Source organism: Sabethes cyaneus, chromosome 2 (assembly GCF_943734655.1).
Source record: "Sabethes cyaneus chromosome 2, idSabCyanKW18_F2, whole genome shotgun sequence".
NCBI classification, from domain to species: Eukaryota; Metazoa; Arthropoda; class Insecta; order Diptera; family Culicidae; genus Sabethes; species Sabethes cyaneus.
The window spans coordinates 16,983,602-17,127,780 of record NC_071354.1 but is presented as its reverse complement, the minus strand read 5'-3'; the positions used below and the strand labels follow the sequence as shown (position 1 = coordinate 17,127,780).

General features: G+C 38.7%; 1 protein-coding gene and 1 pseudogene across 1 annotated transcript; one reads left to right on the top strand and one right to left on the bottom strand.

Moving 5' to 3' along the window:
* Positions 1-44,524: 44,524 nt before the first annotated feature.
* On the top strand, positions 44,525-48,763 carry LOC128735141 (uncharacterized protein DDB_G0271670-like; annotated as a pseudogene).
* Positions 48,764-79,114: 30,351 nt separating this feature from the next.
* On the bottom strand, positions 79,115-129,499 carry LOC128733484 (DNA-binding protein D-ETS-4). The gene is made up of 5 exons (XM_053827095.1): positions 128,822-129,499; positions 91,006-91,879; positions 90,780-90,940; positions 90,097-90,265; positions 79,115-81,248 (listed from the first exon to the last, which is right to left on the bottom strand). The coding sequence occupies exons 1-5, from the start codon at positions 128,855-128,857 to the stop codon at positions 80,842-80,844; spliced, it is 1,647 nt and encodes a 548-aa protein (XP_053683070.1). The 5' UTR covers positions 128,858-129,499; the 3' UTR covers positions 79,115-80,841.
* Positions 129,500-144,179: the final 14,680 nt, after the last annotated feature.

The window sequence follows — 144,179 nt, the reverse complement described above, 5'->3', positions numbered from 1 at the left end:
CAGAAATTTTAATTTTAAGAACCACCCCCCCCCCCCCCCCCCCACTGCAAATTGGCTTGAAAAATCGGGGGGTAAAACAAGAATTTGTGAGATATAAGTTATTTTTTTATAAAACCAATTGTGCTCTACAACAGCCTAAAAACTCGAAAAAAGCATGTACGAGTGGAGTTAATGCTTCTAGCACGAAACAAAACTGAAAATTCAAACGATGAAATTTCTGAACATCGGCAAAAATTTTTTTTTTCGATTTCGTTTTTCCTTTTTGAAGATTTTTGCATGAAAAATAATAACGTAGATATAAAAATCAAAAATAGATTTGGTTTTCACGTTTAAATTTTGAATAAAAATGCTTAAAATACTTAAATACTCACCCCCCCCCCCCCCTTGGAAATTGGCTTGAAAAATCGGGGGGCAAAAAAATTATTTGTAGGATATGAGTTAATTTTTTTATAGAATCAATTGTCTGTGGGCTCTACAGCCTGAAAAACTCGAAAAATGAGTGTACGAGTTGAGTTAACGCTTCTTGCACGAAATAGAAATGGAAGTTCATACAGTGGAATTTCCGAAACTGAAAAATAACAACGTATTTATTAAAAGCAAGAATAGATTTGGTTTTCACGTTTAAACTTTGAGCAAAAATTAAATTTAATCAATTTGTTGGTTATGAAACCAAACATTTCAAATTATAAATACACCATTTTGAGTTTTGAGACCTCATCTAAATATTATATACACTCAAGTCGTTTTTTATGCAAAGGAGTTCCATGTAAAGCAAGACCTCGTAAAAATAAACCACTTAAATTCTGAAATTCGCCTAAAAACCGCGTGAATTCTGAAAAATGCGTAAACAACCGTATAAATTCCAAAATTTGCTTTAAAAACCACGTAAATTCATTGACAGAAAATTGCTTATATAACACAATAACAACACAAAGCTGACAAAAAATGACACAAAACTGCTATAAAATATACAAAATTGCTATAAATTGCTATAAAATGATAGAAGAAGAAAACAAAGGGTGGAAACAAAGCCGGTCTAGTTTTAAGCATTAACACCTCTCACACTGGAGACTCCCCAAGCAACAATGTGAGTTTTATTGTACTCTTATGGTGGTCTTCAAGACCAAATTTGGTCTTAAATGTCATCATAAGAGTGTGATAAAAGCCAAATTGTTACTTGGGTCTGGTTCAAATCCCAATCCCACGAGATTCACGAATTTCCCATGCTGTTATAGTATCTTTAATAGAATAAAAAATCAAAGAAGATACAAAAATGACACAAAAATGATACCAAAAAAACATGAAAAAGCAGAAAAAACAAAACGAAATGATGCAGAATACATACAAATATGAAACAAAAATGGTAATCAAATAATTCATCTCAATTAAATGATACGAAAAAGACAAAACACTAATTGAAAATAGACAAAAGGAGCACCAGAATGCACAGAAATATCAGAAAAATTGACCCAAAAATGATACAACAATTATGCAAAAATACAAAACAAAGTTTACGATTTTTTAACTGGAAAACTAAATCGTAGTTTCTTAATAAGACTGAAACAGTCTAGTACTAACATGACGCATGATCCAAAAATGATACGAAAATGACACAAACAATATCAGAAAAATGTCACAAAAATGATATAAGATGATTCTAATCCAAAAATTGCACAAAAATGACATAAAGATTATACAAAAATATTATCAAAATTTTTAGAAATATAAAACACGACATACAAAGACACAAAAGTGATGCGCAAATAATACAAAAATGCAAATATGATACAAAACTGATTCCATAATAACATAAAAAGCAGAAAAAAGAAACGAAAATAAGAAATAAATGGTTCAAAAGTAACGTATAAGATGTAATAATTGGCAAAAGCAACTTAAAACTGCACAACAATGGCAGAAAACATACAAACAAACAAAACAAATATAAATTATTTTCAAACGTCTTAGTAAAATTCACCGATATACGAGAAAAATTTAATCGAGATCTTCACAGAGACGCGTGTATCGGTCACAACTTGGAACTTTCATTAGTATGGCAAGTTGTGGACTGCGGTTGTTTCTTTTATACAAAAAACAGAAATGACACGAAAATAATGCAAGACTTCCATTGAAATGGCCCAAAAATAACACAAAAACGACATTATCACATGAGTTTAAATATTTTTTGCCTACACTTGTTATTGGGTTTGTTTTACTTTTTGCTTAGTTGGTCTGTTGAAGTAGATTTTTTACTTAACTTTGTTCAAGTTTTTATACACAGCGTTATAATTGTACCTCAGTTTGATTAAATTGCGTTTCGATTGCGCTTAAGGTGAAACGGTACTGAATCCAACATGGCCGGATCGATGGAAATCCATATCCTCACATGGACGCCATTTTTTCAGCCATGTTGGGATTCTATACCGTATCACCTTAACTTCATTTCAGTATTTTTTCTCTAAAGTTTGAGTTTGGATATTGTTTTAACTTTATCACTAGGAAGTTTCATGCAGCAACCTTTTTCTAGTTCTTAAAAGTTCACTGCCAGCCTTACTGGAAGCCTATTTTACATTGAAGTGGTCGAGAGAATTAAGATAAAAAATATTATAGCCTAAATTGGGGGTATCAAGTATAAGCTTTGGAAGATCATAGAAGTAATTTAATTGAAGCTAGATTATATCGACTTTCTTATCAAAATGAGTCTACCGTGTGTTGCAAATGGCTTACGCATCATCTTATTATTATTACTATTATTCGGTCTTCGACCACTTCTCATAAGTTTTATGTTTACCAATGACATTTGAGGCACATTGAGTTGGTGAAAACTTTTTTTGTAACTGAAGCACCATGCACCTCCATCAACTTTGAACTAATGAAGTAGCATTGTACTTTTCTTTTTATTACAGACTTGTTTAAGAACAAAACGCTGTTTCAAATAAGTTCTAATACAAATAAATCGAAAATTCAAATCAAACTGTCTGAATCTGATTCTATTTTACGTAACCAGCGTTTTACGTAAAAAATCGGCAGAAAACACAAATTAGGTAGGAAAGAATCGTTTGAAGTAAGAACACCCAACCATGGAACGATGATTTTTAAGTAGACAGTGCTGAAGGCGGTAGCAAAAAAAAAATTGTGCTAATCTTCACTGCTAACCATACTGTTCGCGTGAGCGGAAAGGTCAATTTAACCGAAGCTGTACTCTGCGAAAGTGGAAAAAAGGTTCATGAATGGTAAACATCCACGATCAGATTTGAGTTGCTTTTTGAACTGATTGCAAATATGCCAACCGGCATTTTTGAAAGGGTTCGAATCGGATTAGGGTAAAAGTTTTACGGATATGAAAGATCGGCATCGATTGATTCGATTCACTCTGCCTAGGGAACTGCGTAAAAAGATACCGCAAATCTACTTGCCAATGGTGCCAATGGAAAAGAAAACTCTTAAATGATGGAGAAAAAAATCATCCCTTTAAGCAGGGTCCACTTTCATAATGTGGTCCAACACATTATAAGCACATTATCGCAACGTTTACCAACCGAGCATGGTATATGAATTTCACTGTTCAAACAAAAAATTAAATTACTTTACTCCAAAAACACAAACCTGCATGCCGGCGGCGAACGCAAATATTTGAATATGGAGCAGCACCCTTCCGGTTGGCTATACAGTTCGAGACACGGATCGCGGAATGAAACATAATAAATGAAAACGGCTCATTAAAATTGCTCTGCAGATTTGTTGTCGAGAATCCGTGCCATCCATCGTCCCGGTTTTTTTTTCTCTCTCTCTCTCTCTACTCCGCCAGTCGTCGTCACGTCACAGAATGAAACCAACACAAGCAATAGCGTTTTCCGCACAAGGTAAAAGCGGTTCCGACGCGTTTTGTGAATATCTCCGCGTATTTCGCCCATCATAATGCGATATAACCTAGTTTCTGCAATACTTATTCCCTGCGGCAGTGACCGCTTGCCTGATCAAGGAACATTGAGGTGTCACTTAACTTGGAGCACTGACAGTTGGACACCGTAGATTTGCCCTTATCAGACAGATTGAAAAGAATCATCTTATTCACTTTTTTTTTGAAAGCTCTGACAGCTTCCCATTGGACACCCTATCCATCCTGGAGCAAACAGACAGGCACAGCAGACAGGAATTGCATGATTAAAAGCGCCTTTGCTTGCAATGCGACTTTGTGTTCGGGCTTCCACTTCCGGTCGTCGGCGCGTAGCGTTTGTTGTCCGGGGCGTTGACTGCGCCGCACCGTGAAGGTTTTTTTTTCTTCTCTCTATTCTCCCTCTGCATCGTATGAATCATTGCGCGCATAAATGCAGACCTCGGCACCCTTTTGGTTCCGCTGTGGAAAAGCTAAAGCGCCGCAAGTAATTGTATTTTCTGCAACTGCATAACATATGAAACCGGTGCAAGAAAACCGCCCAGCCCGTGGTAATCGGTCAGGAAGACGCACCACAAAGCATACAGCTTTCAGCTGTACAAACAAAATTTAGGGCGAAGAAAGGATGCTTTAATTACTAGCCGAAAATAAAGAATTGTCATCTAACATCGGCTACCATGCGTCACCACCGTACCGCATCGTGCACCGGCAAAATGCATAACTCAAACGGTACACAACAGTTGGCTTCTCAAGTGATTACGGCCTGTGGCCTGGGCGCGAATTGTTTTTCCGCAGCGAACCGTAGAAAGTCCCTTGGTGGCGGCTGTAGTCCTCCTCTATAGTACAGTCGCTAGCAGTAAAGCTCAATTTAATGAAGCTCCATCCTGGCAAAGCCTCGCACAGTGTGATGCGGTTCGGGCTAGGGCAGCTGCTGCCTTAGAGGAACGAAACTAGGAGATTGAATGTTATCGCACTGTGCACAGACTGAGCTTATGATTTGCTGCGTACAAACATAGGGAGAGAGACAGAGAAAACCCGCACTAAATTCAATCAACCAAACTACTGACATCGTTTCATGTGTCAGCACCAGCAAACTGGGTTGCTATATCGTAAGCTATCATTTTATTCAAGGATTCATTGATCAATAAAACATGACTACGTAACGTAAGAAGACATTAAATATTTTACTGTTTTGTTAACATTAATTTCGACTGTATGGGAGCGTTTATGCTCAATTATTCTAAGTACTGAGATTTAGTATTTACCCTGCGTTCATCAGACAGAGACAATCCGATGTATCTAAGAAACAGACAGGTGTGTAGGTGGCGGGTTTCAAGATGAATGAAATAATTCCAAGCGAGATCTAGGTACACCTTTGCACTGCTTTGATCTTTTTTCACGCGTATTATGGTGTTGGATTATTTTGGAACGGCTAGAAATATGCTTTCAAGTTCTGTAGCGATTATATAACCAACGCACGGTGGACTTTATTATTAACGAGCTGTGAGAAGATGTTCGGTCTCAAGCTGTGGGAGTAACGTAAAAGGTGGGTGACATGCTTTAATATGTAGGCGAAACACTGTTTAATTCAGAGACAATTTAAGCTCTGTTAACAGAAAATAAAATCATATTTAATCGCAATCAATTTTTTTTATTTTAAGGCTCACTAATTTGAAATTAATAACAATTAATACTAGCTGTATTGATGGACCCTTGTCCTTGACTGTTTGAAATTGAAGAAATCTTGCTTAAGTCTTAAATTAAATGAATGCTAACTGGTAATAAGAGGACATGAATGAAATAGGTTTTAATATGGATTGGAAAACCAGTTAAAAGAATTCCTCGCGAATAATAAAAATACTAGCTGAGTGATCCCTTGTTCCCATTATTAACTTTTTCCTCGTTCCTCCTTTTCAGCTCTAAATATGTTTTCTTTTCGAAAACCCTTTAAAGATGATAAAATAAAGCCCTTATTTAAGTCTCCTCCGTGAGAATGGCCACCTCCGTCCTTTTCAAACCCGTCTGTATTACCACAAGTACCACATGTACTTGTACATGCATGCAAGATAAACAAAATCCTTTTTCCTCATTTCGACCTCCCCTCTCGATAAGGGCCACCTTGCCTATTGCAACCCCAGTATTGATTCCCAAGAACATGTGTTGACGAAAAAACATGCCAAGTTCGATAACGAACCATCCAGGCCTTCCGGAATTATGAGGGTGCAGACAAACATACCTTCATTTTTATATATTAAGAAGAAGACAGATTTGGACCTCCGTTGTAATCAATTGCCAAGCTGTTTTTGTATTCCAGCCACTTGCACATTTTTTTTCGAAAATTCCCATAATGCTAGAAACAGCGCTCCTATGACTATCTTCTCGTGCCAAAGAAAACGTAGTTTGGTACAGAACAGTTCAGGCGTACCGGAGCTATGGCGGAACATACATACATTACCACATTCACTTTTATGTAGACAGAAGATAAATAGAAGATTGCTTAGATGTAACAAAGAGAAGCAGCACTCTCGTTTGCACGCTGTAACAGTTATTTGCATGACACATGTTGGTTGGGAATGTCTCCGTATACGTCAAAGTGGCGCTTTCTATAGAACGGAGGGAAATGCTTCTTTAAAAATAGTTGCTTGTTCGAGGAATACTCCTGTTGTAATTTAATATTTGGGAATATCCATTATAGAAGGTGCTAGTGTTCAAGCAAAATGTGTGTGACGATATTTGTTGATGTTTGTCTGTGGATGTGGACAACCATTACCAACAACATTATTGAAGAAAACGCGCAAAACTACATGCGCAAGTTTGCTCGCATGTTTACGGAGATGAAAAGGGGATTTATTTCAAGTAACACAAGCAGCCTACCCTGAACATCAACCGAAAAACCGAATGCTCCATATTTAACAAGACTAATAGGATGTAGTCCATTATGAGCGGTTAAAGCCTGGTAAGACGTTTAACACCTAACGTTCTAAACAATGCTTAATTAATTTGGTTCGTTTGCTATTTGAAAAATTATCATGATATCAAAAGAGGCATAATAAGATCATTTTACCTCATGACAATACTCCCTCACATACTGCAAAACAGATTCACGATATAATGGAAACAATCAGCTGAGATGCTCAACTTGATGCTGACCATTAACCAGACTGCTGCTTGGAGCTCCGTATCAGTAAAGTTGCAGAGTCTGCTTTGACGAATTTTAGTAGACTCAAGGCCCGTCAATATCAAGTAACCTAAACGGAAGGTTTGTTCTATGGCCCTTTAATACCCTTCTTTCAATCTGAATCCTGCATAATACTATTAGTATGAATAGTGTCATTGTAGCATTGGTTGATGCCACTCATAATTAGTGTACAGGTCAGAAGACCGACCTATTGAGGTTTCGCCACAGTAGTGGTCAGAACCAGATGAGCCTTCACTAGGTTTAATTATCAATGAGGCGAAATAGGTTCGAAGAATAGTATTGGTATAGTTGACTTGGCTTCAAGAAAAGCATAAAATCTTTATACACAGATACTTAGATGAAACCAGTATCTAACTTCAGACTGATTATCAGAACAGCTCTCCTGGCTTCCTTGGTAGACTCGAACTGATATGATAATGAGTTAGTTTCTTTTATTTTTTCATTTTATTTACTCGTTTACTCGTATAGTCCTATACGCGGTCATAACGTGAACTATTCTGGAAAGGGAGTAAGTATCTGATGCGAAGAATGACGAATTGAATGAATTGAGAAATTGCGATACCTATAGGCAAAAAAAATTAAGTTGTATAGTGGCAGGCTCTTTCGGTTGGTACCCGAATGTTTTACTCACTAAACTGCTGCCGCCCGTTATATTAGGTAGTCTAATACCCACAGTTTTGTTTTATTCTCCTGATTCTATCATTCCGTATACCCACCACACACACTCCTATGCGACGATATTATTTTTGTATGACTGCTCTTTGTGTCTAACGCCAATAAGATAGACTCCCAAGCAACAATGTGAGTTTTATTGTACTCTTATGGCGGTTTTCATGACCAATTCTGGTCTTAAATGTCATCATAAGAGTATAATAAAACCCAAATTGTTACTTGGGCTGTTATCTACTTGGTCAGTGCGATAGAAACATGCAGTGCGTTACCGATAGTTGCTCTGGCAAGCCTCGTGATTACCCAGCACCGGGTATGCATTTTATTTTTATTTACTCGTATAACGTATATCAATTTTATTTACTCGTATATCAGCGGTTAAAACCTCAACTATTATGGAAAGAGAGAAAGTATCAGATACGAAAGAGCGTGAGTGTGAACTCCACGTACTATTGCATAACCCAATATATTTTTGGTCTGTATCGAAATTTTCGGATTTATTCAATTAATCATTTTCGCATCATACAGTTCCTCCTTTTCTTAATATGCACTCCCAGGTATCAGCACTAGCTGTATTTGCTGTCAACACTACATTTCTTAGATCAGTATGTTTTTTTCCAAAACGTTCAGTTTCGAAAATCTCGTCGATTCTGTCTCGTTATGCCTGCGCAACATAAATGAAGGAGTGCAAATTGATGCAGTGTACACGGACCTGAAAGCAGCGTTAGATCGGGTGGATCACAGCACCCTTCTTGCTAGGCTGGAGAAGCTGGGAGTTTCCGCACCGTTCTGTAATGGCTACACTCGCATTTAATACATCGTAGACGGAGTCTGAAAATCGGCACCGAGTTTTCTAGCTCCTTCTGCAACGTCTCTAGCGTACCACAGGGGAGCAACCTTGGACCACTGCTCTTTTCTCTTTTAATAAATTAATTGTCAGCTCTCCTGCCACCAGGCTGTTGGTCTTTTTATGCTGACGATGCAAAATCTTGAAAAAACGATGTAAGAAATCGGCTGCGACTGCAATTGAACTGCAACGCCTTGTGAACAAATTTGAAGATTGGTGCTCGAGTAACATGTTTACCGTCAGCATCTCAAAGAGCTTTGGCATCTCTTTTCATCATAAAATTAAGCCTATAACGCGTTTAATACATTCGTGATTTTGGTGTCGTCCTGAATAGCGCACTAACTTTCCGTATACATTACAACGACATTATCTGCAGAGCCAAGAAGCAACTCGGATTTATTTTTAAAATAGCGAAGGCGTTCTGTGATCCGTACTGTTTTCGATCATTGTACTATTCACTTGGAAGGTCTGTTTTGGAATTCGGATCTATGATCTGGCATCCTTATCAACAAATTTGGATCGCTAGAATCGAAGCAGTACAGAAAGAATTCCTACGATAAGCTTTGCGCAGTCTTCCATGGCGCGATGCCAGAAACCTTCCGCCATATAAGGAACGCTGCCACTTGCCTAATTTGGAGACTCTTGAAAGAAGACGTGCCAACGCTCAAACCACGTTGCTGGCTAGATGGCTTTTAGGAGATATTGACTGCCCCGCCCTTCGGAGTCAAATGAATTTGTATGCTCTTGAACGACACCTCAGAACTAGATATTTCCGGTACCTGCAAGGACGGAATGCAACCTACGGACGACCCATTCCGATTTATTGCAATGCGGTTCAACAAACTCTATGGTTGGTTCGACTTCCATTGACGGTTAATAATTTTCAACGACGACTCTCTTGTAGGTGATAAACTTGTAATTATACTATTGTATGTTACTACTGTCCTATGTGAATGTATCATGAAGACTAGCAACAAACCAATGATTTATTTTTTCAAATAAACTAAACAGCCTACTAAAACAGAACAAAATTCACTCAAATTCTAACGCCACTTGGCGAAGAACCTATGAAACTTAATCTCCGCCGATTAAAAGATCTTGGTCTACTAATCAACCATGTTGAAAGCAGTACCTTTCTTTATTATCCGAATCACGAGATATACCGACATAAACGTAACGCTCCATAGGCGTTGTACAAAATACAACAGCGCGAGTAACCGTAGGTTAATATGCACTTTCTGATATCACCACTTGCCGTATTTGAACGAAAGGTGTTGCGCACTTCTTTTGGTGATGCTGGTACAGACGAAAAGCGGAGAGTGCCGCAGGTGTATGAACCATAAACTGCAGCCACTACTTCGAAAGATTCCCATCGTACCACTAGACGAAAGTCGGGAGGATACGGAGGGCTGGCCACGTAACAATGATGCAAGGAAGTGGCAGTCCCCCCGGCAGACATAAGGAATAACGAGTCCCGACCAGGTTGAAGCTGACTTGCGGATGTCCAGACCAACGTGAGTTAAAATAGGCGTTCTAGTTTTCACAGTTTGTAGAACAGAAGTGCACGGAACGTTGTTTATACATTCAACAGTTTCCGCTTTGAAAATTTCGGTGATCGTCAAGGGTAACCCAGCGGGGGTGAAAAACAAATTTGATCATCAGAAAACCTCTCTGGCCTAACCTTGGTCCAGACGCTCAACGAAGTGGCGAGTAGCCTAAGAGTAAGTGCAATGAAGACCAGTTCTAGATAGAGCACGAGCCGGTTTTATGCTGCTAGAGGACGAGTCCATCAGCCGTTACAGCTAAATGCAGTCCATTACAGTTCGTATGACAAAGAATAATTTCAGATCGTCAGCAAAGATGAGTTTACAGCCAGGCGGGATAATGAAGCAGACGTCATTGAAAAATAAGGAAAATAGCAGCGGTCCCAGGTTGCTTCCTTGAGGAACATTTGACAACATTTGACATTTGTCATTGATGATCTACCAGGGCAAAAACCATGCCAATCCGTGGAAATTGAACTCACGTAGTGAGACATTCCCAACTAAAATCTCAAATAATTTTGATCCATTGGAGAGAGAACCGATTGCAGTTGTGCAAGTGGCTGAGAGACAAGAAAAGGAGAGGACCCAGGTAGCATTTTTATATGTATATAAAAGTTAAAAATCAGCTTTACCCACAGATGTACATGTTAACAAATCGTATTTGATGCGCAAAATTGGCATATACGTACTGTTTCGGAGGCGATATACGTGGTTAGGAATAATTATACGTATTTCATCTATATACGTAGTCATATACGATAATATCCGATTAAGCGCAAATACCTCTGTACTGCTATACAATTCTGTGTTGAAAATCATGAAGTCAGTTATGTATGTCAGTTATTACCATTATATACGATTGAAAATCAACTTAGAAAATTAACGAATTTGTACATTGATGTACGACTTTGTGCTAGCTGGAGAGTTATGAAAGAGAGGGCTTATACATAGGGGAACCGAGGAGGGGTATATAATACTAAAAGGCTTAGTTTCTCTCCGGAATAGGCATTTTCAGAGGGAAAGTAGATGTTTAATTGGCTACGTGACAGAAGGAGGAGCTGATTGAGATGAAGCCACTAGGAGGGGACGAGGAACATGAGTATGAACGCATGTTCCGCCATAGCTCCGGAATGTCTGGACTGTTCTTTATCAAACTTGGCTCACATGTTATTTAACATAAAAGAATCAGCACTGGGGGTTAACAAGAGGAGGGTCGGTCTCTTACTAGGGGGAGAAAGATTCAAATGGGTAAAGGGTTGCGTTTCTTTTGTATTAGCACCGATATCAGTTGCAGAAGTGGCTGGATGACAAGAGGGGGTCTATGAAAGAAGGGGTAGGGCGACCTTTGACAAGACAAAAGCGTAAAAAGTGGCTTTGTCTCGCTTCATAGGGGTTACCGAAGAGAAGACAGATTTACAAGTGGCTGGTAGACAACAGGGGGAGAGGGAGAGTTGACAAATGGAATAGACAAATTCAAATAAAGTAAAAGGGTATTGCTTCTTGCATTCTAAGAACTTTCATTACAATAACAGATGTACAAGTGGCTGAGAGACAACAGGCCCCGAGTAAGATCGGGTAATCAGCTAGTCTTGTATAAAAATCAATCTAAATTTGCTTATCTATGCAGGAAAAATATCATCTGGGAAAAGTTTCTCACAAAATTTTTGCACAGAAGTGGAAAACTTCATTTGAGGGCCTTCGCGTTTTTCTCAGACTCTGTTTGACTTTTTACCTTTAACCAACTTATAGGAGAAGTTAACCTCACCTAAGAACTAGCCTTGAATAAACCACTGACTGTGTTTATTTTTGTGTAGAGAATATTTTGTATAAGATTTTTCATAGTAACATTTCGATCACAAATCATCCATTAGCCATTGTTCATTGTCCATCGTCTATCGGCCATTATTAATTGTTCGTTATTCAGCGGCCATCGTTCATCAACCGTCGTCCATCTTCCATTGTCGGTAGGAGTGGAGTAAGTTATTCACTCAGTTCGCTTTTTACGGATGCGTTTCGCGTGGATCAAAACGGCGTAAAATCCAAAATGTGCGTAAAAAACTGCGAGAATTCCGAAATTCACGTAAAAAACGCGTAAATTCCTAAAATCCCATAAACATAGTCGTGCAAAAAACAAACCAGGTAAAAATCAACTTTAATGTTGTACTTTTAGTTTATTTCAGCAGCGAAGAAATTTACAGGAGACATAGTAATAAAATTAATTGTCAATCTTGAAATGGGCGACGTTATCATATTAAAGAATAAATATCAGTGGACCAGATTTGCTACCCTGCGGTACGAATAAATCTTCAAATCGATCAGAAAGTAAAAACGTATCACTTCGTCTCTAATTTACAATAAATCCACTACCATTTACAAGAAGAATACTCTGATAACTGATGTAACTGACATAATTTGGTGGAACAAATTGAGCTTGGAGCTTTCTTCTTTACATCTGCAAGAACCACACTGGCTTCAGGGACGGACAAGAGTAAACTCAAAGCTTTTGACAGTATAAATCACAGACTACGCTATGACACTCAAAAATATTCTGAAACGATGACAAGAATTGAATGTGCTAGAAAAGTTTATAGCTTGTATAACGTACTTTGTGAAAAGACGATGAAAAAACTGGCCTTTTGTTAAGGAATGTAATCATGATATTGATGGCTACACCATTCTCATTCCGTTTAATGCTGGCAAATTTCCAGACAAAACACATTAAGGCTGTGGAAGTTTTCCGAGCAAGCAGGTTTCACCGCAAATAGAGTGAAATGACAGACTAAAACCTAAAATTTTCTGAATACAGGTAAAGCATAAGCATAAGCATAGGATACCGAAAATTTTCTGAATACAGGTAAAAGTGATAAAGTATAAGAAACTTTTTCAATTAACAGTACAATTAGCAACACGTGAAACTGTCAGTTGGCAGGGTAATCAAGATAAAGCTACGACAAGCTGAAGAAATGTATTCCTAATGTTCTAATTCAATCGTTTTACCATCGACCACCGAGCGTGGCACTAACACAACACAAGCGATGAATCTGACAGGTAATATTAATTTGGTCCTGAGCTTGCTTCCACGCACATTGGCGGTCCCTCCAATAGGATACATAAATAAATTTAGCACATGTGCTGAATATTAACTTCCTCAACAGCCAGCTTTTCTCATTTTGCTCTCTTCGTTTTCGGAACCGAACCGAACCGAACAATCGCACGCTCTTAACGCTTTCTACCGGAACATGGCTATTTCCCCATAACATAATATTCGATGCTTCTTTACCGAGCAAGGTACAATTTGCCACATCACAGCCAAACAGCAGCCACCAAAAAAACGAAAAATCAGCGGAAATTAAGGTGTGAAAAACCTTGAACCTGATCCACTTTCCACCTGATTCTCGATTTTCACACGCTCGCTTCCGTGATTCGATTCGAGAGTTGACGCTGTTAACGTCACATTTTCCACCCGTCGTAAAAAAGTTACACTTTATGGTTACAGTTTCTTCCTTTTCGTTGCGCCACCGAACAAACAGGATGATGGAACGAGGTGGCAGCTCAGTAGCGATTATTATTACATTTTTCGGCACTGGCAGCCCGACTTGCTTTAATGGATTCCTTCTGCGACAATAATGGCGAGGGACTTTCGTCGGTGCCAATTATGAAGATAGCAGCCAATTGGGGAAAATGTTTCGTAAATTATTCCTAACAGCTCTGCCCAGTTTCTTGCTGGTGCCTTTCGCAGGTGATTGGTGAGGGATTGTGGGAATGCTTTCCACCTGTTTAGGAAAATCCAAATTGCGATAATGGGAGGAAAACGAAACGGATTGTCTAAAGCAGCTTAGAACAAGTCACGCTGAAAATTGGTCAACTGTGTTAAACGGTTGGATTTGCTTCGCTATAAGAGCCAATCGTGATGCTCCATTAGAGCTGCCGTCCGGGTCCAGCAGCTTGGAACCGGAGATAGGAAATTGCTTTTAAACACTTCATTTCATTCGTATTACAGATCCATCCGTTAGGTTGTCTTCACCGAAATGGGTGGATTCCCAGAGGAATAACACACAGACAGTTCCGTTGCTTTCTGCACTCAGAGCAAAAAAAATATTCTTTTAAATTCAACAAACGTTATTAATAATGCACGTAAATCAAGTACAATGAAAGTTCATTTATTTATCTACTGGGATTTCAGACGGTGATTAAATGTTATTTCTCCATTCGAAAGAACAAAGAATAATAATTAACTTTTATTAGAGCGAGCTTTCATGTGCATTTTATGCTATCCTCTGCACTTCTTTTCAAGAACGAGCGTCTTTCGGACTCAAGCGCTGCTCTGGTACAATGAACAAACCTAACTTTCCAAGCAGCAAGGGAAACATGTAGAAAATAATCCTTCGAAAAGGAAAACAAACTGCTGCACTTTATTGGAATAACTTTCCGCACAGAATGTCAGATTCGTGAGGGTCCTAGAAAGCGGCTATTAAAACTAACCCACCCATCATCGGTATCCAGCTCTTTTCTGTTTCATAACTTGCATCGATTCACTTTAAAACTGTGAAACGAGCATAAACCAATCAAAAGTAGTACGGCTGCCACCACATCCGGATTGATATGTTGAGTGGTTTGGGTGCAAATAATTCCTTTGCCACGCTTGTTGGATGTGGTTTTTGCGGAACAATCCGTTATCATTTTTATGTGTGACAGTGTGACACACTTCAGAGCAGCTATACACTAGAACACGGTCAACAACAACAGCAACAACACGGCCCGGTACCCACGTCGACCTGCCTGTGGGGGTATGCATTATGATGACTGGGTGCTTTATGGGAAGCAGGACCTAATTGATGGCGATCATAAATCACGGGACTTAATTGAAACAGTAACAGTGATTCGCTGTTATCTGAACTGCGTTATACGGTTATGATGGATCCTCCAGTTGCGGAAGGATTCTGCTGTGCTACATAGTTTGTTGTGCACTTCTTTTTTAAAGTTTACTGTGCGTTATGTGTGCAAAACTACTAGTGTATTTTGTTTGAAATTCTGCTGAATGGAAGTGTGCTTATAACCAGCAGTCGACAAGCTTTTGCGTTTTGCACAGTTTTGAATTTTTTTTGGGAAAGCGAACAGAATCTCTTTTAGTGTCATCAACCTAAATGTAACAAATAGCAAAGACAAAAAAGCGCTGTGAACTGCACATTTTAAATCGTACATCAATAATTTATTATTATAGAGATTTGCTTTTCTCTAGATCAATAAAGTCGGAAACAAACGTGAAGAAGACAACCTTCACTAGAATTGACTCGTTATGTAAAAGCGTCGTTTGTTGGTCGCCTTTGTCTGTATTGTCCCTTACCTGGAAACCTCATACTTTTTGGTAATACACCTACTGACTACCGGCACTAGGCGACGAACGCTTCTTCAACTTCATGTGACCCTCCCTTACCTTATCTGTCGCTGTTTCCCCTTCACGCCTGATCTCAATCTGTTAGCTCCTATCGGCTCTTTGTTTCATTACTTTCTTCTACCGTTCCCTCTGTAAACTCTAAAAACCACCGCATAAAAACTTAATTATATGCTTGACTTGAAATCAAGGTCAAGCCAAAACAGCGAAGTTGATCTAAACAGTTTCTTATGAATCCTCAAGAAAACGAGACACAATATAATAATAAACTGGACAGAAAAAGAGAAAAAAGGGGATACAAAAGTAGAATAAGAAAAAGAGAAAAAACGGGAGCAAGAGAATGGAGATATGAGAACATAAAAAGAGGAAAATGGCACAGAAAATAAAATGGGAAAAATTAAAACAAAAGACAAAAGAGAAAACACGGAAAAGAAAACCAGAACATGAAAGAAAAAAAGGGAAAGTAGGACATATTAAGAAAAAGAACGTAATAGACGAACAAAAACAAATGAACGACAAAGGAAAGAACAAACGGGATAGAAAGATAAAACAGCGGACAAAACGGGAAAACGAGACGAGAAGAAAATAAAAATAAAAAACAAGAAAAACCAAAACAAGGAGAAATTTTCATAATTGAGCGAAAAATTTCCGATAGAGGAAACGAGAAAAACGAAAAAAGAGGCCAAACGGGATATAAAAAGAGAAGCAAGGGAGAAAAAACGAGCAAATGAGACAGAAAAAGAAGAAAAAGGAAGAGAAAAATGGGAGGTTGAATAGGAGAAGCGGACAGGAAATGGTAAAAAGGGAGCCAAAAACAGAATAAAAAGATAGAAAAGACGCAAGAACGGTGCATCAAAAAGAGAAAGACGGCACGAGGCAACCCAAGGAACACAATTTTGGTACTTCTATTAGAGACGATTTATTTATAACTAGAATAAGTCATATAAGCAATAGCCATAGCAACTTTATAGCCACTGTGTTAGTGGGGAAAAAACGAGGAAACTGGTCAAAAAAAGAATAATGTAACAAATAAAGAAAAATGCGAGTTAAAAAAACCAAAAGAAAACTAGAAAAAAATTAGCATAAAAAGGATAGAAAAAGAGTAAGTAGAGCATGAAAAAGGAGAAAGGGGAATGGAGAAACGAACACATAAAAAGAGAAAAACGGGACAGAAAAGCAAAAAAAGGGATAAAACAAATTAAGACAGACGATAAAAAAACAGAAGGGGAAAAAACAAATAAAGAAGAAGATAAACTGGAAAAGAAGAACAGAAGGTGACAGAAAAGGACAAAGAGCAGGATATAATTAGAAAAAGAACGGCGCAATGATTTTTTTATCGGAATGACGAAGAAATAAAAAACGAGATAGAAAAAGAATTAAGGAGCGAAAAGAGACGATAACCGGGGCCGAAAAAGCAAAACAAATCGAAAAGGGGTAGAAATAACAAACAATAAAACAAGAAAAGAGGAGAATCGGGCCTGGAAACGGGGAAAACGAAAGAAAAAAGACGAAAAATAAAATAGAAAAAATTCAGAACGCAGTAAAAGCGACAGGAGAAATTGAGCCGAAAAAGAGAAAACAGCGGACAAAAAAAGAAAAACTAGAGAAATAAGGGAAAACGAGACAAAAAAGGAAATACAGAACCAAACACAAGAGAACCAAAAGGAAAAACAAGAGTTTTGAGAATTGAGCAAAAAAAGAAGAAAACGAAAAAAACGAAAAAAAACGAAATAAACGTGATATAAAAAGACAAACGTAGGAGAGAAAAACGAGAAAATGTGACAGAAAAAGAAGTAAAAAACAGGAAAAACAGACTAAAGGAAAAGGTAAAACGAAAAAGAAAAATAGGAAATTAAAAGGAGAACCGGAAAGTAAATAGAAAAAAGTGAACCAAAATCAGAATAAAAAAACAGAAAAGACGGAAGAACGGGCTATCAAAAAGCGCAAAGAGGGCACATACGCAAAAAAGTTGACAAGAAGAAAACGGGAAAGAAAAAGAGGAAAATCGAGACCACACAATTATGGAACGTCATGTTAAAATGATTTACTAATAACCAGAATTATTTATAAAAGGAGCTACTTTATAACAACTGTGTTAGTGGGGGAAACCAAAGAAACTGGTCAGAAAAAGATGAACAAATTAAAAAACATGTGAGAAAAGAAGAAAGAACCCAAAAGAAAACGAGAAACAAAATGAGGACAAAATGGAAAAAGAGAAAAACGATAAAAAAAGGCAACAGAAATAGAGGAAAAAATGAGAAAACACAACAGCAGGAGAATGGAGAAACGAGAACATCAAAAGAGAAAAAAGGGACAGAAAGGAAAATAAAAAGGTAAGAACGAAAAACGAAGATAAAAGGCAAAAGGGCTAAAATAAAAATAAAACAGAACGGGACAGAAAATGAATAAAAGCAGGACATGATAAGAGGAAGCAAGGAATAGACGGACGAGAAAAATGAACGACGTAGGAACGAAATACGGAACAGAAAGAAAATTAAACAGTGGAAAAAGATGGAAACCGAGAAAGAGAAAACGAAGAAAGTTTGAAAAGGGATACAAAATGACAAAGCACGAGACAGTAAAAGATGAGAAACAGGCCTAAAAACGGGGAAATTGAAAGAAGAAAGACAAAAAACAGAATAAAAGGAATTTAAGAATCAAGAAAAGGATAAGAAACGGGACAGGAGAAGAAGAAAATATAAATTGAAAGAGAAAACAGCGAGCAAAAAGGAAAAACTAGAGATAAAAAAGTCCAATTTCAGCTCTAATTCCACGTAAAACTTCCAATACAAATTACTTCAAATTTAGTTCTAATTTAGAATCCAATTTTCCAATCCAATTTTTCAATCCAATTTCCAGTTCAATTTGAAGTAAAGCTTCAAGCCGAAATTAGTTCAAATTCAAGACTAATTAAATGCCCTACGTCATATCCGATGTCAAGTCCACTCTCAACTCTAATTTCTACAAAAGAAGGGAATTGTAGACCAAAAATATACTGGGTTGTGGAATGGCAGGTGGGGGCTGAATCCACGCTCTTTCGGTTGGTACCCGAATGTTTTACTCACTAAATTACTGCCACCCGTTATATTAGGTAGTCCAATACCTAACAGTTTTGTTTTATTTTCCCAATTCCCGTATTCTCCCAATCATTCCCGTATACACGTCACACACTCCTATGTCCAATTTCTAGTCTGGAGTTTTCATCCTAATCGGTTTTATTGTGATAAATAATAATAGTATAATAGTAATTCGCCATCCTATGATTACTCCGTTTTTCCAGGCCAAAACATTCTTCTGAAAGGTCTGGTCCCACATCATTTCATTATGTCTGCGCAACAATTACGGAACCTCCGGACAGAGTTAGAACTGGTTTAAGAAAGTTGTCTCCTGTGAAGGGGATTAACTTTTTACACTTGTATCTAGTATGTTAGAGGAAAATCGAACTAGGCAATAACAGAATCGTCGTCGACAGCTTCTTTGTAGAATTTACGAATTAATGAGAAAAATTTGACGAAATACAATTCAGTTCTACTGCTTAATGCGTTCCAAATAGATACGCATATTTCGGAAACGACTTGTAATCAGTGTGGCAGTAATCGAAAATAAAACGTAAAACCTCCGCATATCTGTGAAGAACGCATTAAGTAGCAGAAGTACATAAATGGAATTTCTCTAAATTATTTTCGTATATTTATAAAGGACGAATTAACGCATGAAGACGTTTTGACTTTAGTAACACTTGTTAGTATTTAATCGTTTCACTTGGCAGTCACACGGAAAATTTATTTGATCAAACGTGGTCCGCACAAACTCTAAACAGAGGCAAACAAACTGAATACATTCCGAACTGAACAAAGATGATTGTTGATACAACGAAACTGGTTGCCATAGTCCTTAAAACCCTTATCCACGCTCTAAGTCAAATCCTATTCGGTCATCATGATTCGGCCATTCGCAATACCTTCTCAGTAGGTGACCTGTTTGTGATGCATTAATCAGGTAAACTAATCCTTAGGCGTACGTTTGTATTTCCGTGGCTTTCATTTGGTCCCCAGCTCACCCGAGATCCTTCAGTCCGTATCAAGTTAGCCCCCGTTCGGATTATGTTGTTTAGCACAAGCCGCACTTGTCGGCAGACCGCATAGTTTTGCTGCGGTCGCTTTGGTGCGGCCGGCGATATGTAGAGCTGCGGGAAATCGATATCCCAAAGTCATCGAGTTCAAGTCCCGTGCGTGCGTGCCTGTGTGCGTGAGGGCGAGGGCGCCCTTAGCCGTTAGCTTAGCCGATTGACCGTACCGATATCTCATTTACTCCCTGCGGTCTTGGCGTTCCGGTTCGTTATCGGACCCACGCCTTTTAGACCGGAGCAGCAATAAAATCGCATTAATTTCTTCGCAAAACCACATCAAGAAAATATCATGCTGGGATGGAAAATGTGCACAGAAATCGATACTCCATCCCAGCTCGGAGGGGTTTCAATTGCAGCCTCCAGCGTGTAACAGTCTCAGTACCCAGCTGACTGTATACGATGCACTAAATTTCCGCTAGTTAATTAAAACCAGAGCCATTGTAATGTGTCTATCAATCGGAGGTTTTGTGCCAACTGCCTTTGCCATCTGCTGGAGGTTGGAGCACTGATAGTACAGACTACAGAGTGCAATATTACAAGCAATTACTTCATTCTAATTAGGTGCTATCATACTGAGGAAATCTCGAACTCTGTAGAGAGTCACCGTTTTCGTCTCCCAGCTGGTTTCGGCCATAAAGGACAACTGCGAACGGAGAAGCCGGAGTAGTTATAAAATTCTGTCACCTTTGTACTGACGGCATACTGTGTCGTTCGGTGCCGGTTCTTTGCCGGCGAAAAGTCGCAAATTTGGCATGGCACTGAGCCAACCGACATCAAAGGGGCACACAATTTCCTCGAGCGTGTATTTAAGGGCAAGGTCTAGCGAGGTTCAGAGTTGCCAACAGTGCACAAAACCTTGCCGATCGTAGATCACAAAATAGGCGGTGCTTTTCTTGGCATCCCTGCCACGAGCAAACATTGTCGCCGATGGCGACGGTGTGTGTGCCTGTGTATGTTTGGAAACTGCATCGTGATTCCTAACGCTTTGCAACCGAGCCGGAAAAGTGCTTTAATGGGCGGTACTTAACATGCAGCAAATTTGCTGACAGATGCGATAAAATTGATTAAATTACTCGTCGCTAAGGACCACGTCGTCGTCGTCGTCATCGCTGTTGTCCTGTTGTGTCGATGTCTGACTGCCGGTGTAGAGCAAGTTCAAATATGCGTTTTCGATTAAAATTTTGCTGTGAGAAATATTGATTTCGGTTCGAGCTGCCGGTAGCGAGCGGTAAAAGTTTGGCTGGCGAAGTGACGGTGGAACAATTACACTAAATGGCCACTTCCGCAGTGCAATTTTGCGTGACAGTCGTTAAACGGATGTTGGCCTAGAAAAACATATGTGACACCGGTTAATGTTTTCGTGTACGTAAATATTAATTACGAATTTTGCCGCTTGTACCAGTTACCGGTAACCGATGGCTGTGAAATTCAATAAATCAACATACAGAAAAGCTAGGCTGTGAAAGTTAAAATGATAATGTTTATTGGAGTATGAATTTATCAATTATCAATCCATTAGCGTACAGAACAAGTTGAGATTGAATGACATTCAATCACATTTTCGAATAATTTGGCATTTAGAAATCGCGAAGCTGGTTTGATTCGACTAGACCAATCTCTCGTTTTGTTGTCTTGACGTTTATAATAAGGTCAAGCATTGATTATTTCTTTAAAGCGGTAGTCTTTACAATCGACAAATCAAACGGTAGAAAAAAGTAATGAAACTAAGATATTGATAGTGATCTCAGAGGAAACAACGCGTGAAAGGGAAATAGTGGAAAATAAGGCTAGGGAGGGTCATTGTGGCAACGCTTATTAAGTTTGTATAACGTTCCACTATACCAGCACCGAACGACACAGTATGCCATCCCCGTCAGTACAAAGATGACAGATTCTTATAACTACTCCGGCTTCTCCGTTTGCAGTTGTCTTTTATGGCCGAAACCAGCTGGAAGACGAAAACGGTGACTCTCTACAGAGTTCGAGATTTCCTCAGTATGATAGCACCTAATTAGAATGAAGTAATTGCTTGTAATATTGCACTCTGTACTATCAGTGCTCCAACCTCCAGTAGATGGTAAAGGCAGTTGGCACAAAACCTCCGATTGATAGACACATTACAATGGCTCTGGTTTTAATTAACTAGCGAAAATTTAGTGTACCCAAGATGAAGGATCCGCGAATAGAACCAAGCTATAATGGGAGGAAATTATAACCGGACTCGAACCCAACTTTTTTAACTAAACCCGTTATAAATGGCTTCTATTCCAACTTGGGTAAAAAAGAACGTTATGCAAACTTAATAAGCGTTGCTTCAGTGACGCTCTCTTACCTAGAATTACAATCTGTCCCCTTCACATCTTTTCTTCTCTGAGATACTATCAATACTTTCGTTCCATTACTTTCTTCTACCGTTAATTGTAAGAGTGACTTGAAGAGATTTGCTACACTTACTTCTTAAAGCCGATCATGAAAGTTGTAAGCCTACAAAACTCCGATAAAATATCCGAAAAACACCTATAAAACTAGAGAGGCCCACGCTACCTTCTTTCACTCAAGAATATTTCCAAATGTTCTCTTAAAACTCTTAATTTTTAGCAACATCTGTTTATATTGACTTCCAAGAGTCGTTTAAAACTATAATAAAATCACACCAAGTGTTAATGGTGTTATGGTTCTCCTGTATTGTCCTGTATTGTTACGCCCCACGTATAACAAGTTTATAAGAGATGTGGTAATATAAGCAACCACAATATATAAATTTGCCTTTTTAACAGTTTAACTGCAGCCTGAAATCGAAGAAAAGAAAACACTTTTTCCAAGTGACTTACCACTTTCTTTCTAAACTTTGCCTTTATAAAACGTGTATAAAGGAAAATTTAAAATGAAAATTGTTATAAAAGCATATACTTTGAATGAATCAAAATTTCACATTTTTACCTATGTTTTATTAAGGTTTTAACAAGCCAGTCGTCGTATGTTTGAATCCCGGCTAGGCGGTGCAACTAGATAAAGTCAGTGGGATTGTTGCACTAGCCACGTAATTGTCCTGTGCTGTAATAGCCGGTTGTGAAGTCTGTCGATAAAGAAAGCTCAAGTCTTAGAAAAGACGTTTAAGCCCAAGGCTTTACTTCTTATTAAGGTTTTATTTAACGCTTTTATAGCCTTTTGAAGAATTAGGTCATAAGGTCATGTAGTCTTATTAAGCTCTGTTGAAAGCAGCAACAAAACTGATTATGCTTTTTGCAGCTTGACAGCTACCACCATAATTTAATGAAGCTTTTCGCTACAAAGCTATAAACATACAGCTTGCTCTTGCGAAATGCTAAATCATTATGCCAGCTTTGTTAACCTGAAAATATATCCAAGAGCAGAAAAGTTAAAGTTCCATTATTAGATCTTCCTGATCGATTAATTATGATATAATGATAAATGAATGATAAATAAATTTTCAGCAGTTTCCGCAGTTGTACAGCATATGCGCATTAAATTTTATCGTTCATATTGGTATGATAGGTGGATAAAATTAACGCACCATCGAAATGTTGCAGTTTTTGGAAATTTGTTGTTTTAATACAATAAATATATTTAATTAGGCAATCTCAATTTCAAGCCAAATCATTTCAGTAGAGAGTAGAGATCACCTCTATCTAGGTTTATTTATTTTCCTAGATCTACTGACCTCTATTACCTTCCTTCAGTTGGGTCACCCCTGCGAAATGGCACTTTCTACAAAAAGATTTTAAGTGAAATGGTACATCTCGCGTAAGGTTTTTCGCGAAATGGTATTCTGCGAAACTCTATATTCCGCGTTACGGTCAACCGAAAACTGGTGTTCCGCAAAATGGTATTCGGCGAAATGATTTGTAATGATGGCGAATATTTAAATGCTATCCGCTTTATTTTATCAGGCTAAGCAATGGGGGGAGTTGTTTTCTACTTTACTGTGAGGAAAATTTGTATAATAAAACACCCATGAACTCCCCAGAAACTTGCAAAACTCAAGATTGTGACAAAGGTCATCCGAGATTCGCGATTTATGTACAACACAGTTTAATTTGAGGCAATACGAAGTTTGTCGGGTCAGCTAGTTATGATGTAATGATAAATAAATGATAAATAAATTTTCAGCCGACTCCGTAGTTGTACAGCATATGCGCATTAAATTTTATCGTACATATTGATATGATAGGTGGATAAAAAAGCAAAGCCATGGGTATAAACGTTCTTCAGAACTTGACTCTTCTTTATCGACAGACTTCGCAGCCGGTTATTAGAGTAAAGGAAAACTACGGGGCTAGTGCAAAGATCCTATTAGCTCCATAGCGGCACCGCCCAGTCGAGATACGAACATACGACGACTAGCTTGTATGCTTGCCAGCATCGTACCCCAGAGCTAACTGGGCGGGCAAATAAAAATATATTCAAATATATTCAAATATATTCAATTAATCAATCGCAATTTCTAGCGAAATCATTTTAGCTGCTTCCTATGATTTGAAAACCGATTGATAATAACTTTTATTCTGCAACACACTTTGCTTTGATGAATTTTAGCTAAAAAATACTAGAATATGGCAATATGGCCTCGCATAAAAAACGATGTCGGTGTTGAACTCTAATATTCTTCACAATAGCAGCAATAAATGTAATTGCTAAGGACGTTACCGTCTAAATAGTTTTATAAAACTAACAGATTTATCGTGGCTTGACCAGCGACCGCAATAAAATCATGATTTGTGCACCATATTGTATTGCTACGCCCTACGTATAGTAAGTTTATATGAGATATGGCGCAGCCAACTAGTTTTATCTTGGTAATTATATTAATATAACCAATATTTAAATTTGCTTCATTAACGGTTCTGTTATAGTTATATAGCTAGCTATAAGTAGTTTTTGACTTCTACCATCTTGTTATTGTTAACATATGTCTGTTTGTTTGTGTGCATGCATTTTATGAACTCGGAAACTACTGAACCGATCGGCGTGAAAATTTTAATGCAGGAGGTTTAGGGGTCGGGGAAGGTTCTTATGATGGTTGGAGACCCTCCCCCCCCAAGCAGCAATGTGAGTTTTATTGTACTCTTATGGCGGTTTTCATGACCAATTTTGGTCTTAAATGTCATCATAAGAGTGTAATAAAACCTAAATTGTTACTTGGACCTCCCTCCCATACAAATAAAACGGAAATTGCTGCATAACTCAAGAACTAATCAAACACATGGAACCAAATTTGGCATGTGGTGGTTTCTGAAAGCAGAGTTTTTTCCTATGGTGGTTTACACCCTTCACCTCTCTGAAAGGGGAGCTCCCATATAAATGAAACACAAATTTCTGTATAACTCGAGAACTAATCAAGCAAATGAAACCAAATTTGGCATGTAAGGGTTTTTGGAGGCAAGAATTTTTTCTATAATGGTTTGAAACCCCTCATTTCTCTAGAAGGGGAAAGCTTTGACACAAATAAAAAAAGAAATTTTTACAAATTAAACAAAAACTGCGGGGAGGGGCTACCCCCGCAGAAATCACCCATGTCTAGGTTTATTTGTTTTTCTAGGTCTACTGACCTCTATTGCTTTCCCTCAGTTGGGTTAGAACGAGTGACAGTGAGTGAGGAGAGGATCACACCCGCGAAATGGTACTTTTCGCGAAAAGGTGTGAATGCTAACCACTGCATTATATGTGTCTTCAGCAAAGATGTTCAGCATACAAGAAATACTTTGTTTTTAGTAAAGTTTTTCAGCAAGGTTTATCAATGAATACTATAATTTGGAATAATAATTTGCGTCGCAGAGCTGGCGCGGCAATCAACTGGCGTCGAATGAAGACCTAGAGTACTTTTGTCTTCGGTAAAGTTAATGAGCATGTAAATGTTATGTTTTGACTACACATGATAAGCTATTATCAACAGTCTGGATATCGTGACACCTATCAATTCCATCAAATTGGAGCATTTGATAAGTATTTATATTTTACTAAAACAAACAGACAAATCTGTCCTTTACTCATAATTATAATGTACTTCGAAATTATAACAATACAAAACAGAAAAAAGTCTCCTATGAAATGCCTAGTTTAAAGCTACTATTTCAACGTCAATAATCTGTCCTGTTTCGTGCTTCGCTTTACTGTTAGAGTACCCAACGAATGTCAATCATAGCTCTTCCATGATTCTCACATTTCGTTTTCGTTCCAATTTCATTGACTTATAGGGGACATCCCCAGGGATATTCCAATGACCAACTGACCGACACAATAAAATCACGTGAATCTGACCACTCAGTTGGCAATAAACGCCATTCCAGTACAAAAATTGATCCATCATTCGCTGGCAATTGCATGGCGGCGAAGGTTATTAAAAGCATCAACACATTCGCAGGATGTTTCCAGTTTTTGTATCGAGCGTGATTTGTCGCGAAAATAGCTTCAACAACGGACCGAAATCCATGGGTGGGGAATTAAACTTGAAACCATTGTTTGTTTTGTTTCTACAAATTTCTGTTTTTATACTCAAATTTGGCGAATTTCAGGTATTTTAATTGAAAAAGCACAACCATTCAACTAAGCAGGTACATTAAAAAAGGTACTCTCTGAACGGCTTTGGTTCGATTCAAAGTTTACAATCATTCATCTTTATTTGCTGTGACACATTTTACGCCTAGCAATTCTTTCAGGTTCTCAAAAATCACTTCTCGCGTGATGGCCGACCGGCTGTCCCTTCTCACAGCTGTCACATTAATGTCAGCTTACAAATCCGATCATCAATAGCACACAGACAGTAGGTAGAGGTAGGCAGAAAAGGCCGGCCCAGTAGCATCATCACTTTTTCCCGTGCCACCCATCGATCGAAGCCGTCGGTATTCGGAGAATACCGAACCGAAGTGAAGCACCCACACGATAAGCGTTTTGAGGGTCCGGGTGACATATGAAATCGTACCTATCACCTGTTTGTAAAAACAGCAAACAACCGAGCTTACTTTCGCTGTCTAAACATTGAACGGTTGATAGTAAGATTCCGAGAAGAGATTTCGGTTTGTTCAGTAATGTAAAGATATTTTGCCGTTCTTTCCACCCCAAAGATCAATGATAAAAGTTTGGCGAATTTATTTTTTCGCTTTTTGAATAGACATCGTTTGACTGCTGAAGTTGAAAAAAATCGGATTCCTTAGTAGGGTCTTTTTATTAATCCCTTATTTCCCGCAACAGCATAAAAACTAACCGAAAGCCTTTTTGTGGTTGGTCTGATTCATTCCACAAATTCTGTTGGACAGTATCTCCAGGAAAGGTATTAATCAAATCGCTCCAATTTCCATTCCAGTAATTTTAAGTATGCAAAAATTTTAGCAATCAAAACCAAATCCAGCCGGCAGGCCAGACCACACAACAATGTCAGCGCTTTATCTGCATGTTGACATTGCCTGCTTAATCTTCGTTTTACACCGTAATTAATTCCGTTTTTCATTTTGACCATACATTCAGACAAAAAAAGCTCAACCGTCGTCGTCAGGACAACCTTCGGTCGACAATGTGTTAAATACCGTTTCACATCTCCCTGCCACGGTATATCCATACCGCATGCCGGCTGGTATTAAAAGTGACCACACGGCATTGTACAGAGTCGGTGTACACCGAACAAAGCCAACCTGCCTGCGCCGGTGTCGGTGCTGGTTTTGCTACTGTCGGAAAAGTGTGAAAAGGCAGTAGGCAAGCTAATCAGGACGACAAGCACAGCGTGCGGTGCAGTGGTTGTCATCTGTGCCCGTCGATGTCCTGCCTGAGATGGGCATGTTTGCCATGGTCCAGCCCACTTGTTTACCCGGTCTAGCCGGACAGCTTTCACCGTGGACGGCCAGCCAACAATGGAAAAATCGTGCGGGTTTTTTTTGTTCGTAGGTGTTTTAAAATTACCTGTTCCACAGTATGCTACCAGGAGGATTGAAGATTTTCTCTTATAGGCTGAGCATAAAATGCTGATAACATGTTGAAATGCGTGTTATTTAAGTTAGGTCCAATCGATTCGGCTGCTGCGAGCATCACGATAAAAAGCCAACAAAACATTCAACCAGTTTCGTCCTTGAACGGAACTCCAGAAACGGTCCAACAATGGACTTCATTTCCAGCCGGTTGCGTGAGTAAATAGTTATCGGCTGCGTCTGGCACGTCAAAAGACAACTCGCCGAAAGGACATCCGGTTCGGGTACAACATATCCACTATAGAGAGACTATAGAGAGATGGTTGGTTTTGATGAGTCCGACGGTTCGGATTTAGTCTGCAGGGTCTGTCAAACCTATGCAAATGAACCGCTCAAGGAGGAATAATCGAAAAAGGCAAAAAAAGAGAAACCAGAAGCTGCCGGTAGTCTGTGCTGACCAACTGCGGAAAATTGTTCAAGGCAAAATTGAGTTTCATAATTTACATTGCCGGACATTCGCATGGTGAAGCTTGGGTAAAATCTATTGAATCGCATTTTCCGACGCATAATCTAATCAGCTTTAAAAATTGCGATATGATTCTTGAAACTGGTTGACATTCAACCGTTAGGCAAGGATAGGAAAAAAACATGTTGATTTATTCTAAATATTGTGTTTTATTTGCTAAAGTAGCGTTTTATCTTTTTTAATTTACCTTTATGCTTCTCTTTTTATTCAGATGCCATCATCATAGATTCAACTATGATAGCCCTATTTATCATAAACCTCTTTAAATTATTTTTCGACGTTGTAGTACTACGTCTTACAAGACGAATGTAAAATCTAAGTATGGAAAAGTGGTCAGGTTTGCCGATTTAACAAGATTTTTAAATCAATCGATCAGAAATTGTTTGCACAGACGTATTTCAATCGCGTTACATATAAAATTGAAGATGATCAGTGTGAAGTGGTAAATTCCACACAGTTTTTCTCCACGATTTCTCAACTTTCCAAACACAGACGATACATGAATTTGCGAAGTAGCTACTGTGGATCAATGATTGCTCGTGGAATGATACACGAGAGACCAACTCGTCATTCTTCTTTTGATACCGTACCTTGGATGTCGCAGTTGCAGCTCGGGAATAACGAAGCAGATAGGACAGAATACGTTTGGACGGAACGGAACAAGATTAGACAACATCAATATGACGAGCTTAGCACTCAAGTTCATCGCCAGTATGGACAAATGTTAACTTAATGAAAAGTTATTTGAATATTCTTAAAGATTTACTTAAAATTTTCTGAAGGTTCAACCAAAATTATTAAATATTTGAAATGAAACTTTAAGACAGTTGAAGTATTCATTGGAGTTAAGTTCTTTACGATTGCTCAACTTCCCAGACACAGATGATAAATGATAACACGAATTGGTGCATTTTTCAAAATTGCCGTTCAAAATGTACCTAAAGATCTTAATATCATGATTTTGCATACGAGCAACTGTCTTCCGAACAAGTGGCCCACTCTTCAGAAGGTTTTTATAACGTTTTAAGAATCAGGTTATGAACTCAAGTAGTCTTATCACGCTTTGCTGAAAGCAGCAATAAAACCGATTATGCTTTTTGCTACTTGATAGCCACCACCATAATTTAATGAAGCTATTCGCTAAAAAGCTTTATGCATGCAGCTTGCTCTGGTCAAAAGCTAAATCAGTCAGCCAGCTTTGTTTGAAAATACAACTTAAAGTTATACTGTTAGATCATTCTGATCGATTTGGTTTATAGCGACCACAAAAATAGAATAAATAATAAACTTTCTGCAGTCTGCGTAATCGTGCAGCGTATACGCATTAAATTTTATCGTGCGTATTGGTATGATAAATGGGTAAAATCAAGCAGCCATCGAAATTTTGTAATTTTTGAAAACTAGTTGTTTTAACAAAATAAATATAATGAATTTTTCTATCTCAATTTCTAGCAAAATCATTCTACGTGCTTCCTGTGACATAAAAGCCGATCGATAATACTTTTCTTTCAGCAGGTAGTAGTTTTTAATATTAGAATATGGCAACATAGGCTTGCATAAAAAATCTTTTCGGAGTTGAATTTGAATATTTCACCAAAAAGCAGCGATAAATCTGATTGGTTAGGGTGAGACAATATAAACAGCTCTATAAAACTAACAGATATATTGAGATTTGACAAGCAACCGTTATAAAATCTATTTTGATTGGTGCGCCATATTGTGTTGCTACGCCCCGCCTACGGTATGTATGTTTGTAAGAGCTGTAACGCAGCCAACCAGTTTTATCGTGGCAATATAAACAGCCACACTAAATTTGCGTTATTAACAGTTTTATTGTGGTTTTAAATTTAAACTATGTTTAAATTATTGAATATGTTATGCTAATATGGCATTCCAAATATCACTCAAACACTTTTGAACCCCTAGGGTGTCGAAAACTAGTACCCTGGCAAAAACTAGTGCCGTTACCCTATTTTTCTTGCTTTGCCAAGGAACTTTACTTGATAGGGTAACCAACCGAATTTGGACCCCTAGAGGAAGTAATTTTACATTTATTGGAATAAAATATTTATTACCTTCTTTTGTTATGCAATTCATGCACGACTCTCTTTTAGGACATCTTACCTAAATGGCAAAGTGTTGTTGGGTCATCTATTTGTCGATAAAAATGTGCTATAGACATTTTTATTTACTATGTAGTTTTCATATTTTGGACCCTCTCACTATATTTTAGACAGTGTCCAAAATGTATTTTGGACACGGCAAATATCAACGAATATATTTTAGACACTCTCAGATTCATTCAACCAGGATGATAGTGCAGTCTACTTTCAATATTTAAATTCTTTTAATATCAGAAATTTATCATGGGATGAGGTCGTAAATTTGAATATGAAGTCAATCACGACTTTATATGCTTTAAATTCGTTTTTTAATTATGCTTTTTTGGTAGACTTTTCAACACAATTCGATTACTGTAAATAAAAATTCATGTAACCTGTAATTCATGTTTATCATGTAACATAACAGTTATCAGTCTTCATGTTTATTGATTATATCGGACGTGAAATTAAAATAAACGATTTAATATAGTTGAAACGTTAGGAAATATCCTCAGGCAGGAGAATAAAATGTAAGGATGTAAGTAAAGTCCAAATTATTGCATTCTTGGTATCGGATTTGTCGAGAAAATCTCATCGAGAAATACTTCCTTCTGCGTCCGATTGAATTACTGGAAACGTTTTCAGGGGAGTTAGAGCTCTAATTTGCAGCTCACCAGTCTCGATTTGCGAATCATTTTGTTCATGATAGGGTATTTAGTGACAGGGCATCCCTTCTGAGCCATTTTCTTCACGCATTCAACAAGCTCAAGTTCGTCAGCATGATCAAGTGCTAGAGCAATTCTAGGTCTTGACTGGTTTTTGTCTTGATCGCTTAGCCGAAACTTGATCGTCGATCTGGGAATACCGCACTGGCGACATGCTGTTTTAACTGCCACACCGTTACTGATTTCCTGCAAGCATTCATTAATTGCCTCCTCCGAGCCGGTCACTCTACATGATTTTGTTGTATTTTGCTTGATGTATTCCCTGATAAACAAGATACTTTAAATAATAAATTGTTATAAATGTTCTTTTTCCTTAAAATGCTTACCAATTCAACATTTAATTTTGTTTTTCCACTGAATCTTAATAGGTAAAAAAACTGCTGCCAGAAATCAAAATACAGGGGTGTCCAAAATCTGATGGTAAGAAAATTTTCACGATACAATTTGGACACTATTTTTTTGTGGCTTTAAATTAAAATCTTGAGAAGAAACCTTCGAAACCACGTAAAATACGCCTTCCTAAATAAAACTAACTGATTTCATCAATACAAATTCATTGCATTTAGCTATTAAAACCAAATCGAAAATGCGTTGCAAACATCGTTTCCTCTTCACCTACGTCGGATTGTGGCAGTACACTTTATGATTGTAAATTTTAGCTAAATACAAGTAATTTAAAGTGATCCGAAAGCATTCAGGCTTAGAAAAGAATCCAAAGAATATTATTACTGCATCAAAATAATCGAATTTTGCGCTGCTAGGTAGTAATGCGGCTAAATATTTTGAAAGGGTCCAATTCATGTAGGGGTCCAAATCAAGTTGGTTACCCTACATGTTCTTGTGGTGTTGCGATACTTGTTCTAAGAGTTATGAATTTTTGATATAGGAAACTTCCAATAAAATCGCAAAAATTCGGAGAAGAAACATAGGAGACCTCAAATTTATAAATTTTGTTTTCGTTCATGATTTTATACGCCATGATGTTGAACAAAATTTCATGGAATTTTGCGATCCTTTGGCCCAGAGCTGTACGATAATTTTAAAAACGGCTTATTTACTTTTCAATTAATTCGCAATTATGATACTATTTTCACGTCACTTGAATGGCTTTTTGATGAAAAAAAAGAAACAAAACAACGAACAAACTCTTAGGGCCGGTCATTTAAAAGTGACAATTGACCAGCCCTGATAATTTGTTCTCTCTCAGTGACCAATTTTATAGACAAACACTCTGTTTTAGCATGGTTTTAGCATGGGTATAGAAGGTAATGAAAGAGCAGACGAGTTAGCCAGATCTGGATCTGCTATGGAATTTATAGGCCCCGAACCTTTCTGTGGGGTATCCAATGCCACAAACACGCAAAAGCTATTGAATTTTTCAAAAAAAGATTTGAGTTCTTTTAGCGGAATGCGGTTACTGGTCATTGTCCAAGCAAATATCATCTGAAGGTAATAGGAAAGCTTAATGATGATAGATGTCGTTTCTGCAATCTAGAGTGTGAAACCGCTCATCATATAGGGTATGTTGCTGCTTCGTCGTAATTGCCTATTCCCGTCCTATCCAACACAAATTATTAAAAAACTAGTTATTCCCTAAAATTTTAGTTTGTTGTCAATCATACGCGATCAATCAAAGTGAGCTGAGATCTATTTAAATGCTTTTTATCATTAAAGAAGTCCTACCAGCCAAATTTCCTATGTTTTTTCGTGCGACGAAGAAGAAAATGGTTATTTTTATACTTTGTAAGAACAAAAAGTAAAGTATCCAAAGGTATTTAAGAGTCATTCTAGTTCTTACGTTATTACGTAATAGACATTTTTAGTTCGGACGATGAAAAATTTTGATGGACGGATTTTAAAACGGTACGACGAATTTAAGAAATAAAATCAGTTGCGTAATTTCAATAATATGCTTTGATAATCGCTTTTCAGTGATTTCAAAATTCGCGGATCGGAAAGTAAGTGTGTTTTAGTCAAATCAGCACAAGAACTTTTGGAGTATTCATTAAATCCATCCAACAAATGATGAAAATGAGAATGGCTTTACTTACTACGACGGGAATTAGAAATAAACCCTACCTCCTATACTTTCCTACCCTATGCGTAGTGCGGATTGACGCTATAGTCAGCGACCCTAGTCTGATCGCCAAGGACCTGCTGGATTTTGGAATTAATCGTTTCACAAACTCTAATGTCCATCCATCCGGTAAAGCTACTGGACTGAAGCTACTGAACTGCATAAAGTGTCATAGGTATCAAAGTGTATCTGACAGAGTAGATTCGTTTTGGACGCCTTCCGTCGGGTCTGTTCTGCCTGACCACGTGTGCCTGGGAAATACGTTGGTGCGCTCTAAACGCACCTTCGCAGAAATGATAAAAAAGCCACTCTTACAAGGATGTAACAGTGATTGAGTCCGTATTGAATACATGTCAAAATTACTGACGAGTGACGAGTATTTCCAGGATTTAATTAATCACAAAATAAAATGGTAAATGATTTGAAAGACATATTTAGTCCGGTTTATTTGTTATTTTTTACACTGTCTCTAATTGACGTTGCATGATGAATATAAAAAACACCGCTTTTACACTGGTTTATTTCCCTAGCATGCTCTTCTACATCAATCATCCACTGCATTTCACAAAAGCAAGATTAATGAAGACATAAAGCAGAAACGCAAAAAAAAACAAGAGTTTTTACGAACTTTCTACCAATCCAAACGAATCCAGTTTTAGAATTTCTTTGCGTCTGGTTTGGAAAACTTTTTCTGTCATCTTTACCATCGCAGCTTGCAAATTTTCCTGCATTCACAGAAGCTCTTTCGTTTTGAAATCCCGTTGGTGTTGATGTTGGTGGCGGCATATGGCAGCCATGCAAAGCAACAGAGATGGGGAGTGAAAAAAAACTTTCCACCCGCTGAGGGTAGACAAATTCCCCGTGATACGATTTTCCACTATACCGGCACGTGGTTCCACCACTGAATCGTTCATCCTGTGACAAGTATCTGCTGCGTTTCGTAGTAAAACTGGACCTGGTTTTTTTTTGCTCCATTTCCTCGAAACCGCATGAGAAATGACTGTTGCTCGTTGAGTCAATCCTAGGAGACATTTATATGGAGCCGGTAGAGAAATGAGGCGAATTTTCTGCGTATGTTTTGAGGATGCTGATTTTGGTCTACTAACTGCTGGAATTTTTTGCTGAATACCCTACTTATGCTTAAAATTGGATCTAAGCTAGAACCTAGCTTCGTGCTGTAAAACAAAGCCTTTCTGATGTAGAAAAAAATCCATCAAATTCTAATAGCCGATTTTACACACGTCCTTCGGCAATGAAACATGGCGTTTTCATTCCTTCATGGCATCTAAGTGACAGCTTCTACTCAAAGCAGATCTGCGTCATCAGTGTATCTTTTCTTTCTTTTTGCTCTTCCAACTGTAACGCTGGGAATTGAGTATGATGGAGTGAGAAATTTCCGTTTCAATAGCTGCCATTTACTACATATGCAATGGAAGAAAAGCTCGGATTTGAACAAATCCTGCAATAGCGATAGTGCTGGTGCCCCAGCGATTCAGACGCTTGCATCGTAATATCAAATCGAGCATTTCTGTTCGATAATAATTGTAGGTTGAACGTGTATTGGGTTCTGATGCAAATCACTTTATAAAATACTAAACAGCTCGTCTCGTGCCACGCCGTCAGTGAACCGGCACCATAAAATGCGTCATCATCATTTTGTCATCCGCTGAGCTATTCACGTCACGATGCATCCTCTTGCCACTACTCTAAAAGTGAAGCAAAGCGTTTTTCGTATACTTTTTATCTAAGTGGTTTGTTATACACAGCCAGCCGCGCACTAAAGTGAAAACTCCTCCCGATCCAAAATCCTCGTTCGTGACTTTGAAAGGTAGCATATTTCCAAAATTGCCAGCATACTAAGCAGTGCTGAGCTCACATTCTTCAGACAGAAGTAATTACTCATTCCGTCCGGTGCATTGCGCGTGGAGAATTTTCCGCACCACGAGAGGAAACTGGTTTGGTTTTAATCAACGCGATGGGCAAACGACCCCGGTGCTGACCACCAAAAGCTAGGCGAATATTTCCTGATCCTGTCCAGAGCAGTCCGGCAGCTTTTCCACATCGGTGGGCGTTGGGGTGGTGGTGATGGTGCTAGTAGAACAACGTTGCCACACCGTTATAGTAATAAAATCCTGCGTGGTGACGTATGCTCTCGTTTTACTAACCACATCCATCCGAGGATGCCGGCAAAAAATATACCACTTCCGGCTGTATAGTTGACTGATAATATATTTTTTTTAGCATTTGAATGTAATGCACTGCTGTGAGTTGTACCGAACAGTTTTCATATGCCCGTTTTCCGTTTTCTATGGAAAATGTTTTCTTGCGGGTGTGTCTCAGCATGGGAAGACATTTATTAAGCTTGAAAGGAATGACAAGGACGGAACAGTTGTAAAATTTTATTGTCATGGCACCCATAATGTTACCCCATGTGGAAGCGTTCAGTTCAGGAGAATACCCTAGTTGGAATCATTATACACTTTGCGAAATGCGGCTTGGTTGGTTGGTTGGCTGGTTGAAACAGGTGGCAGAGTAACTGGAAATAATACTAAAAATTCATTCCCGGAAAGCCGCCATGTGTACAACGCTAGAAAGAAAAGAAAGAAACCGACCGGCGCTTGGTGCTGTATGTTTTGAAAACAACCGGCCTGGTTTAACTGTTTGTTATTTATTACCTTCTTGACTAAACTTCTAATAGGTTGGCATATTTAATATATTAGGATTGCTTAGAGTTGTCTCGTGAGAAAGTGAAATTAGCTGTGCACTCACACGACAAACTAGAGCAGCTCATAATTGAAGTAAGCTAAACATATAATTACCGAGTGGTAAATCGAATAATTTGCCTTATTAGGCCAATGCAAATTATTTTTAAAGTTTTTGTCGCCCCCCAAACCTCAAGAAAAAGATTAGCTTGCTTTGACCCAAAGTCTGGCGTACAAAAGTTACCAACGTTACCTTGGTAACTACCAAACACTGCCGATGCCGGCACAGTATGACATGATTCGGATTGGTTTTGTTGCGTACAATACGTATTGCATTATAGCAGTGTGTCTTTTCTGCAGGCAACAACATGGTTGTCATGAAACATCTGTATCGACAATAAACAGCTACGATAACTTGTTATTGTCCTAACTTCCATGCAATTGTGACAAACTTATCATACATTATCGCAACACTTTGAAGTAGGGACAATATCTCTGTCTCTTGTGCGTTCGTGATTTATGATTCCCTGGTTGAGCTGGAATTGCTCGTAAGGTAACAGGACAGCAGTAGTTTTGTTCTGGCTTTTGTTAAATTGTTTCCAAATGCACATTTTCGACAGAGAACGGAACCATTCGTACGCACACACACACACACACACACACACACACACACACACACACACACACACACACACACACACACACACACACACACACACACACACACACACACACACACACACACACACACACACACACACACACACACACACACACACACACACACACACACACACACACACACACACACACACACACACACACACACACACACACACACACACACACACACACACACACACACACACACACACACACACACACACACACACACACACACACACACACACACACACACACACACACACACACACACACACACACACACACACACACACACACACACACACACACACACACACACACACACACACACACACACACACACACACACACACACACACACACTGCACCCGCCGACAGTAATAATTTTTTGTATGATTGCTTCTTGCATTTTGCTTCTACCACCAAGAAGATAGACGGTTATCGATTGAAGCCCTGACTGGTGAGACTGGAATGAACAAAACTAGATGTAAGTCTATCTAATATAGGGTGTCGTGTACTGGTAGTTTAACTGTCAGAACACTTGGGCGCAAACCGAGACAGTGTAGGTTGGAGTCCCACTCAGCAATTGAACAACGCAATATATTTTTGGCCTCATATCGAAGTTTCGCCGTTTCATCCAGTCTACCATTCTTCCCACCAAACGCTCCTCCACCTGTAATAAAAATACTCATTTTGTTTGTATTTAGATTCACACACTGCATACTGCCGATCGTATGCTTTATCATAATCTGTACAGATCGCGACAAAGTATTTGTCGCTTACATATAATAGTGATGTCAATGCATCTGAATCTGATCGCTCCCATGTTTATGATCGCTAGAAGCAATTTTTTCTGATCTCTGATCGAGACACTACATTGCTCAACTCTGCCTATAAAGTGCTTTCCCGTATCCTGTTCTGACTGAGACTATAAGCGGAGTCTCTCGTCCGAGTACCAAGCTGGTTTTCGAGAGGGTCGCTTCACGATCAGACACGGATACGGATCAGATGGTTACTCTGCATCAGTTACTAACCAAGTTCCGGGAGTACAATTTGCAAACTCATCATCTGTTTGTGGACTTCAAGGCGACGTATGACTTAGTCAAATGAAGCTATTTCTTACGACGTCAGATGAATTCAAATCATGCGTCAAAGTAGCGGGTGAAATTTTAACTGCTTTCATCCCGTTCGATGGAGTGAAGCAAGGAAATGCATTCTCGAACTTGCTAAACAACATTGTCAGGGAAGGCGCACGAAGAGCAAACGGGGAAAGAAACGGGATTATCATCACGAATTCTCATAAGCTTTTGGTGCCGAAACGAAGTAAATAGTTGCTGGCAGGGACCGTGCGAGCCCAAAACATTTTGGTACCGAGGTGGACCTGAATGGGGAACAATATGAAGCAGTGGAAGTACTCATAGACCTTGGTACGCTCGTAATATGAGTCAACGATGTAAGCCGCGAAGTAAAACGATGAATTGCAGCTTCGAATCGGACTTTTTACAAATTACGTGGCTAGCTGTAGTCCCGTAGTTTGTAAATTCGCGCAAAGCTGATGCTCTACAGAACACTAATCGTCCTGGTGGCCTGTTATGGGCATGAATCATGAACGCTTACGTACTTGGGGTTTGAGCGTAAAATTCTGCGATCAATACTTGGGTATGAAATGTGGAAGGCAAATGAGGGAGCGGCCAACATAGCTCCAGCCATCCCATGCCCCTACCTAGCGCCTCCACGTGGCCTTACCCGGTGAGGCTCCATTGAGTAGCCAAGCTAGGAGGTGCGATGATGGGTGGTCCCCGGCTGCCTGGTCTCAAACTGCGGGTTTGGATGACAGCTGAGCCACACGACCTTGTTAGTACGTATTTTAATTATTTGTTTCGTTTTAGCTCATGGAACAAGCACCTCCTACTGTTTACAGTGAAAACTCGGGCCGAAGAACGTTTAAATAATACTCATGGATACCAGAAGAAAAAATTAAATTAATAATGGAAGCTCAAATGATGCAACTCTATTCCATTCGAAGGACTGCTGGTGAGAATGTTCTATTTTTGTCCATATATCTTCATATAATGTATATTTATATAACGCATATTTTATTACATTGCCATATACCATCATTATCGTAAAGGGGAAGGAGCATCAGGCTATCGAATGAATCGAACACTGAATGAGGGATGTGGTAACCAGCCCAAGTCATATAAGGTCGCGGAGGATTTTGACGCACCCTTAGGATAAGATAAGTTTGCACGGCGAAGTTATATATCTAGAAACCGGAAGTCTATGCTGGAAGGAGTGTCTTATATTCCCGTGGAATCAAATAAGCGACATTTCTTATAGATCCACCCAACCCCTTTTGGTCCTTCACGAACAGCATTGACATGAAAGTTGCTGAGTAGATAAATTCGATTCTGCAGTAATTCTACTTGCATGCAATGGGAAACTTTTGAGGTGATGGTGGCTACCCCCATACATACTGTATGCATACATACATACATATATACATACATACAAAATTCTGCGATCAATACTTGGAAGCAAAATGGAATGTGCCGCAGACGCATGAACCACGACCTGCATCAAGCGTACAAATATGCAGATATTATAAAAGTAGTGCAATGCGGCAGGCTACTGTGAGCCGGGCAGAATGCCCGATGAAACAGTAGCCAAAACTATTTACAACACAGAACCAAGAAGAACCCGTACACTTCGAGTCGGTTTCAGTTTCAAGTAAAGCTTTAAATCTTCGAGAGTCTGTAACCAAATCTCAACAGTGAAGAGACATCGTTAAAAAATATTACAAAAAAGAAACGAACCCATATTACTACCTTGCGGCACAGGTCATGTGTTGGTAATAGTAAAATATGTTGGTATCGAACTAAGGAAGTTTACACAGTACCTGGATCCATAGTAATACCTGTCATACCTGTTCTACCGGACTCAGCCTAAGTATTATTGTTTATTATCTTCCGTGTTTTCTAACTGTATGCACGCGAGAAGAAAGCGAAAGACCCATCATTTGTATTTTAGAATGAGCAGTAACATAACTTAGTTGTTTTTTAAATGCAGCAGGCACACACACATTGGCAAATGGCTTGTAACATCAACATTTATGGCACGTGTGGCATGTTCCTTCCAATTGTGTGCCACAAAGTTTCGCTTAAAATGGTATCGTGTCCAACATAATAAAACGTAAAAAAAATAAAAAATAAGAAAACTTATCCAATTTAATTCTACTATGTGTATTTTATTCACGACAGATACGTATTTCGCCTACGACTTGCAGGCTTCCTCAGTGTCTGTTTTCGAACATCTGTATCTGTCGTGAATAAAATACACATAGTAGAATTAAACTGGATAAGTTTTCTTATTTTTTATTTTTAGATTTCGTATTCTACTAAGACGCTCCAAAAACTTCAGATAATAAAACGTATTACATCTACCGGTAAATAGCATACGCTGTGATAATTTCTGCTTATTTTTACATTGCTTTTTGACAAATTTAGAATCAGAAGTATAATTAGATTAATTAGTTATAATTAAAATTAGCTATTTGGTGAAATGTAGTCATTATCGGTAATTAATCTCCCACCGCCAACCTCCTAGCACCATCGGATCAGTTCTCTATATTGGGCTAAACTGGGCATATGCCAACCTCGTTTAAAACAAAAGTTCAAGTTCCGAAAACAGAATATAGCACGTAGGCTTTGCTTATATCGACATAACATACAGTCCGGAAGGAAATGATGATGCTCAATTTTCATTCAATGACACTTGCCGGTTGCATTTCAAGAATCCCACAACTCTCCTGACACCCATTGAACACCAGGAAGTGTTACGTGTTCGGATAATATTTCACTTTTAGTTCAGTTTCATCAACACCATTTGTCTTCGAACAGAACCGAAAAGATTACAATTCATCCCGTCGGTGCAATAAACCGCATTCCGGAACCCCTGAGATTTTTCCACATATTATTTCGCAAACTCCAGTCCCTCTTTAATATCTACTTCCGAATAAAGAGGAAATTTCTTTCGGGTAATCCGACGGCTCCAACTGTGCCGGTGTGCCCCGCCTGCCCAAACGCTGACGGTTGGTTGCTGTCAGCAACCAATTTGAAAATACTTGTTTCTGTGTGAATTCTTTCTTTTTGACTGTGCACTACCTACCTACTATTCCCTGTTCATCAGAAGAGGATATCAGCAGCATCGGGTTTTGTTTTTCTCTACTATCGGCGTTGTTTTTTCGCAAAAAGCTTACGAAGAAGCTTTAACATTTTTCTGCTTAACGGAATGTTCTTCCTATTTTTGTTGTTGTTCGCAGAACAAGATTTATTTCATTATTCCTGCTTTCCATTTAGATTCGAACAAATTTAATTTGCTCTGGAAAAATGGAACATGACGACTACTTTAGACTGATTTATTGTGGTACTCAGGAGTGTAGCTTGCTGTAGCCCGCGTGCGTTACCTCGCGTCTAATTGAGAGCGAATTGGAGGTTCTATAATTTCCGAACCTTATTTTCTATAATTTCGACGAAAAAAAACACTTTTTGGCCGTGACGTACTATTATTAACTGCACAGTTAGCTTCGAGGTACGATGCTGGTCTAACAAGTCAGTCGTCGTATATTCGAATCTCGACTAGGCGGTGCTGCTAGATAGAGTCAGTAGGATTTTTGCACTAGCCCCGTAACGTTCCTGTACTCTAATAGCCTGTAAGACGTTACGTTACTACAATCTGGCATAATTTGTTTGAGCCTTCTCTTACATTTATATACTAACTAGCTGACCCGACAAACTTAGCATTGCCACAAATTAAACTGTGTTGTACATAAATCGTGAATCTCGGATGACCTTTGTCACAATCTCGAGTTTTGCAAGTTTCTGAGGAGTTCATGGGTGGTTTAATATACAAATTTTCTTCACAGTAAAGTAGAAAACAACTCACCCCATTGCTTAGTCTGATAAAATGAAGCGGATAGCATTAAAATATTCGCCATGATTATATAACATTTCACCGAATACCATTTTGCGGAACACCGCTTCTCGGTTGACCCTACATCATCTAGTGTTACTATTGACAGTTTTTGGTGGACTTGTTATTGACTAATATTTTATGGAAGAGTCTAAAATTTCTCGAGGTCGATTAGCTTTTAAGTTACGAAAAAATTTCTGTTTTATTTGTATGAAAGTCCTACCACAGGGATGAGGGGACTACAACCATTTTAAAAAAATCCTGCCTCCAAAACCCCCCACATGCCAAATTTGGTTCCATTTGGTTGATTAGTTCTAGAGTTATGCAGAAATTTGTATTTCATTTGTATGGCAGCCCCCCCCCCCTCCCCACTCTTAGCGTGGGGAGAGGTCTCTACCCATCATAAGAACCTTTCCCGGCCCCAAAAACCCCTACATGCAAATTTTCACGCCGATCGGTTCAGTAGTTTTCAATTCTATAAGGAACATACTGGCAGACAGACAGAAATTTGTGTTTCATTTGTATGACAGCCTCCCCTCTTACTGGGGGGAAAAGTCTCTAACCATCATAAGAAACTTCCCCGGCTCCAAAACCCGCTACAAGCAAATTTTCGCACCGCTCGGTTCAGTAATTTTCGAATCTATAAGGAACATACGGATAGACAGACAGACAGAAATCCATTTTTATAGGTATAGATTTGTATGGGAGCGTTCCCTCTAGTAGGGTGGAGGGGTCATAATGCTCCATAGAAGGAGGGGAGGAGTCTCAATGCACCATAGAAAAAAAATTGCCTCCCAAAACACCCACATGCCAAATTTGGTTCCATTTGATAGATTAGTTCTAGAGTTATGAGGAAATGTGTATTTCATTTGTATAGGAGCCGCCCACCCAAAGTGGGGGGGTCCTAATCCACCATAGAAACAATTTTTGCCTCCAAAAACCTTCACATGTCAAATTTTGTTCCATTTGCTTGGTTAGTTCTCGAGTTACGCAGAAATTTGTATTTCATCTGTCTGGCAGCCTCCCCTCTTAGTGGGGGGAGGGATCTCTAACCATCATAAGAACCTTCTCCGGCCCCAAAAACCCCTACATACAAATTTTCACGCCGATCGGTTCCGTAGTTTTCGATTCTATAAGGAACACACAGACAGACAGAAATCCCTTTTTATAGGTATAGATTTGCCACTATCAACTGCGATGCTGGGTTTCAACAACGACACTGCCATCTGTACAGCATTGTATCACGAATATTGTTATGTTTGAAACACCAATTTTGGGCCCCATCTTTTTTGAACCTTGAACCTCGGGTTGTGCAATTCTTACCACAAAAATGTGACATTCCATTAGGTGTCTGGACTATCTCCAAAAATAACTTTTTTTAAATCAGAGGACTACCTGCTATTTTTTACATAGCTTCATGACGTTAGATTTCTCCAAAAACTTCATTCCGAAAAGAAGAAAATATAGGAAAATTGATTTACTATTCGAACAAACACTACTTCTTCATGTATAGTTTGGACGGATATTAAAGCTATTCACTTTCAAATAAATTTTTCTACGACCATACGCACTCTGCTTCGGTGATTTTTGTTTCCGACTAAAAATTGCATTTTATGATTTTAAAAATAAAATATAGAAATCCGACTATTTCAACTGTTTACCGTCGTTAAAAAGACGATAGAAACACCAAAGCACTCAATGCTGACAACGATAGATGACATTAACTAACGTATATTCGTCCATCAGTAGAAGAGAACTCTAACCTACAAACTCCCAAATCATATTCAGCACTAAAGTCATATAAAATCGTCTTCCGAAGCCCCGTGATGAGGGCCGTCCGTGATCCGAGCTAGTAGTCTAGTGTCCACCGTAACACGAGAAAAGGATCGTTTCCCGTTACCGCCGCCTTTGCTGCGGTTAGCAACCACCCAATCAACCCATAAATCGTCCCGCTGCTGCTGGCTACTGGCTACTGGCTGATGTGGGAGGGAGATTTATGAGTGATGCACGAGTTGACGGGCAAAACTTTTCTCTGCTTTGAACATACGCATTCTATCATCCTCCGCCTGCATGCAGTGAGCTAGCCGCCCCGCCAACCTGCCACCGCACCGCTTCGGGGAATAGTTGGCCACGGAAATGAATCGCTTACTGGCCAGTTCCCGTGTGCATTTTAGCAATGTGCAATTTCCATCCGGAACTTGGTTTTGCGAGAGTATGTAAAAAGGTTGGAATGCTTCGATACACTGCAGAAAATATTATGAAATATTAAGGCGAGGAAGTTGAATCTCGGATTTGGCCCGTCAAGCTGAAACTAACGAATTAGATTGTAGTGAAGCAGCTGAAATTAGATTTACAGTTCGGATGAGCAAAATTTTGTATGGTAATTAGTAATGCATAAATTCGAAACAGACTACCCAAGACGAAGTAAAACAAGTACTTGATAGTTTGTTTAACTATTTTAAATACAATCCAAACAATGGGCGGATATTCCCGAATAAAGACCAGGATTCAATATAGCCGAGCAACGAAAACATTAGTTTTATGTTTCACAAAGCACTTGTCGCAATTTCGCGCAAAGCTTTTTGTCCACACAAACGGCACTCTTTTAATGGCACTGGCACTGGTTCGGAGATGTTTTCGCCGTTCAGCACTTCAACCATGAACCGAGAAGTAATGTGGTGCATCATAAACACAGACAGCATTCAACCAACCAACCAACCGTTTTCCCCGAAATGCTTTTGTTCTCCACGCGCGCGCTGCTGCCTTTGAGAATGCGAAGAAGGAATGCGCATTGATGTCCTTATCATGAGTACTATGAGTAGATGCTGGCGATGCTGGGTGTGCTATCGGGAGCAAAAAAAACCCTTGGTCCATAATCCTGCTTGCAGTGTTCAAGAGTCTTCCTCGAATGATTACAGTTTCGAACGGTTATTTCTGGTATTTGTGAAAGCGATTGGTTTTCAAATACAAATTGGATTCGAATACTTACAGTAAAGAAAAACACCATGCGTCTCCATCTAATTCTCGAAGTTATTCGAAAGTGCAATGAATATCGAACGATTTTCCTTACACATTCTAACAAACCTGCTCAATTATAACTTTTTTTTGGAATTCGCAAAACGTCTCTTTCGTCGAGAAAGACAAAAAGAAGGCGGAAAAGTTTCTCCATGTACAAAATTCAACAGCAAAACATAGTCGATGAAGAAGCCATTAGCAAATCGGGACCGAACCAAGCGTACACTGATACCTACCTACCTCCTGCTGGTAAAATGCATTTCGGGGTTGGGTTGTGCTTTGGTATGTTGACTGCACAACAATGGCAACATCGAAAACGATGTAGTGGAATGACAAATATTCATAACTTTTACGACGGAATCTTGCTCTATTAAGCTTAATTTGTTTAAAATGAATTTGCTATTCAATTGCACGTTAATGGTTTTTTCCGCTAAACTTTTGCTTTTTTAAATAACTTCTCCCAACACGGAATTATACGATATAAATAGGGTACAGCGTGTGATTGATCCACAACGAAGCCGACGAACAATTCAGGAAGCAATAACCGAATCAAAATCCCTAAAATGCTAATGCATCCAATATAGAATCACGCTTCGGCTCCGGCTCAGGCCGGCCCCACTAATGATTTAAATACAAACCTTTCAATTAACCTCCAAGTGAGGTGAAGCACCAATCACAATCGAACATTCTTCTAATCTAATTTTCGTCTGGGACCGCTTTACCTACAAACTCGATTTCGCGCCTCAATTAACTGCCGGGCGCATATCGCTTTCGATGCTTTTATTACCGGATGCTGGAGGACGATAATTATAATCACGTTGATGATGGCGATGACAGCAGAACCGACCAACCCTCCGACTCTTCGACGACCGTTCTTTCTTCCGTCGCGTCGGTAAGGTCTAGAAACTGGCGGTTGGTCAACATTAATACTATACACTGCGATGCGACACAACAACGGAACGTCCGCGGAACGAGCACGAACGGCAAAGTGATCCAAAATTGATGGAATTTTGTTTAATGACTCGCGTACAAATTGGTAAGTTGCGTCACGTACAAACTTTGCCGAGCTTTTAGCGAGAGAGTGCAAGACTGTCCATTTGGGCGAGGCTATAAAAAGTTGTTTCGAAAAAGGCAAGTATCGAAACCAGGATTACATATATATCGTAAATAATTAAATGATCCATTAAGGCGTTGCGATGAATATTAGTCTCATCGATCATTTTACTTAGCCGGAGCAGTTCAAAACATGGGAAAAGTACATTATGTATACACGTTCTAAGTTTTTGAATTAAAAGCTTCAGTTGCATCCCTCATCGCTTAGCAATTTTTCATCAACTCGATGAATGCTACAATCAATCATAATTCTCTTCCATAGTGAATTCAACGGCCTTGCAATACGGGATTGAAAAATGGAAATGCTCTTGCGATTTGAAAATGCAAGTCAACATCGCGCTTTCTTGACAATACCTATGTTATTTAAATTATTTAAAATATGAAAACAACAGGATCAGCACAACCAAGTTACAACTTTTGAGTGAAAAACAGAGAAAACACTAAACAATTGTAATTGCAATGCATTAAAAAACTAAGTTTAAGACTATCAGAATAAAAAAATTGTTTAAGCGAACGCGCGATGCGAAATGTCGCAATACCGTGTCAAATTCTAAATCATCTCCTACAGAAAATAAAAAAAGCTTCATACTAATTTATTCGAGAAAAACCTTTTTGCAATCGTGCAACTCCAACGAATAGTTTAATTGAGTAGAAAGTTATTTTGTTATAACAAGCTAATAACCGGAAATCATTTAAGCAAAAACTTAAATATGTAAGAAATATTCTGCTATTTCTATTCTAACAGGGGGTGCCCCATGGGTGCCCGTTTAGTTTGTTTATAGAATTGACCCCTAAATCTATACTTATTAAAATGGATTTCTGTCCGTCTGTCTGTTTGTATGTTCCTTATAGAATCAAAAACTACTGAGCTACGGCGTGCAAATTTGCATGTAGGGGTTTTTGGGGCCGGGGAAGGTACTTATGATGATTATAGACCCCTCTCCCCTACGAAGGGGGGGGGGGCTCCCATACAAATGAAACACAAATTTCCTCATAACTCCAGAACTAATCAAGCAAATGGAATCAAATTTGACATGTGGAGAGTTTTGGAGACAGGATGTTTTGGATGATGATTTGAGACCCCTCACCCCTGTGGTAGGGGGATAAGGACTCTCATACAAATAAAACAGAAATTTGATCTTGTTCTTGTCCCTGTTCCAGTTCAAATCCCAGTTCCAATTCCATCTTGCTCTTGTTACTCTTGCTATTCTCGTCTCTATTCCCAGAACAGTTCTAATCCAAGTTCCTGTTCCCGTTCCAGTTCCTGTTCCAATTCAATATTGTTCTTTTTACTCTTGCTGTTCTTGTCCCTGTTACAGTTCCAGTTCCAGTTTCAGTTATAGTTCCAGTTTCAGTTCCGGTTCTAGCTCCAATTCCAGTTTCAAGGTACAATTCCAGTTCGATTTCTAGTTCCAGTTCCAATTCCAGTTAGAGTTCCAGTTACAGTTTCAGTTTCAGTTTCAGTTCCAGTTTTAGTTAGAGTTCAAGTTCCAGTTCTAGTTCAGTTACAGTTCTAGTTAGAGTTCCAGTTAGAGTTACAGTTTCAGTTCCAGTTTCTGTTCCGGTTCCAGCTCTAATTCCAGTTCCTATTACAGTTTCAGTTCCAGTTTCAGTTTCAGTTCCAGTTCCTATTCCAGATTCAGTTTCATTTCCAGTTTAGGTTAAAGTTTCAGTATCAGTTGCTACTTATTATTGTTACTCTTGCCGTTCTTGTCCTTGTAACAGTTTCAGCTCTGATTTCCGTTCCAGTTCCAGTTCCAGTTCGAATAACAGTTCCAATTCCAGTTTCAGTTCCAGTTCCAGTTTTAATTTCAGTTAGAGTCCCAGTTTCCGTTCCGGTTCCAACTCCAATTCCAGCTCCAGTTATAGTTCTAATTCTAGTTCCAGTTATAGTTCCAGTTCCAGTTTCGATTCCAGTTAGAGTTCCAGTTTCAGTTCAAGTTTCAGTTCCAGTTTTAAGATTCAATTCCAGTTCCAGTTTTAGTTCCAGTTCCAGTTCCAGTTAGATTTCCAGTTTCAGTTTTAGTTCCAGTTTTAGTTAGAATTCTAGTTCCAGCTCTAGTTCCAGTTACACTTCTAGTTAGAGTTCCAGTTCCAGTTCAAGTTCCAGTTTCAGTTCCAATTCCAGCTTCAGTTTCAGTTCCAGTTTAGGTTAGAGTTCCAGTTTCAGTTCCAGCTCTAATTCCAGTTCTTGTTACAGTTTCAGTTCCAGTTCCAGTTTAAGTTAGAGTTTCAGTTCCAATTTCTGTTAGAGTTCCACTTCCAGTTTCAGTTCCAGTGCCGGTCCCAGCTACAGTTCCAGTTCCTGTTACAGTTTCAATTCCAGTTTCAGTTCCAGTTTAAGTTAGAGTTCCAGTTTCAGTTTTAGTTCCAGTTTCAGTTCCAGTTAGAGCTCAAGCTTCAGTTTCAGTTCCGGTTTAACGTCCAGTTTCAGTTTCCGTTTTTGTTTCAATTTCAGTTCCAGTTTCAATTCCAGATTCAGTTTCAATTCTTGTTTAAGTTCGAGTTTCAGTTCCATCTTATTCTTGTTACTCTTGCCGTTCGTGTCCTTGTAACAGTTTCAGTACCGATTTCCGTTCCAGTTACAAATACAATTCCAATTACAGGTCCAGTTTCAATTCCAGTTAGAGTTCCAGTTTCAGTTAGAATTTCAGTTCAAGTTCCAGTTCTAGTTCCAATCACAGTTTCAGCTAGAGTTCTAGTTCTAGTTCCAGTTAGAGTTCCAAGTTCAGTTTCAGTTCCAGTTTACGTTAGAGTTCCAGTTTCAGTTTCAGTTCCAATTGCAGTTAGAGTTCCACTTCCAGTTTCAGTTCCGGTTCCAGCTACAGTTCCATTTCTTGTTACAGTTTAAATTCCAGTTTCAGCTTCAGTTTAAATTAGAGTTCCAGTTAGAGTTTAAGCTTCAGTTTCAGTTCCGGTTCAAGCTCCAATTCCTGTACCAGTTTCAGTTTTGTTCCAATTTCAATTGCAATTCCATTTAGAGTTCCAGTTCCAGTTCCAATCCCAGATTTCGTTTCAATTCTGGTTTAAGTTAGAGTTTCAGTTACAGTTTCAGTTCCATCTTATTCTTGTTACTATTGCCGTTCTTGTTCCGTTCCAGTTCCAGATACAGTTCCAATTACAGTTTCAGTTCCAGTTCCAGTTTAAATTTCAGTTAGAGTCCCAGTTTCAGTTCCGATTCCAGCTCCAATTCCAGTTTCAGTTTTAGTTTCAGTTTTAGCTATAGTTCTAGTTCTGGTTCCAGTTCCAGTTCCAGTTTTAATTCCAGTTCCAGTTAGAATTCCAAGTTCAGTTTAAGTTCCAGTTTAACTTAGAGTTTCAATTCAAGTTCCAGTTTCAGTTCTAGTTCCAATTACAGTTCCAGTTAGAGTTCCAAGTTCAGTTTAAGTTCCAGTTTAACTTAGAGTTTCAATTCAAGTTCCAGTTTCAGTTCTAGTTCCAATTACAGTTCCAGTTAGAGTACCAAGTTCAGTTTAAGTACCAGTTTAAGCTACAGTTCCAGTTCCAGTTTCAGTTCCAATTTCAATTAGAGGTCCACTTCCAGTTTCAGTTCCAATTAGAGTTCAAGCTTCAGTTTCAGTTCCGGTTTAAGTTTCAGTTTCAGCTTCAGTTTCAGTTTTTGTTCCAATTTCAGTTCCAGTTCTAGTTCCAGTTCCAGTCAGTTAGAGTTCCAGGTTCATTACCAGTTCCGGTTGCAGCTCCAATTCCAGTTCCAATGCCAGTTTAAGTTCCAGTTTTAATTCCAGTCTCATTTCCATCTTGTTCTTGTTACTTTTGCTGTTCTTGTTCCTGTTGCAGTTCCAGTTTCAATTTCCGTCCCAGTTCCAATTTCAGTTCCAGTTTCAGATCCAGTTTCAGTTTCGGTTAGAGTTCTACTTACAGTTTCAGCTCCAATTCCATTTCCAGTTCTAGTTCCGTTCTTGTTCTTGTTCTTGTTCTTGTTCTTGTTCTTGTTCTTGTTCTTGTTCTTGTTCTTGTTCTTGTTCTTGTTCTTGTTCTTGTTCTTGTTCTTGTTCTTGTTCTTGTTCTTGTTCTTGTTCTTGTTCTTGTTCTTGTTCTTGTTCTTGTTCTTGTTCTTGTTCTTGTTCTTGTTCTTGTTCTTGTTCTTGTTCTTGTTCTTGTTCTTGTTCTTGTTCTTGTTCTTGTTCTTGTTCTTGTTCTTGTTCTTGTTCTTGTTCTTGTTCTTGTTCTTGTTCTTGTTCTTGTTCTTGTTCTTGTTCTTGTTCTTGTTCTTGTTCTTGTTCTTGTTCTTGTTCTTGTTCTTGTTCTTGTTCTTGTTCTTGTTCTTGTTCTTGTTCTTGTTCTTGTTCTTGTTCTTGTTCTTGTTCTTGTTCTTGTTCTTGTTCTTGTTCTTGTTCTTGTTCTTGTTCTTGTTCTTGTTCTTGTTCTTGTTCTTGTTCTTGTTCTTGTTCTTGTTCTTGTTCTTGTTCTTGTTCTTGTTCTTGTTTGGTACTAACTAACAGTTAGTTTTGGGTAAAGGTAGCGCATAGTACCAAATTTCCGATTTTGAAATTTTTTAGATTGTGATATTTTGTGATAATTTTTATACAAAATTTTTATGCAAAAACGAATGCTTGCACCATTTAAAGAAGTGACCGTTAATGCTCAACTAGCCACTAGACGAAAAACGATAATTTTCTAATCCTTGAAAAAGATTTAATACAAATCGAAACGTCGGATGTAGAAGAAAAACGTTCGTTTTTATCAGTAATTTGACTGCAAAGCCGAAAAACAAAACTGCAAAGATACTCAGACGAAAGCTACAGTAAGAATTTTGAAATTAAAAGTAAATTTGAAAGTAAAGTAGTTTAGTAGTTCGAGATCTCCAGTTTGTCGGCTCCAGATGATTTTTCGGCTTTGAAATCGCTTGATAGCAGCTGCAATAACATTTTGTTCTAACATTGAAACGCCACCGAAAGTCGATAACAATAACCGTGCATCAAACGCGTTCTGATGCAAATTATGCTACGAATGTGTTCTCGTACCAAATACGAAACATTTATAATAACAATATGTGCGGTAGACAAGAAACCATCGAATGTTTTTATGCGGTATGAATTTATTTATCGGCATTGAATATAGTTTTACGAATATTTTTTCAAAACTATGTTTCCAGTGTATACCTTCAGTGCTGCCCCTTTAAAGCCATTTTTATCATAAGTTAGCGCAAGATATTTAACCTGGCCACAGACCAACTTATCGCCATTTTATTTTTCTTGACAATGAGTGACGAAACTCATTTGAAGCACATGAGAGAAAGTGATTAATTCGAGTAAAAATATCAAGACAAATTTTCCCACTTTTGCACGCTGGCGGAAATTGCGCAATCAACTACAAATTTTTTTGAATATTTTTGGCAACCCAAAGGCGTAGCCTGTGACATATATGCAGTATCGCCAAAAAAAATTATTTTGGCCACCGAAACTGAACAAAATTGATTCTATGGTTAAGTGTTATGCTCAACGAAAGCATGAAAGTTTTGAAGAATGGTAAAATACCCTAATTTATTCAGGTGAAATTGTCTTCCAAAACAATAGTATCTACATTTGAAACAACTCTTGAACTGTGGAATTGCTGAAAATTGTACAATAAACGTCGTAAATTTGAACCTGAATTTCTGGTGAGAATTTTGTTGTTATTGCTATTTATTGTTATTTATTGTTTGATTTTTGAGGCTCCAATTCCAACACAGTTAAGTTAATGGTGTAAAATAGCAACTGATATATTGTTGTGAGCTATAATGAGTTCCGTTGGAAAAATAAATTCAATTCTAGTACTAAAGTCAGAGCAGCGTATTGAAAACTAACACATTAAAATTTTATAAAAATATTTGACATATTCATAGGCAACGGGGCATTGAGGTTTTTCCGCGGCATTCAGGTGAACATAGTATCACATTGACGTTTGGATGAGCTTGAATCGCGCTTTGAATCGATGAAAATTCAGTAGAAGAATCTAAATCAGCTCAAAGCAGAGTGTGTTTCTATAGAATATACAGAGCAACTCGTACGTCCGTTATCGTGGTCTTATTCACATTCATTGATGCAAAAAGCACATAACTACCGACTATGCACCGGATTTGAACATCAAACCTATAGTAGCATAAAGAGAATATTTTCATTGCCGAAATAGCTAACCAGTTGCTTTGCCTGACTTTCATTTATATTCCGCATATCATACTACTATTCAATACAACTCAACTGGAAATATACCGTATAGATCAACGGACTAACAAACAACTTTATTATATCTCAAACCATAATAATGGGAACGCAGTGAAACTTAATAGGATACAAGATATTCCTCCAAACGATGTTCTAGTAAGCACTCATGCTACGTAATCTACTTCACTACAATACAATTTTAACTTTGGAAACCTTTCTTCCGGAATCGAATAACGACCTAATCAATACGATTCGTTCGTTGGTTTGCCACTGACACACTGCCGTCGAAAATGAATTACGGCTTCACATCCTCTTCTTGTTGGAATAACCAACCGCTTCCTGCCACCAACTGATTGAGGTTTTATACCACACATACACACAACAGCACATCCGAGCATCCCCCGCTCGGATTGCACTGAATCCTTTTTTATGCTTCGAGTACCATCCAATATCCAATTCAACAACCCATCACTCCACACCAGAGTAGAGCACTGCTAGACGCTACGATAAAGGGAAAAACCAAATCAACACCATCGTTTCCTTCGTACCGCACTAAAATGGACTTCAATGAACCATCAAAACATCCGCAACCGCATTCACTTAGCAGCACTGCACACGACAACAAACCCACCGTCCTTTTGCCGACACCGCGTACTACCCCCGGGGGCACAAGTGAAGTCGTCCACCGGAAGGACCTGCCAAGTTGCTTTCCAAAGAAGTAGTGTATCAAGTATCAAGTTCTCGGAAACGGTTCAGAACACCGCGAGGAAAAGTGCTTTCGACGACTCGAACGACCGGAGTACAAACACGGAATGAAACCTCGCAAGGCTCTCCTCGAATTTCACTGCACGGGAGGTCTATCACTCCAGTTTCAATTGGGCTCCGGACATAATGAGAGCGAACCGCGAAGAGAAGAGATCATCCAACCCGCCGGTCGATGATGTTTACGATGATGAAAAGTGCCGGCTTTTCCCTTTTTTCTATACGTACGTACGTACGGTAAGGAAGGCTTCGATTCTCACGGTCCATTTCCGTCAGGATCAGAACGAACGGAAACCAGTTGCTCTCATGGGGGCAGGTATTTATTAACCGATATTTCGCTTTGCGGCCTTCTTATGGGGTTTGCTGTGATTCTTCATAATTTAGTCGAATGGAATTCGTACGTTCGTAAATTCAAATATCACTTTGTTTGATAAATATACAATATTTGTCAAAATTACTCCTTGGAATATTGGAACGTTGGCTTGTTAGAAGACGCTTTTTTGTAGAACACAAAGCGTTCTCATTGAATGTTAAACTATGGGGTTGCATGGCTATCTGTGTACAATAAAAGAACCATGATCACGCCTTACCAACCTAATCATTTCTTTTTGCAAATTGAAAAGTTTTGCAATTTTCGTGTACTCTAACAATTTGCTGCGAAATTCGTCGGACAGAAACAGAAGGCCGTGTTCCGAAACCCGAATTGTAGCACCTACATGCTTTGCTTTTAACTGACGAAGAATTATTCCCCACCAATAGTGCCACGCCACTAAAACAGACACAGCGGAAAAGTGCTCTATCTGCTAGCAAAGCCGGTAGCTTTGGAAACAAAGATTAGTTTGCCGCTTCAAAAGCCCCCGTAAAGCGGACGAACTCATGTGCGAAAAACGTTTCTTTTATAAAACCGCACCACAACACCGAGCCCACGAGAGCCGCCCAGTCATTGCATTGTGGAAGGAAAAAAACAACGCGAAAATTAAAACACATGTCGGTCGGTCCTAGTGAACGTATATTTCCCGCAAGCGATGATGCTGATGAGGATGATGATAATGATTATGATGATGACCATTAAAATGTAGAGACGCAAAATTGAGTAATTCTCGCAGAAAATGAGCGAGCGAGAGTGTAGACACAAAAAACAATAAAAGCTCTGGCGCGCATGTGCCGGTGAGCGAACTTTTCCGACCGCGCTTTTTCCACAACATCAACATTGCCGGCATATTTTCGCTTCGTTATCGTGTTGCTTCTGTTATTATTGCCATCACATATTGTGTGAGCTTCAGCAGCACAGCCAGCTAACGATATCGGAGCGCTCTGGTCTGGTGAAGCGTATTACGATCCGTCGAGGTGTTCGAGAAAGGGAGGAAATCCGGCCCATCGAAGCCGGTGGAAAATTGTACCGTTGTGCTCTTTTTCCGCCCGGCTATCCCGACCGAATGTAAACGCAAATTAATGGAGAGTGATTTCCCGAAAATTGTTTGCCGAGTTGGAAAAAGTGTTTTGTGCCTTCTTTTTTTGAAGAATAAACAACATTGCCGGTTTCTGCGTAAATTTGACAAATATCAACAGAGAAGATGTATGAGACACTTCTGAAGGTGTTTCCTTGAGATGATTAGAGCTGGTGAAGCTTGAAAAATGACGAATTATATGGCTACGAATTTTATGGATATTTTGCAACCTCGTATTAACTGCAGTTCTTTTAAAATTTCAGAGTATTTCTGCAGCGACCAACAACAATATTTTCAAACTGATTATTTTTGCTTTTTTACGCCATATTGAGTTAAAGTAGTGAATAAAGTTTGTTTAGTACAAGTTCAACAAATCGTTCGAACAAGGTAAATGTTCTACAATTTGGTGTGTATCTTTCATGTTACCAGTATTAAAAAGTGGCAATCGTATGGAATGTAAGAAACTGGTATAACTAGTCTCTCTGCCGCCTCGAAACTATACGAAATTGTGCACCTGTATTTTGTTTTGCATGAAACATATTTACTGATCACCACGGATTTATACCTGGACCGTTGTTTCAATCTTCATCGATTTGAAAGCTGCGTTCGATCGTATATAACATGGCATGCTAAGGATAATTTCCTTTCAAACTTCCTAAACTGTGTACAGCAATCGGGGCCTGCTACAAAAGATAATCTTCGTAACTGTCGCAGTGACATTGTGGAACCCAGTGTCCTTCTGGGCCCAGGGCCGGCGCTAGCCAATCTGTCGCTCCGCGCAAATTCTTAAAATGGCGCCCCCAGAACAAACGAAAAACAGCCGGCGTTGCTGTGTTGCTGTGACATATTACTACCTACACACTAGCAAACGCACAGTCTCGTAGCGTCTTTCTGCATAACCACTCGCGAGGCAAACAACTCGTGAGCAGCCAGCTACCCGTGGGGGCTAGCGGCACACTGGAATACAGATTTTGCATTACTTTTTGTTTTTTTCTTCATCTTAGGCCCCCGATTCTACACGCTGCACAGTGCGTTGAGCCATAGACAAAAATCGTTTTTCACTTTTTTTAAATCGGGTATACCAAGTATTTAGAATTGTTTATAGATGCCTTCTGCTATATAAACAAGTATTAGTTTGCTTGGGAAAGCGCCACAACTACTATTACAAGCGTTCAAACTGTCAAGTTGGAGAGTGGATTTTACTTACAAATTTTGCTTTCATTTTTGAAGGTTATTCATCACACTCGTAAAAGTTTCATAGTTTGTGTAATCAAAATCTTTAAAATGGAGAAAAACAATCAAGTTTAGTAGAATAAATTTTGGTTATAGAAGGAATTCATTTTGACCTCACTCCTAAAAAATCGCCCCATAGAAACGACATAGATATTGTCCTTCAAAAAAACAGAACTCTAACTTTGATTACTGATTTAAAAAATGTTCTACCGACTTCCAAGCTAAAATATACACAGAATAATTGTTCAAAGTGTCCTCTACAAAATCGAACAGGTTTTAGCTGCAACTACCTGCAACTCTGCAAGATATTTCAATATTTGTAGATCAACGTCAAGCACTGATAAACCGTCAGATTTTCGTTGATTCTACTATACTATGTTATCCCTGTTAGAAGAAACCACTGTTTATGAAGCTTTGTGCTATTACTGTTCAAAATTAAACTCAAAGCGATTTTATTTCATATAGCGGGTAAATTTTTCTTTAAAAAAATTAATAAACTTAATACCGGCTGCCGTTTTTCCCGTTTCTCGGGTTGATAATAATGACGAATAATCAATGATAACGGTTTTCTTGCTGGAAATTCGTTTCGTAGATTTAATTAAAAGGTTTTCAAAAATTGTCCAACAAAAACAGAACGTCAAGCTGCAGACTGTCTCAAATTATGCCACGGAAAATTATTATTTACTTTTCCGTTACGGCTGAGAATGGTAAAAAAGGTTTAAGTATTACTTAATCACTAGCTCTGTTCACAGATGTACATTTGTTAGTGCGTAGTTAGTATATTTTGCTTAGAATTGTTTAAACGTCTTCCATAAACATTTCCAAGTTTTCTTGCACTGAAGGAAAACTTTTCAATTGCCGAAATTGCAGCCAAGATCTTCGAGTGCTGTTTAATCTAACACTAGATGGCATTTCTGAATTTACCAAAGTATTTCTAGTACAAATGTTGCTTTCACAAACAACTTTGGTAGTTATATAGCCGACGGCAACCCGTATAATGATGAAAAACTTTTGCAATGCTTGCGTAAAAATTTGGCGTTTGGGACATTTTTGCCATTATGTAAATATTTTGAGACATTTAAGCAAATACTAGCTTCGATTATCACAAACTACTTTTATTAGCTTCATAAAATGTCTAAAACTAGCAGTTTTGATTTTTGTCCCGCAGTCCCATACGTTCAACGCACTGTGCGCTGGTGGGAGTGCGAGTCGCGAGTGCGACTCGCGAGTGATCGGTATCAGTAGCTCAGGCTGCAATGACGAGCGAGAGCGACGACCGTGGCTATTAGCTGAATACACACTCGCAAAAGTCGTTGTAGTGCATAAATAAACAAGAGCGGGAGTCCGAAAGGAATGCTTATGCCGACGTGTTTATTAGAACCAGTGTGTGAGAAAACTAGCCCACATAAGTGCGGACTTAGTGTTGCGAGCGTTATTCTTTTGGAAAATTGTCGGTTTCTTGAAACTCACTATTAGAATGATAAACCTTCAAAAACTAAAAAGTTCGCTTCATATTTCCTGTTACATCAAAACTTCGTCCTCATACCTTGCTACTTCATCGAAGATGAATCTGCTCATTACGGATTCTGAAGAGCTTCGAAAATCTCTCCCGAAAAAATAATTTAATATCATCAATGCCACTTCCCCACCAAGTTTATCTGAGTGTTTTGATTGTTGTGTTTTGTCGCGAATTGATTGTCATCAGGAGGATGTGGAACGCAAACGGAAAGCGAAGAATGGCGTAGGCGTATGAACCATGCACTGCAGACATTACTTAGAATGATTCTCAAAGTACACTCGTCGAAAGTACACGTACGCATATGTTGGGTTGGAAACGTGTAACTTGTTGGCGGGTCATTCAGGTCGAGCGACAAGCCCAACATCTTCTTTTACCTGCTTGGATCGTGGCATACACAGGCGAGAGTGTTGACCGAACATGAATTCACCAACATTTTCGGCCAACATGTTCGTACGTGTATGAGGGCCTTTAGGAAGAGACCCAACATAATAGATAGCTCGACCAGATTGAAGCGGATTTGCTCGTGTCGAAATGCTCAACGAATTGGTGTCAAATAGCCCAGGACCCAACACAGCGGAGAGTAACTCTAGATACACCACTTTTTTTTTTTTTTTTTTTTTTTTTTTAATATAAACCCACCGCTCACCCCCACCACCAAAAAGCTCTTATTAGAGCCCCCTGGTGACGGGCACCAAGGTAATAGTAAACAAAAGCAAAAGAGTAAAGACTTATCAAAATTACACTATTACCAAAACAAATTTCAAATATACATAAAGCAGTGAAACAATCAATGAGTAATACAATGAGTACCCAGTGGATTAGTAATCCTTTGAAGGGCCTCAACAAAGAGAAGTTGGCAGTAAAAATTAGATTTTTCAAACTAAACTATAAATTACTGGCATTTAAATAAGTGATAGCAAGATTATATAAACAGTTTATCGAAGTTGAAAACGGTTATAAAAACATATTTATTCTTTCCTTGAGAAATGTTTTTAATCTGAACTTGAAAGTGTTGTTATTTTGAATTGATTTAAGCTCGCTGGGAAGAGAATTGTACAATTGCGGTCCTTTAAACGTTATCCGCTTTTGACCTAGAGTAGTCAGAGCTCTAGTACGTAGCAAATGATTTGCTTGCCGGGTGTTTAGTGAATGATTTGTCATTGAGATTATAAGATTGTGATGCCTGTTGTTATCATGCAGAATGTTGTGAATAAACGTGTATGTTTGTAAATCGCATAATGCTCGAATTGGAAGAATGCTGTGGGACGTGTCTGAGTAAATAGTCTGAGTTGGGTGCAAGTGTGGTAGACCAAGGATAATTTTCATGCATCTGTTTTGCAGTACTTGTAATGGTTTTATTTTGGACTTGCAGGCATTTCCCCACACTATGTTTAAATATTGGAAGCTAGAGTGAATGCAAGCGTTATAGTAAGTTAATAGTGTTTTCCGATTTACAAATGGACTAAGCCGACGCATGTATCCACAAAGAACGGCGACTTTCTTTTCCAAAAACTTTATATGATTACTCCACGATAAAGTAGCATCAAGCACCACGCCTAAATATTTAAATTCCGCAGCTTCTTCTATGCTAAAGGACCCTAGTTTTGGATTGTTAAAGTTACTTATTTTTTTCCTAGGTGAACGAAAAATCATAAATTTAGTTTTTGAAAGATTTAGGGAAAGCAAATTGATTGAAAAGTAATCATTAAGAATTTTCAGATCGTACTCCATTTCAGATACTGCAGTTACAGGATTTTCACTCGGGTAAAATAACGCTGTGTCATCAGCAAAAAGCCTCGGTACACCCTTTAATCGAAGATTTGCGATATCGTTAACATATACCAGAAATAGGAATGGCCCTATATTACTACCCTGAGGGACACCATTTCCAACTAAACGAGATGAACTATTGACACCGTTAACAGTAACAAATTGTTTTCTGTCAGTTAGGTAACTTTTAATTAAATCATTTGCTACTCCTCTGATTCCATAGCATTCCAATTTTTTTATTAATATGTCATGATTTAGAGTATCGAAGGCCTTTTTCAAATCTAAGAAAAGAGCTGCTACTAGATTTTTAGCTTCAATTTCTTGAGTTAAGTTATCTACCAATTCAACAATTGCTGTAGTAGTACTACATCCACTTCTGAATCCGTATTGCATGCAATAGAAAATATTATTGTTTTCAAAAAAGCTTACTAACCGCGTGACTAAAAGTTTTTCAAAAATTTTATTGAAAACTGACAGTGTAGAAATTGGTCGATAATTACTTGGAGTACACAGGTCACCAGATTTAGGGATTGGAATAACTTTAGCTATTTTCAATATGCTGGGATAAGTTCCTGAAGAAATTATAATATTAAACATTCCACAGAGAATTTTTGCGAATTGTAAAGGGTTGTTTTTAATTGCGTGAACTGGAATGTTATCCGGCCCACAGCTTTTTTTAACATTAAGACCATTAATAAGTAAAATTACCTCATTAACAGTCGCAGGTCGTAAGAATATTGAATTATTTACATGTCGAACGTTGCTGTACGGATTTAGATTAGATGGCTTGGGAATATCATCAGCTAACTTCTGTCCAATTGATGTGAAGTACCTATTAAAAATTTCACAGGTTTCAAGATCATTTTTTGCTCTCAAACCTTCGGATATTAACATTATATCTTTTTTTTGCTTTGATCTTCCAAACAGTAAATTTATATTTTTCCACATTTTCGAGTGACTGGTAGCACTGAGAAGATTGTCATAATACCGTTTTTTGCAACTTTTTTTACCTAATTCTACTTTCTTGCTGACATGTTTTAACATTTCTTTCAGGCGTAAGTCATTAGGGTTTTTTTTCACTTTTTTTAGGTAATTTTGTTTGATTCTAATTAGGAACCATAAATCATAAGACATCCACGGACAACGATCATCTTTCATAGGAATATGCTTTGTGAATCTTTTTGTATTATGTTCAAGAAGAGTATTATACTTTTCAATAATTTCTCGCAAAGATTGGTCTACATCAATTATTGGGCCTATACCATTGATATACCTATTGAATTCATTGGACAGGTTGACACGATTGACAAGCGTTTTAACTACTAATAAAGGTTCTTTATTCGAGACAAGATTTACTGTGGACACAATTTGGAAATGATCACTTACATCGGTAAAAATAGTATCATTACGTACACGCGAAGCATCTTCAATTTTACATACTAAATGATCCAGAATATTGTCACTGCTCGGGCGGGTAGTGAATGTATTAGCACATATCAGTCCATACGACTCAAGTAGCCTCTTATATGTGACCACAACGTTATTGCCAAGAGATTTCACTGGTATATTGACGTCTCCCGCAAGGAAAAACGAACGATTATTACAGACTGACTGAAACCAATTCTCTATTATATCGAAAAAGTTATGACAGTCGAATGAAGGAGGCCGATAAACTCCATGAATATCAAATAAGTGACTATTGATATTTAATTCAATCTGAATGTGATGTAATCCGTTTACCGTCTCATTGACTACAACTCTGTTTTTCAGATTTTTATTCACATAGACGGCCAAGCCACCATTGGAAGATTCTCTACAGGAAAAAGCTACAGTATATCCGGGGATGTTGTAGAGAAGACAATTCTGCTCCTTAACCCATGTCTCACTTACAATGACAACATCAATTGGTGTGGCAATTTGATCTAAGCACTGTGATATATTATCAAACTTTCCCATTTCGTTCATTCCCCTAATGTTCCATTGCAAAATACGCAAGCTTTTAGATGATTCAACATGATTTTGGTTATTATAATCGCAAATATTGTAATGAAAATAATTTTGTAGTGTATTAGCCATTTTATTTTAGAGATCTTATTACATCATGGGTAATTAACTGTTTACAACGCATTTCCATTTTTCTTCCTCTTGAGTGGAGGAGACGGTTGTTCAGGAGAAGAAGCATTTGGTAGTAAATTCTTGTAGCGTGTTATTAACAAATTTAAATCATCTCTGTTGCGAATAACATCCGGTTTAGATTTTTCATCCTTCTTCGCCAGAACAACACCTCCTCTTCCCGGCCATACGTATTTTATATTTAATAGCACTTGAGATTCCCGGAGGTCTTTCAGTAATTCAACAGCAAGAGGTGTCAGTTCATCACGAATTGCAATATTGGTTGGTCTTCCATTCATAAGCAATTTAGGGTCAATCATATTTGAAGTTATTTTACCTATTTCTTTCTTCCTGGCAAGTACAAAATCTTTCACGTTACTATTTTGGAACTTAACTCTAATCGGTATCAAAGCATTATTTGTTTTACCAGTCGCGTACATCCTACCAACAGATACAATTGAGTCGCGAGAAGGTTGAATTCCTATTTTTGACATAATACTGTTAATTACTTCATTTAAGTTTTCTTCTGGACTCGCCGGTATACCGAGGAATATTGCATTTTTCGTTACCGATTTTTTATTTATTTTATCGACGTTCGCTTCGAGTTTTTGTACTACTCCCGAGACAGATGCAAGGGACATTTTGAGTTCATTTACTTCTTTCTTTAGACTTTTATTTTCAGCTTTTAATTCTTTAAAATCAGCCACAATGGTGTCAAATTTTGACGACAAAAATTCTTGAGACGATTCTATCGCAGTGGTAACTGATTTTACTTCTTCTCTAACCGCCCGTAACTCTGCAGATACAATTGTCTTCAGCTCAGCTGTAACTTGTCCAACTATGGATGATTTGTTATTTTGCATGTCAACGATTCGTTTGTAAATGTCAGCGCAACTGGATGAGCAAAAGTACATATTCTCTCTGGCCCTACGGATTGCATTCCCGATAATTTTCTTGCACTGAAAGTGCGCACTTTGGAAACAATATGCACATGTTACTAATTTATTAACGTCAGTTTCCTCTTTCTTACACAAAACGCATAAATATTTATCACAATCTATATCATCCATTTTCACGAACAGACCAAAACAAACTCAATAAAAGTAATCTGGAAGTAAATATGGTTGTGTGTGCAAAAAGAACAGATGTAATGCACTATATCATTCAATATCATCGAAACTTATCGTTGTGCTAAAAATCGTATTCCCAGTGTACCCAGCGTAGTGTTTACAATTTTTGTTTTCAATACACTCTTAAATACAAGCAGCAGTAGAGCACTTCACTTATACATTTTATTTAAATAATTTACTCTGTGGTGTACTCACCAGGATCCCACGAAGCTATTTGCTACTAAAGAGATCAACAATGCCTTTCCTACCTTTTCGATTACCTTAGCCAAATCTAACTCTTCAACCGTGCTCACACAACTTGATTACTAACTGCTTGGTGGCAGTAATAAACAGTATAGGAGCAGGGTCTCCTGCGTCCAGAACCACCGTATTGTACCGTATACTGTGTGACAGTAATCAATACAGTGTGCTACTCGTGACGTACTAACGTAAGATCGGCTCAGTCAGTCTCAATTTCGCTTTCGCGACACGGAACCACTATCAATGAATCCAACACAGCCCGCAACAACAGCAGCAACAACAATTTAGAACAACTCAGCACCACTACAGCTTTGCATTTATGAGCCGTGATAAAACAAAAAGATCCCCAAACTTTCTTGTTTTTCAGCACTTAAGGATCGATAATACTGTATCAATGATATTCAATTTATTCACTGGTAACTCAGCTAATCACTGAAATCACAATAAAATTTCTTTCGTTCTTTTTGCACCACTAAAATGATTTTAAAATACAGACAATAACAATCCGTTTCAACCACCATAAACAGTGTTGCCAATCCCGGTTCTATGCTGATAATTGCCTAAAGGAGAAGGAAGAAAGTTTTATTTTAACCACTTATTTATTTAATGCTACAGTTTTTTTTTAATGTAGGCGAAATGGCGCCCCCTCGATGTGGCGCTCCAAGCAGCTGCTTGTTTTGCTTAAGCGCCGGCCCTGCTTCTGGCATACAAAAAAGGATAATTTCACGACTTGGGGCTTACAGAAGTTCACCATATGGCTGAGCCCGTATCTGCCCGGCAAAAGTGTGCGTGTGGAACTTCATTCTAACCGTTCCTCTCAGTTTACAAATAACTCTGGTGTGTCTCAAGGCAGTAATATGGGGCCTTTACTATTTTCACTATTTTTTGATGACGTTGGTGTAAAACATAAACTAGATTTACACCAACTGACAATCTAAAACTATACCTTGCTGTACGATCCACTGATGAATGTCACCGATTACAGAGGCTCTCGGATACATTCGTCATTCGTGGTCCAAAAGGGCTAAATGCGGAACTTTTTCCTAGTGCCTTTTGCTTTCATTTTACCGTTTATGGTCTTCAGCACTTTTGTACGTATGAAGGGGGATAAATCTAAAACTGTCAAAAGTTAGTCATTCCTTACTATAATGAAAATAAAAAAAAATAACTTTTTTGTTAGGAAATATAGACATAGTTTCTTCGGCAAAGTTGTAAATATTGTAAAAATAAGCAACTTTGCTGAAAAAATAAAACTTCTATCTTTATCGAGTGCTGAACTATGGGGCATATCTTTTGAAAATTCTTTAAGAATTAGTTTTGCATTCTTAGCTTTTGTTAGTTGCATTTTTCAAGAATACAATGTTCTAGGCAATTATCGAAGGTCTCAAAACACACGTTTTTGCAGAAGATCGCAAATCTCTGGGACTGTTACTTTCTAAGTTATCAAATATTCAAGCTTTAAATTTCCGTAGCTTAACGAGCCTATGGGGTAAAATGGGACAAGTGGATTTATGAAATCAGTGCTTCATCTTAAAGCTTAAGTCGAATACTATAAACTTGTATGGGGTCCGCTTGTCCCCGTCCACCTAAATGAGAGTACGGCAAGCATACGATTTATGTGTTTCGCGTTCGCTAAAGGCTCGATACACGTTTTTTTGTGTTCATAGATAGATACATAGTTTTTTCGGCAAAGTTTTGGAAAATATAAAGGCAAACAACTTTGCAAAAGAAATGACATTTCTATCTCTATTGAGTGCAGAGCTATAGAGCATTTTCCTTGGAAATTCTTTAAAAATTAGTTTATCATGCTTAGCTTATGTTGGTTGCATTTTACAGGAATATATGGTTCTAGACGATTATTGAAGAATTCAAAATACACGTTTTTGCAGAAGATTGCAAACTTCTAGGGCCTTTCCTTACAAAGTTATCGCTTTTGGCTCGTGAAGTTAAGGAAAAATAAAGCTTATGTTGCGAATAAAACCGTCTTTTAGTTGCGTACTTGGCAGCTTTAAAACTGTAATTTTATTAAATATTTTAGTTATTAATATAATACGATAGGTAAGTATAATCTATTACATATTCAGTGCTCTTTACGTAATTTTCCAGGTTCTACGTCTGCGACCAACGGATTAACCGAGGATTTTCAGATGTTGTCGGTTCACTTTATCCGACAGCTTGGCAAAATATCTATGACTAGACGACGATCAATTTTGCTGACTAATGAACTACTTTTGTAAACAAACTGGCCCGTCAATCCGTCAATGTACTTGGTCGTGATGAAAGGTTAATTGTTCACTTCTTCGCCGTGACGAGGGGCTCGTCGACATCCACCCATCCGTGAACCACTTCCGTTTCCGAAGCGACTACCTCCGTATTTTCACCGCCCGACACATCCGACAGAGCCACCTTTACGGCAGGCCTAGGGAACACTCCTCTACTTGTCTGCACCATAAAATGTCTCACCAGACCCGATTTATTTGGAAAGATTTGGAGTATACGCCCTCGTTCCCATTAATTTCTTTACTGCTTCGAACCACTTTGTGCGCCTCGTTAACGTCGGAAAATATTCCCGCACTCATCTGTACCAGCAATTGTCCACGATGTGCTGCGATAGCTTCCAGCTGTCTCGTAGGACGTTTCCGCTAGTCATATTAGTCAATGGTTGCTTGATACCGGTCGATCCGTACACCAGGAAGTGATTCGGCGTAAGAGCTTCATCGTCTGCTGGCTCTAGACGAACGTAAGTCAGTAGTCGCGAGTTTACAATCGCTTCAGCCTCCAACATGATCGTTTCTAGCACCTCATCGCTGAAAAGTCGCGGGCTTTCCGACACAGCCTTCATCGCCGCCTTCACGGACTTAACCATTCGCTTCTATGGTCCTCCCATGTGCGGAGCTGCCGGAACGTTGAAATGCCACTGGGTATATGCATTGGTAAATGTAACTGCACAGTCCTCGACGATACGCTGGATCTTCTGCTTTTCTTCTGACAACTGGTGGTTGGCACCCACAAAGTTTGTGCCATTGTCCGAGAATATTTGCAACGGCTCCCCGTCTGGCAACAAATCTTCTGAATGCCGTGACGCAAGCTTTCGACGAAATACTGTGAGCCAGCTCGAGATGTATGGTCCGTATCGTTAGACATGTGAATAGACAAATCCACCTCTTCGTCACGCTGCGCCCGACTTTTACTTCGAAGGGTCCCATGTAATCTACTCCGACGTGCGTGAACGGTCGAATAAACGGTGTTGGGCGAACTCTCGGTAAAGATCCCATCAATGGTGGGACAGGAGCTGCTTTCTTGACCTTACAATGCTGACAACTTCTTCCCACTTTCCGCACGAGTACCCGAAGTTTGGGCATGTAAAATTCCTGCCGTAGCTCATTCCAGACAGTTTCGCCGTTGGCGTGCAAAAACCATCGGTTGAACGACTGTACTAACACAAACGTGATACGATGATCCCTGAGAAGAACTACAGGATATTTCGTTGCATATGGAATGTGCTGTGCACTTCCAATCCGACTTCCTACCCGAACGACACCACTTTCGTCGAGGAATTGTACTAGCGAATGCAGCGAGCTGCTTCTCCCAGCACTGCAACCATGTTTCAACTCATCAACCTCTACCGAATACATCTGTCTGGCGACATAAAGTCACCTCCGCTTTCACGATCCAGATTCTGCCGCCGACATTCTCCGCCCAAAGCTCGTTTCCAGACTCTGACTGCCGGTCTGACTCTGAATCGGTGTACGTGTACGGTGTACGGTGTACGCAGCATTTTCTTCATCAACCGCTACTGATTGTTTAGGCCACTGCTCTTTCGTTTTTCAAAGAAACGTCGGTCCTTGGAACCAGCGATTTTCCGGGTCGAACGACGGCACGGTGTTCCACTTTGTGGCATCATCAGCCACATTGAGCTTCGATGGTACATAATGCCATTCGTCCACGCTGGTAAGCGAGAGAATTTCACCGACCCGAAATGAAACGAACTGATGATAACGGCGGTTATCCGAATGAAGCCACGCCAGGACTGTAGCTGAATCTGTCCACAAATATCGCTTCTGAATGTTGATGGTGAGCGCCAAACGAATATTTTGTATCAAACGCGCTCCCATCATGGCGGCCTGCAGTTCCAATCGAGGAATTGAAAGCGTCCGCAGCTGCACAACTTTTGTTTTTGCCGCGACCAATGAGGACCAGCTACCTTCATTACCCGACATCCTTAAGTAAGCTACACGAGAACAAGCAGCTATGCTTGCATCCGTGAGCACATCTAGTTCAATTTCATTGGCTTTCTCTGGTCGAAGAGGTCCAAAAAAACAACGTTGCACCTTTACTTCGCCAATCGCAACGTACAGTGCAATCCATCTACTCCATGGATTATACAGATGCTCTGCTATGGGCTCGTCCCAGCCAGTACCTGTTCGCCAGATCTCCTGCGTTAATACTTTGCCTTGCATTACAAAGTGCGCGACAAATCCCTGCGGATCGTACAACTTCATCACGGTTCGTAGAACTTACCGTTTTGTTGGGACTGCTCCATTGTTTTACGCTTTTTCTAACTCTGGGTGATCGAAAGTGAAATGATCCGCTGCAGGGACCCACACCCACACCACACCTAGAACGCGTTTGTGTAGCTTTTCCTTTTCGAAGGCCAGTGATTCACTGTCCGGTGATGCAGTCTCTCCTAACAGAACGAGTACATCCTGCGAGTTGGACAGAACTTTCCCGAACTCAAACCCTCCTGCGGCATGAATCAGTTTACTTATTGGACAAGCTGTGCGGTTTCTTCTACCACGTCGACACTGCTGAGGAAATCATCCACGTAGTGGTCTTAGATTATTGCGTTTACTGCCCTGGAAAATAGATCTGCGTAGTCTAAAGCGTTTCTATGTTTGGGTTTAGTTGTATTTTGCACTCGATAGAGATGATAGAAATGTCATTTCTTCAGCAAAGTTGTTTGTCTCTATATTTACTATAACTTTGCCGAAGAAATCATGTGTCTATCTACGAACACAAAAAAAATGGGCGTGTACCGAGCCTTTAGCGAACAAGAAACACATAAAGCGTATGCTTGCCGTACTCTCATTTGGGTGGTTAGGGACAAGCAGAACCCGTACAACTGTATAGTACTCGACTTAACCTTTAAGATGAAGCGCTGATTTCATATATCCGGTTGCCCCATTTTACCCCATGGCTTTGCAAAGCAATGATGGAAATTTAAAACTTGAATATGCGATAACTCAGCAAGTAAAGGTTCAAGAGATTTACGGTCTTTTGCAAAAACGTGTATTTTGAGAGCTTCGATAATTGCCTAGAACATTGTATTCTTGTAAAATGCAACTAAGAAAAGTTAAGTATGAAAAACCAATTTTTAAGGAAGTTTTAAAGAATATGCCCTATAGTGCAGCACTCGTTGAAAATAGAAATTTTATTTCTTCAGCAAAGTTGCTTGTTTTTACAATATTTACAACTTTGCCGAAGAAACTATGTCTATATTTCCTAACAAAAGAATATTATTTTTTTATTTTCTTTATAGTAAGCGATGACTAACTTTTGACAGTTTTAGATTAAGGGGAATATTCATACGAACATAGTTGCTGAAGACCATAAATGATAAAATGAAAACAAAAGACCCTAGGAAAAAAGTTTTTTTTGCCCTTTTGGACTACTGTGCAGCGGTGCCGCAGAAATTAGCTACTCGATAGTTCTACGAAATCCGTTCATGAATGTTGCTCCATCGCAGAATACCGACTGCAAATTACTTTTTTTTTTTTTCAAAAAAGAATTTAAAAAATTTAAGATAATATATTTTTGCTTGGAAGCAAACTTGCCGTGTAAAAGTTTTGTCACAAACGAAGCTTGTCCTAGCTTAGCCGGCGTCTTATATTGTATTTATTTATGTGTTCGAATCCTTTCCATTTTTATGGCAACAGACTGCAGGATTCATTCAGGATCAGGATCTGCTCAGGGTCTTCTATTGTTGTCATTAATACGAAATAATGATTTGTTATCATCGAACGTCATATTTATGAGAGTCATTCAAGGAAGTTATTAGCGTTTGAAGAATTATCTAGCGTAATAAAAAAAGTTACGTAGATCTTGCATTGAAAGGCTCTTCTATGGTTAAATATAGAATTAACTGGCTTGTAAATTACAAGTTGTAATACCATCTTTTGATGTGATACCGCTGATATATGAGTTGATTTACACCAGTTATAATATAAATTATTACTTAAGAATTTTACAAAACAAATTTTGAAGTCTAATTTCTTGGATATTTTATATGACAAATTTACAGTCATAACGTTTAACAGTCCAGTAAGATATTTCCTGCATGCAGCACGAAAATATCACGCAAAATTTTGCTTACCGTGGCAATTCAGTCTGTGTCTGAGCGTGTATGCATTTTTCAAATAACAGAAATAGAAAGTGACCTTCAAGGTTCAACTAGATGCGTATACATTCCTACATGCATAGAAACGAGAAGCGAAATACGAAACAGCCGGGCATAGCTCTGGTTTAAAAGACAGATGTTTGTTTTCCTCCGCCCCTTGCTCCTGCACTTCGTTATAAACATTATGTCGTAAATACGATCGACCTCCACTAAAGAGTGCACGCATGGCAAATTCAAATTCAACTAAAGGTACTTTTATTATGCTACATTTTTGTGCTTTTCATGAATCAGTTGAAGCCCATTTTATCTTGTGCAATGTGCCTGAATTCCTTTAATGTTTCAGAAGCGAGGCTTAGCTCTTACAGACTTCTTTTTTGCGAACAGTCACTACTTTGCCAGTTGCAGCTGTTCAAATTCCTGTTGGAAATCCTACCGGTGATGGAACAAACAGCAACTAATGCTGACAGGCATGCGTCAATTCGCGAGTTGTCCTTGTACGTATACCCTACCGTGCGCTTGTGTCATCGCCGTGCGCTGTTATCAGTATTCGCGTGACCATTTTTACGATAACACATCTACTTATGAATGAGTCAACCTTTCACTGATGATAACAACGACGACAACGGTGATGTTGGATTGCATTGCATCGATTGAAGTTTACTTCGCGGAAAACTTGTTCAATCATCCATGACCATTAACAGCGGCACGGGGAGTTATACAACAACTAGAAAAACCACTATTTCGATCGCTTCGCGCCGCACCAAAACCGTAGGCAAATAGAAAACAAAAATATCAAAACACAACACACGAGCTCGCACAAACTCTGCGGTCAGTGCGACCTCAATCATCTATGGACCCCTGCCTGCACCGACCATTGCCGAATGTGCCATTCCATAGATAGGTTAGCCAGACAGTGACCGTGTAATTTTCTGCTAATGGATGTACGCGTGTGGGTTTGTACATTTGAACAAAAAAGCTGATTGTCTTTTCGATTATAACATGATTACGCTTACCTAAGATAATTCCATCCATTTGCTGGAGAACCGCTTCGAGAATTTTACTTGCGTCGGCATCCGAAGGCACTCTCCCCTTAGTAGACATTACGTAAACTTTAATTTTAAATTTCAACGACTTTTCAAAAACCGAAACCGATCTGTAAGGCACTGATCTCACTTTTTAATAGACACTTTTTACAAGACACTGTTGTTACAAATGCACCATCACAAAATCTCACACTTCCAGGTTGCCCCCGACAGCTCGTACGCAATCAACCGTAACTCTCGGACACCACACACCATAGAGGTATTAAATTCGATCCCAACTAGATAGTACCGTCCGCGGTTACACCGAAAACCTGAACTAGGTGTAGTTTAGCACCTACAACACCGATCGTGCACCACTTCTAGCCGCAGTCCAACTGAGCGGCACGAGCTCTCCTACCTACCCCCTAGCACCGGCCGTTCGAGCAAGGGTAGCTATAGCTAGTCGATAAACAATAAAGAAAAAAAAACTTCACACCTGTGGAATTCAGCTCGCGTGCATGACGTCATTACCCGTTTGCATACATTCGCCAAACTTGGTCCCGCAATTGCTGAATTAGTGCATCAGACTTAAACCATTTTAATTAAGCGCATCAACTGAATCACAAATAAATTGCACTCAACGAACCAGCCAGCGAACGAAGTAAGCAAAGCACAAAAGAAGTAGAAGTCACGCGAATTAAAACTGGTTTCTCGAAGCACAACACAACACCAATCACAGCGCACAGCAGGAAATGACCACGGCAAGGTACTTTAGGAAACACACGTGAATGCCGACTGGATATTCGCTGGAAAAATTAGTGAAAAACTCGCGCAATCGAACACAAAGCTAAACTGAATGGAAGCTAAAAACGCACGAAGAAAAAACAAAAACACTCGCCGATCGCGTATCTGTACGTCTGGTTGGTCTGTCTATCCGTCTATCTTTCTGTTTCTGCCTGGGCTGTACATATAGGAGAAGCACGGTTTGTCAACCCGCAACCATCGAACCATGTACACATTGACGTTTCATTTCCCTTTTATTTTGATGCACATTTTCGACGCCGACCTGCGGTGGTGTTTGTGTGTGTCGGTTTTGGTGTGCTTGTGGTGCCATGTTTTTTTGACTGCTCCGTCTTTTGACATTTTAAACGTCTCTGTCGCCATTCGGTTGGCAACAGCGCGCATTGCGGTCGGAGTGGAGCGCTCCTGGTGGTAAATAGAGGAAACTAATCTGCAGCACCCTGTACTGGACTGATCCGGCCTGCAGGCCGTTCAATTTGACGGTTGATCCGTAAAGTCAATGGATCTTGTGTAAATTTTAACAACACTCATTTGTGAAAGAAATATTATTTAAAAACTAGAAAATATTTTTAATCCGAGTTATGCATTGTGTTAAAATTAAATGGCTAAAAACGTTTTTTGTAAATCGCCAGTAACAATTTCAGATTGTTCGAACGATGTTAGTCATTTTTATCAAACCTTAGAAACATTTCTTTCGCGATTGACGATCATCTGCAGTCTCATTTTATATTAGAATTGAAATTGAAATAGAAATTGTATCTGAATTTGTGAATTTGAACCTTAAATTTGATTTGAAAAGAGATATGATCAAAAATCGAATTAGAAATAAAACAAAATTGGATTCGAAAGTGAAGTTATATAGGGATCAATCCCGGTGTAGTGATTAGCATACACGCCTCTCACGCCGAGAACCCGCTTTCAAATCCCAACCCCGTAGAAGTGATGAATGATCCAAGCTGTTAAAATGCCTATGATCAAATAAAAAAATATATTGAAGTTGGAACGGGATTTTAAATGGGACATGAATTAAGCAATGAAAATGGAGTTGCAATTGAACTTAAGAATTTAAGATTCAACTTAAGAGTTTACATGAAATTGGACTCGAAATTAGCAGCACTGTTAAAAAAGTAAATTTTTTTTTGGATTTCTTGGCCAATTTTCTTTGAAAATGTGGAAGTGGTTTCTTTCTAAACCTAATATTTGCGGCAAAAGATATTTGCAAGAGGTTTAACCTGAGAGAGAGAGAGAGAGAGAGAGAGAGAGAAAGAGAAGCCAGATGAGTGGCAGAATAATTGCTTTCGTTTTCTTCTTATTTTTGATGCAGAAACTTTAAATGGTTCCATTTAAATCAAGTTACATGCTCTGGGAGGGGTTTAAAATTTCATCGCAAATAAATACGTTCTCTATTTTATTCAATCAAGCTAGCACGGTTTCCAGTGACAGAATGGTGACAGTTCGTACCCGGTTCACGTTGATAATTCGGTGCACAAAAACAATCTCAGCTGGCTTCTCTTTCTCTCAGGGTTTAACAAAAATCAGTTTACTTTCAAAAGCAGGTGCTCCACATCCTACAGCCTAGAGCTATCCTACACCAAATTTAGGATTTTTTAATTTCTGACGTAAAACAAACAATCTGGCGAAATTTGGTTTAAATCCGTGAAGGTCGTGATTATGGTTCTCGGATACTTCGCGTAGAATTACCGTGATACGTAATTTTTTGATTTTAAATTTGCAATAACTTGAGAACCGCTGGACCTAAGAAAGAAGTTTATATAACATATTTTGTAGGAGGAGTTTTTTTTTTGAAAAACTTGTCAGACTTTTTTTTTAAATTCGAAGGACGTCCATCAATAGCTGTTCGCCAGATTTTAGAGCATAATTTAAGCTATCTTTAAAAAAATAAGAGGCAAATCTGAGGGGACATGTTTTGAGATAATTCACGTTTTATGATTTTTATTATGACTTTTCATGAAATCACGAATTTCCTACAACTCTTTCTTTGATGTCATTTTGATCAAATAAGTAATTTTCGAGATATGATTGAAAACATAATATCATTTCTAAATACGCCCTTGACAAAAAATTATGATTCCTGAAAAATGAAAGACGATGATAATATGTAAGAATTAACATAAAAATGTGATGAAAAAGTAACGAAAAGACGCTAAAACAGCGATAAAAAACGACAAAAATACACTACAGTGAGACACCGAAAAACGACCAAAAGGCAGTATACAGACAACATTTTTGTTGTAGGGTATGTTGCTACATCGTCGTAATTGCCTATTTCCGTCCTATCCACACAAATTATTAAAAATATCAGCATTTTTATGACACACAATGCAAAATTAATTATTCCCTAATATTTTAGTTAGTTGTCTATCATACGCGATCAATCAAAGTGAACTGAGATCTATTTGTATGCTTTTTATCATTAAAGTAGTCCTACCAGGTAAATTTCCTACGTTTTTTCGTGCGAAGAAGAAACTGTCGACTAATCGTTTTAATTCCGTCATTCATAAAATGAAAATAACTCACGCAAGTCCTAGTCGTTATTCTTCAGCCAGGAAAACTTGCCTGATTTGCAGAAATTTTGCAGAATAACATTTGTCTTGCCGTCCTACACAAATACATGCGCGTTAGCTTCGTAAACATTGCTGTGATTTTTATTTCGGACGATGAAAAATTTTGATGGACGGATTTTAAAACGCTACGACAAATTTTAGAAATAAAGTCAGTTGCGTAATTTCAACAATATGCTTTAATAGTCGCTTTTCAGTGATTTCAAAGTTCACGGATCGGAAGGTAAGTGCGTTTTAGTCAAATCAGCACAAGAACTTTTGGAGTATTCATTAAATTCATTCAACAAATGATGAAAATTAGAATGGCTTTACTTATTACGACGGAAATTAAAAAAACCCTATTGACAACAAATGGAACAACGAGAAATGAGAAAAATATGAAGGAAAGTCGAAAAAGTTGACGAAATAATGATATAGGGGAAAGTCCCCAATTACCTAAACACCTAAGGATTTTGACATATATAAAATCAACACTTACTAGCATTACTTCAGTTTTTATTAACTGGAAGAGTAATTTAGAAGACTATTTTCCAATAAAAATAGGTTACACGTACTTGCATCGCTAATGAACCATTTTAGAAGCCAAATGAGAAATTGATAAAAATCATTACTTAAAAATTGTGTCTCCCAGTACCGGACACTTAAAAAAAATCATAAAATAATCCAATTTAGGGCATATAATTTTGAAAAATACTTGTCAAAATGTTTAAAATCTCTCATTGCTTGCATACTTGTTGACTAACGATGTTTGAAAAATGTTGTTTGAAATCAATAGTTTTTACGCACTACATTGAAGCTTTTCTGTTCTGCAATGGCTCAAAAAGTCGATTGAAAAAATACGATGAGGACACAAATATAATGGAAAACTGTCGAAAAATGAAAAAAAAGTTACCAAATGCTATAAAAGAAAATAATGTATGACAACAAATCGCTGAAAAGAGACAAAAAACTATGTAACCCAAGCAACAATGTGAGTTTTATTGTACTCTTATGGTGGTCTTCAAGACCAATTTTGGTCTTAAATGCCATCATAAGAGAGTAATAAAACCCGAATTGTTACTTGGGATGGCTTGGGGATTGGGGAACAATGAAAAGACGCCAAAACAACAACAACAAGAACAAAAAACACGACAAAAATTACCAATACGACAGAGAAACGACGAATACGAAAAAAGACAACAAAGTGATGACAAAAAAGACGGCAAAATGAGACGAAAAACATGATATGTGGCTACAATGACGAACAGACGACGGAAATAACATGAAAATACGATGAGGAAGACGAAAAAACGCCAAAACAGCGACAAAAATGGCAAAAGTCGTCAGAAACAACATTTTGGTTGCCTTTTTTAAAATGCCAGAAGGGCATTGGGGTTAATGGAGACATCATTTCTAAATACGCCCTTGACAAAATAAAATTATGTTTCATCTAAAATGAATCCTTGTGTGATATCCAACACATCAGCAAAACTCCATTCCAAGGAGCCGAGACAAATCGTATTGCTAATTGAGGTGGAATTGCTCTTCTTTTAAACGATAATATAAGGCATGCGTCATAACAAAATCTTGATATAAGACCACAGAGTATAAACGGCCTAGTGGTGTAATTGGTTAAACAACACGCTCAACTAGAGATTGGGAGCTGTGAGTTCGACTCTCACCATCGCTAAGACTATATTTTTGGCCTAATATCAAGAATTTTCAGTTTGCCTGAATCTACATTTCTCGCATTAAGCATTTATTCTTCTCCAACAGATAATAAAAAACTGTTAAGCCTAAAATACATATGATTAAAAGATCGTGACAGATCGTGATTTTGTGACAGTTTTGATTGTCTAGACAAAAAAACAAAACGACGAGAAAAGGCGCCAAGAAGGTGAAGAAAGGATAACAAAAACGGCAAAACAACAATAAAAAACTTCGAAAAAATGAGAAGAACTTCAAGAAAGGACAAAATGACGACGCCAAAATAAAAGTGTCAAAACAATAAACAAAAACCTGATTTAATCCACCTATTGGTGAAAGGAACCTTTGCTATACGGTCTTACTTGCTATTTGAGATAGAAATCGACACGTTTTCGGAACATAATTCATCTATTAGTTAACGTTGCATTGTGCGTTGGTTTACATAAAAATTTTGGAAATTGAATAAGCTTACAAAATTTGAACAAAATAGTAGCACTTACAAATTTTGATAGTTCTTTTTCTCATGAAATTGCTGAGTAAGTTGTTACTAATGTGGGTAAGTGCAAGTAAAAGTAAGTTGTAAGAAGAAATATTATTCTTTAACTTATACATTGCGTAGTAAAGGTCTAGTTTATAGGTTTTTGAACTATGCATAACTATGCATTAATAAGGTTTTCTTGAAAAAATTTCATCAATTTTTATTAACCTTCGGTTACCCACGCTGTTGTATACTGAATAACATGTGTAGGTTTTTGAATGCCATATTTACCAATCGGTGTTTAACTAACGTATATTCTTCAAAAAAATGTTCAGCAAAATGTCTGAATTATTCAATGCAATAATACTTTAAATTGTTAGGAAAATAGATCAGCATAAACCGATAGCACAGAAACGAAGCAAGCAGCATGTGAGGTGTACCCAAGGTTGCCACCAGGTTTTCCCGAAAATCTGGCGAACACGAATAAAAGTGTCTGGCAAAAATCTGGTGGTAAATTAGTCCGATGGGGAGGCGTTTTCCTGAAAAAATCTTGCTCGTTTTGCTCACCGTAGATGCAAAATTTTGTCCAAAATTAGAAGTGATGACCTTTTTGCAAGACGGATAATCGAAAATCTGGCACAGTGCCAAATATCTGGAAGGTTTTAAGCTTTGTCTGTTGGTCTGGCGCGCAATCAAAAATCTGGCAAAATCCAGATTTATCTGGCATACTGGCAACCGTAGGTGTACCGCTATTGGCCCCAAACTGGAATTTTTTCACGTTACTTCATATGGAAAAATGATGTCTGTATGTAGCAAAACTATCAGCAAATGTAAAATGTTTAAAATGTATCCGTCAGTTGGTAGTCCAGTAATTCGGGGTTAAAATCAGGGTATTTTTATAATCAAAGTTCTACAGTTCCTGAACAAGCAAACATAGAGGTATACTATTTTCAGCAAAGTTGTGTATTTTTACTATTTGTATAACTTTGTAACACATGAAAAAGTCATACAACAATTACAAAAAGAGCTAAAATAGAAAAACTGATTTTACAAATACAGAAACAATAAATAAGATTTCTCTGTCTTCGCTTCTATCTCAGGTTACAGTCTTCAGCAAAACTTCTTGTAATAATAGGCTCTAAAACTTTGCAGAACATATCAATGTGTTATATTGAAACTGAAAAAAAAAATTTTTCACTTTTAGGGAGATTAATCCAAATTTAAATTGCACCAGATGATAGAGCATTCAATTTCAAGAAACTCTTCCAAAGGTTCGATAAACTTAAAAACAAGTTTTCCTAGTCAAAACTCTAGTGCGCACGTTTTCTTTGGTTTTGGGTTATTGTGCGCGCGAGTAACTGTGTTGCAAAGTTGGCGCGAGCGTTCGAGGATTGATATCTTTTGACCGGTAAAACCAATTCTTATGAAATTTTGCATATATATTCGTAGTGTCAAAACCTCTCGTTTGATATTAAAATAATTGAAATTAGGTAAATTATCTTGGTTAAAATCATTGTAAATTATTGTTAATTTTGGTGTGGTGTATACGATTGCTCATAACTTTCAAATTAAACGTCCAATCCAAAAACCATTCAATAGTGATCTATCCGGCTATATTACCTGCCAAATAAAACTAATAGCGCATAAATCGGCTTGGCCATCTCTGAGAAACAGGCGATCATTTGAACCTTATCAAAAATGGTTTTTTAAGGCTAACTTTTAAACTGCTTGTCCGTTTTCAATGAAACTTGGTAAAAAGTTTAGTAACAGCAAGAGCTTTCGTTTGGTACTAAGATCGTTAAAATTGGTTGCGTAGTTCAGGAGAAACGCGTGTCACGTAGTTTTCACATTTTTGCTTATAACTTTTAAACGAAACGTCGGACCGCAAAGCAATTCAATAGTGATATACTAGACAATAATACCTTACAAACAAAAGTAAAAGCGATCAAATCGGTTCAGCCATCTTCGAGAAACAGGCGATAGAAAATGAGCTGCACACACACATACACACATACACACATACACACATACACACACACACACACACAGACATTGCTCAGTTCGTCGAGCTCTATCGATTGGTATATGTGATTCGGCCCTACGGGCCTCGGATCAATTTCGTGTTTTTCGACCAATTTCTAAACCTTTGTTATATAGTATAACAAAGATAAAAAGACGACAAAAACGGTAAAAAGCTGTAGAAAGAGGCGACAAAAAGAGCAAAAAACGGAGGTCAATAAATGACGAACAGAAGACGAAATTGTGATGTAAGATGGCTAATAGAACATGAAAAGACGACGAAAATACGGCACAGAAATGACAAAAGGATGGGGAGAACGTGACGAAAATACACAGTAGCCACAGACGACGAAATGACAGCAATTAGACGACAAAAAGACGACGAAGAGACGGTGAAAAGACAGGGAAAAGATGACGGAAAGGTGACGAAAAAGTGATGACAAGGCGAAAAGCCGATGCAAACAAAGACCAAGGACGACAAAAATTCGACGAAAAGACGCAGAAAAACGCCAGAAAAATGAAGACTACAAACGATTATACGACAGACGAAAAGATAGCAAAACAGTGACATGAAATGTCAAAACAGACTATAAATGGGGACAAAAAGACACCTTCCAAGACGAGCAACCAAAAAACGCAACAAAAGCCAATAAAAAGGAACAACAAATCGCTGGAAAGAAACAAAAAGACGATGTGAAGATATCAGAAACGTAGATGGTAAAAGCACAAACCAAGGAACCGAAAAATCCTGCGAAGAAAAATGAAAGATGAAAGATCTTAAAACATAGATTAGAGGCGAATGATGTAAGATCAATAACGAAAGTCGAGAGTAAGCGTCCTTAGTTGATATAAGTCAAATCTCAAATCCACGCAGAAAATTGCCTATTGGGTATTTTCGCTTGAAAATTTGGATAGAAATAATTTACAGTATATCACCTGGAAAAACCTTAACTCTCTCATCGGGACATCAGAAAACAACTCGAAATCGTGCAGTCAACGGTGAGTCGTGTGTCGGTGAAGGTTACTACGAAACTCTGAGCATCGAACGGAAGGAGAAATGCGGTCACAATGGAAGTTCTATTAGTGATCAGGATCCCAAGCGTGTCGTGAAAGCGTTTAAGCGAAACCCCAATGCTTCGAACAAGAATGTGGCCAAAAAGTTGAATCTGTCCAAGTCTTTCGTTCAGAGAGCCAAGGACCAGGAGGGACTGCATTCGTTCAAAGTGTAAAAGGCTCTAAATCGGGACAAACGGCAAAATACGGTGGGAAAGTCACGGGTCCGGAAACTGTAGACCCAGTTGCTGACGAAGCCTCATTGTCTCATCATGGATGATGAGATTTACGTCAAGGCATACTTCCGGCAGCTTCCGGGGCTACTGTTCTTCACCTCCCAGCGCAAGTTTGATGTTCCGGAGGAAGTAAGGAAGCAGAAACTTTCAAAGATTGCCAAGAAATACATGATTTGGTAAGCGATCTACTCATGTGGCAAACGGAGTGCACCGTTCGTGACTACCGGGACTGTAAATGGGCAGATCTACCACAAGGAGGGTTTACAGAAGCGTTTGCTTTCTCTGTTGAAGCTACACGACGAGGTGCCTACGGTCTTCTGGTTGGATTTAGCTTCGTGCCACTATTTAAGGAAGGTCCTGTAGTGGTACGAAGGCAACGTACCCAAGGCTCATCGAAATATACTGGGCTGTTATGAAGCAGGTACTACGGAAACATCCCAAGGAGCTCAAATCTGAGGAAGACATGAAGAAAAAGTGGATTTCCACACATAAAAATCTGCAGCCAGATGTTGTATAGAACCCTATGATTGGAGTTAAGCGTAAGGTGCCAGCATACGGTTATGGTATTGAAGTTGAATGTAATTAATATGTCAAAAGCTTCCTAATTATATATTATTACTACAATTATTATTTATATTATTATTACAATTTGACGTGGGACACCCTTTATTAGAGCTAAAATTTTTGGTCACGTCTTTCATCTAGTGTTGATGAGTCCCGTCAGGTTGATGTAATTTGTAGAATTATTTGCCGCCCGTAACTGACAATAGTAAAAGTTGGTAATAATCGCTATCTATAATTGGTTGTTAAAGTTATCGAAACCAAGGTTTTGATTTTAGATTTCAAAAGGGTATCCTAAATATTGTGCATCATGGTCCCAAAACAAAGCTTGTCACAAACACATAGTAAAAGAGAATAGTTGCAAAGGAATTTCTTTCATCAGTAACACAAACAAAAGCCTTGTTTGTTTGGTTAGACCCTTTATTTAAGCATAATTTAAATATTTATACATACATGTCTTAGCAATGTGAATACTATATTCTAGATAAGTATTTAATTTGACATCTGTTGAAATATAACATGCAAGATAAAAATGTAACGAGCTGCACGCACGTTATCGATATAAAGTAGGTTAAAACAAAGCTGGAAAGTATTATCGAATATATTTTAAGGCACTTAGATCACAATTGGTTAATGGTTTTTTGGGGGGATGCTTATAGCTACGGGTTCTGAAAATCCTGCGATCGAATTTGTATCACCTAGAAATGTACCCTGCCACCGGTTTTAAAAACAAACTAAATTATTGTCCACGTAATACATTAGGTAAAGAATAATTCATAAAACAATAGTACAAACTTTTATGCTTAGCTTCTAGACATTTAATGAGTGTTTGTGGGATTCTGGTGTGTGTGTATGAAAAGTCTTCGATGAGAAAGTGAGCTCTTGTTTCTCATCGAAGACTTTTTTCCTCGCACTTACTTACAGAAAACAAAAATAAATACGGAAAAAGTAAAAAGTTTCGGTCGATCGACATTCTGCAGCAGTGCGATCGACCGGTAAAGTAAAATATATATTGCAACGATAGCCTAATAATGTCGTATGTACAATCTTAACACATTTCTAGCTTTTGTCTTATAGTCTAGTTTAAATACAACTACAGAAATCGACGTATTCTATCCGGAAAAAATATCATCTTAATTGTATCGTTCATAGAACTTACAATAAAAATATATCATAGATATATGGGACCAAAATTACCGGTGTCTAATCTGCGGTTTCTCGCTTACCACCCGCACATGAGGTTCTGGAGAACCGTTACAGTTAGATCACACGGTAAGAAATACAGCAAAAAATAAAACTTCAAAAGTTCAGATCTCTAGGTTACATTCGATGCCGTTCGCTGAACGAGCTGAAAAACCGCAGTCACACTTCAAACCGAGCGAACAATGTGCTTCTTAGTTTTGCCCCGCGAGAAAGTGTCCTCGTTACCCGGAAGAAATTACCTTCTTCAGAATATCGCGACGGCATTTCAGCAGTGATAGACTAGCTAAGGCAGCACACGCCGCTGACTGAACTCTCGGTGTGACTCGGGGTTAGCCGTTGAGCCGTCTGTGAACATAACGTTCGAGATTCCTGGCGATAGAGATTCCAACCTGTTGACAGTTTCCGTCATACTAACGAACCTGACAACGAGGCCTCGCAAGCTGCTGTCAACTTGCGTCTGTGTGTGAGTTGTTAATCACATCATTTTAAGAATATTATCATCCGCGGGACAAGTTAATACCACTTGCCGCCGGGCGGAGTTTGGTGCGATAATACAAAAGAGTGATTTCTGGGCACTTATGAGTTACATTATTACCGCAAACAAGCACGGAAATCGTGACTGTTCTGGGAAAATTTTGCGAACGATTTCGATTTCGTTTGAAGACGAATGTTTATGTTCGGCTTCCGACCGAAGCGTGTGTCCGCAAAACTTTCTACAGAACAGAGATTTTCTTCGCAAACACCACCTTTCACTCAGTCGCAATCAGACGATGGTAAATAACTTAAAATAGCTTAACGTAAACAAACAAACAAACACGATCATTCTGCGCGGTACCTGCGCTTTTCACTTGCACACTTTTCACGCGATTCGAACACCCTCGCAAGCAATCGGAGCATCCCGTGGGACTGAGCCGCCGCCTCTGCCACTGCCGGCATGTGTTTACAACGAGTACGGATGGCAGAACTGATAGACCAACCGCTGGGATCGTTCGGTTTTCTGCATGATTCCCTTTTTGTAGTACTGTCGGATCGAGCGCGAAAGCTTGTCGTAGTTCATGGCGGGCCGGTTTTTGCGGCGGCCCCACAGACGGGCCACCCGAACTGAGTCTTCGATCTTGAACACGCCCTTGCTGCGATCGATCCAACGTATCGCGCTCTGATGCTGATCGGGTGCGGCGAGCAGTTCCTTCAGGAACTGCCAGAGATGGATGTGCGAGCCACCCTGGCGTGGTTTGGTCGAACCAGTACCACTGCTAGACGGTCCGGCTGCGCTCGACGGGGCGACCGTGGATGACATAGAACCACCGGCGGGCGGGGTGCCTTCAAGCGGCATTTCTTCGTCTTCATCTGCAATGGGAGAGAACAGAAAATAAGCGAAATTAGTTGGGGTTATTCGTTATCAGTAAAGTTTAACTTAAAGAAAGTCTAAAAAATTGGCTATCTGTTTGTTATGAAAATGCTGCTTAAATCCGAAGGGGGTCTACGACTAGTTCCCACGAAGCAAACTTACATAATGGCAAGTTCTTGTCGGTACAGTGTCTTTGTCCCGGCCGAAAATCAATGTCCGATAAGTAGAGCATAAATCGCGATAACGGTAACAGTTGCTACGGTATCTAACTTCCAGGAATACAAATTACTAAAGTGCGCTACGGACACGGTCTAGGTTCGTTACCGTTCGGAATCAGTTCGCGAAATCTCTACCGAGTCGGGCTTCTTAAGTCTAATGAAAAAGCTGTTTGCACTGATAAGCAGTATCATAACAAGCAACTTTAAAAACTACGAAACAAAAGAAAAAAATCCGAGAATTCGTTCGGCACATGACACGAGTAATATCACCGGTGATGTTCGCGGTGTCCTTGGCGGATTTCTTTTTGATATAGATTTTATCTGATGAGATAAATTCCTGGACGCAACATAGTAGAACTTCTACTCAAATGAAAAAAATATCTCCTAGTAGCTAATATGAAAGTAAAGACTATTTGGATAAGTATTTTGGACTCCCTTCCTAAGTTAAGTTAAGCTAAGTTCAGCGTTGCTTTTGGTGCGACATTTCGGAGCATGGCCTTCTGTTTTTTATTCGACAGATTTCGAAGCCAGCTATTAGAGTATAGGACTTTGAAAAAAAAAACACATTTTTTGTGGTAATCTAGATCTACTATAACGAAGATAATCGGAAATTTAAATACTAATTTACCACTGTCAACTGTAGCGCTGGGGTTTTGATTAGGGTACTAACATCTGTACATCGTTGTACAACGAATATTGCTATCTTAGATCCAATTTTGAACTCCTTCCTTTTTTGAGCCCGCAACAAATCCTTTCCCGAATAAGAGAGTGTTAAGGTAAGGTGCTCGCACCAGCTGTAGTTTTGATGCACAAGTATAAGTTTCAGCTTTGTGTAAAACATATAGAGAGCGTGGTTCGATTCTTACCACGAAAACATGACGTCCTGTCAGGGGTCCGCTTTTCGTTACAGTCGGAATAAGTTGCTCATATTGTCAACTGAATAATAATTCTTGTTTTAAGTGGTCATTTTCAACCATTTGAAACCATTTCTGGTCATTTTAGGCTAATTTAAATTTATCTTCTTTTGCCTTAAATGAACTAAATAATAAATAAATAAAAATAACTATTTTTACAAGAAATCCGAGGACAGTGATATTTGTTTACAGCACATGTTTGTTTCTTGATGTTTTGGTTAACTAAATGGCATTTTACTCTAACTTTACCGTCGTAAAAGTAAATAACTCTGGATTCCTATGGTCTAGATTCAATCTTTTTTGACCAAAAGAATGATATTTAAATTTGCATTCCAATAATGTGGTGTTCATTTATATCACTTGTTTGTTTATTGTAGTTGAGTTAAATAAAGATCATGTTAGCTGAATTTTCGCAGCGTTAATTAAGAAAATTAACTTATTTTTCCTGCAATCAAATTCGCTGCAATCAGTATCCACATGGATATATCTTTCTTATGGTAATGAATATCAGTTTTATCCCTGCGGATTCCAGAATTATTGAACAGTACATCTCTGTACTCCAAGAAAAGAAGGTTAGAATGCCTTCATGTGACCAAAACTGCTAAAAACAGATGCGTGTCGTCAGCACCGTTGACGCAGTTAGCTAACCTGGCCCCCGCCCAGACCGCTAGCTTTAGGGTGTGCCAAAAACGGCCTTAACATCAATAAAGCACTGGATATAGGGAGTTGTACGAATCATGTATGACAGTCTAATTGTAAAAAATAGTAAACTTCGAGGGAACACTGATTTAAAAAAACAAGAGCCGCCACAATGTCACGTCTGACACCAGGCAAAAAATTGGGTTCAAAATCTGATAAAAAAGTGGTCCAAAACATGGTCCACAATCTAGTCCAAAATCTGGAACAAAATTTGATAAAAATGTCGTCCACGATATAATTCAGATCCAAAATATTGTATAGGTGCAGAATCTGGTAAAGCAAAGCCGTGGGATTAAACGACCCTTCTTTATCGTCAGACTTCGCAACCGGCTATTAGAATACGGGACAGTTACGGGGCTAGTGCAAAAATCCTACTGACTCTATCTAGCAGCACCGCCTAGCCGAGATTCGAACATACGACGACTGGCTTGTTAGACCAGCATCGTACCTCGAAACCAACTAAGCGGTCTCTGGTCCAGAATCTGGTTCAAAATCTGATACAAAATCTGGCTGCTGGTTCAAAATCTGATCAAAAATGTGGTCCAAAATATTCAAAACCTGGTCCAAATTTGATAAAAAATATAGTCCAGAATCTAGTTCTGTTACAAAATCTGAAACAAAATTTGATAAAAAAAAGTTTGGTTTGAAATCTAGTCCAGGTTCGGAATCTGGTTCAAAACTTGAGCCTAAATCTGGTTGGCGGTTTAAAATTTGATCTAAAATGTCCAGAATGTCAGGTCTAGAATCTGGACCAGATTTGGATAAAAAATGTGGTCCAAAATATTATCCAAAATCTGGTTCAATCTGATAAAAATGTGGCCCAAAATCTGGCCCTGAATCTGATGTAGGCTCCAAAATCGGGTTCAGGTCCAGAAAGTCGGCTAGATCCAGAATCTGATTCAAAATCTGATCAAAAATGATCAAAATGATCAAAAGCTTTAAAATGTATTCAAAAATGTAGTTTATAGTCTTATTTAAAAGCTGGATGAAAATGAGGACCAAAATGTGATGTAGGCCCAGAATGCAATACAGACCAGGTCTGTAAACTGGGACCAAAATCTGATCTAAAGATAAAAAATGTGGTTCAAAATTTGATCCAGAATCCACTCCAAATCTGTCCCAATATCTGAAGCAAAGGTTGATAAAAAATGTGGCCCACGATGTAGTCCAGGTCCAAAATATGGTTCTGGTCCGGAATCTGCTTCAAAATCTGATTGGTGGTTTAATAACTGAACAAAAAACTGTGGTCCAAAATCTGCTCCAAGTCCAAAAACAGGCACAAAAAAATCTGTTCAAAAATGTGGTTCAAAATCTGGTTTAAAATTTGATCCAGCTCCAGAATCTGGTCCAAAATCTGATCAAAAATGTGATCCAGAATTTAGTCCAAATCTATTCTAAAATTTGTTACAAAATCTGAGACGATGTCTGATAAAAAATGTGGTTTCAGGATTTAGTCCAATTTTAGAATCATGTTGGTAGTTTAACATCTTCTCAAAAATAATAAACTTTTCACAATTTGAACCTTTTTACGCCTGTTTAGAAACAAGTTTTCAAGTGATTCCAAAGGTTATGATTCTAATTCTGAAGAAAGATTAAAAGATCCATTCTTTACTATGGCATTTATCCTGTTGCAGATTTAACAATTTTTTCCGAAGTTTAATGTTTTATAATTATAATTTATAGAATTTAACATTTACAGCGGTTTAAAACTAACTGTGCTTCAACTTCTCATTCCAGCATTATTTAAGTTTTATCTTAGCTTATTAAAGAACATAAATACGCCACTCTTCGCAGATTCAATCGTCAGTCTCAGTAAAGTGGCTCCTGACGGCAACAGAGTTTACTAACCTGTCATAGTGTTCGTAGAGCATTTTCATAGGCACCATCTGTCACTAACACTTGTGTAAAATAAGAAGGCGATACAAAGCCTATGATAGTCTAGGTTGGGTGTACTGCCGCCAGTAGATCAGTAGAGTACTGATTTGGCACTATTTTACTCGTGTATGAGGAAATCGAAGACTGGCGTATCTAGTTCCTTTAATAATCTAAGGTTTCATGCTGCTTTAAACTTGCTTTGCTATTTTATCTATCTTTTTTATTAATTTTTTATCATGCAAGGTCTAGTTAGGATAACTTTTATTACTCCCAAGTAGCAATTCCAAAGCCACATGGTTTTATTGCGGTATTAATTATTACTTTTGGTTTTATTTATTATGGTAGAGTAATCATTGGCGGAACTAGCGCTCATTTCTAGGGGGGGGGGGGGGGGGCTATAGCCCCGGAATTTTTTTCGACCGTTTTGTTGGTCGCCCAAGTCAATTTTTCTAGGGGGGGGGCTAAGTTTCTGCTTACCCCCCCCCCCTAGTTCCGCCAATGAGAGTAATATTCCGATTTTGTTAGCTCTCGATTTTGCCTACCCCCGATATTGTCTACTCCCGATTTTATCAGCTTTTTATCCCGATTTTGTCAGCCTATGAATTTTGTTTAACTTTTGTGCTTTTAAACATAATATATAATACTTTTCAGCCTGCTTGAAACTATTCCGATTCTCTGGGGAGAGTTTATGAATAAAATGATGCCTTCCTGCGAGTAACTCGGGGATAAAATTAGGATATTTTTATAGTGAAAGTTCTATAGTTCCTAAAAAAGCAAAGATAGAGGTATACTATATTCAGCAGTGTTGTGTATTTTTGTTATTTGTACAACTTTGTGAAACAGAAAAAAGTCTTACAGCAACTACAAAAACAGCTAAAATAGAAAAACTGATTTTAACGACTTTTCATTTATGAAAAATAGGATTTTTCTATCTTTGCTGAAGAGATAGAAGGTTACTGTCTTCAGCAAAATTTCTTGTAATAATATGCTGTAAAACTTTGCAGAACACTTCAATGTGTTATATTGAAACTGAAGAAAAATAAATTTTTTATTGCACTTTTAGGGGGATTAATCAAAAATTGAATTCCGCTGGACGATAGAAATTTTAATTTTAAGAGACTCTTCCAAAGATTCCATAAACCTAAAACCAAGTTTTCCCGCTCAAAGCTAATGCGCACCAAAAAAGGTTCTGGACCAGTGTGCTGTGTCCGGTTCATTGAGCTTTCGGTTGACCAATTGGGGGTTAAAATTTGATTTTTAGTAGAAGTGTTCAATATTACAAGGTCTTAAGTCTTGAACTTTGAAAAAAAAATTTCCCGATTTTGTCAATTTCCCCATTTTGTCAGCCCAAAATTCAACATGGGGCGGACAAAATCGGAATATTACTGTATTACGCAAGCCCAAGAGGATACAAGTCAAAACACAATTATAATAAAACTGTTAATAAAGTTAGTTTTATAGAGCTATTAAAACGGTAACACCGTGACCAATCAGATTTATTGCTGCTCTTATGAAGAATATTTGAGTTCGACACCGAAATTATTTTGTGTTGGCTCGTCAAAAAAAATTCATCAAAGTAAAGTGTTTTGCAGAAAGAAAGTTATTATCATCGGTTTTCCTACCACAGGAGGCAACTAAAATGATTTTGCTACAAATTGAGATTGACTAGCTGAATATATTTATATTGTTAAAACAACCAGTTTTTGAAAATTAAATTGCAAAATTTCGATGGCGCGTTGATTTTATCCACCTATCATGTCAATATACACGATAAAATTTAATCCGCATAGGCTATAAACCAACGGAGACTGCTCAAAATTTATTAATTATTCTATAGGATATTTCATTACGGTAGGTATCAACTAATTCGATCATGATGATCTGATAGTAAAACTTCAACTTTTCTGCTCATAGATGTATTTTCAAGTTAACAAAGTATGCAGACTGATTTAGCTTTTTTCCAGAGCAAGCTGTTTGCTTTCATTAAATTAAGGCGGTGGTTGTCAAGCAGCGAAAAGCATAATCGGTTTTATTGATGCTTTCAGCAAAGCATGATAAGACTAATTGAGCTTATAACCTGATTCTTATATAGAGGGAATAAAAACCTTCTGAAGAGTGGGCCACTTGGGCGGAAGGCAGTTTTCTAGCGGTCATCTATCATCCCCAGTGTATTTTTCAAACACTTCGAATGCGACGATATTATTTTTGTATAACTGCTCTTAGTTTTTACAGCCGAGAAAATAGACTCGGTCAGTGCGATAGAAACAAAGCAGTGCGTTGCCGTTGACGGTCACACGGCTCGCCGCGGGATTAAAACTTTTCTTATTCACTTGTCTATGACTATACGCGGTTATGACGTAAACTAGTTTGGAATGGGAAGAAGTGTCTGATGCGAAGAATGAGTAAAACTTTTCGGGTACCAACCGAAAGAGCGTGAATGCGAGCCGCATCTGCCATGGCACAACCCGATATATTTTTGATCTAGGGTATGTTGCTACTTCGTTGTAATTGCCTATTCCCGTTCTATCCAACACAAATTATTTAAAATATCAGCATTTTTATGACACACAATGCAAAACTAGTTATTCCCTAATATTTTAGTTTGTTGTCTATAATGCGCGATCAATCAAAGTGAGCTGAGATCTATTTAAATGCTTTTTATCATCAAAGAAGTCCTACCAGCCAAATGTTCTACGTTTTCTCGTGCGACGAAGAAGAAACTGTCGACTAATCGTTTTAATTTCCGTCATTCATAAATGGAAATAGCTCACGTAAGGTATTGTCGTTATTCTACAGCCAGGAAAACTTGCCTGACCTGCAGAAATGTTAGAGAATAACATTTGTCATGCCGTCCTACACAAATACATGCGCGTTAGCTTCGTAAACATTGTTGTGATTTTTAGTTTCGTAAGATGAAAAATTTTGATGGACGGATTTTAAAGCGGTACGACGAATTTAAGAAATAAAGTCAGTTGCGTAATTTCAATAATATTCTTTAATAATCGTTTTTCAGTGATTTCAAAGTTCACGGATCGGAAGGTAAGTGTGTTTTAGTCAAATCAGCATAAGAACTTTTGGAGTATTCATTAAATTCATCCAACAAATGATGAAAATTAAAATAGCTTTACTTACTACAACGGGAATTAGAAATAAACCCTATATCGAAATTTTCTAGTTCATCCGATTAATCTTCAGCTTCAGCTTCTAATCAATACAGATAGATGAATCTCAAGTCTAAAGTCTCGTATAATAAATGTTTCCAAATCATACCAGCGTTGTACTTTCAGGAAACTTAGAATGTTCCGTAACATTCAGATTCTTAAAGAACTGTTAAGTTTTCAGTACAGCTCGGTTCATTCAAAATGATCCCTTTGAAAGTTTGTAGGCTTGATTGCTAAAGAAAGCCCACTACGAACGATGATACCGTGGCGCAAGTCACGTCAGCTAGTTTAATTTTAGTTTCCAGACCACGTACTGACCAGCACAAATTTGTTCATCCGACCAAACATCATCAGTCCTAGTCTTGAATCGTTTTTCACCTGTCGGTTAGCGGAAAACGGCGCACTCCAAAGTATTGCGCAAGAAGTCGAATCCGACTTCCAACGTAAATTATATCAAAAACATTTGAAACGTTTTAGTTTTGGAGAAAACTGTGATTTTTTTTTCAATGTTTTACGAACAAACACCATGACTAATGGGCAATAGTAAGAACAATCCAACTTTTGACAAAAAAAAACATAAAAATTAGCACAGCAAAAAGAATCCCTACCGTCCGTGGAGCATCGGGAACGAATGCTCAGTGAAAGGAACATCATTGTTTGTCTCCCGTGTATCTTCCCACTTTTGCTCCGGTTGTATACGTAAAGGGTAGGTACGTGTTGTATGTAACAGATTGAAGCAGACAAGTAAACTCACGGTTCAGTGGTACAGTTGAGCAAAACACCAAATATTTAAATCGCTCTTCACCGCCCGTCGAAGACGGCAGAAGGAAAAACACCAGGCCAGGCAAGGGGGGTAACAACAAAGCCAACAACAAAGTATAATTATTGTAATCAAAGTAAAAGGTGATCTTGCGGGGTGCGTTTTTTTGCCTCCATTTCGCGCCCATGTTGTCGGAACGACGTCGTCGTCGCCGTTCCAGAGTGCACTCGAGGTATGTACGGCAGCGATCGGACACCCTAGTGGTTGGGGACAAACAAAGGTGGAAGGCTTAATGTTATTAAATATCTCCACTGACCACAAACGAACGACTGACCACCACACGGGGCCAGGGGTCGTCGACGAGGCGTACTATACACCGGCGCGGCGACCGTCCGGAGGTGCAGAGAAAGCCCCAAACGACCTCGACGAAGAGAAAAGCGATTTTGGTTCAGCGATAAAGGCACACCTCAAGGACGTTTAGTTCCAAGCGGGTGCCCATCGGGTGCGAGGAAGGAATAAATGGCCGGTTCGTGTTTTTGCTGTGCGGCGCGATTCGGATGCAAGCGAAATTTCTTCTTTCTTCGTAAGCCCCTCTCGCTAGCTCGCTCGCTTGCTCAGCAGCAACACATGTAGGTACGTTTGCGTGTGTGTCTACCGTAATCGGAGAGTATGGGTAGTTTTAGTTTGTGAATTTTCATTCCTACCACACCATGACACCACGCGATCGGTCTCGATTGCGAAACTGGTTGTGCGCGGTTCGAAGGATTGAACAAATCGAAGCGATTCGAAAAAAAATATGAAAAGATTATGATAATTTGCTTTTCTTTTTGACTGTTCGCAGGCTGCCTCAGTAGACAACGGATTCGTCCGAAGCCTAGGCTTGAGATTTGCTGTTTCGACTAGACGAGATAAGGCATTCAGACAATAATTATCAAATCCATACGGCGTGTTTACATTTTCGGTGTGGAGCAGACGAACGATTGCGCTTGGCGTGGAGCGAATGATCTAACAGCCCGCTGCGCTGTTGTGTTGAATCGTCTTATATCAACAACAATAATAATAATTGGAATGAGTGGTCTGGTCGGGATTGAATTTTGCGGTTGGCAATTCGAGCCTAACCAAAATACAACAGGTTTCCGTCAGTGTAATCACCGCAGAAGCCGACCAAGTTCGCAAAGAGAAAGCTGTACTAAAGCTGCTTAAGTCTCGGGTGTACTCACCATCGCTATTGTCCCCGTTGAGCGATTCCGTTTCAAATGAGTTGGAGTCCTGAGCGGACGGACTGGCAACCTCCGGTGCTGGTATACCACTCAGCGGCACGCCAGGAACGATCGTCGAACGATATATTTGCTTCCACAGCTCGAGATGTCCGTGCAGTTTGTCACCTCCCTGTAATGTAATACAATGGTTTGTGGTCAGTTTTGTTGCGTTGTGAGTCTCCAAAGCTCTGCCAGTCGATGTCTTCGGTAATTGCGGTGTAAGTTAGTGTGGTTTGGCGGCCCACAACTCCGACACACTATCATTTGAATGGAATGTAGAAATAAACAAACATGTTTATCGCACTGTTACACGAGTGGCGAACAGAAAAAGCGAACGAAGAAAAAAAAAATAAAGACAGGCGAATGAAAAAGCATAATTTTATATACAATCGGTGAAAGTGAAAACCACACTCTTTGCCCGCCGATCGTTCGCTGCCGAAGCGATCGTGTTCGAGCAAAAGGCACGCGATAAAACGAGTACTCGACTCCGCACCGACCGATCGATGGACGGAGAAACGACGACGGTCGGAGAGTGTGGGACGGATAATTTGAGCATGACGTCAGGGTTAAGCAAGCCTTATGAAATCGCGGCCTTGCCATCGTCGTCGTCGTCATCATGATTATCATCACCGTTGTATGCCTACCTGCGGTATGCGCCGTACGAATTCGTCCATGGAAAGCCGCGCCAGCTGTTCACCGCTCTCCGGGAAGATTGCTCCTATATTAACCGGCGGGGCCAGGTTGTACTTGGTCATCGCTAGCTCCAGCCACTGCTTGACCTGGCCGGTTGACCACTGACGGGGATCTGTTGGTTTGGAAAAAATAATAACATAATTCGTTGAAAAAGCTACTGATTGCTGAAGCACTTACCCGGAGAAATCCCGAGAACGTTGCAAGTCGCCTGAATGCCATCCTGCACCTCCTGCAGGGCAAGTTCAAAGACCGAGCCGATGTCGGCACGTGTCGTGAGACCACCGATCAACGACTCCAGCTCAACCGGTTTCAGATTGTGCTTACGCTGGAAGCTGGTATCCTGGAGATGTTCGCGCAATATCTGGAACTCCTGCTTGGTCGGCAGCAGTTCCTCGTCCGGCTGTCTCGGTGAACCGAGCAGTGAGTCAATATCGATGGACGGCTCGGCGTCAAATTCGGTTTTGATTTCGCTGCAGTGCACCGGAGAAGGTGCTCCGTTGGAGTCCGGTGGCGAAGGAGGAAGTGAGCAGAACTCCTGCTTAATGGCAACAAAATTACCAGAAGACACAGTTTGCGGAATGCTGAGACTCTGGAACTCCTGGATGGAAGGCGTTGGAGATGGCGGGAAAACCGCGTACTGCTCTTGTGGTGGACTCAGCAAAGTGCTCGTGTAGTACTGATATTGAGGACCAGCCTGCAACTGTTCCAGCAGGGCAGATTTCAGTGACGATTCCTCCAGGCTCTCGGTCCAGGATGTGTGCTTTTCCTGTTTCATTTGCTGCAGCGTTTCCTGTACCGATGCCGGGACATCGTGGAAAATTGTTGCCGGTATGTACTCAAGCGACTGATTGGCGTTGGTTTGAACAACTGTGTCCTGCTGCTGCTGCTGCTGTTGTTGCTGAAGAAGAAGAAGCTGTTGACGCTGCTGCTGGGACTGCGGACTCAATGGAACTTCACCATCACTCTGTGTCAACAGCGATAGATCAAACAACTCTGCGTATGAGGCAAAACAGTCTGACGTGTAATCACCGGCTGGAACGGTTTGTGGGGTCTGAAAGTAAAATTACACTCCATTAGTAATTTGAATTTTTTGCGAAATTTACACCGCAGATTTCAGCCAACTTCCGTCACCCTGCCAAGCGATGCTTACAGTTCAAGCAATCACACGCGAAACTACGTTCTATGTCTTCCGCAACATATCAATGACTGACGACCGGTTCTAATCTCATTCAGATAGTTTCTAGCACCAACCAACATGTAAACTAGTTCCCCCTAGAAGCCCCCTGCACCTGTATTAGTGCCACCTATCGAGGGAGAATTCCTATCCATGTATTAATCCACTCCCTAAAGCCTCAAAGATCCCACATTACCCCCTCGGCTCGGCTAGCCACCGTCACCGCCGCCGGTGAATTAAATCCAACCATTGTTCTCGAGAATGGCGTCGATGATGACGACTTTGAATAGTTTGTTCCCGCTCCTCGGCTCGCACCGCACCGAATGGCCGAAATACAAACGACCGTTTAGCGTTCGCCTTTCGCATGCGAATTGATGAAAAGAAAAAAAAACAGCAACAGCAAGCTTCTTCAAGCCGGGGAAAATCCAGCCCGCGAATAACGTAATAACTTATACGCCACCACCACCGCACCACAAGGCTCATCGATCACTCGTTTTGTCGTGCTTCTTCTAGTCGATCAAAACCGATTAATAATAGATTCCACCTGTGATATGATTCAACAGTTCTATCAGTCCGAACGTCATCGGATCGGATGCAGTCGTATACATTAATTGAGCTGATTGTTCTGCCCCCATCCATCGGACACAGGTGAGAATTCGCGGAAATTAACGTCAGTGCCAACCAACCAATCAACCAACCTCAAACAATAGCTGCTCGCAGCGCGACGGCATCTCGACAGTCAGTGTGCGTAACAATCGAAAACACTTGATTTCCTTCCGCGAAAGTATTAAGTACAAAACAATTTCCGTACAATCACTGACCGGCTGGGAAGCGTTTTCCTAACTGAAAGAACATTTTCTCCGAACGGGCTGCTTTATTGACAGCATACGAGACGACGGTTGATGAACGGCGCGCGATAACGCCGAAAACAATATCTGGTTCCAGCTAGTCGGAGGCAGCCGGGCAAAGATAAATACACACGAGATTCGTCGTAAAGTTTTTTTTGTCTTATCGGGATGTTTAGCGAATTGTGACAATTGGTGGCGGACAACCGCGGCCAAAGGTGAGAGCAGTGGGCCGCAAAAAAAAAGAAATTGATTTACCAATCAGTCTAATAACCAATACTAAGCCCGAGGAAGTTTCGTAGAATCATTTTCAAAAAAAAAAATAAAAATGAAAGATACTGATTTCTTTTCCCCTTTGGGTGCCAGTCACTGATAACTGCTATCGCGGAAGTGTTTTTTGTTTTGCATTACCGTGTGGAAGAGTTGTGAAATTTTCACCCAAGTTGCTAGGTAATGATCGACCGGCAGATGACAAATCACTTTCAATTATTATGTCATAAACTCTTTCACATTTCAGAGAATGTTGATTTAATCAAATTCACAAGCATGTCTGCAGGCAATTACCGACAAATAATACATTTAATTTAGAATTCTGGCCCTGGAAAATTTGGAAATGAATAAATTTAGTCACTACAGTAGTAGAATTAGATCGAAACTTTATATTTTAATAATGTTTGAGATTCTAATAAGACTCTCGAACTTTAGCTTCAGCGGTGCGGTGGAAGATCATTAATCGACATTTTGAGATGCTAATTATAGGCCAGGTTTTGTGCTACTAATCTACAAACACATCCAAGAATCTTTTAAGCCAGCGACAATTATCAATAGAGCGAACTGCTGAATATAATTTCAGATCGTCAGCATAAACCAACTTACAATCATCACCAGACTGCAAAGTAAAAATAAGTTGGAGAACAACACGAACGAGAGAGGTCCCAAGTTGCTACCTTGAGAAACCCGCCAGCAGATGTTAGTTAACAGGGAACAGCAGCATGAGTCAAGCTGTATGCGTAGAACTCTGTCGCATAAGTATGAACTGAGCCATTCAGTAAAAATCTGGGATGAGCCGAGTCGACAAATTTTTTGAAAACGAATTTTAAGGTCAAGGTGGCCTTTCTCCGTTAGTTTCGAGGCACGACGCAGGTCTAACAAACCAGTCGTCGTATGTTCGAATTATAGCGTTGTACTGTCCCCGTAATTGTCCTGTACTCTAGCTGCAGGCTGCTAACCTCGAACGTATACAATGCAGCTCGAGTTTTGGTCTTCTGCAGGAAACTTTTGCTCAAATTCAGTTTCTTTTTGCCACATCTCGAACGGAGGAGTTTGGTTTCCCGTCGAAGGCCCCAACTACGTGGGTGTCATCCTCGACAGTAAGACGGACAACTTTCCTCTCCGCATCTTGACTCACGATCAACAGTCAGAACCGACAGTCTTTCGAACCGTTTTATGACACGAGAAATCGTAGAATTCTTAACTTTTTACCGTTGGCACGATGTGATAGATTCTCATCTCCCAAGCAACAATGTAAGGTTTATTGTACTCTTATGGCGGTCTTCATGACTAATTTTGGTCTTAAATGACATCATAAGAGTGTAATAAAACCCAAAATGTTACTTGGGCTACGCTGTAGATTTTTTTTTCGTAAACGAGCTGTTCTTTCAACGCCATTTTTCAGATCGTTTTTTTTTGTTTAGATTATAGTCACTTTAACCAGTTTTGGGTCATTCGTGACTACTACGGGGTTGGGATTTGAACCCGGGTCCTCGGCGTGAAAGGCGTGAATGCTAACCACTACGCCGGGACTGCCCCTGTTTCAGATCTTTGCGCACCTGATGGAAAGACTCACACAGTGTAAATTTAATTTAATTTACCCAACGGTACGAAAGTTATAGCAATTTAAGTGTGTTGAAATTTTACGATGGACCCTATTTTTACTGTCCATAATGTGCATAATTTTAATCTCAATTTTTTTAAATTTGAATGAAATATTTGGAAGAGGGTTTGAACTTGCATTTGTATTACTATGCGGACTGGGATTGAAATTGAATTTGCATTAGGATTGGCATTGGGTTCGGGCTTGGGATTGAGATTGGGATTATGATTGAGATTGGAATTAGAATTAGAATAAGAATTCGAATTGAGATGGAGATTCGAATTGCCATTAGATTTGGATTTGGTTTGGGCTTGGCCTTGGGATTGGGACTGGGATTGGGATTGTTGCGATTGAATAGGCTTGGAATTGAAAATGGGATTAGGATTGATATTAGGATTGGGATTTGGATTGGAATAAGAATTGGGAATGAGCTTGAGATTCAAATTGGCATTGGATTTGGATTGGGCTTGGGCTTGGGATTGGAATTGAGATTGTGACTAGGACTGGGATTAGGATTGGGATTGGAATTGAATTTGGATTAGGATTGGCATAGGGATTGAAATTGATATTAGGATTGGGAGTGAGCTTGGATTGGGCTTGGAATTGAGAATGGGATTAAGATTGTAACAGGAATTGTGCTTGGTTATTGGGATTGGAATTAGGATTGGGATTAGGATTGGGATTAGACTTGGGATTGGGATTGAGATTGTAACTAGGATTGGATTGAGCTTGAGAGTGAGCTTGGAATTTGAATTGAGATTGGAACTGGAATTAGGACTAGAATTTAGATTGGAATTGAATTTGAATTAGGATTGGCATTGGGATTAGGATTGGGATTAAAACTGGAATTGGGATTGATATCAAAATTGGGATTAAGATTGGAATTGAGATTGGATTTGGCTTGGAAATGCGATTGGGATTATAATCGAAATAGAATCTGAGCTTGGGATTGGGATTAGGATTGGGATTAGAATTGGGATTGGAATTGGGATTGGGACTAGGACTGGGATTTGAATTGAATTTGGGTTCAGATTGGGATTGGCATTGGGATTGGGATGAGGGTTGATGTTAACATTGGGATTGAGATTGGAACTGGAATTGGGCTTGGGACTATGACTGGGATTGGGATTGAGATTGATATTAAGATTGGATTAGGATTGGCATTGGGATTTGCATTAAGACTGGGATTGATATCAAAATTAGGATTGAGATTGGATTTGGCTTGTAATTGAGATTGAGATTAAGATCTAAATAGGAATTGAGCTTGAGATTGGGATTGGAATTAGGATTGTCTAAAGTTCGAAAACAGACACTGATGAAGGCTGCAAGTCGCAGGTGAAATACGTATCTGTCGCTAATAAATATAGATAGTAGAATTTAATTATAAGGGTTTCTTTTTTTATTTAATTTCAGATAAGGATTGCGATTAGAATTGGGATTGAAATCGAGATTGGAATTAGAATTGGATTGAGCTTGGGAGGGGGCTTGGGATTGGGATCGGGATTGGGACTGGGTTTTGAATAGAATTTGAATTAGGATTGATATTAGGATTGGGATCAAGATTGAAGTTGGAATTGGAATTGGGCTTGGGATAGGATTTGGATTGGATTTGGGATTGAACTTGGGATTAAGATTGTAATTTGAATTGGGATTGGTATTGGTATTGGATTTGGATTGGATTTTATTGGAATTTTTACGTGGTTTTTAGTCAAATATTTACACGCGAATTTTAAAATATCCGCGACTTCTTGCGTAGTTTTCGTAATTTACGCGGTTGTACTCTACGCATCTATTTTGCTCGTATCTTTAGAATTTACGAGTCTTTCATTATGCGAATTCCGGAATTTGCGTTACACGGCGTGGCTTCGATTCACGTGGTACATCCTAAGCAGGAGCGAAGAGCAAATTAATGTCAAAATGTGTTATGGAAATCGAATAACTCATATCAAAATTTGATCTTGTCTTGGCTGACATAGTTGGTAAAATAACATAAAATAATACCAAAATTTTGTTCCTTTAAGACCAAAAGAATAACTACTTGTGTTATTTGAATAACAAAGCAATAACATGACTGTATTCAGAGTTTGGAATAACATATTTTAGTATTATTAAGGTATTGAATAACAAATGTAGTAGCATATGACATATTAAAAACATATTTTATAAAATATTTATAATTTAAAATCCCTTTAATCAATAAAAAAAATTTCAAGAAATATATTGAATGTCATTTTAAGATCACAATAAGATATGATAACAAAATCAGTTATTAAACTCATCTTACAAACAATGTTTTAAATATCTACTCAATAACAAAATGTGTTATCAATGTATCTCCACATCTATTCAATAACAAAATATAGTATTTTACCTTAGTTTGATATAGTTTGGATATTATTTTGTTCTTCGTTCCTGCTCATGATATGCTTCGCGTAAAAAGCTACTTGAGTGTAATATTTTACTGCTATTTAAATATCAGTTGATCAGCCCCTATTTTCGAGTTCAACTTCACGCCAACAATAGCAAATTTTAATTTACGCTTCAAACTAAATTTATATAAATTTATTTTAAACCTTGTCTTTGTTATAGATTATTGCTATTTCACGGACAAAAAAAACACAACACTTAGGGGGAAGTCCTCTATGGCCGGACAGCCTCTATGGACGAACACTAGGATTTTTCAAAAACAAAGCTTTATAAAAATATTCGGAAAGCATGTAACAATAGTTAATTACAAGATTTCATGGTGTCCCTATTATGACATCTTTGTTTCAAAAGGTAAACAAATGAGAACTATCGAACGGTTCAACCAATAAAACAAAGAGAATCGAGTAAATTTCATAAAAATGCAGTTGCAAATATTTTAAAAAAATAAAAAATGTCCTATTTCTGAAGGTTGGCTTGATAAAATTGTTTTCCGAAAGAGTTTAAATTTGACATTAAAAAACAAGATTTTGATGAAAAAAAATTAATTTTTTTAAACTGAGTCGTGTCCTCTACGACCGGACACCAACTTGTCCTCTATGGCCGGACATCAGTAAAGTAATCAGCGAACATTTACACGTGCATTCCGCATTACCAGCACACTCAATATAAAGTTTATGTAAACAGAACTTTATTCAATTTTTATACAGCAAACCTGCAAGGACTGGACTCACAAGATATATGCTGGAGTTTTAAATTGTTCTAGGAACTTTTTCTTCTAGGTTTCTAGATTATGATTTATAAAAATACACTGTGAATAATAATCATGATATCACGAGCTTCTTGCAGTACAACACAACGCAAAATCATGAACATGATTTTGTGCTGTCTGATATGGCAGTTCAGTCATGATTTGACGGGAAATCACATTTCATGATTTCATGATTTCATTCATGGCATCGGAATCAAATTTCTTTCCGTGTAGGCACAGACCTTCATAGTTTTTATTTGGCGCCTAAGGTGGCCCTTGTGAGTAAGGATGTTCCCAAAACTGATCATTTTTGCCTACTTGTACCATTAGTACCTATCTAAAAAGCCATAAATTTTAAATCGTTGCACGGTGGTCCAGAACAAAAGACTAAAAACTGAGGAACAATAACAATGGAGACGCATGTTGTTCTGTTTTTCTTTAGAAGGAGGCGGATATTTATGGAACGAAACGGAATCGCATACTGACGTAAAGTGCTCTAAATGACAATTCCGACTGCGTTTATATCTTCATAATGTACCCCAAGCAACACAGCTTGTTATAGAATAGTATAACATTACATACATCAGCACTTCTCTATTACCAGAAAAGCGCAAAAAATTGAAGTCTAATGAAACAACAATTGAAAGAAGTATGTATCAGGTTATATCATACCATTTTAAAACATTATTATAGCATAAGCTACAACTTGTTCTTCCAGTAGTTGAAATTTAGTAATGGAGATATAATAAAAACTTTGTGTTGACATGGTGACAAAAACAAACATTTTTCATTTGATATGAGCTGTCAAATAAATTCATGTTATCACAAAACATCTCAAAACCTTAATAATAACGACACATGTTTCCAAAGTACGTTTATAGTACTCTTAAATGACTACTTTCCCTGAAGATTATTTTCTAACTTGTTTTGTGTGTTACTTGGGACCCCAGCTTTGCTCAATCAACCATGTTGCAACAACCGATAGTTGAATCAATACCATTTTAAATAAACACCAATAAATGAGAACCGAAACTGGTTTCTTACAACTGTCAAGTCTTCAAAACAGCATCTATCTGTGATGTAGATGATCTACTTGTCATGGCATTGTTCGTGATATATCTGACTAAGCAAAACTATAAAACTAATCCAGTGTCCGCAGTATCAAGAGATGCAAAGCCAAAAAAATCTTCTTTCAAGTAATCTTTTGCGGGCTTCTAAATTAGGAAAGTAATTTATGGTTATATTGTTGTTTAGGAACTCGCAAAAAAAATGAACCTAAATCTGAACACATGCTGCTAAAAATAGAACATAATCCGAATAATACGAATTCCATTGCCCAATCCGACACGGAGATTTTTTTTTGTTCGTCAAACAGGAAACCATACCTTGTCTTCGTAAGGTATGCTAAGCATAACGGATTACCAGCGCCGAAAAAAAATCAACATACACTAATCCTTGAAAAAAACATTCTACAAACGAGTTTCATGGGCTTGGCAGCATCCAGTACGTCACACTGCTAGAGGTTTGTTCGGTTCGGTTTGCTTCACGAGCTCACAACACCACCCGTTCACGTTGCTGTCGCTGGCAAGCGTGCTATTTAGCAAGCGACCACTCACTGCGACTGCGCGACTAACTAAACGTCACAAAGAGCAATAAGGAAGAGAAAGATTAACCGGCTTTAATTTGTAACGACTGCTGCGGAAAACTATACGCTCGCGTAATACACACGCCACACGGCTACAGAGCTTGGCACCCTTCATCACCTTCACCGTGAGCCGGCGAATTCTGCAGATCCAGTTCTAGATGCGAATATAGAAGTCCTAGTCTTTTCGCGCCGCTGAATGATGGCTTATACCGATCTACCTCAACGCTGTGGGGGAGGGAGGCGTCGGGAATGCGGTAACGAATGATGGCGATTAACTCTACATAGCATAGTGGGTTCTGACAACTTCGGTGGAACACACACGTCGAACCTTAGAACTGCTTGAGTGTAAACAATCTGTAGAGCAAATTTTGTCAGGCTTAAAGTGCTAGCCTTTACCACTATGCCGGCAGTGACTTAGAGCGTCAAACAAGTCCCACTTTCCGCCTGGCTTAAAGTTAAACAATGAACGCAGGCTTTCGCGTTTGCTGGCTGGTTGGCAATTTTCAAGGTTGACGAGGTTCGTAATATTGCCGAACAACAATTGTGTTGCTTTCAATTTAATGCTGCTGCTGCTGCTAGGATCGCGTTCTTGAAGTTATGCGCAACCCCGTCATCCCAACCCAGTAGCAGTCGGCTAGAACTATTGCGTCGTTGCGTTGGTTGGTTTTGGTTCCATCGATAATTTGCATTTTTACAGACATACCCAGCGTTTTCAAACGGTTCACTGGGCAGATCAAACCATGTCCATCGGAATCTAAATTTAGATTAGTGATCGCACGTCCCGTGCCGGGCCGATGGCCATTTCAGACCAGGATATTGTCCATTATTCGAGGGGGGGTTCGCGGACCGGTTCAGAACGACGCACAAATGCGTCTGCGTCTTCGACGCAGCTGCTGCTGCTGGTTTGCCGAAAGTTAGCACCTAATATTCTACCACCTAACTTGCTGCTTGCGCTAATTATGACGGAATACAACCGACTCGACACTGCATTAATGGATTGACGTCATTGTCGATCGAAGCAATACCTACAGGTTTTACTCTGTGGGTAAGATCGAGATTTTATCACACATCGTAGCACAGGCATATGTACCTACCTACGTAAGCACGGCCAACTCTAGCTGTCCCGCGAAGCACCTTCTACGGACCGGGACCGGGGGTTTGATGAATGAAAACCTAAAATTGTTCTCTGATTGACTCGTGAGAAAAATCACACCCGCAGGGTTTGTTGTTTGGCGTAGAGAAACCTCACCGAGGGATGTAGGTCTTTTAGACGTAGGTCGGTATATATAAATACAAATATTTGAACACTGTTTGCGATGATGCGAAATGATTCAGCAAGTTTGTAATATTTACATCGAAACAACAGCAGCAGCAACTTTCCCGAACAACACTCTCGTCTACTATGTTCCAAACTCGACTGAAGTTGGTTCAAACTAATTTGCATCTGGATTTGTTATCCAGTTGTTGTTCATTCATCTACTGCCTTGTGACGTTAAACGATTTGACTATTTACACAGCTTTTTTCAGGTTTAGAAAAAGCTGTTCAGATGAAATGAATAAAATGGTACTATTTTATGTTAAATTATCTGTACGTTTAATGTTGATGCTACAAATCAGCAGTAGAAGGTTCGAATTTTGAATCAGTCTTAAAAATTGACGTGTTTTCGAGTCCCATTTTTTGTCCCATTCGAAGTCTCGTTTCAACTACAATTTGAAATCCTATTTTAGGTCCCATTTTACCTTCAATTTTAGGTTCAATTTTCAAGTCTAATTCCAAAACAAATTCAAGTCCAAATTCAATTCAATTTTATGTCCAATATCAGGTTCAATTTAAAGTAAAATTTCTAGTTTAATTCAAAATAAAGTATGTCCAAGTCAATCCTATGTCAAGTCCAATATAAGTCCCATTTTAAGCCCTATTTGAGACGTTCCTTGATTACTATCTACTACACTAATACCAACGGTAATGAATCGGAAGAAGTAATGTAGTTCATAAGTCACAGCAAACATGATAGGCGACGTTCTACTTGGTCTTGGTTCATTGCAGGCTCAATTTCGTGTCCATCTTAATTCAGGTCCAATACCAATTCCAATTCTAAGCCTTATTTCAATTCAATTCAATCATATTCATGCTCAGTTCCAAGTAAAATTTAATCACTGACGAACTAACAAGACATATAGATGAAAATCCTTTAAAACCATCGTCCTACACATTTTGCTTTCACACTAGCACCATCTGTTGTGCACGATGTGGAGTAACTTGTATCTGTAAGATTTTATACTGCAGGGTCCTTACTTTTGTACGATTTTATTCTGAAAACTTGAAGCAACATTCGAGTGCTGTGGTGTGACCATGTTGTTAAACATGCTTTTATTAAAAATTAGTGGCTTTTGCATGTGGCGATTAATACCAGTGTCTCGTCACTTTGTCTGTGGTCTAAAGTTAAGTCCGATTTTGCATGTTTTTGTATGTTGCGCCATAACTCCAGAACGCCTTGACCGTTTTCCACAAAACTTGGCGAACTTGTTCCTTGACATAAGGGAATCACCACTGGGTAGTTGACAAAAAGGAGGGGGTAGTCTCCATTAGGGGGGAAAGGTTCAATTAAGAGGGAGGGTTGGCGTTTCTCTTAAATTTAAACCGATTGCAGTTACGCAAATGGTTGGAAGACACGAAGGCTGGAGGGCGGTCCGAGCGGTCATATTAAGAAAAGGCTTTATTTTTTCCCCGTTATAGAGATTTTTTGAGAGCAAACAGATGCGTAATGGGCCACGTGGTCAAAGGGGGAGCCGACTGGAAGGAAGCCAACAAGCAGGGACGAGGAACGTGAGTTTGACTGTATGTTCCGCCAGAATGGTTCTTCATCAAACTTGGCACACATCTGTGCACACATGCTCTTCACATGCGTTTCTCTTGCATTTGGACCGATAGCAGTTGTACAAAAACGTAAAAAAGGCTTTGCCAAGCAACCAAAAGTTCGAATTTCATTTAAGAAACGAACTTGGAAGTTCACATTTGGTTCAAATTAAGTTCCGTAAAACTTTCTTGCTGAACAACTAGACATTTGTAAACCGAACTTCATTCTCAATAAAGTAACGTTAATATCTGTATCGGTTAACAAGCTTTATGTCTATGGATCTATAGCTTGCTCAGCAGCTTTACCTGTAATTAACCGAACTTCAAAATTGCCTTGAAGTCGCTGCATAGAGCGCCAAGCAGCTTCTAAAGAAACTTTCTCAAAAATTTATAAAATAGCACTTTAAGTTCTATTTTTGTACTTTTCTTTTTTTTACCTCCGCCTCCTTCTAACATCTGTAAAGTCGGTTCATGCGATTTAGATTTAGAACACCTACCGCTGCTGGGTTTGAACCCGAGCGTTCCGACCGTTGCAAGCCTATCTTGATGCATTGCGCCATCCCTGACGCAGCTAGTGACATAAATTTTGCCGATGAGTTGTTCTTGAGTATTTTACTGTTACTGACTTTTTACTGCCTTTTTCGCGGTCAAACGTAAACTCTATTTTGATTAAGCGTTTGATGCGAAAAATGTTAGACTGAATACTGGGAAAGTTTCGATCTGCGGCTAAAAATATATTGGGATAGTTTGTGGCAGTGGGACTCCAACCCACAACCCACTGCCACAAACTAACCCAATATATTTTTAGCCGCAGATCGAAACTTTCCCAGTATTCAGTCTAACATTTTTCGCACTAAACGCTCCTCTGCTTTAATCAAAATAATGTTCTTGAGTGGCTGTGATAAATGAGAAGCTATAGCTAATTAACGGGTAACAAGCGCTTGATAAGCCGTTATTCAACAAAAATGTTTGTTGGGAGTACTCGAGTTCAAATCCCCGAGGTTTTTTGGTTGGTGGTGTGTGGTAAGTTACAATAAATTAATATTTATAAAAACCAGTCGTCGATTATCCTTCTGACGATCTTTCATTAAACAAAATAATTTATATTAGTTATCAATATTACCCGAAATTAAATGCCTTAGCTTAAATGGGAAATGTCATGAATATACAAAACTGGAAGAAGTGGGAAAATTCCCTCAATCTGTTTTATTTTCAAGTGTTCTATATAGCGACTTAAGTGAACTTTTTGCGAACTTTCTAGTTCTGTTAGAAGTTGCTTTGTATTCCCTTCGAAGTTCAATCTTCAAATACGAACTTGAAAGTACGGTTAATTACTTAAAAATTGTAGAGTTCTATTCTTACTTGGGTTGTCCCACTTTATAGGGATTGCCAAAAAGGCAGATTTACGAATGGCTAGTGGACGACAGGAAGGGACCTAAAAATGGAGTGGACACATTCAGCTGAGGAAAAATGGTTGTTTCTTACATTATGAGAATTTTCGTTACAATAACAGATGTTCTGTGGCTGAGTGGCTGAGAGAGAAACGGGCTCCGAGTATGTTTTGGTAATCAGCTAGTTTCAAATAAAATATTAAGTCCAACTTATAGTCCAATTCCAAGTCTAATTTCAAGACCGATTCTTAGTCCAATTTTAAGTAAAATTTTAAATGGTATTACTAATCCACTTTCACGTCCAATTTTTGTGTCCCAATTATGTCCCAAAACTTTTAATTTCAAGTCCAAATTAAACCCAAATCCCTCCCAGTGCTTAAAAATCTTATATTCAATTTATGTAATACGCCAATGCTGCTCTTTCTTTGCTGTACAAATGAAATGAACTCAGAATTGCCAACCTGAAACCAACAATTCGAGCGAATCACTCAAATCAAATGTGAATAATTCATTAATATTGAACTACCGACAACGCAAATGAAATTATAATAAACGTAAACATTGCTCCGAAGTTTTAATTAATTTCCTTCGGTCAAGTTTTGGTTGATTTTAAAAAGCAGGCAGTTTAAAAAACTAAACTTAAAGATCTAAAATACCAATCAAGAGCAAGAAAGTTGACTGACAGTCGAGTTAATCGAGCAATTATTCATCACTGGAATTCATGAATGAATTGTTTTAAAGGGTCCGATCAAATGAAAAGTTCTAAATAACAAGTATTTTATAACAAAATCTCCTTTGTGTTTTGTTATAATCTTGATCTCGTTAGTAGTTGAAATAACAAAAATTGTAACAAAATCTGCTCTAGGCATATCATAAAAGTTTATATCAAGATGAGTTACAAAACTCAGCATTCTGCCCTGCTTTATAATCAAAATATAACAAAGCGTGTTATAAGTAATAGAACGAGACAGAATCTTTGTAGCATAATTTGTGTGCCGTAAATTTTTCTATCACATTTCTAACAAAGTTTGATAGAATTATCAACTTGAACTGCAATTCTGTAATATTTTTGTTAGAATCATCTGATCGGGTGAGAAAGACAAACACGGCCAGCAGTTCAATAGTCATGTGCATGAGCTAGAATAATACTACCAAGGGTAAGACTGTACGCGCTGAATGCGTTTTATATTCGTCGTCGTGCAGCGCAGTTAATTTCTTCGAGCACTGTCCCATGTTTGTGCCTGGATACGCCAGCAGACTTAGATATATTTATGAAATTAGATTTTAAATTACTAATTACATAAAACAAAGTTTGTGATAATACAAACTTTGGAACATCACAGGACGATGCAAATGAACGGTTTTAAAACCTTTACAACAGTTAAGGTTAAAGCACGAATCTTTTATTTCGGAGATTTCCAAAGCAGTTTTTATGCTCAAAACAATAGTCATGTTCATGAAATTATTTTCACTTCATTCTTTCCATCCATCAGAATGAGTGAATATATTTCTGAGACCATAACTTTTATTTTGAGCATAAAAACTGCTTTTGAAATTCCAAAAATCAATGAATGGTGCTTGAACCTTAAATAATTCATTATCATCGGTCATTTTTATTTATGAAGGCGTCGACCTAAAATAAATCGACAATCAAAGGCCACCTACTGGCCAATAGATAAATTAAACATCAATAGTTTCGTATCGTAATTACTTGCAACACTTCTCTGTTTGTTTACCTTTTGATTTTTGTGACGAAGACATGCAGTCGCTTTTGCAATTCGGGTGGCTACAGTTTTTAAACTTTTCTCCTAAAACATTGTTTAGTCTACTGAAAGTACCTACGAGCACTGAATATTTGGAGACTGGTAAGTTGGTCTAGTTGGAGTTGGAAACATTGATCATAAATCACTTTATTACTGCTCCAAGGAACTTTTTCTATGCGTAAACTACTAATTCACTGCTAAACAATGAAATAATTGTTAGTTTTCATTCCACAAGTTGTAAATAAAAGTTTTATGTTAAAGTAGTCGCTTTGTCAAAATGCCGAAAATAAGTATTTATTGGCAAGTCCGCTTTTGTTTTGCGGTTCACAGATCTAGTAAGAGTGCTTACGGGTCATGCCTTGAGTGCACAAAAAAGCCAGACTGTCGTTCACATACGAATTTCTCCGTCGAATCACACAGAAATTGGCAGTCATAAAAGTTAAAAAGAAAGGCCTGTCATTGAGAAAAGCAGCTGAAATCGACAGACAACTTTTGAACTACTGGAATTTAACCTTGTTGCGTACTACGGAAGGTTTCTGAAGGTGACGCTATGGGTATTAAAGAGAGTGGTGATAGTCTTGGGTCTTTCTTGAATACCCTAAAGCCGATTCTTCTTTAGACTAACAACTATAAAGAATTGCACAGATCTTTACATCATTAAAAGCAAAAAAGTTATATTTAAACGCGAGCTCGGTGTAGTTTGTAAAACCTCTTGGTATATTATTACTTTGTTGGCAGTTTCTATTCTATGTTCCTTGCTTCATCTGCTATAAAACTTTAAAGAAGCTTGAGCAAATTTTAGCTGGAGTTTTTGGGGCAAATCGCGCTCCTCGAGTGGAATTGGAAGTGCAACTTTAGTGGCCCCCAATATTTGCCATAAAACTTGTATTTTTTTATGATGCTTAAAAATTGTTCAATTCTTTCAGCGTAGAATATGGATTCTAAAATGCCTGTTCTTTAAAATCTTCATCAACCTATAATCTGATTCGATTGAACTCCGCTCGGATGTCATTTTTAGACAGAAAGTGCCAGAAAATCTACTGCTGTCACTACCATTTCGTTCGCGGAAATAAGCACAGATTATTTAACTCTGATTTAACGAGTTTATTTATTATGGCGAATATTCCTATGGCAGTATTGAATTCATTTACACACCTCCATTCGACACCACAGACAGGTGTAAGGTGTTGCAACTGAATTAATTATCCGTGGATTGTTCAAAGCCGCTAGTGGATCAAACAAGCGGTAAAATTTCAAGCGGTGTAACACCGTATTCTCGAACCATAAAAAGCACAAAGCGAAGACTTTTACGACAATATACCTTAAGTCCCATGTATGACAACAACAAAAAAAACTCCTCCTAAACCGTGTATCCTGCTTTTGTGCTGCTGGCTTGTTGAGCAGAGCTCAATTTTTTCTGCTTCTAATGCACAATTAAATCAAAACTAAAACCCTGCCATTTGTTAACGTCACACTGCGACTGTGACAGTCATAAATTATTCTCCCTGAAGCCAATTAAACCCGCACCGCACGAAACTTTGCCCTTTGCCGCCGTCGCCCCACAGCCACAGGTACAAACAGCACGCTTCATCTGTCAGGATCACGCCGTCCGTTCGTCGGTCGGAAGGTTTGCAAACTCGCAGCAGCCGCGCAGAACTAGAACATGATCTTGATCGGATCAGAACCGGTCACGATTTACTCTGGATACAATCGCGTGTCCCAAGTGGATCGAAGCATTCTACCAGCCCTCCTCCCGGCACGGCGCGGCGGCTACGTTGCTTGATTTATGTCGCCCTGTCAACGGGCGGGCGTCCAATGGCGGCTTATATTTGCGCGACGGCAAACCACCCCTCTTTTTGGGATCGGTTGAGTTCCTGGATTCTTTGTGTCCGATAGTTTGCTGCTAGGTAGCAACGACTACGTGCTTGACATCGCGGCATGAAAGTGAAACCATGGCAGCAAACAAACAGCCCCACATGTGAATGCATGTGTGAGTGACCTGATTTCCACGGGATTGGTTGCGTAAGTGAGGTTATGTATATCCATTCGTGCGCACTTCAGTCCCCGTTGGCAGACAAGTAGGCCGAATTTCGATGGCCGTCTCGCATTGGTGCGTCATAAGAAACGAACGAACAGTCAGGTGTCCTAGTTGCGAGCCGGAAGGTGAAAGTGATTTACACCACCTTCGGTGGAAAACTACTCAGAACTGTATGGCCTGCATGACGAATAAGCTAATGACGGCTTTCGGTTGAAATTTCCATTAATGGCGTCACGTCGAAGCGACGTCAAGGATCACCACGGTGCATCACTAACGGACGGGGGCTTTCGTGAAGGGCATCGAACTAGTGAGCGAGTCAATCATCCAAGGCTGCACCAACTGTCGTCATTCATAAAACTATAAAACTTAATATTGCATGCATCAGATTGGTAGCTTTGGTTTTTACCAGATTGCAAAATCAACCACCGCAGCAAAGTATGATTCATAGAACTGCTCATTCCGCAATTCGACACAACGAAGAAGTTGCTTGGCTAAGCTAAAGAGAACGTCGAGTCTTTTGCATGAACCGAGATAGAGCGAGAGACTCGCCGCAAGCGACGAACCCCACTCGAATCGTTCAGCCAAAGAAACGAAGACTTATGTAACGAGTCGTAAGTATTTGAGCCGCACTGCGCTCCAACTATTTATTCATGTGTATAGGTCAGCTTTACGAATACCATGGCAGCAATGAAGAAATCGAAACTCAGATCAAAAGAGCTGGGAAAACCCAACATCGCTGAAAAGGAACGGTCGCAACATCATCATCATCATCATCGCCGCAATGATCGTTAATAATAACAACATCAAATAGGTACTTGTTGAAACATTTACTAGGCACGTTGGGATAAGATGAGGCACGAGTACGAGTGCTCGGCAGGGTGATGCGCCGGGTTCACCTTGGATCGATCGACCGACCGCACAAAACAGCCACTGCTGGTTCGATAATAGTTAAAACTTATGATTGATAGACCATAGTGCTGCTGCTGTTGCTGCTGCTGAGTTCAAATGACTACTTGCTTTTACGTATCACAATGCCTCAGCCAAGCGACTCACTTTCCTTTTCTTTGTGGTCAACTGTAATGGAATGCCGACTAATTAGGATCGTATTGCAATGCGCCGTACGTGTATGGAAATGTTTTGCGTTTTTCTCCGGTTCGCTCGAGAATTCGATCAGTTTTCCCAAGCGAGCGGTACAACAGCGTCAAGCTTCATTGAACCGAATGAAAACAAACTCACCATCCATCCATCGCTGGTTGCTGGCAAAGGGAGAAAATCCGACCTTGATAACCAATTGCAGACGCACAGACTGGAACGCCCATTCACAGAAGGAAAAGCCGAAAATAGTATTGTCGTTTGGCGCAGCCTTCCATACGCGGTGTTGCGCGGTTGGTTTTAATGTATAAACAGGAAGAAGAGCGCTACCAAATGCAACAATATGGCAAACTGGTCGCATAGATTTTCCCTCATTCCAGTTGTCTGTTTTTCGTTGTTGCTTGCAATGGCCAGTGACACCAGAGCTGGTTACCAGGAAAATCAAGCATCACTCCGTTTGCTGATCCTCCATTCAGATCTAGCTGAGAAACAACCGGTCATAAGAACCGCCACCATAATAGATGATAAGTGTTCAACAGAAAAAGTTGTTTAAAAATGATCATAAGCAGACATCCTCACCTGATTCGATTGTAGTCGAAGTTCAACGATGTTTGACGCTGGTGTACTTCAAATCTACAAAGTCAAACATCGAGAAATCCCACCACCACGACGGAAAGGTCAAATCAATTAAAACCGATCAATAAAACTGTTCGTGGCAAAAATCAATAAAATCCCCAATCCTGCCCAAAATCAACCCGCGTTTGCGATGGGATGGGATAAAATCCGACCGAACGCACGTCGATTCGATTCGGGACCCACAGCAAAAAATGCAAATGAAAGAGTAATTCTGCCAAATATTTCGAAAAAAAACCGGTCCCCATCCCAGAGTATTATTAATAGTGAGAGCTGAAAAGCGAGCTAAAACCACCTTTTTCGAACAGACATCTTTGCATAATATGACCAGATTCCTGCATAACTAATTCCGCACACGCAGCACGTCGGTCGGTCGGTCGGTCGGTCGGTTTAGTTCGATTGCTTGGTTGGCTTCCCTCCTAGAGTTGGACTCGTCTCGAATATAATCTAAACCTCGTTTTGTTTTCCGCAACGAAAGCCACTAGTAACTTGCAAGCTTGTGCGAGCAAGTTGTACTAAGCACATCAAGCTTGGCCGCAGAAATTGGGAAACTCTGCCGGCCAGATCACGCACCGTACACTAACACATACACACACGTGGGTGGTTAGGATGCACGCCAGCCGCGAAAGTATTCGCTCGCACTTTTCTCAACCGCGCACAACAGCTGAGTAAATTTAAAATAGCCACGAGGCTACAGGCTAATAAATTGCGCATCAGCCGGCAGATCGGTGACTTCGAGCTCATTACCGTTGCTAATCAGGGAAAAAGTCTATTTGCTGGCCAGTTGAAGACCCGCGTGCATTCCTTACGTTTTTGTTTAAATAAGTTTTAACCTACTTTGGTGCCGTCAGTGCGTGCTCGACTTGCTCGTACGGATTCATCGATTTTATGAGTAGTCAACTGGATGTTTCTCCCCTGAGCAAAATGTAATTATTTCCAAGTTACTAGGTAATGGCTCGGATGATGAGCAAACTTATTCGTGAAAGTACAATTTCACAAAATTTCATTACACCGAAATCGTCACATTCGGAAAAGATTTGACTGGCAAATCAGCATTCAGACGGTCCGTCCGTCCGTGTGGAGCAACCTTTTCGACTGTCACCTTCACCTAACGGGTTTCGGCTTCATTAGCACTCCTCCGCCAACCTCCATCTGCCCCAAAACCCCAGAGAGGTTCATAAATATTCAACTGTCATCGCGCAAAAAAAAAACATACCCCAAGACCAGCCAAGATTTACTAGTGCAAATCAACAGCGGAAAAAAAGTTATGGCCTTCGCGTCGTCTGTCTATCACCTGCAAACGTCACCACGTCCATCAAGTCGGCCCAACTCCTAAATGGATGTCTTTTACTGAAGAAGAAAAAAAAACTTTTCTCCACACTTCTGTAGGCCGTTTGCGCGAAAATTGCTTTATGAACTTCACCGCGAGCTACAAACAAAAACGCGATCAGTGAACAGCTCACGCAATCGCATCGTATGAAGAGGCGGCCTCATGCCGCTCTCATGTAGGATGATGTGCAACAGGCAATAAAACAAACATCGATCCGCGCACGCCAGCAAGTGAGGTGCTGGAAAATGGCGCACACACCGCACCGGTTCGTTTTACAAGCGAACACGTTGAAGTTGATTTGCAATTGGTTTATGGTTTCTAGGAAAGTGCACCCCGTGCCCGTCCACAGAGGCACCCACTCACTGCTCTGCTCATCTCACCCAACTGACAAGTGGCCGTGAGATGCATCCAGAATGGGACGGTAGCTGTTGTTGTCACTTTGCAGAGGCGCTTTCGGACGCTAGCGATTAGAACGCGAATATTTATTGCCCCCGCTAGCCTAGGGCCAATGAACTTTTGTCACGTAGGCTAGGCAGCAGGTGTTCGCAGGTGTTTAACCATCCTGCGGATTGTTTCCAATCAACGAACTAGCGAGAGCTGTCCGATCAAATTTACTGCGCACAATAAAATTGTGCGTATTTTATGCCGCGCATTTTTGATGGGAATTGCAAATGTGTGCAGGATTCTAAGCGAGAGTCAAATAACTATCCATTTGTCAAAGTATGGGTCACAATCTGACATGTAATCAACTATTCGAGGGGAAATAACTACCAAACTTTCAAATTTCAACCAAACATTGAAAAGACTCGTGAAATAGATTTGCAAAAGCGAGACAAATCAATTCAATCGATTAAGAGTCACCATTTGTTTGCAGCTGTCCTGACAATTGCAAGTAACCATTCTGAAACCGCTTAGTTTTATCTGAATTTTATAAAGGTTTTATTGTGGTATCACCCAATACCAAGAAGATACGAGTTAATAAAGCAAGTTTATTGTGGCTGCCGATACGATAAAACAAGTTGGCTGCGTCACATCTCTTAGAACTGGTTTTCAACAATCGCAAAATTTCAATGGGATGTTGATTTTAGCCAATGCGCATTTAATGCGCATATGCTGCACAACTGCAGAGATTGTGGGAAATGTAATATATTATCTTTTGAATGGTTTATTCTGGTCGCCACAAATCAAATCGATCAGGATCAGCAAAACTTTCACTTTTCCACTCACGGCTATATAATTTCAAGTTAACAAAGCTGTCTGGATGATTTAGCTTTTTACGCAGCGAGCTTGTTGGTCGAACAAAGCGAAAAGCTTCATTAGATTCTGGCAGTTGCCGTCAAGCAGCAAAAAAGCATAATCGGTTTTATTGCTGCTTTCAGCAGAGCATTATAAACCTACATCAGTTTATGGCCTGACCCTTCAACAGGTTATAAAAACCTTCTAAAGAGTGAGCCTATTGGTCGGAAGGAAGTTTCATAGCGGTCATCCAGAGGTTCTAGTGGAATACTTAATTTTATAACCACTAGAGGAATGTAATAAATCATCTTTCTTTTCTGGCATCACTAAGTCGCTTTCCAGCGGTTTGTTGTCATTTTTTCGTCTGTTGTGGGTGCTCTTAATGACGTCTTTATGTCGTCATTTGTAGTCATATTTGGTATTTTTGTCACAGGTTTGCCGCATTTTCAACATTTTTTCAAAGGCCTTTCGAGTATCAGTCCAATTATCTAACTAGCAAGTCGTCGTATCTCGGCAGGGCGGTGTCAGTAGGATCGCTACAGCAGCCCCGTAATTTTTCTATACTTTAATAACCGATTGCTAAGTCTGTCGATAAAGAAAGGTTATATCTTAAAGATGGTTATACCCAAGGTTTTGCTTCATCGCCTTCTGTTTTTTATTTCGTCTTTTTGTCGTTTTTTTGTGTTTTTGATACATTTCTCGCTTCTTTGGTGCTTTTAAAAAAATACCGTTTCATCGTATTTTTCGTCGTCTTTTCTTCTAGTAATCATGACTTTTTTAGTTTTCGCTGATTTTTGTCGTCCATTTGCTGCCTTTGTTCTGTTAATTTTTTTTCCCTTCGACGCCTTTTTGTCGTCATCTTTCACATATCTTTGTTGTCTTTTCTTGGTATTCGTCAGCTTTTTGTCGTCTCTCTATCGTTTCGTATTTTCAAGGTTCTTTTGTGATCTTTTGTCAAGGTTCATCGTATTTTCGTTGTCTATTCATCGAATTGCATGTTGCTTTTTTCGACGGCCGCTTTTTGCCACCTTCGTCGTCTTTTTTCTTATTATTTTACCCTCTTTTCGTCGTCATTTGGGCGTCTTTTTTTCGTTTTTTGACATTTTTTCATCGCATTTTGTCGTCGTTTCGCTGATTTTTTGCTCTCTTTTCATACCTTTTCGACATTTTGTCACAACTATCGTCTTTCTACTACGTTTTCGTTGCTCTTTCGTCGTCTTTCACTCGTATGTTCTTCATATTTTTGTCGTCTCTTTTGTTATTTGTCGTCACCTTTTTGACATTTTAAATGTTTTTTTTGAGTTTGTTGTTTTTTTTGCCGCTGTCTTTCGTGCTCTTTTCGTGGTCTTTTCGTTGACTTTTCATTGTATTTTCGTCATCTTGTCATCACTTTTTTGTCACATTTCCATCGCCATCTTTTCGTTGTCTTCCTTTTATGATTTTTTGTCAAGGTTCATTGTATTTTCGCTGTCTGTTCGTCGTATTTTATGTTGCTTTTGTCGTCTTTTTTGTTATTGTTCTGCCCTCTTTTCGTCCTTATTTTGTCGTCTTTTCTTCGTTTTTTGTAATTTTTTCATCGCATTTTGTCGTCGTTTATCTGATTTGTTGTTTTCTCTCATAACTTTTCGACATTTTGTCAAAAATATCATCTTTCTACTACTTTTTCGTTGCTCTTTCGTCGTCTTTCTCTAGTATGTTCTTCATATTTTCGTGTATTTTTCGTCACCTTTTTGAAAGTTTAAATGTTTTTTGCGAGTGTTATGTTTTTTTTGTCGTCTTTCGTGGTCTTTTCGTCGACTTGTCATTGTAATTTCGTCATCTTTTCCTCACTTTTTTGTCACATTTCCATCGTTCGTATCGTCTCTTCGTTGTTTTCCTTTTGTATTGAAGTTATGTTTCCATCGCCTTTTTCTTCTATTTTCTGAAATCTTAAATGTTCAACAGTTTTTAATTATCGCGTTGAAAAAGTAGGGCTAATTAATGCCAATAGAACAACAATTTCATAATTTTTTGATTATGACAAACAACCTTAAGAAATCATATTAGAAACTGTAAAATATGCAAAAATTAGAAACAAAAATATTTCGGCTTTTTTCCCGTACCCCATAATGCCGTGAACGCATATAATGGTGAAGAGTTCTATCTGCCGTCGAAGTGAAAAACTAACTGGACAACATGGCAGCATTAAAGTAAATCCTCTCTTTATTACTACTTAATAGAGTAAACCTAGCTAGCACCTAATTGTCCATCAGAGTACGAAAATTATCATATATATTGCTTAACAAATTCGCAATCGCAATTTTCAGTCGTATATAATATTTTCATTATAATATTATCATTTGACACTCATACGATTTTCTGCACAGAATTGTATAGCAGTATAGAGCGATTCGCTTTTAATCGGATTATATCGTATACACATGCTTATGTAGATAAAATTCGTATAATAATTCTACATCACGTATATCGCCTCCAAAATAGTACGAATATGCCAATTTTGCGCATATGCCAATCTATTAGCATGTATATCTATACGTAATACTGATATTTTACTTTGATAAACATGCAAAAATGCCAGCTAGGAACTCTCTTTACTATTCTGTTCGTTTCTTTCTCTCGGAAAAACTCTTTTAGAAACTGTTATATCGGCTCTCAATGAATAAAGTTCCGGTTTTCGAGACGTTTGCTTTACTCCTCCCATGAGGTTAACACGGAAAAAGCATCAGTAAACTGTTTTATTCATTCATATGCAGTGGTAGCGTCCTCGTAATTTTTGAAACTGAAAGAAATTTTCAACATTTTCTGTAAAATTTATGAAAATCCGTAGATATGACCACTCGATCCGTAGGTCCGTGGGAAATTCCTAAATCCGTAGAATTACGATAAATTCGTAGATGTGGCATAAAGATTTCTCGAACTCGAACCTATTACTGTCCCAAGTAACAATTTGGGGTTTATTACAATTTTATGATGGCATTTAAGACCAAAATTGGTCTTAAAAACCACCATAAGACGACAATAAAGCTCACATTGTTGCTTGGGGTGCTAATTCGTTTGGAGAAAAATGGCGGCGACCAAACGAGGAAGAACAAATGACATTTTTTCTTATATTTTTAAGGTTTTTCATCAGTCAAGCAACTACGCTCGATGTTTTGTTCGTACTACCAGCTCCATCTGGGTAGTGAAGAAGTTGGACATTCTGAAGCACTCCGATCCTGTATTTAAAAGTGAAGCAGAAGCAGAAGAGAAAGACCGAGAGCAAAGCGGCCTTATCGCTTCGCGCTTGGAGCCGGGAGGTTGGAGTCACCGCCCAACAAATCTTTTTGTTTGAGAGTAAATTAATCAACTATTGTATAACTAAACCCGATGGAACAAGATTGCTTGATAGCCTAAGCAACAATGTGAGTTTTATTGCACTCTTATGGTGGTTTTGATAACCAATTTCGATCTAAAATCCCATCATAAGAGTTTGTTATTGTTACTGTTACCAAATTGTTACTTGGAAAGCTGCGATATAACAAAAATGGTAAAGAAGTACCTGGCCAAATTGGAAGTTTTTGTGCGGAAGCGTCAGGCAGTTGTATCTAAGCAACAGGAAATTACCCAGAAGGAGCGGTTGAAGATGCTGCTGAAAAACTTTTTTCCGGCGAAGCGTGACGTTTAGGTCATAAAGGATGTCGAAACTGACTATTGATGCTGGACGGCAACGACTAGCAAGTAAGTGGGTACTATACATCCCTCACTCAGGAGGTAAGCGATGACATGAAATATATTTCCCACACCAAGTTCCCGAAGAATATACTTTTGTGGCTGACGGTCATCGGAACGGGCATGTCCAAGTCACTGTTTTCTTCTTCGAGGCATGCACTAAATGAGAAGACATACAGTACGAAGTGCCTGCCGGAGGTTGCATCGTTCGTAAAGAAGTATTACGCGAAGAAGGCTGGAAGGGGGTCAGTCCCGGTGTAGTGGTTGGCATTCACGCCGAGGACCCGGGTTCTAGTCCCAACCCCGCAGAAGCCACGAATGACCCAAGCTTAAAGTGACTATAATCTAATAAAAAAAGAAGCCTGACCTCGGCCCATTATGATAAGAGATCAGAGTAATTCCCGTTTATACGGAGCCACTGCTACACACGAGGTCTTCAAATATTGGAACTTTTGTACTTGATAGGTTTAAAATGGGTAAAAAATATGACTTACACTTTTAATACCTCAAATCAGTGGAACCCACGTTCGACAAGGGACCCGACAATTTAAAAACCTGTGGAATTTTTAGCAAACCTTAAGATCTATATCATGTGTTATTTTCTAAATTTGCAATGAAACAACTAACAAATGGCACAGTTCTGTAAAGAAGAAGAATGGAATAAAAAATTGCCATTTTTGCTGTAAGCCAGCGAACCGATTTTCATTTTAGGACCACGATTGGAAAGCTGAGAAAAAATACTACAAGAAAAAGGAATATTTTTGTGAATTCACAAAATTCGGTGCGCATTGGCACTAAATAAAACAACGGTTATATTTAGCAAGGTTCACAATTTTCATAAAATTATTGTAATATTTCCAAAACTTGCTATGAAATAAACTACAAACAACATGATTTTGTAAAGAGGAAGGATAGGGCTTTCCAATGAAGTGAAATCAAAATTATCGACCATCTTGGATTTAACCACCATATTAGATTATATCAAAATATTGCCATTTTCACCATGAACGCTCAAACCGATTTTACTTTCAAGACCACCATTGGAAAGCTGAGAAAAAATGCTCAAGAAATTAGGTGTGATGTGTAGTCGGATCATTACAAAATTAGTGTCAAATGTCTGTGGAATCAAAATCTGAACTAAAAAATAGTATTTTTTAAATTTATAGTTAACTATGTCCCCTTAACCAATGTCGAGTAGATTCACGGAGGTCTTTTGCTGAGTAGTGAGTAGTTACCGACTTAAACAGCACAATCTGTGAGCAACACGGTGCGCTTTGTTGTTTGTATTGTGTTGTCAAACAAAGTGAGCCGTCGCCGACGGCGGCGGGCGCGTAATCAGATGTGGACTGGGACTGGGGCATCCCTAATTTATGTCTCACCGTGATTAGGCAATAACACAATTAGACACTAAATGTTGCGATGCGATAAGCAATCCAAAGTTTGTCTGGAGACAAAACGTTTGCGGTTTTTTCCACCAAGAGCCATATAAGTAAATACCAACAAAACTTGATAAAGAAAGATCTTTTCAGGTAGGACTTACCCACTTGCAACGTGAGTCGGTTAAAATCTTCTGGGTCAATTCTCTACTAAGTGATGCAAATCAATATTGTTTACTCGAGTTGTGGATAAAGTGTTGGCACCAGTCCATCATGGATTTGAGCAATTCCTCCAAAAACCCAGCGTTCTATCGTCTAACATTTCGTCCATCGTTTACTCAATGATTAGTCAAGCGTTGAGAGTACAGCAATTGTCAATTTTACTGGAAATTCCAAACTTCACACTCGGTGTGATAATAAATTGACATGACAAAACTTAGATGACATAATTAACCTGTTCGTCGCAGCACGAGGAATCCATTTTTAGGTCAATCAAAAGAAAATGCTTTAATTGAAGGACGGAAACAAATTGTTTTTCAAGTGAACGATCAATCTTTCCCCGAAACGGTTCTGAACAGTTACATGTTTGACCTTGTCATGTTCTCTAACAACACGGTGTGATCAAACTCGAGATATCAAGTGATGCCATGTGGCATCACCTGCCAGAAATACATTCGTGTGTTACGTAAATTTCGGTAATTTGATTTTCTTTGGCGAAACTGAAACAAGGACCGCTTTAAATAAAGAAACCTTTAATGAACATGGAAACTTTATTTCAATTGAAAGTATGACGAAGTTTTGTGTTTGATTTATAAACTGATTTATACGATACTTGGGTTTTCGTAAATTCAAAGCTCTTTGACATAACCAAAAAATAGTATCAATTTCAGGAGAATGAAATCCCAAACGACTCATCTCCCACAATCAAAAAGTTCCTTCCACGAAAAGCTCCTAATTGATGGTTTTCACACCAATTTGGCTCTGTAAAAATAACTCGTAAAAATAACCTAGTAAATTACATAAACAGGCAGTTTTATAGAAACAGTAGCTGCTTGTGGCAAAATCACCAGCTTTAACAAGGTGTGAAGTTTCAGTTGCAACCTTTCGCTTGGTAGCTTGCAGCTTTTTTTAGCTGACATAATGATTGTCTGCATTCGTTCGACTTCGAAAAATCATCCAACAAAAACGCGCGAGTCACCCGAAATAATTTACCACCTCCAGCTGATTGTCGGGTAAATATCAGCCAGGGGCTGACTATTTTATCAGTTGATTTCGCAACACTTCAGGCCTGGAGAACCGCCTACCATTTTGCCCTTCCGATTGTTATCAGTAGTGGCAGACAACTCGGACGCCAATTGGCTAGTACCGAGAATACACCTCCCACGCATTGCGTGGTGCGTTATTTTGGCGAGCTCTTAAAGTAAATTAAATAATGAACTTTACCGCCGCTGAAAATTCTACGAAATCAAACAACATGATCGCCTATCGCCGGCCGAGATTCTACCACTTGTTCAACAAGTGCTCGACTGTGAACATTTGGTTACCATACCGCTGCGCTGCAGCCCGCGCATAGTGTAACCCTCCATTAGTGATTGCCATCACGGCGTGCAGAGCGAGCAAAGTGGTAGACAAAAAGTGAAAGCCTGTTTATTACCCGCTTGCAGTTCAGTCAATCCTGGCCAAAGTATTATGGGCATTGGCAATTACCCCTCTCGGTTGACAATTCAATGCTAGCAGTCGGGCACTCCGAGTTGACTCAGACTGGCGAACAATAATCGGAAACTGTCCTTCTTTCTCACGTCATTACAAAACAGAGTGAGATAAAATACTTCAATTAGATGACATTTTGCAGCGAACTAGCAGAGTAATGTCATTTCTCGAATGTGCAGCCTGATCGAGTCAGTTTTGAATGATGGAGCAGAAAAAAAAACTCTGCCCACCTCAGTCCGGATGACAATTGCAAATAAATCGCCAACACAATCTCGATGATTTGTACTCGCAATAAATTATCGCGACACAAGCGGGCTGACTCTCCTCTGGGCTCTGGCTGCTCCGGGCGCAGAGTGCGAACAGCGCACAGCAGGCGCTTCATGCGTTCAACACGACCGACCCAGCAGCGCATACCATTAGTCCAGCACACATGGATCGACTTTATAATTGGGCACGCGAGTGCACGAAGCTCTCCGGTCGAGCCGAGATTTGTATTGCGCCGGTTTTAGCTTGGTGGTTGTCGATGATCATCATCTTGATGATCATGATGTCATTCTGCGACGACAGCAACACGGGCACGGAGACGAGCTGGACGAAAACGAGATAAAATGAAACCAAAGTCCCGCATCAACTAACTGGTGGTAAGTACTTGGACGATGCGACGGCAGGTAGCAGCAGCTTCTTGAAATATTTTTTTTCTTTTGATGTGTGAGATGATGAGTCGCCGAGTAATCACCGCATCGCACACATTTTAGCGTCGAGTTAGCAGACAGAAAAATTTGCAAGTTCATTGCGGTTATCAGCAGCCAACGTTCTCACAGCCGCGAACCTGGCTGTGCTGGCCGTTGGCTGGCGAGGAGTAAAATCGAAATAAAAAATTATGCCACTGTAACAACATTGATTATGACAGGCACAGGAGAAGAATCCCCTAGTGGAGTTTAGCGTTTTAGTTTGAAAAATCAAACAGAAATGATTTCATTGTGATCGATTTGACTGTATACTTCGAATATCTATTCGAGAAAATAGTCTGAATAGAACCTTCACTTTTGAAAAATAATCAGCACAACAACCAGATTATGTCACATAATATAAGAACATCACAATCACAATTTTTTAATCAATATAAAAGCTTCTTGTTAAAATGCCGGAAAAAACTCGCCAAAAAATGAGGTTTAACCCCTGCTGAGTTTCCGGAACGAACTATCTGATGAGTTCTAAAAGGCACTCCTTTAGTAACAAATCGGACAGAAATAACGCTGGCAAATTGTTGCAGATTTTGTACCAAACATAGTTCAATTCGAGAATTGTTTGTTTGAATATGTTATTCAGTACTGAATCTCATTTTTAGCTAAATGGACACATTAATAGACAAAGCTACCGCATTTGGAGTAAAAACAATCCTCGTGCAATTGCCCAAATATCGCTACATTCTGAAAAAGTCACTATATGGTGTGCTTTATGGGCCATCGAAATCATTGGACTACTTTTCTTCAATCATAATGCCAACCAGAGCGTAACAGTTGATCGCTATAGGGTCATGAGCGCGATTTTTTTACCACAATTGAATGGCCTCTTAATGTAGAGAAGCTGTGGTTTCAGCAAGACGGTGCAACATGCCACACCACGCGTATTAAATTGATTTACAGGAAGAAACGTTTGGTGAATGACCCATGAATCTTCAAGATCAAAAGTTTAACCTGGCTCCATTGCATTGACCCTGTTTCCTGAAACCGCCACATTGTGAAGTGGTGCTACACTAGTAAATGACTTGTCAAATATGAAGTAAAAATAATCCATTGATCCATTGATTAGATTGACTACACGGGATAGCTTTAACAGAGTTGGACTACACCGAAAACCGAATGACAGACGCTTTGAAAGACAACATTCGACATGTTGTCACTGATACATGGTCTTTCTTAGCGGAAACATGTATCAAAAATTGGACTTTTTCTGAGCCTGCTGAGGTAGCCATATGCCGGAAATCATATGTAAAAAAATGGTAAAGAATTATCTTCCGAATAAAACTAAATTCATGACAATTAACATTACTTATCTATACGAGCTAAAGAAAAGTTTTCCGTTTTATAACTCGTATTCGTATAGTTCGTATTCGAGAATCTACTAAAACGCTGATCATAACAACTATTAATTAAAGATGCTTTAAGTCAAAAACTATTGATAGCTAGCTTAAAACCGTAATAAAACTTGTAATAAAACAAATTTATCATGGTTGTTTATATTACCACGATAAAACTGGTTGGCTGCAACGCATCTCTTATAAACTTAAAAATCGACGTAGCAATACAATATGGCTAGTTTTATGGTACTATTAAAATGGTAACACACTGACCAAACAGATTTATTATTGCTATTATGAAGAATATTTAGAGTTCAACACCGAAATCATTTTATTATGCGAGGCTATATTGGCGTTTTATAGCTTTCTTTTTTGGTCGCCAAAAAACAATTCATCAAAGCAAACTGTGAGTTGCCGAAAGGAAGTTATTATTAATCAGGTTTGAAGTCAGAATGCAACTAGAATATATTTATTTTGTTTAAACAATGGTTTACAAATATTGCAAAATTTTAAAGGCGCGTTAATTTTAGCCACGTATCATTCCAATATGCACGAACAAATTTAATGCGCATATGCTGCACAGCTATGGAAACAACTGAATTTTTTTTTTGCTGTAGTTCAAAGTACCCTGGGCTGAGACCAGACTTGGTCCATCATGCAATTTTTGTATATATTCTATCGGATATTTTATTATGGTCGCTGTAAATCAAATCGATCAGGATGATCTGCTAGTAAAATTTTACCTTTTCTGCTCACGGCTATATAAATTTAAGTTAATACAGCTATCTGGGTGGTTTAGCTTTTTACGCAGCAAACTTTATGCCTTATAGCTTTGTTGAACAAAGCGAAAAGCTTTACTGGATTTGACAGTTGCCGTCAAGTAGCGAACTTTTGCTTGCTTTTAGCAGAGCGTAATAAAACCTACTTGAGCTAATGGCCTGATTTTTCAAGAGATCCTTCTGAAAAGTGGGCCTCTTGGTCGGAAGGAAGTTTTGTACCAGTTGGTTCTAATGGTGCTTATAGTGTCACTAGCGGTTATGTAAAATAAGTCATAAAACCACTAGAGGAACATAACAAAACCTAAATTGCTGCTTAAGTTCTGTAGAGTTGGGATTTGATCTCGGGTCCACGGCGTGAGACACGTGAATACAAGCCTCTACACTGGGATTGGCACCATCGATTTTATTTGACATTTGAATCGAAAAAAAAATCAGCCATAAAATTAAACCAAACTATAGGTGCTAGAAACGGTTCTTTCAGCTAGATTTCACGCAAATATATTTGTCTGGAATTAAATAAAAAGAAAACTAATCCAATTCAATTCAACTATGTATATTTATTCTTGGCAGATACGTATTTCGCCTACAACCTCAGTGTCTGGTTCGAAAACAGACACTGAGGAAGCCTGCAAGTCCTAGGCGAAATACGTATCTGTCAAGAATAAATATACATAGAAGAATTAAATTGAATTAGTTTTCTTTTTATTTAATTGCAGGTTTCGTATTCTAGTAAGACGCTCCAAAAACTTCAGTCAAATATATTTGTTATTGATCTGATGACCAATAATTTGGTGTTTTCTAATGTTTTGCTACCGTACCAAATATATGCGAACTTAATATCCGGACTTGAAGATGAGGAATCCGCGGGTCGCAACTTCCTGTTCTCGCGATCAAAGTCACAACAAAATAATGATAATTTTGCATAGAATCTTTCAAATTTTTCATCTATTATTGCATACAACATAAGCGCTTATTGCATGAAATCGACATGATCGCATGAAAACCAAACTGTATTTTTTGCCTCGTGGGTATGGAAGATTTTTTGCGATTTCTCTGAGCATCGATTTTTTCCTTCTAGATTACTAACCTCATCATAAGGATGGTCAACATCGATTTAAAATACCCGTATATATAGAATAGATCTGAACGGGGGAAAGCTTTAATGGGTGCGAATAAAAAAAAAATGGCTGAAAATCAAATTGACAATATAAAAACATATATTCAGAACATAAGACTCCGGTTATTTGTATCGCAAACCGGCCTTTTTGCTGGATAGGCGGGCCTTGTGGATGAAAATCAGGGCGGACCGGCCAAAAACTGGCCCCCTGGGTCTGCGGGCAACGGAATGGCCATCACTGGTTTAAACCATATCAGAAAATAAAGCATTAATGCGGCTTACCATCAACGTAATGGTTTTATATGCATTACATTAGCACCATATAAGCTTTAATGCTGACAGGTTGCTTCGAAGTGTGATTGTGTCTCTTTTATCATCCTACTTGTTTTTCAGTCCTTTGGTTCTTCAACTATCTACTTGGATTAGTTCCACGCTGCGGCTGGTGATATGCTCCTCCCACTTTTGTTTGCATTCGCAAGCAAACCAATGAAAAACCACGAACGTACTGATAAAATCCTGTCCGGAAACTGAATCGCGATAACTATGAAAAATTAGTGAGAAAACAGGATTTGATAATGCGTAATAAAATTAGCGCGAAGCGATAAGAACACGCAATTTCATTATACCACCCCAAAAAAATGCGATAAGAATTAAATATGATGCTTTTCCGTTTCTAATTATTTCCATATATGGTTTTGCTGCAATCGCGATCGTAATCTCATTTTTGATGTATGTTTCCGTTACTCGTTGGGAGAACTAATTATCAAGAAATCAAGAAAAGAGCGCTAAAAATGGTTCCTAAAATTATATGAATCATCTCCTGACGATATGATCTATTATGATTATTGGGAAAAGTAAAAAACGTTCGGCCAATTCCTATAAAAAGTATTAATATTAGGTTAAGTTAACGTAAGCCTCTGCTTCATTCTTTCACAAATAATTTTACTAAAACAGCATTGCCATTATATGTTATGTACAAAATGCGTTTGTGAAGCAATTTATGTGATATTCTACAAAGTAAAAAAATTAAGTGGCCTTTTATTTACTGAAAAATGCTGCCTGAACTGTGTACTGTATAAAATGTATTACTAAAACGTTAGTGGAATTCCAGATGGTTTTAATTTTCGTCAAGTTTCGTCATTATTACATGGTTAAATTTAAAATTTACAGAAAAAGTCATTAAAAACTGCACAAAATTGCTAAAATAAACCAGACTGTGACCTCATATGACGCTCGTATGAGGGTACATTCTAGATCGAGGAATTAGAACTAAATTGGATTAAATATTCATCATCCCAATATCCAACCAACCTAGCGAATATCATTTCTCAGTCCAATTAACTATCCCACTTGTCAGATTCTATAAACCATTTTTTGATTGACTGAAGTTTTCGGAGCGTCCTGGTAGAATACGAGTTCAAATATAGACGCTGATGAAGCGAAATACGTATCTGTCGGAAATAAATATTAACAGTGGAATTTAATTGGGAAAAGGTTTACTTCTTTTCTTTAATTTCAGATTTTTTAATTATCCTCAACTAGATAAGTATCAACATTTTTCCTTCTAAAATAATCGATATTTGACCCACCCGGAAGCCAGCTAATGGGGAAAACCTGGAGCACATTGATATCCCCAGCGAGGAGCCATCGCGAAGATTACAAAGATAGAAGCTAGGATTAGCGCTGCGATAAGAATATACCTACAGAGCCGTGACATTTTGGCGCCCTTGGCGAAGACCCGCTTTAGCACTCCCCCGTTTCTTAAATCAGTGTTCCTTCCAAGTTTATAATTTATAAGATGATTTTAAACCACCATCCAAATTCTGAAACTGCACTATATTCTGGACCACATTTTTTATCACATTTTGTTCCCAATTTTAGAACAAAATTGGACTAGATTCTACACACATTCTGGAGTAAAACCAGTATTCGTACCTGGACCTTATTTTGGTCCACTTTTGAATCAGATTTCGGACCAGATTTTGTACAAAATTCTGGAACAGTGTTAGGTTATAAACTAGATTTTGGACCACATTTTTGATCACATTTTTTGGGCCAGATTTGGTTGCACCGTTGTTTTATCAGTTCTTAAACCACCAATCAAATTTAGAAGTTAAGTGGACCATATTTTCTATCAACTTTTCTTTATTAAAACCACATTTTCATTAGATCAGATTAGAGTTTTAAGGTGAAACGGTACAGAATCCCAACATGGCCGGTTCGATGGCACCTATATCCTCACATGGACGCAATTTTTTCGGCCATGTTGGGATTCAGTACCGTTTCACCTTAACAAGGTTTTGGATTAGATTTTAGACCCAGATTGTAGACCTGATCTGGACCAGGTTGTGGACCTGCATCAGATTCTGGACCCGATTTTGAATATGATTGTGGAACACAATTTCGATCAAATTTTGGATCAGATTCTGGACCAGAACCAGACTCTAGACCCGAATTTTGATCACATTTTTATCAAATTTGAACCAGATTTTGAATAATATTGATTGATTTTGGACCTTGTCCTGCTTTTAAACATTTTTTATCAGATTTTAGACCAGAATTTGAATTAAACTTGGGTCCAAATTCTGGAATTGGACCAAAACATAAACGAAATTTTGGGCCACAGTTTTGATCAGATTTTAAATCACTTACCATCAAATTTTGGATCAGGTTTCGAACGAGATTCTAGACCTGAATTGCAAACAACATTTTTATCAAATTATGTTCCGGATTTTGAAACAAATTTTGGAACAGATTTGAACTAGATACTGCACCAAATTTTGGACTACATTTTTATCGAATTTGGATAAGAGGGGCTTTGGGCTTTGGATAATATTTTACACCATATTTTTTATCAGTTTTTGTATCAGATGTGGGACCAGATTTTGAACCACATTGTAGTCCTGGACCAGATTCGGGACCACACTTTTTATTAGATTGTGGTCCAGAATCTGGATCAAATTGTGGATCAAATTCTCAAGCTGAACCACATTATAAACTAGATTTTGGACCATATTTTTAATCAGATTTTGGACCTGGAGCAGATTTTGGGTCACATTTTCATTCAGATTTTAAACCAGCAACCAGATTTTTGATCAGATTTTGAACCATATTCTGGGCCTGCACCATATTTTGGACCTGAATTATATCGCGGACATTTTTTCAACAAATTTTGTTCCAGATTTAGGAACAGATTTGAACTAGATTATAGAGCATCCCAGTTGGCTTCGAGGTATGACGCTGGCCTAATAAGCCAGTCGTCGTATGTTCGAATCTCGGCTGGGAGAGGCTGTTAGAGTCAATATGATCGTAGCAACTGGCCCTGCAATTGTCCTGTACTCTAACAGCTGACTGCGAAGTCTGTCGTATAAAACAGAAGGTCAAGTTTTAATAACGGAATGTAGCACCTAGGCTATAGAGCATGTTTTGGACAACTTTTTTTAGAGTTTGACCCGGTCCTTGAGCCGTAGCGTGACATTGTGTTGCCCCGTCGCTTCTTAAATCAATGTTTCTTCGAAGTTTACTTTTTTTCGAAGTAGAGTATCATTCATGATTCATACAACTCCCTATATCCAGTACTTTGCTACACTCAAGAGTACCTTACTGAGATTTAGGCCGTTTTTGGCGCCCCCTAAAGCTAGTGCTCTTGCCCTCGGCCTTGGTCTGGCCAACTGCGTGCTACGGCACCTACACAATGACTAAATAATTGAAACAGTAAGCAGTAGACCAAGAGGAAAAGCTTTGAGTCTGGGAAAAGGTTGCTCTTATCAAATTAAAACTGGTTATTTTCGGTAAAACATTTAAACTAAATGACTCGTAACGTTAACGTATCAGTCTCCTGCCATCCTCAAAAGATTAACAAGAGCTCACAAATCATAAATGTTTATAATAGAACTGTTTCTTAGGAATAATAATTGTCAGTAATATATCTTGAAATAATTGCATCATAAACATTTGTTTGTTCATGTTTTTTAAAGTTTGAGGACTAAAGAGACATCAATTTTTATATTTTTATCATTTTTCTGCTATCAAGTTTTGAGAGTTGGTAGCAACCAATATGATTATGGTTATGATTGAATATTATTATAGTGAATATTACTCGCAAGGACATCCTAAATTGTAAAATATGTTTGATTTGTGTTAAAAAAGGCGACAAATTGGAATAAAAATAGAATAAAAGTCCCATTTCTTAATTTTAGAATTTTGATTGGAATTTTGTCATCTGAGTTGCTGTTGTTAACCTTTGTACCACCAATTCTTTTTTGTTTCCGAATAAAATTTACAAAATAATCGAAACAATTACAACCTAACTGACAAAGTGAGTTTTATTGTACTCTTATAGCGGTTTTCATGACCAGTTTTGGCTATAAAAGCCATCATAAAAGTGAAAAAAAAACCAAATTGTTACTCGGAAATTGTTCTCATTTTAAACTATACCTGTTTCTCAAATTAAAAAAACGTCGATTGCGAAGTTGTTTTCGAAATTAAATTGTCGCCGACCCACCGAATTGACGGGTGTTGCCAGAATAAAGAAGAAACCAACAAAGAAAAAACGCCCTTCGGTGCTGTCACATTCAACAGAACAGATCACCCGCGGAGACCATGGTTTGCTTCGATAACCTTGGCAATTATTATCGATGAGTATCGATCCAAAAAAATTGACATTTTAAAAGTCATACAGAACAAAAGAATTGACAACAATGCTGCAATATCTGTTATCAACAGTAAATGTGTGTGTGAGTGCGTCTTTTCAATCACAGGAAATGAGTTATAGGTATCCCGACTGTCATGTTTTACAGAATAAACCATTAATTTAGTATCACAAATTGACACAAAGGGTAAAATTATAACTGTTTGGTGTTTCAATAGTAAACGACATTTCTACTATAACAATCACTGCTTGATGGACATCTTATTGTTGTAATTGTTGAGAAATTTGGAATTAATAGTCTTACTTTCATTCTCATCAACGTTTCAGCGCATTCAGAGCCATTATTGAGAAATCAAACCGAACTTTCGTGATGGAAAGGACAATTTAAGACTGATCGATTACCTTAATGGTTACATTTTAAATGAAATGTATTTCTAATTTTGAGCAATGATATAATATAGAAATTGGAAAAATAAATGGAAGACATTTCTAGCGAGTTCACGAGTCGGTCGATTTCACGCACACTCATCTACCAGGGCCAGATATGAAATTTCATACTGTCAATGCGCCATTTTGAATCGCAGCTTATCTTTTTAAATAATGAAATAAACTTACGAAATTAAAAACCACATTTTTCATTCAGGATTTGATGGATAGTAAAAAAACTGTTTTAGTGTGTCTTTTAAGTTTCTTAATTTTCCAAAGTACTAAAAACTTAAAAACATCACAAACTGTTAAAATATTTTAAAACATGTTTTAAATCTTCATTCAAACATTATTTTTAATTGAAGGTAAATTATACTTGCTACTGAAACTCTCGCTAGGTACAAGTGCGAATAGGAGGAAAAAGCAACAAAGCACGACTAAATTATTACTAAAACCTCTCATTGTTTTAAGCCAACTCATTTTAATAATTGTTTTTCATTGGTCATCATGACAAAATTATGAATGAAGCCACGTTTAATTACAACAGTGTACATCTATCCGCTGGCTATTAAATCTAAATTTAATTAAAAGAAATATTTTCCTTTCAACGCCAAATGGAGTCGTAAGTAATAGGACTTAATTGAGCATTCTTCTTCCCTGTTACAACAATCAAATCCTCTACAGACAGAGCCAAATAAAAGTAGTGTGAATAAATGATGTTAGACTTTTTTCGCAACCTCAACAATCCGAGCTTGACTCAGGTGTCCGGCAGGTCCGTGCGAGGAATACTGATGAATTTAATTATCATATAATGGTCGTCGTCGTCGTCTACTATTGACTACCCGACTGTGACTGTGGCCTGGCTGCGGGACACAGTTATTAGAAATCACCATTTCAGAAACCTGTTTCGCGGATCGAACGTCTTCCTTACAGTTTTTTTTTTGGAACTCATAGCTCGGAACGTTACGTCATCGATAGCGGTGATATTCGCTTTTCGCTTCTGGCCTGGCAAGCTGGGGAAGCTGTCCGGCCGTAGCCGGAATTCACTTCAAGCGTTTCAACAAGCAAATTTGGATAGAATAAGTGATACTCACCGTCTCCTTCGGGTAGAACATCATTTCTTGGGCCATCTTGGTTGGGGTTTTTACACTTTTTTGTTTTGCAAAATAAATAACTTAAACAGATATCCTAGCTAAACGTTTTTTAATTGCGTACTTTCGCTTGCAAGCGCATAAATCTAATATGCGGCACTTATAACTGAGTCAGTTTAAGCGGATTGTTTCACCTTTCGTTCGCAGTTTTGTTTATCTTCAAACGACTCTCTCGGAGCATGCGTTTGAACGGTCCATACACAGTTTGCACTACGGCTGTCAGGTTGTTCACTTGAGCGGGAGTTGTTCAGTTTCTTCAGCAGATATTTCTTCTTTCTTGGTCTGACAGCAAAGTACGCACTGACAGGCTGTGATAGCAGTTATCAGGCAAGCACATTCATCTCACACTGGAGCACTACGCGGTCAGGCACCTTCTAGCTCTTCAGATAATCTTTCACCTTCACTTAATTCGTCCGGGCTATCTCGGCTGTATTCCCTTTTTTCGATGCCAACGCTGGATTGTGCACAAATTTGTCCAAAATAGTAGATACTTCAGTAAGTTGTTTGCTTACTTCACGTTTCCTTCTCTCTCTATTCGTTATGATAGTCGTCAGATATCTCAGAGGCTTTCAACAAATAGCAGGAGAGAAGCACTGACAGTACAAAATAACAGCAACTTCGCGAAAGTAGCTATCACCAATCCACTCTGTTCAGCTTTCGACTCATGAATAACCGCGGAGCTGATCGCGCAAAAGCCTGGTAGTGCCGCTCGCCGCTGGAACCGACAACAGCGTGGCTGTGTTGGTGATCCACCGCCGCAACCGCTATCGCCACCGGCGCTGCCACCGTCGTCGCTACCAGCGGAGACCGTCGATCAAACAGCTCGTTTCGGCTGTGGTTGTGATTGCACGGTTGCGATATTTTTTTATTTCTACGTTATGAATTAACTTCGCCAAATCCCGACACCTTCCATCAAAGCGCTATTTCACCACATAAAAGCGAAAGAGTCAAAACAAAACAAGTTTTCCTTGCAAACCCACGCACACAATCACGGAACCCGTTTAATCGTATGGTAGTCGCTTAGCTAGTGCGGTTTACGGACGGGTGCTGGGCTTGGGGGGTCTTGGAAAGATCACTGCACAAGCAAGACACACGGGACGACACACCAGCTCAGAGAGGGTGGAGAGAGGCAAAATAAAAGAGCGACTTAAAAGTTGATGTCTTTCGGCGTCACGTAACTTTTGCCACTTCCAGCTCCAGCTTCAGCTTCAGCCCAAACCCGAATCAATCGCACCAGCTCCCAATTCAACGCCGCCCGGTGGGGTGTGCGATCGGGTAATCGAGCAGCAGCAACAGCAACAACAACAGCAACAGCAGACATGCCAACAATCACGCGGCTATAAAGGTGAGCGGATTGATTGTACCAATATTGCAAAGGCGATTGAGATAATAAATGAGCAACGTTTCGATTCGGTTTGACTATCATGGCTGATGTGCAGTTTGTGCCCGGCCTCTTTGCGATGATTTTATGAATCCGAATCGTCACGATTTTGATTTGGTTTTGTAGCCCACAACAAAGGGGGGTAAATATTAAGAATTTCCAATTAACGATGAGCGTGCTTTGAGCGGCACAAAATACTATGCGTTCCCATGGTTTCGCTCAACAATAAAAAAAACAAATCCATAGGAAGTTTACAGCATTTTCATAAATATAATGGGCGATTCGTATGATAGTGAACCCAATATTCGAAGTCATTAAATACTGTCCAGAACCAGAAGAGTTGTTAGCAGACTAATTTAGACTGAATGTTGGTTTAAAACCGGTTCTCTTTTTTATTTGTTCGGCTGTTGTACTAAAACGACTTTCAACTAGTGAGAAAGCGATATTTATAGCACACCCTAAATTGTTCTAGTATACGTTTGATGCCTGTTATTGATAGCTAGATTTGACATATGCAGAACAGGAACGATGAAATAATGTCTACGGAAAAATCAATTCTATCCCGATCATTTTGAGCTGAGATCCTGCTCTTTGGAATGTTGAATTCTTAGGCATGGTACAGGTGGTACAGATAATAAGCTCGTTACGAAGGACAACTTGCGACGATTGAGATCCAATCGAGTCACTTCATCAAAATGCAGCTCTATTGTGTAACACATTTACGGTGGAAAGAGTGTGTTACGAATAGGGAGAAACCCCTGCCGTCATTTGTAACACCCTTACCGAAGTAGAGACGTCATAACAATCGAGCCACGAATAACTTTCCTACCTGCGAACTAAGCTACCGATTACAAACGGTTAATCAGCGATAGGATAAAAATAGAATCTACTCTACTACTGCAGCTACGCTGCTGCTGCTGCTGCTGCTGCTGCTGCTGCTGCCATAACAATGACAGGTCACTTCATGTAGATGGAAATTACTACACAGTCACGACCGAGCGACCACCGAGGATCACGCGTCACAGTGGATACTCGGATCGTAGCGAGCCGTATCTCCGATCTATAGGCAATATACATGACTGAAATGGTGTTACGAATCGCGGAAAATTTTCATCTAAATGATTCCAGGATCTTTTGAGATCAAGGATGATGATTTTCTCTGAACCACTAGGTTCACCATTATCATTTTAGGAATGCTTCAATCCTCTATATAAATATTTAATCATTTCATAGTTAATCATTTAACATTTATCCTTGAACAGATCATTGAAAAGAAGAACAAAAACGATTTCCGTTGTCTAACGCCTGCTGCATCCGTCGTACAATACGGTCCAGAGTTCCAATCAGAAACTGCATTTCGGTAATCAATCATCCAAAACCGACTTGTTACCTTATATTCCAAAAATAACCATGAATTTCAGCTTCTCTTGAATGAATTTTGGGCGCACGATAAGATTAGGGTATACGAAAAATTTCGCCGGTGCCTGCGGTCACTCAATGTTTTAAACCTTTCTATTTTAGCGCGTGTCGATTTCGGTTTAATCTTATCAGCATTGTACGGAGCAAAATAGCCTTTTTGCGATATAAATAGCACACCTGTGGTGTAACAATTCTACCTGAGTTCGATCTTTGGAAATTCGTCATTTTGAAATGAGTTTGAAATTTCAGATAGATTTGAATTAGGGTAAGGGTGCTGATATAAGTCCTATTTTAATTATCAACGAGCTGAAATTTGTTGCTGCTAATGGCTAGATTGAAAATTAAATCTGATTTTATTCATTACTAGCTGATGATCTCTACGAGGGGCTGCCCCCGCAGCGGCCGGCGCTTCCGACGGCAGGTCGCCGCAACACTTGCGGCATGTGGCCGTCTCGCGCTGAATTATCTAATGTTACTATTGATAGTTTTTGGTGGTCTTGTTATTGATTAATGCTTTATGAAAGAGTCTAAAATTTCTCGAGTTCGATTAGTTTTTCAGTTACGCAAAAATTTCTGTTTTATTTGTATGAGAGTCCTTATCCCCCTACCACAGCGGTGAGGGGTCTCAAACCATCATTTAAAAAATTCCTGCCTCCAAAACTCCCCACATGCCAAATTTGGTTCCATTTGCTTGATTACTTCTCGAGTTATGAGGAAATTTGTATTTCGTTTGTATGGGAGCCCCCCCTCCTAAAAAGGGAGAGGGGTTCTAATTCATCATAGAAAAAAATCATGCCTCCAAAAACACCCGCATGCTAAATATGGTTCCATTTGATTAATTAGTTTTCGAGTTATGAGGAAATTTGTATTTCATTTGTATAGGAGCCCCCTCTCCTTAAGTGGGGAGGGGTCTCAATTTACCATAGAAAAAATTCTTGTCTCCAAAAACACCCACATGTCAAATTTTGTTCCATTTGCTTGATTAGTTCTCGAGTTATGCAGAAATTTGTGTTTCATTTGTATGGGAGCCCCCCCTCTTAGTGGGGGGAGGGGTCTCTAACCATCATAAGAACCTTCCCTAACCCCAAAAACCCCTATATGCAAATTTTCACTCCGATCGGTGCAGTAGTTTTCGATTCTATAAGGAACATTCGGGCAGACAGACGGAAATCCATTTTTATAGATATAGATTATTTTAAAGCTTGGCTACGGAAGCTTCCAACTGAAGACTTGATTTAAGATTATTTGGTGAACACTTTTACATAAGAATACAACACTTTTCACTACTCTCGCGCATTCGTTGTAAAATATTTTGAAAAATAACTATTTAATAATTTAATTCGGTCAAGTTGTTATAGAAACAACACAGAAGATGCTTCCAAAAACATCAGAAATGCGTATAAATAATGCGTATCATTTCACTCACTGATGGTAATTTTGTGATTTTGTGCATTAACAAGAATTATATATCAGAAGAATTTAAGTACATTCGCTGCGCGGCATCTATATGGATTCTACACTGTCATCTGTAAATTATAAAACTAATCTTGCTATAAAGCCTCTCTAATAAAAAAAAACCACATTTACTCTTGCTTATCCACGCCAGAAAATTTCCATTTTGCCGCTCATTATAGTAAAACTCTTTCTCTCTCCCGAAACACTCTGGTTGAAAATTTCCATGATGATTAGTTTACTAGTTTTTGAGTTTATAAAGGACACACAGGTAGATATTTGAAGCCTTATATAACTTTGAAAACATTCAATTTTCAATTTTACGATCCATTGTTTGCAAAATAGGGCATAGTACCAATTCCCATTAAACCAGCGTAGACCAACATGGAAACATGGTTATCCCCCAGCCACTTGTAAATCTGTCTTTTTCAGTAATCACTAAAGACAAAGTCTTTTTTACGTTTTTCCCCCATGTCAACAGTCATCCTATTCCCCTTTTCAAAACTCTTTTCTAGTCGTCCAGCCACTTGATACAACTGCTATTGTTCCAGATGCAAGAAAAACTTACATCCCTCTTTTAAGAGACCGCTTCTCCTTTTGACAACTCCCCTGCACTGATTCAGAATGTCAAAAAACTTGTGTGCCAAGCTTGATGAAGAACCGTTCAGGCATTTCGGAGTTATATTGGAACATACATTCTCATGCACATCATCCCCTACGGTTGGCTCCAGGGCTGTCCTGCACTTATTTTGCTTACTTAACTGTATCACCTCAGCCAAGAAAAATTCAAAAATATTATGTTATGTATGGGGCATTTATAGCCAATTATTATTCATAAAAATGCTGAACTAAGTATTGCTCTATCTTAAGTATTTACGGCGCACTCCCAGTTCACACTAAGTGGTGTGCAGAGAGCGCTCTTGGTGCACCACCCAGTGTGAACTGGGAGTGCACCGTAAATACCCAAGATCAAGATAGAACAATCCTTAGTTCAGCAATTTTATGGAGATAAATTGACTCTATAAATGCCCCATACATAGCATTTTCGAATTTTGCTTAATTGAGGTGTTACAGTTAAATGAGCAAAATAGATGCACTGAGTGCAGGACAGCTCTGGTTGGTTCCCTCCCAGTCAGCTCCCCCTTCAGTCATATAGCCAATTATGGAACTGTTTGCTCTCTCAAAATCGCTATAGCGGAAAAGAAACAAAGCTTTTTTTATATATCCCTTCTCGGTGGACCCTCTCCTTACTCTTATTATCTTCTAGCCACAAGCACTTCATCTGCACGCCACCACATGCACATCACAATTTTCTCAGATTTTGGTAAGACTTGAAACACTGCTCAACGATGAATATGCTATCGTTGCAAATAGGAGGTTGTCGAAAAGAGTAAATACTGGTGAGGGTTTTGCACTGTGTCCTGGAGCATAATCATGTAACAATATCACTTTGAGTTGCCTTTTATAGTGTTCTGAAAGTTTTCACCCTAAGCTCGCTTCAACTTAATTATTTGTTATCGATAGAGTTCAGGATTAACGGTTTTGCCAGATTGGACTAGCTCATAGTAGATTAGACTCCTCACAATCCTGAGCAAGTAGCATTTCACGTGTGATTTTTCGGTTTTCCTACTGTCTTTCATTCAGCTCATGTACAACCTGCTTTTACCTGGCCTGAATATTTCCCATGGCCTTCAAACGTATGGAGATGGCTTCTCTTAAGCCAAATTCAATTGGTATACAGTTCTTTATTGCATGAGAATGTCATATTTGTCCAAAAGTGTTGGAAACACTTAAGTTTCCTTTAAATAATAACAGAAAATTCATGCTTACCAAAAACAGTCCTTTCCTAGTACAGAAGTTAACATATTTTAACCCATTATGACCCGGGTATACCTAAATTTGGACCAAATGAAGTGAAACTCTGTAATCTATTATATAATGGCTCGAATGTGTCGGGAAACGCAAAATCGTCATTTGGAATGCTTTCAAGGCCAAAATATCGCAGGTTAAATATTTTATAGGCTCAGTTTCAAACCAACAAATTACAAAGTTTTTTACAGATTTCTTATCAAATTTTGTGATAGACTTTACATATAAACACTAATTTACATGTCAGGTAATGTTTCATCACTAAATGTAGACTTTTTCATGCGTTTTGGAGACAAACATTTTTTCGCCATTTTTTCAACTTTTTTTCCGCCATTTGTCCCAACTTTGCACTGTTGAAAATACAGATGAAATGACAAAAACTGACAAATAATATCACACACACATCAGATTGATGTCTTATCTCTCTTGTAGTGATATATTAACAATGCTAACTGTTGAAATTCAGCAGTAAACAGGTTTTGAAGACGAGGTATGATATATCATACGCTGGGTCATAATGGGTTAAGCTCTATGCTTTGCTGCAGAGTAAAACTAGTTTTGTTATGAGTTGACATCCTTGACTAGATCTCAAAACAAGGCAATATTGCCAATAATGATGAGGATGACATTAACAGTTAGAGCCATGGGCATAGCCAAAGAGCGGGAGGTTCTTAAAGGCCAAACAGAATGCCGCGTCAACGCATCCGGCAGGGTCAATTTGATAGAAGCAGAATTTGAAGCAGAATTTGAAAAAGTGGTGTATGGGGCATTTGTAGACCTAGTAAGAATCTATAATATTGCTTAAGAAAGTAAAATTTTGTCTTTAGTATTTACAACGCTGTAGGCACAGAACAGAAGTGGAAATCCGAACGATTCGGCGATCAAAACTGGTGACAGACTCTTTTTTGTTTTTATTTTTCTTTGGGAAGGTTTTCGTATAGAAGCGAATAACAGCAATATAAGCAAAACGCTCGCTGCCAATCGCATAGCAGCTTTCATATGCTTTCGTGTGCATTCGTAAGCATTCGGGTGTTTTCGTGAAAAAAAATGACTCGCCACCGCCAGGTTCGCTAGTATCTGCAGAAAGTAGCATGTACGTGTTTGGATTTTAACTTCCACTTCTGTTCTGTGCTGTAGGGCTGCAATGCCGTTGGTAGGAAAAAGAGCGCTCTTTCTGCTACCACGAGCATAGCAGCCTTATAGCGCCATAAATACAGGTATAGTAATGCTTACTTCAGCAATACTGAGCAAAATCGAAACGAAAAATGTATGCCAAGCCTGAGTCCAAGTCCAAATCCAAGTCCAAACCATTATCTTCCATATCCAAGCCCAAGCTTAGCTCAAGTCCAACTTCTGGCCTAAGTCCAAATCAAGTCAAGTCCAACTCCCAGACTAAGCCTAAGCCAAAAAAACCAAGGCTCAAGCCTAAATTCAATTCAAAATCTGATTCTAAGACTAAGTCAAAAAAGTTCCAGCTCAAGTCCAAATCCAAGTTCAAATTCAAGTCCAAGCCCAAATCCAAACCCAAGTCCTAATCCCAGAAAACCCCAAGCCTAGTCCAAGTCCAAGTCCAAGTTCTAGTCCAGATCCAAATTCTAATCTAAGTCCAAGTTCTAGTCCAAGTCCCAAGCCGAAGTCTAGGTTAAAATCCATAGCCAAATTCAAGCCCAAGCCCAAATCAAAGCTCAACCCCAAGCCCAAATTTTAATCCATATCTAAATCCAAATCCAATTCCAAGTCAAAAACCAAATCCAAGTCAAAATACAAATCCAATACCGAGTCCTAAAACCACACACAAATTCAAATCCAAGGCCAAGTTCAAATCCAACAAAACCCTAAGCCCAAGCCCAAGTCCAAGTCCAGGTCTAAGTTCAAGTCCAAGCCTAAGCCTAAGCTCAAAAGCCCAACTTGAAGCCCAAGTCTACAGAGTGACACATATATATTTGAACAAAAATCATTTAATGCTTGCAGCGACATATACAGTTAACACAGTCAAACCATGAGTGTGTGTCATTATGACTTAAGTCTTACTTGAAGTAGTTTCTTTTTCGTATTGTGTCTCGTTCGGTGTGCAGTGTGCATGTGCCAGCGTTTGAGTTACGGCCGTTAATAATAAATAATGGAGTAGCAGCACACGGGCGGTAACCTATGCTTATGCTTAAATGTGTCACACTATTTGTTTTGTTTATAGGAGACTAGGACACTGCGACCAGCATTTAGATCTATTGTGGTATGCTCCATCCTTAATCTATGTGCACTGTCTGACATACCACCAGTAATCCGAGCAGTTGTCAGTACTCAGTATGCACAGTTGTACAATTAGGCACAGCACTTCTTATGAAGTTATTACCTTGTTGGGACTTTCAGTCCAAATATTCAAAGGCTCCAATGTTCCTTTACCAAGGACTCTTAATCTGCGTTGTATTAACGCACCACACTCGCACAGTAGATGTGCTGATGTTTCAATGTCGTATCCGCAAAAGCGGCATGAATCTTCACTGAGGATGCCCATCTTCGTGAGATGGTATTTAATCGGGCAGTGTCCTGTAAGCAATCCTGTCATTATGCTTAGTTCTTTTTTATTTAAGCTGAGCAGCTCCAGGCTTTTCTTACCACTAGGTATAATAAACATCTTCGACCGCCGCAGTCCAGTTGCGGCAAGCCAGTTTTCTTTTATAGCGATGTTTTCCCACTCTTTGAATTCCATTTTCGGGGCAATTGGTGAGACCCGGCAAAATAGTTCTGGACCAATAAAGTTAGTGGATGAACCTTGTCTTGCTAATGTATCAGCTTTCTCGTTTCCTTCTACCCCGCAGTGTCCTGGAACCCAGTACAAGTACCCAGTGTCACACTATAGTTCTAGTTAGTATCCTTACACTGCTTTGATAGCTGATCGACATTATAAATTGTCAAAATAGGTAAATCTCCACTTGCATTATAATGGTTTTTATTATATTTTCTTCACTATCTCCATCACCGATGTGTAAAAAAGGCTTGTATGGAGGACGCCGTAAAGTGAATCTCCGTTGTCATCGTCAACTATTCTAAAATCAAGAAGGCATTATTATGGGCACCATAACGCGTTTTATTGCAATTGCCAAATCGAAAAATTACAGAGAAATTACCAAATCGAAAAGTTCATACAAAGATCCCTGGTTTCGGCATTAGGAGACGAATTGCTCTGCATTCGTAGTCCTACGTCAAGCCTACGCCTGTGTCACTAGGCACGGACCCGTCTCCTTTTTTATTCTTGGGAGCCTTTATTGGGCACTAATACTGCTCACCCTCCACACACCCTAGGCCGCTCTCTAGTCTAGGTGGATAAACCGATAACACCGTAGACCAGACTGAGTTTCACATTCCCTTATCCATGCCACAGTTAATAACATAACTTTTAAACATCCCATTTTGTGTCATTTTTGGAATCGATGGAGACGCCTTGTTTGGTTGCATCCAATGATCTCCAAAGCGCCTCCATTAGAACCAAAAGAAAAGGAGACGCATAGTTATTTTTCAAAAAGACTCGAAAATTCTTCCATGTGAACTATAGATTTTTTTAGATGTGGGTTGAACCACACAGGCCATGTACTATGTAGACTTTCCATCTCCATTCCATCTTAATTGATTATGCCAGTTGTAATCGATTATTGATCATCTCCGATTTCAACCGAATTTGATCTAATTGCTCACCCCGACCGCACTTTCCTACAATTTGCTACAGTTTTGCACGGATTACTCGATGCCCATTTACAGGATATCACAATATTTTTGTAGAACAAAACCAAGGTTCCGATGCTATTTAATTAACAGATTGTAGTCAACAACTTATTATACTGTCATTTATATTGCGCTGTCATAATCACACCACAGGTTGCATGTATTCTACTTATGTATGTGTGAGTAAAATCACCTGTTGCAAGGCATTAAGCTGTGATATACATAGTTGCTAAGTTAGTGCCTGGCAAAAAAATTGTTTGAAATATAAATTCATATTTTAATTTTTTTTTTAATTGTATATTTGAGAGGTTTTCAGCCTGGCTGGTTCGCCTCTCTCATATTTCATTGAAAATAAAAACTAATAGACAACTACTGATGTTCAGAACTTTACAATATAGTTTGCCTAATGTATGTTTTAACGCCAATGTTTGACAATTATTTATTTTAATTCTTCATAATTTCTTTACGAATACTAACATAATTTTTAGAGGCATATATTCTGCTGAAGATTTTGATTTTTCGAAAGAATCTGCAAAATAAATGATAAATTACACAAGGTTGTGTATTTTGACGAAAACTTTTTGGGGAGACAGTTTTTGAAAAAAAAACGTACAGTTTGTACGACTTAAATCACAATTTATTTTCTTGATTGAAATTCTTGATATCTATTTCACAGTTCTATTTTGTATAAAAAATTATAAAAAAATCATCAAATAAAAATATAAATATCCAGAGCAACCAAATATAAATCAAATAAGGCCAGAATACAAAAGATAAATTAATAATGTGACTTTTCTGAATAACGCATTTCTATTATTTTTGCCAAAAACCTCATTCAAACTGGAATTAGGGGAATTATGTATAACGTGCCCCCCGTGGCCAATGTGCCCCCCCTTCGTTTTTCGCTAAATAAGCGAAATTAAAATGCAAAACCACCCAGAAACCATAGTATTTGATGGAACTAGCCTACTATGCAAGTATGACAGTTGTCACATGCTGTAAAAACAAAACAAAAATAAATTTGTTTTTGAGCAGCTTCCGATGTAACTTTTGGCGTCATTTCCATAAGCTATTTTCTTGTCAAAATCTGTAAATAACCGGTTGTTGCGATTCGATTGCGTAAAGTGAACTTCAAAATGACATCCCTGCTAAAAATAACGGTATGAAACGCTTGACTTGCTTTAACATTTAATATTTTTTCAAATAAGTAAAAGCAGGCCAAAATGCCCCACTTGCGGTGGTGCAATTTGCCCCCCTTGCAAATGTGGCTTTAAAACTATGTAAACAGCTCTAAGTTGAAGTCGATTGCCATTATTTAATTCAATTAGTATTGTAGAGTAACCGTGGTGGGAATAATTTATTACCAACGTCCAAATTCTAGGTAATTCAACTACCCGGTACAAAACGCCACAGCTGCGTATAATGTGCCCCATGCAGAAAAGAAAAAGTGCACCAGAAGGCCGAAACTAGGTTTATTTTACATAAAATAACGATATTATGCAAAACAAAGGAAATAGTTTTACTTTCTACAAAATAGAGTTGGTCTGTCACTGGTAGAAATACTCAAATTACCGCATTGGGCATATTATACCGCAGGTGGGGCATTTTACCCCGCGCAGACGAGAAACACAACATTTAGGTGCTTTTATTAAATAATTCCTAGCATGTTTATTCCACAATACTAAATGAAATAAACAATTGCAATTGGTTGTCAGCTTAAGTACCAACATATACACGTAGTTGTAACGTTAATTTGGGGAAGTATAACGGAGATATATCCATTTATTCTTAGGGGGGGCACATTATACACTTTTCCCCTATTTCTTGGCGAATCAATGACCGATTATTAATAATTAAAATTGAATCGCCTTAATTTCCCACTGATTGGCTACGACAAAGGTATATTACCGTATCCGAACATTCAATCATCAATCGTAAAAATGGAAAGCATCCTTTGGGCCATACATGCCATTCATTTGTCATCACAAAAATTGATAAAAAAAACACGATCGTTACTGTCTTCGAACGCGTGTAACGTAGCTTCAGATGAAGTGCAGATTTTTTTTTAAGTCATGGCAATTGTTTTTAAATTTAACTAATTGCTAAATATACATCATATAGATAAACTGAAAATTGCGTACCATCAAAATGATTGCAATTCCAGTTGGTATAATAGAGATAATAACGAACAATTGAGTATTGTAGGCACGGAATGTTTTGTTTACTGATTTTCACTTTAGCACTTTCATGCAAAGTTTTATTTCGAAACGCAAAATCAAAGCACATGAAATAGATAGCTACTTACCGTTTGAACAGAAAAGGGAAAATATCGATTTACACAAAGCGAAAGCTTTTATTGTATGAACTAAATAGTTAAAGACGTAAAATGCGTACGACTATTTCACACAATGTAGAACACATTGCTCTCTACCTCGAGCTTTATATCGCCAGATCCGTTTCATCAGGTTGCAGTATTGAAACTAAAACATTTCTCACATAAAAAAATCGGAATACGGAAATGGGCTCGGTAACAATAAAAAGCCTTTAATCCAACCTATCGGAATGTTTTACTAATTAAAGGACTCATTATCTAGCTAAAATTTCACAGGGAAAAATTTGCTTATTGAAAATTGCCCGTGATAATCAGCAGTCATATTGTAATTGCAAGACAAACAATAAGGAAACAACTGACACACGGAAAAGGACGTATCAATCGCTTTTTCTCGAAAATATCATGAAATTATTCACAGCCATTTTATGAATGACTTGGATGTTGTGCGTATTAAAGGATTATCTGATATGTATTTTCAGCATTGTTTTTATTACATCGCAGGTTTTTCTTCTCTGCGCACGTGAGGGCCATTCATTAATATCTTATCGCACGCAAAAATATTAACGTACAGCTATCGGTGCCGTGGCAGCAAACAAATCAAAAATAAACAACTCTTCGAAGGCTATTATGAATGAACGCGCCAAGCTGCGCAGTTACGGGTTGTAAGATAATTAAAATTCATTGACAGAAATGTCACAGCCGTGCTATTTTTAACAACATGCCGGTGCCGTATGGTGCCGGCTTATCACGTTCAAAAATGCTTACCTGTACTCTCGAGCGATATGGGCCAAATCTACCCGTTATCTGCTGTAAAAATGCGAAGAAATGTCTATTTTCGTACGGAAAAGTGTAAGATAGTCCCGGATTCAATGCCGTACAATCTGCGTTTCCATTTTGCACTAAGCTCGGGAATCCTTTTGTAGGTTGGGGGCGGAAGTCACCATATCACCGTAATTTCCTCTAATCTTACCACACAAGCCGAATTAAATAATCTCGCTAACAGTGATGGATAGGTTCTAGTGAATTAAAGTTGACTTATTCGCACATTCGGACCCGCCACCCAACCACGCATACGAACAAGAAAATACACTTCTCGGGGATATACCGCCTAGGACCACATTATCAGACCACAGGAAATGACCAATCTCCTGTAATCAACGTTGTGTAACGAAACGACATATCTTTTGACTGCCTTTTTTTAGAAATTCTTCTGACGCATATGCTGAGAAGGATGTAAAATCTCTATGGATGTTGTTTGGCAAGATCCTCTTTAAAAAACTACAAGGTTTACAGCCCTAAGGGTTGTACGAAAGGGTGACGTAGGACTATATCAGATCATCAGATCAAAAACTAATGTAAACTGCATTTCTGGCATAAGTATGTTCATAAGAATCTGTGAGTGCCATTGTTTAAGTGAATATTTAAAAGAAATATTCAGATTCAATTCTTAATTTAATGCAATGGTGGCTTTGAAAATACGTGGACGGGGGTTCATAAGTACAATGCCTGCAACCTTTGAGACATAGAAATTTCTTTTAAAAATCACTTGTGTGCATCATAAAGGTTGAAATGGTAATGAATTATCCTCCTACCACAGGGTTGAGTGAGGGGTCTCAAAGCATAATAAAATAAATAAATTCAAAATAAATTCATGTCTCCAAAAACCCCTACACGCCAAATTTGGTGCCATTTGCTTGATTGGTTCTCGAGTTATGAGAAATTTGTATTTCATTTGTATGGGATCTCCCCTTCTCAAAGAAAGCAAAGGTTCTAATCTATCATAGAAAAAATCCCCCCCCCCCTGTTAAAAGACGGATGGGTCTCATTATACCATAGAAAAAATTTGTGCCTTCTAAAACCCCCACATGCCAAATTTGGTTTCATTTGCTTGACTAGTTCTAGAGTTACGAGGAAATTTGTATTTCATTTGTATGGGAGCCCCCCTTCTTAGAAGAAGAAGTGGTCTCAGTACACCACAGAAAAACATCTTACCTCCAAAAACCCCCGCAAGCCAATTTTGGTTCCATTTGCTCGAATAGTTCTCGAGTTATGGGGAAATTTGAATATTATTTGTATGCCCCCCCCCCCTACTAAAAAGGGGAGGGATCTTAATTTACCATAGAAAAAATTCTTGCCTTCTGAAACCCCTACCTTCCAAATTTGGTTCCATTTGCTTGATTAGCTCTAGAGTTTTGAGGAAATTTATATTCCATTTGTACGGGACCCCCCCCCCCCTCCCCTCTTAGAAGGAGAAGAGGTCTCAGTACACCGTAGAAAATTAATCCTGCCTTCTGAAACCCCCACATTCCAAATTTGGTTCCATTTGCTTGATTAGTTCTCGAGTTTTGATGAAATTTGTGTTTCATTTGTATAGGAGCCCCCCCCCCCCTTACACCCCCCTTAAAATTGCTCCCTCGCCCCTTTAAAAAATTGCTGGTCATTTTATCTATCCAACGACATATAAATTGTTCAGTTTCGTTCAGTAGTTTAGTAGTTATTAGCATTTGAAATCTTTCATTCAAACGTTACACTTCTATTTTCGTTTTCACAAAGTGCTACCCAGTCCCAGTATAGTAAACAAAGACGTAGTCCTACGTCAAAAATCGCATCAATTGTGGCCACGAAGCGCCACTTTTCTTATCTGATGTCTCCAAATGATGTTAGAGGTCAAAAGAAACGAAACGAATGGGTGTTTTCTGATTTTGTTCGCAATAAGTTCAGCTTCCTTCAAGTTTTGTTCATTTTCTGAGGATTTTCTTTCGGAAGAAAGCTTATTTAAGCGTGTGATATTTCATTTCCCTCGCTTAAATAGATCACACAGGAGTACGGACATCATATATTTCAACAGTTTTGCTGCTTGCTAGAATAATCAATAAATAATAGAATAAATGAAAAGTTGCAGCTAATATTAGCATTGAATCACGGACAGATAAATAAAAACACGACTCTAAAACTATTTTTTTATACTACTTTGCTTGAACCAAATGTTCAAGCAAAGTAGTATAAAGGATCGAAATTTGGTCAAACAAGAATACGTGTAAATTCAATGTTTTTTTTTAAGTTTTTTTTTCTTTTTTAAGAATGCAGAATAAATATTCAGCTAAGCTGCTGGTTGCCTGATTTCGAATTGC

What these genes read in the sequence shown, in the direction of transcription:
- LOC128733484 (XM_053827095.1), bottom strand. Translation starts at nt 128,857, where the DNA reads ATGGCCCAAGAAATGATGTTCTACCCGAAGGAGACG. An exon ending in TGTTCTACCCGAAGGAGACG is followed by an intron (nt 91,880 to 128,821) that starts GTGAGTATCACT and finishes TTTTACTTTCAG; the next exon opens with ACCCCACAAACCGTTCCAGC. An exon ending in CAACGGGGACAATAGCGATG is followed by an intron (nt 81,249 to 90,096) that starts GTGAGTACACCC and finishes CTCCCATTGCAG; the next exon opens with ATGAAGACGAAGAAATGCCG.